Genomic DNA, 109510 nt, shown 5'->3' on the forward strand with positions numbered 1-109510 from the left:
ATGCAGTAAATAAAGACAGACAGATGGGAATGAAGACATATAGTCATTGAGGTTTAAAGAGGCTCACTCACGCAGGTCTTGTGTGCCTGCCTCACGGCCACTGCACTTCCTATGCTACTGTAAACTCCAGACGGAGCTGCTCCTTTGATCCTGAAACAGCAGCAGCCAACCATCGAGCCTATAAAACCAAACTCCCTGCACACACATGCAGCATCAAGTGCAGATTTGTGAGCACCCAGATGCAGGGTATGTGTAATTTCTAAAAACGACATGTGCTACTTGATGCGTTAAATAACAGCTGCTGCAATACTTAGTAAAACAGCTTAATCTCTAGTCCACCCCTTAATGCAATAATGATTCCAATAACAATTCTCAATGAACTTCATGGCCTTTATGTTTGTAGGCCAAATAAGTTTTCTTTTTCTGTAAATTATTAATTTCTCGTAAACATTAAACATTTAATTTTTTTTCTTTGCTCAGTTCAGTTGATTTTTAAGTAAAAAATGTAAAATTAAAATTAAGATTAAGCAGATCATAAATCCAGTTTCAGCTTTATATTAAAAAATGTCCAAAAACATTTGACACGGTGAAAGAAATACGAAAATGTAGAAAAAGAGGTTGTTAAAGGGGCTGCACTGTGGGGTAGTGGTTAGCACTTTCGCTTCCTGGGTTCCAGTTCAAGCTGGGACCCTTCTGTGTGGAGCTCCCATGTTCTCTTTGTGCATGCATCAGTTTTCGCCGGGCATCCTGGCTTCGTCCCACAGTCCAAAAACATGCTTCATATGTTAATTGGGGGCTCTAAATTGCCCCAAGGCATGTGTCTGTGATTGTGTGGCCCTGCGACAAACTGGCGACCTGTCTAGGGTGTACCCCGCATTCACCTAGCAGTTGCCAGGAATGGTTCTGACAGTCCCGTGACCCCGAAAGAGATACAGCAGGTTAAGAAAATGGGTGGATGGGTTGTTACAGAATAGGAGGTAGGACAGTTAATAGCTAAGACAAAAGATGGTGGTTTGAGTCCATTTGAATTGTCCTTTACTGTGTTCCAGAGCAAAGTGACCCTACAAATGGTCTAAATAGCAAGTAAAGATTTATATAAATGTTTATTCATTACCAAGCAGTTGGAGAAAATAAATCCTCCTTAAAGAAAACAGCATTTAGTTGTAAATTAGGTAAAAGACTTTAAAGAGAATATTTGAAAGTCAAAGGTCTGGTCATAAAGAGGAAAGGAGATTGAGTAACATAATGAGAACCTAAACACAAAAAACAAGTGTGAACTTTTGAATTCTCGGAAAAGCTGTTGGAGCTCGATTATTACTCTGAGGACATGCTATATTAGTGTGCATTTTAGCTCAAAGACGATCTTTAAGCAACCAAATGTGGTCATAAAAATGTGAGAGGCGTTAACTCGGGAGGCGTTAAAATGTGCTAAAACACTGAGTACAGCCATCTAATTTACAACGTTTTCATCATACAGGGTCAGCTGAGCCACAGCTCACCTATAAACTGTAAAAGAAGCAATCAAGACTGAGAAACATGTCGGACAAGCTACAACTAAACTGAGTTTTGTAACTTTTGCCTTTACAGATAGCTTACAACAAATACCTTTTATCTATTTAACTTCTATTTGTAAATGTATATCTTTGGAATACATAAATTAAAAAATGATTAGAACTAGCTTTTGCTTTTTCATACCTGCAGGGAAGAATGAGAATGAGAGAAGAATGGCCTTTCGTGGGTAAGCATCAAAGAGAGCTTCCAGGATGCCTCCACATAGTCCCACCTGGTCTTTAGGGTTCTGAAGTTCAAGATGGTAACATACTTTACTAGAACAACAAACCACAGAAGTACTGACAGTGAAACAACTCATAGCAGGACTAACTGGTTGAACACACTATTCACTGCATCACTTTGAAAGGAACACCTGCAGCTAAAGAGGAGAAAAGATTGATTTCTTAACCCATCTCTGGAGACAACCAATCAAATTAATCTATGGAGAGTTGTCTTAATCAACCAATGTATATAAAGAAACAGTGATAATGGTTGAATGGCTGTAAGGAAGTAATGTTTTCTTAAATAGCACATTTCAGGAAAAAAACAACTAAGTTCTTTACAGCAAAATTTGTCTCAACTGTATGTATAAACCCTGAAACATATGAAAGAACATGGTCATCAAAGTCATCAAAGAAATCCATGACTAAGCAAAATCATGCAGAAACAAAATAAAACTTTGTGTAGATTTGTAAAATTCACAAAGTTCAGAGGTGGCTATATAAAGCACTAAAATGAAAAGGTGAAACTTTTAAAAGATTTTTGTAATAAACTGGGAACCAGTAGAGTGCTCATGAAACTGGAATAACATTCTCTTAAAATAATTTCAGTTAAAAGACAAGAGGAAATAATTAAACAATCCTTTCATGATTAGCTTTATAAACCAGAAACCTGGAGGTATTCCTTAGCTATTAAAGGCAGTTTGTTATTAACACTACAGTGCCTGATCAGATGGATCCTCCTCACTGGGATCAATAATTAATGTATGTTTTATGTGAATTTGTGTGACACTACAATGAAAAAGCACAGGGACCTATGTGAAGCCAACTAAAATTAGCTTTTGATTTTGTTTCGCTGAGGCTTTCCTTATTATAGCTCATTCTCTGGTGAGGACATCAACAACCGTTCAGTAAGGTGTCCTACTTTTATTCATCACTCATTTCCCTCATATGAAATGTACAACTATAAGCTCTGCAAACATATTTGGCTACACGAAAATGACAATATTTTATTTCAGACATATACTTATATTTGAGACATATATAATAGCAACAAATAAATACATATTAAAAAGGGATTGAGAAGTAAAAGCCTTCAGAGAGTCCCAGTGTCAAATTCCAGGCAAGGTTTCAAACTTCTTAAAAAGAGGGTAACTTATTTGGTCATGGTTTTCAAAATAAGGTGTTTGCAAATGTGATATTTCTTTTGCTAATGCATTCAGAAGTCAAGAGCACAAGGTGAATGGTAAATCGTATATACTTATATAGCCCTTTTCTTCCTTGCTTTAAAACTCAAAGCGCTCTACAGTCACAGTCCCATTCACCCATGCACACACTTTCAGACACTGATGGCGGCTTTGTGGCAGCACAGAATGTCTCTAAGATGATGAAAGAGTCAGCCGAACAAGTCTGACCGGTAACTGAAAGGTCTTTACGACCACCAGTCAAGAAATGAGACGGAGACCTGCTGCAGCCTAAAGCCATCCACTCTCTGGCTGCAGTCCTGACCTTCCCAGGAGAAATAATCATTAGGGTCCACATAAACTTTTGAAGTGGCAGGTCTAAAGAAAGGCCAGGTATGTGGGGCAATAAATTATGTCTTCAAATACAAACACGAAAAGTGAAAGAGTGCACGACCCCTGACGTATAAATGTCTACCTCCAAGCAGCAGTGTCTTCTGTTTTTCTCTTCTTGGGTGGAGACCTGCCAAACATAACTTATTGCTTCCCACTATTAGGATCGATAAGAATTAGAATTGAGGACCTTCTTTGAAGTTTTTCAGCTCAATAAAGTCTTATCAATGCCTCAGTGCAGCCCCAATAACCCAGGAGATGAGCAATAACAGATTTCTAAAAGCTTTGTCATCATGGCAGATGTCTGAATCATGTTTGAGGAGAGCATGAGTCATTAAAAGATTGGCCTGAACCTTCTTTTTAACGTGATGTTACCAGATGCCGCAGCAAATTCTGCAACAATGAGTGTGGATTTGAAGTTCTCAAAGTAGTTGAGGGCACATACCAGGAAAAGTCTGGTATTCCAGAGTTTATAGCTCCCTCTCATGCCGGGTGGGTGAGTGACAGCGAGGCAGGCAGAGGGTGTTTCTCCACCGCATCTCCGCCAGGGACAGCTGACTGGTTGGGATCTAATTGCTCTAAAGTGAGGTCAGCAGGAGGCATTTATCTAAGCAGAGTGCACAGCAACAGTGGAGGATGCACAGACTGAGCCTACCAAGATCAGGGAAGCATACATAGGATTTGACAGAAACTGCCAGCTCCTGCTCCGCTGTACTGCATCCCCAGGCTTGGTCCACCGCTACCGCTTTATTCTAAGGATTCGACAGATTTAAATTCAGGCTCTAAAGGCACAAACCTCTGGAAACTCTTGTCAACACTCAGAGCACATGTAAGTCATCAAAATATTGTTTTATTTGAAAGAGAAATACAATATTGCATTTACTGAAATAGTGCTGACAGGAGAGATGACAGACCTGCCCCCCAATTGACAGCAGTATTGATGCAATATTTGTATTGGTTCAGTTTTAAGACAGGACGCCATGTGTGCGTCAGTGTAGACTAGCCTGATTCCGATTTACTATCGCGAAACACCATAAAAACATAGTTTAAACATTATTCATTTCAGAAAATTATTTAATTGTGTTTTATTTTTCAAATATTATGTGCAATGTTTATCAAAAACTAAACAAGTGTTCTGTTTTTAACAGCGGCATCTGATACAACTTTTAAAACTTGGATTATGACATCAATTGTGATCTCAAAAAGGATGAAGTGGTCAGTACACACCGTCACAGACAACTAACTAGAGACATCCTCTCCTGTTACTATCAGCCGTCCTTTTGTGAGACTTCTGACCAGCGAAAGCTCACACATACCACCAGGAATTCCTGCTCTGACCAGCGAAAGCTCACACATACCACCAGGAATTCCTGCTCGCGAAACGAGGACCCCAAGGTCAAAAATTAGGGGTCAGGGGGTCAGCGTGTTGAGGGACAGCATACAGCTCTCTATCATTTCTTTCAGTATGTTGTTCACTGAGCCCCACTGTACTGCATTATAATGCGCAAATGGAGGCTGACACGGAACCTTCAAAATCTGTTCTCTGGACTCTACCTGCATCTAATCTTCCTGTTTGGTGGTGTGTGTGTAGTCTATGGTGACTGCACTCCAGAGCAACTGGCTGCCATCAAGAACTGCTCCAAGCATGAGCGCCACACAAGGAACTATGATTACATGGAGGGAGGAGATGTGCGCATCCGACAGTTGTTCAGTGCCACAAACTGGTTCCTACAGATCGATGACTCCGGAAACATCAGTGGGACTCAAGATCGCACCAACTGCTACAGTAAGGAATCACTTTTTTTTGCACCTAAAATGTTTCTTAAGCTTAATAAGTAACTGAGGTGGAGTTAAGCAGATGGAGGTCTTGGCTGGTCAAAACTAAGCCTAAATTTGTAATCAAATAAACCAGAGATTCTATCAAACCAAAAAGTGTCAGGTCCCTGTGACCCCAGGGTCACCTGCAGCGAATCACATTGGGTCAGAATGATTTACTATCTCATACGTTTTTTATTTTCTTACCTACACATTATTAGCAACAATCTCCCATAAAAAATGATTTACCTAAAAGCTTCATTTTAAGTACAAATAAAACTAATTTATGACAGAATTGACCTGCTACAAACTACAAGGAATGGCCATTTTGTTGCTTGTGACCAAGGTTTCTCAAAGTTCATGTTTACAGAGATGACTAGAAGTCTCAGTCATAGTGAGGATGTTTTGGCTACTTATCATTTCCTCTAATCTGACAGCAGCAGAGCTTGGAATTCTGACTTGAACTAGAGCTACCTCATTATGAGGATGGTTGTGCAACAACTAGCAATGTAAAGCAGAAAAAATAGAACAACAACTTGGGGCTAATTGTTTTATTTGAGAGAAAAATAAGTTTGGCTCGAAGCTGCCCGTGGATCAACGGTTTAAAAAAATTAGTTATTGTATTATGTATATTTTAATCCATGTTGACAAATTGTGTAAAAGAAACATATTGTTTTTTTAATTTTTGATATTATCATATACCATAGAATCCTACACTAAACGTTTCTTCTGCTCTTTCCAAACTCACGTCTTTTGCTATTTAGGTTAATATGAGTGAAGAAATCATTAAGTAAAATGAAAACCCTCTTAGAACAGTCTAACAGAAACATTGACTTTAAAGAGTCTTGGAGGGTAGGTCTAGACTAGGGTTTTGGTAAAATGGGGCTTAGAAACATGCCTGCCACTTGTCTTTACATTTCACTCAGAATTGTGGGAATTACATGAAAACTATCAAACCACATCAAACTTGACGGCTGTCTTGGTTCAAGAAATATGTAACCCTGACCCACAGTGTCTGAAAATGGTACTGCAGTCCAATTTCTCACAATTGGAAAGCCCTATCTTTCTGGACCCTCCCAGATGAAAGGTCATGGACATTAAATCTTCTTCTGTAAAGTGCAACATTTACATTAATGTAAAGGACATTTTAAGGTAATTTCAATAAAAATGTTTTCCTTGACAGGAGTTGGTAAAAAAAAGGTAATTCCGCAAAACACCAAATGACCCCTAAAAATAATCTTGAAGGGAAAGAATTGCAGAAAACTGTACAACTTTGTTTAGATGGAGAGACATATTTTTCCCTCTTTAGGAGAGCAGCCAGCTCAGCATTGGCCTCGAAAGCTTTCTGTGCTGCAATCATCTCTCTCCATTTCTCAAAACCTTTTCAAACATGTACCGTCATTTATCAACCTTTTCCTCGTATCATTTTTTTAAACGCTAAGCCAAGGTTTTTTAGTCAAGTTAAATAGGTCAGGCCAATAGCTGAAGCTCTACTGTTAGTTTTGCCTTGATAATTGATGTTTTATCATGTAAACCAAAGGAGATCAGAGGAAGCGCTGGTTGGGGTTCCTAAAAGCAGCCTGATTTTGGCAAACAAAACTTGTTTCATGTCTTAAATTAAAACCTGTAGAGGAATATTGTTGATTTAAAATTCTGGATTAAACACAAAGTGCATTAGATGTCCCATCACAAGGTAATTTTAGGATTTATCGCAGACTTTGGCTCATTTTTGGTTTGTCATCTGTATTTTGAGCTTGATGTTGCTCTGAATACTAATGAATGTTGAACTTTAAAAACAGTTTCCATGTTTGTTGTTTTTATAAGAATAAGGAAAACCGTTAGAAAGATGTGGCAACCTTTTCAACACTTAATTAAAACTTGTTTTGGTTCTGTTACACAAAAATGATGTATAACTACTATAAACATCGTGAGAAGCAACCATTGTCAAAGAAAATTGTGTTCCTGGAACCCTATTTACAGCAGTTTTACTGGCAATCCAAGCTTAAAAAATTGTTCAAAAAGTTGTTTAGAATTCAGAAATATTCACCAGTTGTTGTTGTTATGTAACCTAAAGGATGTCAAATGTACTCAATATGTTGATAGTTGCGTAACTCTTAGAAACAGCATTTAAATGATATGGGTTTGTGAAAATGTGTCTTATTTCTAACTCTGCTCTTAAATATGTAATGTAGGTGAGTTTTTAGTACAGTAAATACTCAAAATATAGATTTGAGATACACAAAAATGGAGTAACATTAAGGAAAGAAATTCAGTTCTTGAGTCAAATCATGCACCCAAAAGGCAAACAAATTTTGTCAAATAAAAACTGAGAGCAGAGCAGACAAGAATTCCAAAACAGAGAGACTGCCATCTGTTTGTGATTTGACAAAACACCAAAATGCATGTCTGCTCTGTGTCATTCTGAAGTCACACCAGAAGTTAGCTATTTTTTCTGTCTGTGAAATTAAGGAATTCCAGAAAAAATACAAGATATGTGATGTTGAAAAATATTAAACAGTAAATCGCATGGTCATTGTTGTTGTTCTTGAATTAGTGTTGAAAAAGAAAAGGATTCAAAGTTAGTCTGTTTTATGAACTTTGATGAAAAGATTAAAAAAAAACTTGGGAGAAACAATACAATAATTAGTGAAGCATTTAGCTATATTTCAAATATGTAAAATGCATTTTTCCATTACTATTTATACCGTAATGACAGCACATATTTTCGTTAGGTTTTTTGAGTTTTACATCTAAAGATTGTAGATGTATTTTTGAGCAAAGAACTTTTAGAAAGCCAAGCAATTTTCCTTTTTTCACAAGTTGATAACTTAATATTCACAAAACAACATAACGTATTGAATGTTCTTACTTACCTACAGATATGCTGGCCTAAAATATAGTGTGCCAGGTTTTTGCAAGGATTTAGTTTTTCTATCCATGTGGAGAGAGGCCCAATCTATCGCTCGCATGTGCAATATCATGGACTTGGCTTTGTGTAATAGCCACCTACACAAGTTAACAAGACTTGAACAAAGGCAGAGAGCACTGATTAATCACAGGAACTCTCAACTCCTTTGCTGATGAAGATGAATGTTGAATGCACTTTGGAGCTGGAGTGAAGGATAAATCTTGACAGTTTCTTATCAGTCCTGCAATGTGTCCCTTTTTACTAACTGTCTGACTGTCTGGCAGGCATCTTGGAGATCCGAACTGTGTCTGAGGGAGGCATGGCTATCAAAGGTGTAAAGAGTCAGTATTATATTGCTATGAATAAAGCTGGAAAGCTGCAAGGCAAGGTAAGGTTTTTTTTTCTCTGTAAGTCCTCTATAAATGATAGCCTTTGGCAAAAATATCAATTTGAATCACATATACTGAGAATTAACTGTAAAACTAAAGATTGGTAACTCCAAACCACATTCCAGCAATGATTTAATATGTTTCCATTACAGAGGATCTACAATGAAAACTGCAGCTTCAAAGAGATTTTTCTAGAAAACTACTACAGCGCCTATTCCTCCACAAAGTGGACTAACAACGGCACAGAACTGTTCATAACTTTGTCCAAAACTGGAAAGCCAATACGAGGAAAAAAGAACAACAAGAAATTTAAATCCTCTCATTTCATTCCAATCAACTGCAAGGAACAGGAGATGAGGCTGGAGTGAGAAGTGAAGGACTGGGATAGAAATTGGGAGTGATTTGAGTCACATGTAAAATGGTAAACGTCACCAAGAACATGCTCAACACTAAAAACATGTTGTTATTGTTACACCAGAAACATTTGGATCATTGATAGATTCATTTAGATTCTCAGATTAATCTCAAAAAATATGTTGAGACCCATAAATGTAGAAACAGTCTTACAATTTATTCAGAATATTTGAAGACTACAAATCCATACAAACAATGTAGTTTTTTGTTTTGCTTTTTTCTAAACAGAATGTCATATTCCAAATGGCCACGACTCTTTTTCTTTTTTTAAATCCAAAGTGGATTCAAAGCCTAACAGAAGAGGACGCCGGTACAGTGAACAGAACTTTCAGAATGCAGTCTGCTATTGAGCAAGAAGTGAGGAAGCAAGCTGGACTTGTCTTTTTTATCTCTATTTTTAAGTTGTCAAACACTCACTAAACTAAACAAAGACGCAGTGAATGAACACAGGATATCCAGTTATTAAAGTATGACAGTAAATAGTCAAATAAACAAAAAAAAGGGAAAGAACGTTTGTTTGAGACAAGTATGTCTTGTCTTTCAAACATCCGAGGACTGCAGCTGCTCACTGACCTTTTCATTATTAAAGGCCTGTTTCTAAATGCTAATGTGCTGCTGAAAAATTATCCAGAATAATCATGAAGTGAGCACATAATGCTGGGCCATGTAATCCTTTTTGTAACCTTGTACTCTATCAGAACACATATTTATTTATAAAGAGATATTCTTTGGTTTTTGCGTTATCATTATACAAGTCAGACAATTCAACAATAAACCATTTAGACCATAAAAAGCATGATCTACTTTACAAGTACATTTTTTCACAAACATTATCTCGGTCTTTGCAATACAATTTCATTTTTGGGCTTTTCTTTATATAAAGCTGATTTGTTGTATGTTAAACTTCCCTTAATAAGTGCATCGTTCTACCTTGCTGCTTTACTGTGAAAGAACTGAGGCTGAGTTTTGCAAGCTGTCTTCAAGGGTTTGTTTCCACTAGAGAGGGTATAATCGACCTCAAAATAAACTCCTATCCAAACGCTTATTCAGTCTCTTTGGTAACGTGTCAACAGGCAATCCAGCAGATCCATCAGATGGTGAATTTTGCAATATTTACAAGCATTTCTAGTTGGTTTTGTCTGAGATTTGGTGCCTGAAGCATCTCGAGGAGCAGAACCTCCATGTGAACCACATGAATTTTGCTTTTATTCTGCCATTGATGGAGCTGTTGTTAAGCATATCAAGATGTGAAGGGGAACGAGAGAACTGTATTTTGCTTACACACTGTGATCAGCACACCTGAAACCGAAGAATGCATTGTAAAATGATCTATTTATTTAGTCTAGTATCAGCAACAACAATAATCCTGTTATCCAACCAAAGCTTTTCAAATGTCTGTAATCTCAACTTTGACCTGTTATTTTTGCTGAGATTTGGATTTTAATAAAAACGTCTGTTTGGAAACCAATGTTATACTTTTCTCAACAATTTTAGAATTTATTGATGTTATGATGGATTTTGTAACATAATGAAGCCTAATTGATCCTCTTAGGGATTCAAAATTAAATATGTATCAACTAGAGCATTGTGTGAAAAATGCCAGAAATTATAAATACATTTTTTTTTTAAATAACGACACTTAAGGATTTATCACAGCCTAAGATTTCTTTTGTTTGGATTAAAAAGTTATTCCTCGGTTATCAATATAAAGTGCAGTCCTGTCAGTACAGGCAAATTCTGTAGGCGGGCTGGCTGAATGTATTCTATTGTTTATAACAATGTACATGTGTAGACTCAAAAATGTGCAAATCGAGTATGCAAGCTAAAAAAAAGAAGAAAAAAAGCACCAACACAGAGAGCAAGTTTTACCTTTTCTCTGGGTTCACATCTGGCTTGGAGAACCCCTGTCAGCTCCAGAGAGAGACAGTTGAATTGAGAGAGCAAACCTCTGAAATACGCTTGACCCAAACAACATCTGAGCAAAGAGAAGGCTTCTGCCAAGTCACGCGAAGTTAGTCTTAGCAGATAATTTGTAACATGCTCAAAATGTAAACACATTTCAGACTCAGGGCTGTGTATTCCCAGCAGGATGTAGGGAGGCTGAAGCCACCCAGCGTGGAGGAAAACTGTGACAGACATGAAGCTGTAGACTTCCAAGACAAACTGTGCTACACCAACACACCATATACACACTTTTACAACTTTCACAGCCTTGTTTTTGAAATGTTAGTCAAACTTGATTTATGTTATTAAAGGGACCTAACTTTTTGAAGCAGTAAATCACAGTTATTCCTGGGCAAAATCAATTTTACTATGAATCTGAAAAGCTTGCATTGGGTAAAGCTTACTTCTTCCAAAATAAAACTCTAAATGAGATTCAGGTGACCATAAAGAAAGAATAAATCACAGATTTATTTAAACTTCAAAAGGCATCCCCATTAGAGCAAACCTACAGGACACATATAAGTGCTTTTCAGGAAATAACCAGCTACTGTGTAATTTCACGGACCTGCTGCGACAATAAATAATTTCATAACAATGACTCCATGTTTATCGCAAAGCTTTTTCGCACTGCATTTTGTGTAAACATGAATAAACTTTAGAAAACCACATGTGTCTAATATTACAAGCCCCATGTGCAGACAAGAAAGATGTCTAGTCTGGCTGTGAACAACAGAACCAGGAGAGGCAGGGGGTTGGGGTTAGAAAAACAACAAAAAAAAAGAGGAAAGGTTGAGTAGTCTCGTGCGATGCAAAAAGGTGGTTTTGGGGCAGATGGAGAAAAAAGGAGGCCCAGAGGGGGGCGGCCAGGGAACACACAGCTGAACTTGATATGTTTCAGGGCTGTAAAGTTTCATTTCCCAGGAGGAAATCTGTTCTTATGCAATTTGGGGGATTCTCTGTTTCCAGGCTTTAGCACGGAAACCCCAGGAACCAGAGCACAGACACACAAAAACACACACAAAAAATAACCTCCAGCAAAGAACCTCCAGCAGCTTACTACTAAATCTTTTTCAAGTAAAAGGAATTTATTCAACATAGTAAGAAAAAAAGGTGCCAGTAAAACAAAAGGAAGTAGTTCTCCAAAACATGATGGGTATGATGTGGAAAATCAGTCCTAAATCAGTATAGTTTAGTTTATTTCACTCATTTTACCTCAGTTGAGATAATTTGATCATGTTTAACAGACTCCTCCATTAAGGACATTTGCTGAAGGATGTGACCATCAAGGACCCAGCAGGGGAAGCTTTCAGCGGTGGCAGTTTTACCTGACTCAGGCCTTGACGGACATTTTAAGACTGTCAGGCTCTACGTACAAAAAACGTGTTCATTGAACATGTGGTGCGTTAAAAGTGAAATCAGATCAAACTTTGATCTATCAGAGACTCTGATTTGGTAGTGAAATATGGATGGCGTCCCCTTAAATTCCCGGAAGTACCAACTGTTTGAAAGTGGATCATGGAGGGGAAAAATCAATAATTGCGGTTTGTGCCCGGACGGAGTTACACGACACCAAGTCTTTCATCTATATCTTTCATGTGTCAACAAATTATAGTGCATCCAGCATAAGGAAGCTACTGGTAGCCTATAATGATGCCCAAAAAACTTTATTAAAACAGCCACCCACTGTGCAAACAGTTTGTTTGTTGGTGCAAGAGTTAATACTCTCCAAGCTTTGTTAAGACATTTTATCTATGAATTTACTAAACGTCTTAATATTTCAAATAACCAAATCATCTTAACTCTCAATGCGAGGTACAGCACTTTTACGTACCAATCCCCCAATTTGGAGGTTTGGTACAGCCGCCTTTTATGAACTTTTGAGTTTTTTTAGTCAGCAGTAGTTTTAGTCTTTTTTATAAGTTCATGATATTAAGATATTTTATCGTTTTTATACTTTTATGTCTTTTTAAAAAAAAAACTTTTATTTAATTGTTTTTATACTTGTATGAATGTTTTATTTTTATCCTCAAGTCTTTTATTTGTTTTGTGTTTATTGTAGCAAATGGACCTTGAGTCTGTAAAAAAAGCATCTTCTTTATATCGGAATAGAGCTGTGAAAGAAAAAGCCTGGAGCAAGATTCACAAGATTTGCACCGCTTTGACATTTCCACACCAAGCCTTTTCTGACTGTAGGTGGTGGACATAAGCTGGTAAACAGTAAAAAAAAGAAGACGATGCTCCCTGCTCATCCAGTGTGAACACCATGGGTGTTCAAGAAAGGAATTTATGTTTTTGTACAAGGTGCAACAGATGAACAACATTTCAAATGTTTCAAACTTTCTATAAATAAATATGTCGTTATATAGGAAATGCAATGAATACCTGATGCATGGTTGTGATTATATTAAATTCTACCCAGGCTTTGTTTGTGTTGATATTGCAATAATCATTACAAGATCAGCCTAAATGTTCACTATTCTGAGAGTAAACTTAGTCAGATCTTCCTAAAATGTTTTCTAAAAGTTCTCCTTTCTTAGCTGACAGCAATAATTTCTTGTGAAAAGTCACATCCTTGTTTTTCCAGCTCTGTTTGTGGGATTGTAGCACAGCAGTGAGCCGGCATCTTGCCCTTTACAATATGGTGTCTCTATCCAATATTGCCAGGGACGCTATTCTTTTCATTTTCAATTTCAATTTCAGAATAGATTTTAGAATTCTTTTAATGGTTTATAAATGTTTTTATGGTCTTGGGCCTTCTTATTTAAATGATATTCTTTTAAAGTATGAGCCCTCACGGACCCTGAGGTCCTCCGTTGCTGGCCTCTTAATTGTTTCTAAGGTGAGGACCAAAACTTATGGTGAGGCTTCGTTCTGCCATTACGGTCCTCGCCAGTGGAACAGCCTGCCAGAGAGCCTCAGGGCCGCAGAGATTGTATAAGTTTTTGAGAAGACGCTCAAGACTCACTCACATTTTTAATTTGGCTTTTAGTTGATTTTAACTGCTAATTTATTCTATCAATTTTAGCATATGCTATTTTATGTATTTATTTTCATTTTATGCATCTTATTCTCAATATGTTTTTATATACATCTTAAGTCTTTAATTATAGCATCTCATCATGATTTTAGCCCCAGTGTTTCTTGAGGGGATCTTTTCCTCCAGGGCTTGCCGGCTTGGTCGGTTGGTTGTTGCTGCAGTTGTCGCTTTTGCTGGGGAGCTGGAGTTTAACCTGGCAGCTCCACGGCTGTGAAGTGGACCCCAATGCTGTCCCAGTCTGGGTGGGCCCTGTGGCGATGCTCCCATGGCCAAGCTGCCTCCTGGTATGAAGAGATTCCCAAATACTGTTTCCTCACAGTAGAGCCAAGCCTTAATTTTTTTTTTAGACGTTACATAGTCAAATTCATGGGCGTCATCGGTCGTATGTTTTAACGGAGGGGAGTGGGATGGGTAAAGGGTGGGTTGGGTTTTTACTGTAATATTGTGTGTTTTTTGTTATTAATGTTAAAGCGCTTCGAGCTGTGCAATGTATAAGAAGCGCTTTTTTAAAAATAAAGTTTGATTTGATGAGATATTCAAATGCTTTGGATATTTAGTTTAGAGTCCATCCATCCATCAGTCCATCTTCTTATCCGGGACCGGGTCGCGAGGCAGCAGTCTAATCAAAGATGCCCAGACTTCCCTCGCCCCAGCCACTTCCTCCAGCTCCTCTGGGGGGACCCCGAGGTGTTCCCAGCCCAGCCGACAGACACAGTTTAGAGTTATGTAATTTATTATTTTAACAGATGCCTTCTGAGTTTGTGAGCTCCAAAACCACATTCATGAGAAACTAAAGTATTTTATTTTAGTTTAGAACTAACTCCTGGTAAACCTGGAGAAGAAAAATCATGAGAGAAAAACAGAAATTTTTCTGCAAAAACTAAAAAATAACAGCATTCAGGTAAATGTTCATGCAGATGGGAACTGCATCTCTCAGAGCCGAAAAGCACTACAGAGGATGGCGTGAGCGACAGACGACATCTCTGGCAGCAGCCTTCCCTCCATCCAGGACATTTACTGGAGCAGGGGTAAGGCACAGGGCATCACAAGTCCAGCACTAGGACTTTTCTGCCTCTGGTTGACGATTCGAGAACCTGCCTGCATGCACAAAAAGACGGAGAGATGGTTACTACCTCCAAGCTGTCAGACTACTGAGCTCTTGATAGTACCTTCAATGATCCCGGAACTTCCTGATACTCGCACAGAACTACTGAAGGTACTGTGTATGTCATCACCTCTCCGTCTTCAGTCACATGTGCAATAATATGCCCCAAGCCCATTTTAACCCTCCCCACACTTTTGCATTCAATCCTACCTCCACCTTGGTATTTTAACTCTTTCCTGTCCCTTGTATTTTAAAAATTTCGTACTTTTCTATCTGTTTCTTTGTCATTGATTGATTAAGAAAGTCATATGGTTCTTCACATTCAAAGCATTTCATGGCAATGTTTACCTTGTGTTGTTCTTGCAAATGACAAATAATAAATAAACAACAACAAACCGATTCAGTTCAAATGAGCTGCAATGATGGAGCACCAGATTTTGTTCAGTGTTTTTTTACAGTATAGTGGGGTTCCTTGTGGATGTGCAGATGTCATCTGCTCCCTTCACTTACACACACACACACAGTATAAAAGTCCCACTTCAATCATCTTTTGATCTATTGTAAAAGTGTTCCCAGTGGTATTTTAATTATGACTATGCTGTTTTTAACCAAATAAAAAAAAACTATTTTGTTTTCTAGGACATAGTTTCTGCAGAGCGGCAGGATTAAATTAGAAATTCACCTCTGATTTGTTGGCACAGACTGAGCCTTCACTGATGTCTCATCAGCCCTTTGTTATTCTCTCTCCTGCCATCTTACAGCCCCTCACAAGCCAAAGCTGACATTGGCAGAGCAACAAAACAGCATTTTTTTAGTCTGCTCCTGATTCACTATGAGTTCAATAAAGAAATAATCAGAAATACAATTTTAAGCCTAAATTTTATTTACACATTTCCTCTATAGTGAGGAAAATCCTCCAAGAACATGTAAATTACACCAAAAACACAATTTTCAATCAATACTGATAAAACTATCAGGGGGGAAAGCACATTTTTCTAACAAAAGGACACAATGGGATTGTGAAAAAAAATCACCTGCGTTGACTGCGTCATCTATGTATGGCAGATGTGTTATTAAACTTATCAAACTGAAGTCCCAAACAATATGACAAATGCTGCAAAACAAACTCAAATTCTTTCTTTCAAATATGACAGAGTTCTGCCTCAGTCTGAATCATATCAACTCAAGTGTAACGTTATCTTAGGTCACATCTCAAAAATCTTACACCGCAAATGATTCACACATGACTTTACACTCAGTAAAGGAGCATAAATCTGACCTGTCATGAGGCTGTCTGCTCTTAAATCACCCTTTCATGTTTACGGCTTTTCACAGGGATCATTAAGTGTATTTGCTCCATTAATAAAAGGGCAGGGGAAGCCATGTGGATTAGACATGTTGAGTCACTGCCTCTTAACACGGCATGTGGTTGTGTTTTGAATAGTTGTTGTAACTAAACTATTAGGCCAAAAATCACATCTAAAAATTGCCTGCAAACCATGACAGTGATGTAGTATTTCTTTTGTCAATGCCCCATGGTTTTGTTTTTTTTACATTAATACCTAGGCTAACTATGAAAATGCTGCAAAGAAAAGATGAAAAGACTGTACCTTTAGAAAATGGCCAAAAAAGGGATACCATTCTGAGTTTCAAACAAGCATTAGAAGCACTACATTTGGGGATATGTGCCTCATGTGGATTACCCAAACAGCTTGTATGTCCAAAAGTAATCTACCCCAAGCATGTCTTGCATTTGTCTGGGCTTGACTTTATTTACATACCTACATTGTATCGTCAGCATCCTCAGGGAGTCCTTAGAGCACTCTGCTGCATACTGCAGATGCACCGAAGCCTGGAATTGCACAGAATCTTGACAATTTTATGACAAATGTTTAGCAATTGACATAAAGACATCCATCAATTTATAGATGTTAAACAACAAAGCTATAGTTAGTGTTTTGATTATGGCTATCAACATTATTCCATGATACGGGGAGGCCTAGGTACAGTAGTAGGGCGGTCGACCTCTGATCGGCAGATCACAAGCTCAATTCCCATCTTGCCCGTCCATGTGCGGAAGTGTCCTTGGCCAAGACACTGAACCCCACCTTGCCCCTGGTGGATGGCTGGCGCCAGCGTTCGGCAGCGGAGCCTCCACCAGTGTGTGTGTGTGAATGTGTAAATGGGTGAATGTATGAGCTTGTGAATGTGTGAATATGTGAATGAGATGGTGACTGTAAAGCACTTTGGGCCTTCGAAGAAGGTAGAAAACCGCTATATAAGAATACGCCATTTACCATCACTTGGGGTTTTCAAGTCTTTTAGACACAGATTTTACTTTGAAAATAACATCCTGGACTGTGTGAAGGTACTGTAGAAACACCTAACGGGCATAAGAAGTTATTAGCACTATAGACAATTTCAGGTGTGGTAGAATGTTCTCATAATGTTCCCTTTGTATTACTTTGATGTGGAAAAACAACAGAAGTTAAGGAATCTCAAATTTAGATGCATTTGCCAATTATTCTTGTTCGTACACAACACATACTTAATTTACACTTGATTATCTTGCAGGAAAAACAAACAATCTGGAAAATGTCACCTGTACTGTTCAGTCCCCAGGTATTTGTCTCTGAGTCACCCTGGTTGAAGTTTTAGCTGATGAATCATATCGGCAACCACTAGTTATTAAATACGGTAACCTGTATCATTAAAATGAAGTTTACAAATGTGCTAAGCCAAAATTATGCGCTTTAAAAGTCACCTCAAAGAATTGCAAACTGGTTCAATATTACAGGCCTATAATAAATTTTCTTTCCCCTTTCTTGTTTTAATAGCCTACTGTTAGATGACATTGTTCACGTCGCTTTTCCTGGCCACGCTGTTATTCCATGCGCACGCCCACTCAGAAGAAACCATTTATTTTATCTTATTTTATTTTTTTTGAACATTTGCTGAATACAATACAAAAATGGAACTTTTATAACAATACTGTATAAGAATACAACACAATTCCTAATACAGAGTAAAATTGTTTTAACCATATAATAATCTTAACTATTAAGAGCAAAATTATATGTAAAATAGATTTTTTAAAACAAACTGGTGTTCAATAATAACCAAATCAAGCAATCACAGAAGGAAATAAATAACGAAAAATAGAAAATAAAAAAAGAAATAAAAGAGAGAAAAGAAAAAAAATAGAAATGCGAGAGTTAATTTATGTCACTAATCCCAAACATTTACAGATGCTAATCGTTTTTTTGAGCATTTGTATTTTTTGAAGCAGAAAGTAGTTTAAATATTGCTGCAGAATTCCAGTTTCAGTTGGAACAATTCACGATTTTTATTAGCAAATTTGCTTTTGTGAATATGAAATTTAGTCATGAATAACAACATGTTTATAAAAAGAAAGCATCATGATTTTTCTGTTCAAAAATATGAAAACCAAATATGACGTTTTTATAGTAAAAGTGAAAACAGCTAAAATAGAGTCGGTGATGAATTTGTGGATGTTTTTTTTCTTCATAATTTGTAAGACCAGAATAAATGAGAGCATGTTTCAGGTTGCTTCTGGCAAAAAGTACAACTGGTGTTTAAGTCAGCTTTACATTTAGATAAGTAATGTTTTGCAGGGTAAAATCTGTGTATTAGTTTGAATGAGAGTTCTTTGACTTTGTTTGTTAAGAAGAATTTTCTGGACATTTTGAAATTATTCAACTTGAATTGGGAACAATTCGTTGAAATGTACAAATATTGTCAATTTATCGCTTAACATCTTCGCTTAAATCAAATATTTCCGCCACATGATGTTGTATTTCCGGCGTAGAAGAAGACCATCAACGCTTCCGGTAGGCACGCTTGTGTAGCGAACATGTGTTTAATATCAAAGTTTGTCTGTAAAAGGGATGTTTGCATTAGCGTTTGTTTGTTTTTAAGATGCCCAGCTAATCCTGGGTTTGTGTATGTTAAGATTAGCAGCCCAGGATTAAAAAGAAAAAGACGTAACAAGGAGGAGTTGGTGCTAACCGAAGGGTAGCTTAACAGATGTGAGGCTAAATGACAAGATTTGACTTTTGAAATCCTAAACACATCTATCTAATCTAATAAATTTACAGAAATAACAGAATTGGGCAGACAATGACTATGATTTTTGTTGGCATTGATGCTCTCTGTTACATCATCATCATCATCCCAAATAAGCAACAAGAACAACAAAGCATAATGACTTAAGAGGTTTACTTACTGTACATAATGAAATATCTACTTTCACGTTTGTTTGACAACAAACTGTTGACTTGAACATTATCCATGACACAAAAATACTCAAGTTAATCATATATCAATTTGGTTTCTGTAGCATCTTTACACAGAACGTTATTTTTAAATAGATAATTAAAGTTGGTGTCTTTGTCATTTGTTTTAAATACTTAATCCCACTTTGATGCCCATAAATACAAAAAGTAACTGATTTTTTTCATTTTAAGTTTTAATTTCAATAAGTATTGGTTGTTAATTCTGATTCATTTGTGACAGTAAAAAAAGAAATGGGAAAAGTCATGAAGTTCAAGAAGTTGAGAATTTATTATAATTTTAGTAAATATAAATATAATTTTCATCTTGCATTTATAATGATAAAATACCGAGTAGTTTATGTGGATTTCCACTTGAATTTGCTTGGGCCAAAATATAAACTTTACATGATAATCTATTGATTTTTTTTTCCTTTATAGTCTTTTTTGTAATTCAGTATTACAAATATTAACTAGATATTGTTCAAAGAGAAATATTTGATTTCATGTTATCCTGTTTTGCGTACAAGAAATGTCACTTATTTTACACAACATTAATCTTAAATTAAAAAATTCTAAAAACACAACAACAAAAAGTTCTGTCAATGACTATGGTACACTTGCCATGTGTCAGTATTCTGAACCTAAGTTGTAATACTGCTTTGATTTAACAAATTTGCTTAGTCGAGTAAAAGCTCCCATTTTTCAGAATATAAAAAATTAAACATGAAATATTTTTAAAAATGTAAAATAAAAAAACTGCAAAGACAGAAACAGTACTGTATAAACCAGAAAATGCTAAATATTTTGGGGAAAAAAGTCCTAATTTATTTGTTGATTAATTATTAATTTATTTATAGTAAGAGGTGTACATTACCTCAAACGGCAAATATAAAGTATAAAAAATTCTATGTGGTGAACAAAGTTTAGGGCAAAAAATATATAGGGTTGTTACAACTTTTAAATTGATGTCATTGATGTCAGAGAACACCCACATCATTATGACAACATTTGATGTGGTTAAAATTAAACTCATAGACTGGGTGGAAAATATTTGTCAGCAAGCCTTAATGGATCTGGCAAATGAATTCAGAGTTGAATTAGAATTGGTTCCTCGTTTCATTAAAAGGATCGACTCTTTGGGTTTGTATTTTATGGGGCATTGACAGTTTGCTGGATGACCTGATTTGCAGCTGCAGATGTCAGCAGGTCAGGGCGGTCCTCCTCCAGCAGCCTCTGCTTCTCTCTGATATTTATCAGTCGTCAAAGTAGTCACACCTTGGAAATTGTATTTGCTCCAAAATAATTTGAGATGGTTTTAAGAAAGGTTTGAGGCCCTTTGCAAATGTTTTAAGATTAGTTTTGTTCAAGAACAAGAACCTGGAAATCAACTACAAATGTTTTGAGACTTTATCTGGAGACTCTCTCAAAGATGACATTCACAAACTTTGAAATCCTTTTTTAAATCTCTTCTCTTCAGCTTTTAATGGAAAATTGTGGTTTCTATTTTTTGCTTCCCCTCTCCCATGAATTACAGAGCCAAGATACCCATAAGGCAAACCTCCATAAACATCTAAAGAATAGCCATGAGCCTAGATCAAGACCAGCAGCTTCGTTCTGGTTGCCATGACAAAACAACACTCCGTCTCGACTCGTCAGACAGCCGCGAGCTCGCCAAGCAGCCTCTCCAAGGCCTTAAATTGGCATCTCACAAAGTGCTGGAGAAAGCGCAGCAGACTGGCAGGTTGAAATGTTCTAAATGTGGTGGATCAAGGATGTTCTTCTGCTACACATGCTGTTCATTAGTGGGTGTCAGCATCCAAGAAATTCCCATCAAGGTCAGTAAAAGGTTGGGACTGGTTTTACTCTCAGCAGAGGCCTTCTTGAACATCACTACTACACATGTATTGGGTAGAAAATGTGTGATGTAGCTTAAATTTTTAACTAGAGTAGTTTTTTGTGTTTTTTGTGATCAGCTTCCTGTGAAGATAGACATTATCAAACATCCCAATGAAACGGATGGGAAGAGTACCGCCATTCATGCCAAGATCCTGGCACCAAGTGATGTCACCATGTACACCTATCCATGCGTTCCAGAGTACGACAAGAATAACGTAGGATGTTACCTTTCTTATCCCTTTATTTCTGAAGGTCAGCTTCATCCTATGGCTGTTAATAGAAGCCTTAGTCCCGATGACATGTTCTGCCTGCTGTGTTTTTATGATCTGATTATTGATTTCTTTTTTTTAATGTATGTTCTGACTTCATTGACTTTCCTACATTACCTCAAAACTACAGAGCTCAGAATTAATCCAATTAATCCATCTCCATAGGAGATTCTGGGATGTAACCTTTTTATTTATTTTATTTTATTTTTACACCATTTTGGTTTTACTAAAACTACCTCACAAATCTGCCAGACCAATTGATTTATTTTAGTCCCACTCCGATAATTACCCAGTGGTCTTTTAATCATGATTATGCCGTTTTAAGCAAAACACCTGTGTTGTTTTCTTGGACATAGTTTCTGCAGAGCAGCAGGACTCCATTAGAAATCCACCGCTGAGTTGTGGGCGGGACTGTTGGCACGGAGCAAGCCCGCCCCTACTTTCCCTCTCCGTCGCTGTGACCTTGGAATAATCTTTTGTATTTTTAAATTTACCTTAAAACTATTCAACAATGAACACTCAACATTTGTTAACATAATTTGGAAATCTTTGGAAAAAAACTTTTGTTTTTTATGTTTATTGTGTTTATATTTTGACTTTATAATTTATCGTTGAGGCCTGGAGTTGTAATTATGTTTTTTTCCATTAAGTATGCATCCACATTTTATTTCATTCTGTTTTCTGTGAAGGGTTTGTAGGAAAATTGATTGCTTATAAATGTATATATGGTTATTAATGTAAATGTGTAGTCATTGGAATGTAGTTAAAAAAATACTAGTAAAAAAAATCAGTAAAATTGTAAAGTTACAAACTTACAATTTCTTGTAGTTCAATGTCCTTAAGTGTTTATAGTACTGAATATGTAGATTCCAGGCTGGGGAACCTTAGTCTTCTAAATGTTAATATTTTATGACCATTTTGGGGAAAGCTGCATCCTTTAGCTCAGGACTAAAGAAAGATGAGTGTCTCAGCTAAAAATACCAACAGGCTTTGCGTCCATTTACATAATAGTTTGTTGCAGAAAATAATAACTTTGCAAATGGCTTAGCTTGTTTGGTTTGACAGCTGTACACCATCATGTGCATTCAGATTCATGATGTGGTCGAGTCTGAGTATTTGATTTGACGGTTTGCAACAAATGGTTTTCTCCTTGCCTCTGTTTCTAATGTCTTCCGTTTTCACCTTTATTTCCCTCCTGTCAAAAATGTTTTTCTTTCCCTGCCACTCACAGTGGGCCACATATAAATCTTCGCACTGTAGCAAGCATGTGTTTCAAATACAATTTTGGTTCTGTTCGCAGTTTAGGTTTGTTTGATGGTCTTCCACTGTCGGTCCTCTCCAGGTGGTGCTGGTGTTCCCTGGCCCCGAGGCCGTCTCAGTGAAAGACATAAGGCGTTGTTTAGGCAACAGGAGTAAGACGAAGTTGCATGACCACTTTGACGAACCCTGTCCAAAGAGGTTGGCAATTGAAGATCCTAATGGGGGAACACAGGGTGCCAAGAACCCTGAGGCAGAGGCCATAGATGAAGCAAAGATCCAGGAGTCAAAGGTGTTTCCCCTACAAAGGGTGGTCTTCATCGACAGTACATGGAACCAGACCAACAAGATCATCACAGACGAAAGGCTGCAAGGTAACCACGAGAGACTGAAGTAGCTTTTACATGACCTCACTATTTTTGTCTGCTTTTCGATAAATGTTTTCTCATGCAGGTCTGCTCCAGGTAGAACTGAAGACGAGAAAAACATGTTTCTGGCGCCATCAGAAGGGCAAGCCAGACACTTACCTCTCCACCATTGAAGCTATTTATTATTTTCTCCTGGAATTCCACCAGTCTTTCCTTGTCCAGGAATACAATGGAGAATATGACAATCTTCTCTTCTTTTTCTCCTATCTGCACTCAGTCATCAACAAAGCTAAGACATCTGCTGGAAAGTGCTGAAAGTCATGAAAAACTGAACTCAACTATGAGACTGAACTAAAGAGCTAAATAAATAGATTTTGTTTTCTTTTCTTAAACTCTGCATAGTGTCATCATACAGTTAAATGAATGTTTTAGTCCATGTAGATGGCCTGACCTTACCTTTGTGTTTAAAAGGGAATTTAAAGCCTTTTTAAGTTTTTAAGGATTCAAATGGTAATCCAAAAGTTGTAAAAACGTTTGAATTAAAAAGAGTTTTAAGTACTTTTTTTGTCCAGTGGCAAATGCACGAAACATCACACACATCCACTGTCATGTGTAGCTGATACTATCTGAATAACTAGTTTGGCTGTGGTAAATAGACGAGCTATATTAAATATCATGTGTCTGTATCTGGCTCAGTAAAGAATGAAATATGGTTACACAACAAAGAAAGTATAGCAGATTACCAATTAAAAGCATTGTTGCGTTATTAGAAATAATTTTAAAAATGTAGACGCATCAATCATTTTCAGATTGCTGTACGTCAGAGACCAAACATTTCAGCTGTTAAGCATGGTGGAGGAAGTGTCATCATTTGATGGTCTAAAAAGTAAGATCAAATGGTAAAAGGGGGCGGGAAAGGGTTAGGACAGTAAAACTGGGGCTCTCAAGATTTAATCAGTTAAAGTTGTCAATTAACAGTCTGTAAAAATATTGTTACTGTTTCAAGATCAAATCAGATTCCGGACCAAAACTTTACTTTTAAAACTACAACTTTGAGAAAATCAATCATACACTAGGAAAACCGTCTAGAAAAGGTAGTCTGTTCAATAAAAGCATGACAAGTTCATTTCATTGCCTTTAATGGAAGCTGAAGTGTCCTTTTGAAGCAGCGACATGCCTCGCCAGGTGTTTTTTTGTCCTCTTTTGACGTTAACACATGACTTGGTGTACATGCTTACGCAACATTACTTCAAATATGGACTTCAAATGCTCTCCAGTGTGTTTTATTTACAAATGGATACATACATTTTGTAAAATTTCAAGCAATGTTAGGATTCTTTGGCACCCCACAGCCTGGAAGCATACTTGCTCAAACCAACAAAATTTGATCACCAAATAAAAATGGAATCCCTAATACCAATGTAGTGAATAAAAGTCTTATTAGACCAGCTTTTGTACACAAAAGAATAGACGGGAACTAGTAGTAGACCTCTCTGATCTTGGCCTGGAGGCTGTCGCACGTCTTCTTGGCATCTCCCAGCAACATGGAGGTGTTCGGTTTGTAGAAAATGGGGTTATCGACTGCTGCGTAGCCCACTCCCAAGGTGCGCTTCATCACAATCACCTGTGATCAGACATATGCATTTATGCTGCCGTGTTTTTTTTTACCCAGATAATCACACACAGTTTTCATTTAAAGCTCATTTGGACAAACCTGTTTGGACTTCCACACTTCCAGGACCGGCATGCCAGCGATGATGGAGTTGGGATCCTCTTGTGCTGCAGAATTCACTGTGTCATTCGCTCCGATGACCAGACTCAAATCTGTCTCTGTGGATCATAAACATTTACACTTTATGCGCAAGACGGATGAACAATCAACACCAGCACCGCACCCATCTGCCTCTGTCATAAACAGAACCATGTGTCCCAGATGGCATGTCGGTTGCTAGGAAGACAATAGCTGTTGTCCCAATAACAGGGCATGTTTGAGTGTCTGCGCACACACGGGCTCGCTCCAAGTGGAGACAAAGCCCGGACGTGTTTAATACACAAAATCTGATCCGGTAATTCTATCCAGCCAATGTGATAACCCATCAACAATAAATATAACTGTTCTCCAATTCGTTTTAAGAAGTTTTGCCTGGAAAGTCGTCGTTGATTTCCTCCATCTCCAGAACCACGTCATAGGGAACACCAGCTTCAGCCAGCAGGACATTCAACTGGCCAGGCATGCGTCCTGCCACTGGGTGGATCCCAAACCTGGAAGAGAGCATGCAAAAAAAATTAATAAAAGCTTTGAGGTTAAAAACTCAACATTTCCTCAAGGACTAGTTTGAAAATTGAGAGAGGACTGAAAGCAGTTATAGGTTAATGGCACGATTACGGGAACTCACCGGACTGTCTTCCCTTGCTCCCTTAGCATTTTCACCATATCTGCAATTGGGTACTGCGCTTTGGCTGCACACAGACCCCAGCCTAAAATAATTACAGGAAAAAGCTCTTACAATGCATTTAGCACTCTACATATTAAATAAAAGCAGTGATCCTGGATGACATCAAATCCCCATCCTTCTTTTATTTCTAACTGCCTCAACCATTTAAATTCCCCCACGCTGCACCTAAATCACAGCAGTTCCATCAGGATTTATGTTTTTAGGAACATCCACTCAAGCTGGGTGAATCTGGGACCCCTGCGTGCAAAGAAGCATTTTTCCTGCATAACCCCGAGTTCACCCTGATGGACAAGCACCTCAGAGTTCAGCGTTACCCCTCAATGAGTTTTTCTGAAGCTAGTCACTCATAATCTGTATCTTATAACTCCCCAGGCATCCATAGCCTTCTTTTTCTTCACTGCCGTGTTTTGTTGACAGCACATGGAGAAGCCTTGGCTCTGGATTCAAAGCTCCAATGACTTTTCACCATTTTTTAATGAAACCCGTATGTTGGACCACACAGCTGTCCTTGCATTGTCCGGGCCCTTTGGAAAACAACAATCCTGGTATCCAAGATACAGAGAGAGTGGTTTCTCTTGCCCAGGCTGCTTCACAAAAAAAAAAAAAAAGCAGACTTTCTAAAGTTACTAAATCAGCATTGTGGTCAGTGGCAGACCACAGTGTTTACCTGTTGGTCATCATGAATTTAACCAGCTGCTTGTCCTAATCATTCCATTTACCATTTACCAATCATTACTTCTTTTTTTATTAAAGTAAAAGGCTTCAGGTCCAACATCAGACCATCTTTACAGAAAAGGATCCAGCCTATTCATTAATGAAATGGTATGTCGTTGCTATGGTGGCCCGTCTTGCACTTCATTTGTCAATTCAAACTGTTTGGCAGGGTTTCACAGGAAGTTGTCTCTTTTTTAAATGGTTTTTAAGAGTCATTTTCCATTTTTTTGTGCTCTATCCTTCAAAGTCTTGTACAACTGTCAAATCTAATTCACTCATTTATTTGTTTGACCAATTATTCAGGAGCTGGCCACGGAGACAACAGCCACAAAGCCTGATCCATCTCCCTTCACTGTCACTGAGTTATATGTTTATCCCCAGCCTTCTTCTTAAAGGGGCATTTCCAAAACACTTGTAGGTTCAGACATCCATGCATTTGAGCCCACGTATGTGAGCCCAATGACTGCAACCAAAATACTGTTAAAGTTCTGAGCAATGATGAAAGGCAGCCATGGTGGAGTTCAACCATTGACTGTAAACAGGAACTGAACTGAGTGACCCCTTCCCCCTCGCATTTCAAAGACGAAGCCAAGATCTCATAAACTTCTGTTGAGAAATAAGCAGCTATTAATTTTTTTCTATACCGCTTTTGTCCCTTTCGGGGCTGCCGGAACCTATCCCGGCTACTTGGGCGTAGGCAGGGGATGCCCTGGACAGGTCGCCAGTCTGTCGCAGGGTAGAACATCCACAATCATACACCCATGCACTCTCACACTCACGGACAATTTAGAGTTGCCAATTAACCTATGAAGCATGTTTTTGGACAGTGGGAGGAAGCCGGAGATCCCGGAGAGAACCCACGCATACACGGGGAGAACATGCAAACTCCACACAGGAAGGTCCCCCATTGATGTATTTTTCATGTCCCCCAGCCGGGACTTGAACCAGGGGCCTTCTTGCTGTGAGGCAAGAGCGCTAACCACTGCGCCACCGTGCAGCCCTATAAGCAGCTATTACTATTACTAGCATGAAAAAACTATCATTAAAAAAATCCCAATTAGTAATAGTAATAAGCAGCTATTACTATTACTAATTGGGATTTTTTAATGATAGTTTTTCTTTATTACAAGTTGTTCAAGTTATGAACTGGTCAATCAGATGCCTTAGTAAAAGTATGTGGTACCTCCTGGCACCCATGTTGAACATTTGACAGATTCTCCCGAGCCCGTTTTCATTTAGTAAGGTTGTTGACTTTCAACAAGCTCACTCATTGTCAGCAAGAGTGGTTCCCATACAAGAACTCAGAACCTGGTTACTGAAATTGTCTGGGTCCAGCATGGCGGCATCGATATCACAAAAAAATGGCGACTGAATTAGCTTCATTTCGCTGGAGCCGGAGGTAAACCATTTTCTATGGGTGACGCCACACTCACTCAATCCAGTTCTCTTATTCAGTCAACAAATTCTACTGAAAAGTCGAACTAGTAATAGAAACAAGTCTATGGCATGGGTCAAAGGTCATCAAACCCCCACATTCCACTAGTAATTCTCACAGGACACACAGCACAGGTCATACCATCCTCCACTATCAACTGTTCTGGAGTCATTCTCCATGGACACTTGCTATTTCCCTTTTTGTATGTTCCTACATCTGAACAAAAGCTCTTCTGGATGTTATTCTTCCTTATGCAAAAATGCGTAAAACAGGACTTTGGACACAGATTCTTTCTTCCTTAGTGTTGTGAGTCACATTTCAATGTTTAAAATATTCCTGAAAAGTTTTGTAAGCTGAAATACATAAAACATTTGACTTCTCGGACTTTCTGCAGAGAACTTACCGGGTGTGATGATGATGCTATTGGCTTCTTTGATGATGTCAATGGTCTGGTCAATGTTGACCTCAGTGTGGGTGCCAACAATCTCCATGGGCTTGCCGCCAGCAGTGGAAGTGGTGCCGTAGCCCCCCAGGATCACATTGGGCAGAGATCGGTTCATAGCCTCAAAGACAAACCGGGATGACTTTTTAACCACCTTAGTTCCAAAATGCTGCAGGGAAGGTGCGTGCACTCACCACACACATGATGTATGACAGAATTGCACCAGATGAGCCAATCAGGGCTCCCACAATTGTCATGAGATTGTTGTCAAGCAGGAAACCTTCAGCGCAGAGAGCCCAACCTGAGTAGCTGTTTAGCACGGTAATGACCACTGGCATGTCAGCGCCCCCGATGGCTGCTGTCAGTGTTACACCCTAACACAGGAAGAAAGAATTGTTTTAAAAAAGTCAGGCATTTTTATCATCTTGTATAATAAAATAAATATAATGGCATACCATTCCAGAACGTGAAAAAGGTTTATCTCATGTGAACAAGTCATACAGTTAGAAAGTGAATATATTTATATTTTTAAATCAAGATAACATATTTGCACATGACAACTTAAAAACCCACTCCAATGAAAATCATGTTCTAGTGGCATTTTTTCCATGATGGAGGACATTTACAGAAAATTAAGCTTAACATTGCATTTCTGAATATTTCTTTATCTAAATAGTTGTGAATCAGGAGCAAATAAAGAAATGCGGTTTGAAAAAGCTTGTAGCAGTGAAGCTCATAGAAGCTCCAATTGGTGGGTCACAAGCTCTATCCTGCTGTATCCACTTGCAATATGGATCTATTTGTATACAAACGTGGATCTATTTTTAAACAAATAGATCTCAATAGATAGACAAATAGATCTGTAGACAAATAGATCCATGTATGTCTTGATTTTTGTCTCGTTTGAGCTGGCATCTGGCTCAAAACCGCACAGCTGGATAGCTCCAAATGTTCGCCATTTTTGTTGAACCGGCAATGTTAGGTTGGGTGTCAGGAGCTGTAAGCTAGCGGGAGAGGACAAAAACAGAAGGATGTTGGGAAGCAAGGGCAGGCTTACTCTGTGCCAACCATCCCGGCCTCAACTCAAAAACGAATTTCTAATGAACTCCTGCTGCTCTGCAGAAATTATGTCCTAGAAAATCATAGTTAGGGTTAAAATAGATGAAAAGTACTGGCGGCCGTGGTGCAGCGGTACGGCGGTCGACCCCTGATCATAATATTGCATGTTCGATTCCCACCTTGTGTCGAAGTTATCCTTGGGCAAGACACTGAACCCCACCTTGCCTCTGGTGGAAGGTTGGAGTAAAGTGCGAGAATGTGTGTGAGAATGGGCTGTTACTGTAAAGCGCTTTGGGCCTTCGAGCAAGGTAGAAAAGCGCAATATAAGTAAACACCATTTACTAAAAGATGGTTGGGGTGAGACTTGAAGCAGACAAGATAAATGACTTTGGATTCAAGTTAAACAGACATAAGGTAAACTATTTATACTCACCTAAATGGACATGGTTGTGTTCAAACATTGAAAAAACTGCTTCTTGAACTGCTAATGAATTCAAGTTCATGTATGTTTTTTAATTGATTAAAAAAAAACTATCTTCAAGGAAAAACATGTTTTTTTTCTGTTTCCTGAACTTACCATAATAGTTGAAAGCCCAGAGACTCCGACCAGACAACCCATCCCAGTGTTGTAGCTGGAACTAAGCATAAAGGGCACCATGCCTCCCATGGACGCTGCCATCAGACCTGCGTTCAGCATATGTCGACCAGGCAGCAGCAACGGGGCAGAGTCGAGGATACCTACCATCAAAAAAGCACTTTAAGAAAGCCAGACATGACTTTTGTTTTTCCCTAGTGCTGAATGTCTTTGATTCCCTCACTTATTTTGTGGAGGCCTTTAACTTTTCTAAACTGTGTGAGAAGTGCACAGTTCCTGTCTGGGATCTACTTGACCTGAGAGCTGGGAGCTTTTTGTTCCTTTTGATCAGTCTGGGTTTAATGTAAACTGAAGGCTGCTGACAAGTGAATGCAGTAACAGGCTCCTGCCTGTTTCTTTTACAGGATTTAAATGGAAGAAAGAGACAGAGTAAGAGGAGACTATAGCTTAGTGTGTTTACATACTGATCAGACCTCAAAGGTTTTGACTGCTGGTAAAAAGCAGTAATTTACCTTGAAGCTTTCCGTAGGCCACCAGCGATCCGCTGAATGTGACGCCTCCGATGTAAGTGCCCAGATAAGCCACGGTCTTGAGGACGCCGGCAGCCGGGTGGGTGTCCAGGTGGGGGTACTCAATCATGAACTCGGCTACGCAGGTGAGAACAGCCGCCAGCCCCACAAGGCTGTGGAAGGCCGCCACCAGCTGAGGCAAGTCTGTGATTTCAATGCGCTTGGCGATGGTGAGGCCTGCAGCCACAGCATGACGATCCCCCCAAAAGAAAGAGGAAAAAAAAACAGATCCAGTGAGACAAAGCCCAGAAATAAAACTTATCATGCGCCTTTGCTGAATGCTAAAATCATTTGAGTAAAAACTAAAGAGCTAATGGTTACACTGCAAGCATGTGTTTTCTATCACAGTGCCTGGTTTCTAATGAGCTGTAAGGTAAGTATTTAATTTTGTTTCCTGAAAGTCATAGTTACACTGAGCAAATCCCCATGCACCTCTGTCTGCCTGTGCATTTATGTTGATTACAGCATCATTTATTATCCTGATTGGTAAACTGGAAAGATTTATGCTCTGTTATGAATCACCAAAAACATTTACTCCTCAAAAGCCTGGAGGAGATACATGAGAAGTTATTAAGAGATAACTCTTTCCTGATGGTCCTCTGCCTCTCTAAACAATCTGTTGCACTTTGAAAAATAAAAAAGAAATTCTCAGAGTTAAAATGTGTTTCTTTTTAAGTGGAAACTGGACAACAATTTTGCCTCGTGGCTCAAAAAAGTATTTTTTAGGGGGTTTTAGACAGTAAGATGAAATGTATGAATGACTAACAAAAAGCTCTACAAATGAAGTAATACAACAAATGTGTCATCTACCCAAGGTTCCCCCGGTGCCCATGGCCAAACACATCTGAGACAGCAGCTCTGGTGAGGGTTTGAGGGCACCGATGGTGGCCGCCAGGCCTCCTGCCACACCCATCATGCCAAGGGCGTTCCCCAGACGAGAAGTGCTCTGCGTGGAGAGGCCAGCCAGGGCGCCAACACAGCATAAGCCAGAGCCCAAATACATCATCTGAGGGTTTGGAGAAAAAAAACGATGAAACGTTCAGTCATTAAATGTGCACTGCTAAGATTAATTTTAAATTACGAAAACAGACTTTGCATAGAAATAAATGACATTAATCTACACAAGTGAAACAGATACAGTTTGAAGTTTTAAAGTATCACGCAGACATGACAGTTATGTAACTGTTCCAATCCAGCCCACACAGATAAACACTGGAAACACAAGCCACATCCTCAGCTGGTCCACATCTATCACCATCATGTCCGTCTGACGCAGATCCTGTCACCTGCTCAATGCTGTATCCAGCTGCAAGGGATGCTCCGTATCCTCCAACAAACGCAGCTCCAGGAAGAGCGTACAGGTAATTGTACTCTGGGGGGTCAGTGGGACGCTTGAACATGTCCAGCATCCTCTGGGTGATCAGGAAACCACCTGCGAAGGACCGTCACGACCGTTTCACATGAACAGGCATTAAGACACCCCCCACAGGTAGGTTTGTTACCTGCAATGTTGATGGAAGAAACAAAGGCAGCAGCCAGAGCAAGAGTCTCTGGGAAGCTGGATGGTGTGAGACCCCCGCCCATAAGAACCAGACCTCCGACTGCTGTCAGACCTGAAAGAGACCAGAGAAAGCATGAAAAATAAAAAGTCACAAAGACGATAATACAACACAAAATAAATGACGACAAATTCCCTCCTAACCTGAGATGGCATTAGTGACAGACATTAAAGGGGAGTGCAGAGCAGGAGTCACTCCCCACACAGTGTGGTATCCCACAATTCCAGCCAAACCAAAGGTTGTGACCATCTGGGTGAAGGCTGCATTGGGGGAGATGATGCCCAAAGCCAGACAGGTGGAGACTCCTGTGATGAAGAGACAAGCATTTGGTTAGAATTGTATTGTTCCTTTCTCAACCCTCTGATGGGAATAAAGTCTACAGTTTTTGTGCTTCTATGTTATTTATTAGAATGATTGCAATCTTTTTCTTCTCAATAAAACTATTCATCTTTGTAGTAATGTGTGTTTTGTTTTCCTCATGCAATACCATGACAAGTGAAGTGAAAGTGATATGTGAAAAACGGAAATATATTTATTCAAAGACCAACTTCAAAGATCTCTTGATCTAATGTAAAAGGGTTTCAAGTCTTTATTATTTTGCCGTCAAAATCAAAAAACATGGGTCGTTTTTTAGGACATAGTTTCTGCAGAGAAGCAGTAGTTCATTAGAAATTCATCTCCGAGTTGTGGGCGGGGCCTGAATAACACTGCCCCAATTTACCATCATCTGTTTACACTCACTCCTGTTAGCTTACAGCCCGTCACACCACGTCCAACTTTTTCCAACTGCTGTTTTTTTTGTCTGCTACTGATTCATACCATTAAAAAAAAAAATAGAAATACTCATAAATACAATTTTAATCTCATGTTTGTCCTCGATCATGAGAAAAAACCTCACAAGAACATGTTAAAAACACCAAAAAAAGATTTTCATCAGAGTAAGCCTTTAAAAAATTTAAAATTGCACTTTTTTGTGCAAAACGAATTGCTGAAAAAGAAAACCTATTTGTCAGCTGGGATTGGATCAATATAAAAAAAGATTTTTTCTGTGATAAACATTCCCACTGCACGCAACTTTTTCTGTCACTCTTACTGGAAAGTCTAGTTTATTAAACACAGTACAATCATAGGCAAAATAAACACATCTTTCACATTTAGTGAATGTATATTTTATTGCTGAGTTTTTATTTTATACAACAAATAGGACTCAAGTGTCAGAATATGTGTTTGCGTTTTCTGCGTGCATCTGTGTGCCTCAGTCTGACCTGCAGTGTAGACACCGGCAGAGGTCATGGTGCGCTTGAACGGAGAAACCGCTGCAGCTTTTTCGGCCTCCAACTCAGCAACACTTTTCTGTTTGACTGGGGGCGGTGGGGTGGTTTTAGGGAGGGGGGCTGGGAACATGTTTTTACCCTCCTGGATGTGCCAGAAAAATACAGAAGAGGACCCGTCTGAGAACACAGAGCATGTGGACGAATTCTGTGCGTGACAAGAACAGAGTGAGGCTTTTGCACAGCAGGAGGCTGCGGCTCAAGGAACGGAACTCACAACCCAAAGTGACGAACGGCGCAGCAGATCCGACTGAACAAACAGCAATCGTTAACCATTTAGCAATGTTTCAGACAAATGAAAAACTGGAGAGAAACTGATATGTCCTGCTGAGGTTGCATGCCTTCGCTGCCATAAACAATATGTCAGAACCATAACTCCTTGAAAATTCTAATTTGAACTGATCAAGATGTTCTTGCAGGAACTGCTGCCAGCTGGAATTGTTTTTTTAGTACTCATTAGGCTCAGGATCTCGGTTTGACAGAGCCTGATGGATCACCTTAAGGAGGAATGGATGCCAGCACTGAGACAAGCAGCCCGTTAGACCCTCACAGAAAACCAACCTGCATGACAAGAGTGCCACGAATGACGTGCCCAATGGTTCCATAGTCAAAGTTATCTGTGGTCTCATAGTGAAAGAACTCCTTGTCTGGGCTGATGGCCTTCAACAGCTTCAGGATGTTGTTTGAATACAGGGTGCTGGCCTGAGTAGCCATGCGGCTGGGAAGGTCTGTGTAACCAATGTGCGTTACTCCCTGTTCATTCAAAAAGATCAAAATAAAAAAAACATGTAATTGTCTTTATTAGGAGTGATACAACAAACAGAGATATTGCCAAAGTGTTGCAGAGGACTCACCCTGTAAACATACAGCTCGCCGGGCTTCGTGGTCTCGATGTTGCCCCCAGCTTCAGCAGCCAGATCCACCACGACTGAGCCATCCCTCATCGAATCCACAAAGTCCTTCTTAATCAGAATAGGAGCCCTCTTTCCTGCAAGGAGTCAAATGCATTAAAAGAATTGTGCTTGTATTTAAAAACAATTTCATTGAAAGACTTTTTTTTTTGCAAACAGTTCAACAACATTCATTTAACTTCTGCTCAAAACGAAACTAAATATTTCAGATGCAAGTATTGATTACATCCCCAACCACGTCAACTATGAATCGGTTATAATTTTGTGAAATTTTGGAGATAAAAAAAATGTACTCCTAAAAATATGTAACAGATAATAAAATCACATGATTGCTCTCATCCTCTGGAGTTACAGGATTCTTATGAAACACTAACGTTTAAAAAGCGCTTCAGATGAGTTTCCAAACTGTCACAAGAGTCCATGTGAAAAAAGAAAATGAAATTAAACCTGGCTCCATAAAATCATATACACATTTTATAGGCTCTTATTTACAGTGTGAGCCCTGGAGAAGGAGTTTGAACTTCTCTCCTAAGAGTAAATGGTTGTTTGTCTAACTTGACGCTGTCTATCTCTGCGGCAATGTGGGATCTTTCTATAGAAGTATAGAAAAGTTATCTGAAAATTTTGTGTGAGAATAGAAAGTTAACTTACTATGTGGTAATTACTTTACTTTTTATTTATACATTTTCGCCAACAGGCTAAAGCCCATCAATAGGTAAATTCACACACTAAAATCACAAATGTCCCTAATTCTTCATATAAATATACCAAATAATAAAGAGGTGCATTATTTCAAATAATAAACAAAAGCTCCAACAATGTAATTATTTTAAGTTAAATGTCTTAGAACTGGAATTTTATTTTTTTAATTTGCATTATTTTTAGATTTTCTTCAGTTAAAGACCCACTCCAATAAAAAATGGGTTTTTGGTGTTTTTAACATGTTCTTGTGTCATTTTTCTCATGTTGGAGGACTTATATAAAAGAAAATAAAGCTTAAAACTGTATTTCTGAGTATGTCTTTATTCAGATGGATGGGAATTAGGAGCAGACTAAGAATTGTAGTTTGAAAAAGCTTGCAGCTGAGACGTGGAAGCCGCAAGCTCTCTGCTCGGCTCCATTCTGAAACATGAGTTTGCAGACTAACGGCTCTGTTTTCGTCGTCTGAGCTGACATCTGGCTAGCTCCAATATTGCTCGCCATATTTGTTGCACCGATAATGTTAGGTTAAGGGTGTGGGGGGGCTGTAAGCTAGTGGGAGAGAATATATACAGATGGATGATGGGAAATGGGGACAGGCTCACTTCACAGCAACAGTCCTGCCTACAACTCTAACGAACCCCTCCTGCTCTGCAGAAACTATAGAAAATGACAGGTTTTATTTTGGCGAAAAACAGCGTAATCATTAGAAAAGAACCACTAGGAACAATTTAAAAATAGATGAAAAGATGGTCAGAGTGGGACTTTGAGCGTTTCCAGTTAACTAAGTTCTGGTAAAAAAAAAAAGGCAAAGTGAAAACTCTTGCAGTTTTGGCATCAATGGTAAAATATTATAATATGAAAGAAAAACAGAACATTCATCACTTTAATAAATCAAGTTTGTATGTTTTACTTGGTTTGGAAAACCACCGCTGTGATGAAGTTTGAAACATTTAATCTTAAAGACAAAAGAGCCAGAACATTTCAGTGCGACTGACCTGGAATCAGGGCAGTGCTGATCAGAATGTCGACTTCCTTACACTGCTTTGCGAAAAGGGCCATCTCAGCCTCAATAAACTCTTTCGACATCTCTTTGGCGTAACCTCCAACCCCCTCGCCAGACTCTTTGATCTCCACTTCCAAAGGCTCTGCCCCAAAGGACTTGAACTGCTCCAGAGCTGCTGGCCTGACAGCCAAGAAACAGTCCGCTTTTCGTCAAATAACCAAATACATCAACACCGAGTCTGTAGTCTCAAATGAAATGTGTTTTTTTCTCTTTCATCTCATACCTGGTGTCAAACCCCCTGACGATGGCTCCCATTGACTTGGCGGCCCCCGCCGCTGCTAAACCAGCCACTCCGCCTCCAATAACCAAGACCTGTGGGAAAACAAAAACATCTCCGGACACAGTCCACACCAAGCTTTTGATTTGTAAATGAAAGTATTTACGCAGCTGCCAGGTACCTTAGCAGGTGGTACTTTTCCAGCCGCTGTGATCTGTCCGGTAAAGAACCGGCCAAAGTGGTTGGCAGCCAAAACAACAGCCTTGTACCTGCAAAATTTAAAGCCCAGCTCTCATTTTCCCACATTCCTGAAAAGCTTCACGGGCATGAATCTGTGAGGATCTGGATGCTTTGTTACCCAGCGATGTTAGCCATGGAGCTGAGAGCGTCATAGCCCTGAGCGATGGTCACTCTGGGCACCTGGTCCATGGCCAACACATTGCTCTGCCTCTCTGAGAGCTTCGCCATCAGCTCTGGGTTCTGGGCTGGATAGATGAAGCTCACCAATGTGGACTTGGGCTTCAGCAGATCGGCTTCGCTCAAACTAGGGGCTCGAACCTGAAGACAGAACAAAGTCATCGTAAACGCAAGAGACGTGAACAAAGGGAATAACGGATAAATGACAGCTACAACCTTCAGGACCAAATCGGATCCCAGAGCTCCCTTAACGTCGGTAATAGTGGCCCCTGCATCTTTGTACTGCTGATCAGAGAACTTGGATTCATCTCCAGCTCCACTCTCAACCTGAACCTTGAAGCCCTGTTTGACCAGCGCCTGAACCCCAGCAGGAGACAACGCCACACGCCGTTCACTATGCGCCGTCTCCTTGGGAACTCCAACCACCAGGTCCTTGTAGGGCACACCTAAAGACACAAACAATCTGAGAAGTAATTCTGCACCTTTACCAAAGCAAACCCTTTCAGACTGAACACAAATCAGATGTTATAGGAAACATTTGTTTGGTTTTTAGGCCACATTACATGCATGCTGGGACAGCGTGGCCTGGAGCGGCGTCAGGTTGCACATTTCTCTCCGTAAATGGCATGGCGACCTCTCCGTCACAGTGACATAATTAGCAGGTGATTGGCGCTCGGCCACCATGCACACACGCTGAGAGCCGGGTCTGAAAACTGAAACTTTAAAGCTTTTTGTGTCTCGTAAAATTCTCACAAGACACTCTGCAACAAGTGCTCTGGTTTTCAATGAGCAAACATCTGCCAGCAGACTCAGCCAGGCAGCAATTTAAGTTTGACATGTCACCTCAAAGTGACCTCTCACTCGCTCTAACATGTTGGTAGCACCTACAGGTCAGCCTGGGAAGCTGCTCCACAACAGCAGCCCTATTTTGGGAAACATCTTAAGCAACAGCAGGCAAACTAACATGGATGTTTCCACTTTTCGCTGGGGGAAAAGGGTTGTATTCAAGTAAACTGTTTAGGTATAGATCCTTGACCAGAAATGCAGCAAAGTTCAAATGACAGATGTCCTAAGAGTGCAACATGTCCTACCTCTAGGAGCTTTTTGGTCCCATAATGCTGGGAAAACCCTGAAATGCCTCCTTCCAAGCGTCTGCTGATGGGCTCTTCTATGGGACAGAGCTAGACAGGAGCTGGAGATGGACCGCAGGAGGGTCGACATGTTCACCGAGCGTCCGCCCCGGGGGACTCCTGCTGCCTCTCTACTGTGAACACCAACAAGCAGAGATAGACGACACTTAAGCACAGCGTCTGCATTTGCCCTCAAACAACAAAGGACATTGTAAGCTCCTCAGTGAGTCTTAAATCCCAAATGTCCTGGTAGCGCGCTCGGGCCGTCTACAGACAGGAGAGTGACACTTCTCTGCAGGACACGCTCCCACAGGCCCTGGGTTGATTACACTCCTGCCTGCAGTTATGACGGAAGGAAAGTGTGCCAAGTTTGGCCTGAAGGTGTGAGCATAGATTAAAGGAAAGAGCTCTCAGATGCAGGACAGAGGATAACTTGTGGCCTAAAAAATATATTTGTGCAACAAAAGTGGATAAAAAGTTATTTACTCATTCAGAGACTTTAATAGTCTATTGCTTTGATTAACTTTAATAGTCTAATTCCCATGAATCCCTTTTTATATTAAAAAAAAATTGGCTAATGTCATTATTATCAGACTTGCCTTTGAAATTTTCAAAAAGGTGTAGTTTAAAAATTCAACCCTTCATGGGCATCAGGGTCACCTGTGAGACGTCCTACCCGAAAACCCCCGCGTGCCCTCGCGCAGACGCAGACGGACTGCCGACCTTCCGCAGTTCCCATATCTTTTGATATAAATAGAACCCACGTGACTTTTATTATTTAAAAAAAACGCAGCTATAGTTAAGTGTCGTGCTAATGACCAGCCTGTCTGGAGTAACAAAGAAACACTTTTTATACTTTTTTTAAATGTTCCGAAGAGAATTTCTAAGAAGGAAGGTTTTTTTTTCTCTCTCCTTTTTTTCCCCAACAGGTTGTAGTTTCTTTTATGAGCACAGGATGGCGTCATGGGGCCGCTAGCATACAAAATGTTGAACAATTATGACCCCTTTCTTAAAATGTTAAATTTTTTGCAATATATGTCCTTAAATACTTTGGAGGGGGGATATGTAATTTAATTTAAAAATTTTCAACACAGGAAAACATTTCTTATAGATCCCCTAAATTATATCTAAAGGTTCCAACTCCTTATACTACATTAAAAAAAATACTAGTACATTCTAATTAGAAAATATCTTCAATACACAAACATTTTAATGTGCACAGAAGATACTTTCTGTATATGCGTGCATGTGTTTGTTAAAAGGAGTAATTTCTATAGGTCTATATAAGTACATTTTAAATAAAATATCGGTACTTAACTTCAGCTTAAATACTAGAAAGTACAGTATTTCGGAATTCGGTAAGTTACTTACAATGACTAGAAGTTGTGCTTTAATCGTATTTCCTCTCACGCAGGAAGCGGTTTTGGTTGGCCATCTTGATTTTTCCGGGACCATGTGGATTTGTAAACATTAGCCACTCATCTGCAGCTAACGCCGCTTCCATGCTTGTTTTTAACAGATATTGATTGGTATCAGGCGTTTTCTGGTGTAGTATTATATTACAGTTCTATGTTTTTTTATATGTCGTTTTTTTTTTTAAATTTTGTACATCTAGCTTGCCGCGCGCCCTTTCGCTAGTCTTAACCCTGCATGCAGCTGCTGTGTGTTACTTATTCCGTTCTGAGTGAGTGACAGAGTATCACTGGCAGATTACCTGATGGACTCTCATGATCCTCTGATGTTGCTGGCCGTGGATCCCTCGGACCGAGGCTCGCAGAGGTGCAGGCTGGGTCCGGGGTTGATGTCGGCGCTGGGTCTGAGTTTGGGCTCCCCGCTGTTGGTGCATGTTCCCGGGGGGAGCTGCCTGTGCACCGCATGGCCCCGCTCCGACTTGGCAGAAGGATTTCTGCAGATGGACCGCAAATGTTTCACTCCTGGTTTGATGATCTTTCCTCTTCCTCCGCGCTTGAACATCGAAGCAGCTCAGCTCACACCTCTGCCCTGCCCCAAACTTCGAGGCGTTAAAGTGACCGTGGTTGTTCAGACTGTGGGGTTTAAGAAGCACACCAACCTTCACATCGTTCACGAGCTTGTAAAGGACATGCTGAAGGGAGTCACTGTCCACAAAGACTTCGTGATAAGCCTGGAACATTTCGATATAGACATCAAATATGCTGTAGTAGACGGCATAAATCCAGATTCTGCAACCGCAGGAATGATCACCCCAAAGACCAGTGTGGAGATCTCCAACATCCAGACTGTCAGGCATTTCAGGAGTCAGCTGCAGGACCAGCAGACCATCCCACTGGGAGGATTGGAAGAGGTCAGACACTCACTGAGGATTTAACCTCCATCTTTGCATTACGTTTATTCGTACCTCTTCTGTAGGTGACTGCATCCCTGAAGGAGATGCTGCAGCTGCCACTGCTCTATCCAAGAATCCTGAGCTCAGTTGGGGTGACCTGTCCCAGAGGCATGCTGCTGGTGGGGCCTCCTGGGGTGGGCAAGACTCAGTTAGTGCAGAAGGTTGCAGGAGAAGTGGGAGCCAGTCTGGTTCCGGTCAGAGGCCCAGAGGTACCAGTACAACTCCTTAATGTCTCATTGCTTTCATGTTTTGGGAAAGTCAAAAACTGAATCTCATTTAGCTTCAAACGCCAACCCTAGATTGATGATCAGATCTATAAATGCATGATTGTTACTCATTGGGCTAGTTGACAACTCAATTCAATATCAATTTGAGCATGATTGATCACAGAGCCAATTATTTGTCATATTTTTGTTCCCAAGCCAATTTTGTGTGGTTATGAAAAACTGTTTTCGTTAATTAGTGGTTTAAAGACCTGATTTCATAAAGATGGTGATGCATCAGAATGGAGTGGAGCAAGGAGCTTGTAGACTGCAGATTGTAGCTTCTACACCGCTACAAGCGTTTTCAAACAGTGCAATTTGATTAAAACATACTCAGAAATGCAATTTTAAGCTCAATTGTCTTTGTATATGTGAAAAATGCCATAAGAACATGTTAAAAACACAATTTTCATTAGTAGGTCTTTAAAAATTGTGTTTAAAGTGTAAAGGCCAAACCACGTTACAACCATCTAACTAGCTTACAAATGAACTTAAAGATTCTGTCTTTCTTAAAAGAAGTTTTAATTCTACTTTCCTGGCACAAGGAAATATGTGATAATATCACAATATCAATAGCTTAACCAGTGTCTAAAGTTTTATGGTTGTTTGTTTCATATAGGAACATCAAACAACAGATATGGGTTCACACGCATTGAAACTGAGGAGATAATTATCTCTCTGATTAGTAAGCAGCAATAATGGGTCATAAATGAAAGAAATATTATCTTTGTGGACAAAGTTGATGCCAAAAAAGAAGAGGCATTATGTTAAGGAAGGTCAGTTCCAAATGGGCTGATGCAAAGTGGGACATTTTCCTTTGGTCCCAGAAATCCTTCAGCAGGATGTGGCTGTTTGGCATCTGCAACGTTTCTGGAGAAAGAAGTTTGTTTGTTTAAGTGCTGCCAGTTCATTCTGATGCTGCTACCCTGGAGAAATATGGTTTAGCAAGAAACCAGAAAATGCATTAGACCCTGCAGTTAAGCAACCAGAATTCTGTGTAGATGAAGAATAGCAGAACATTTCACAAGTCCAAAACTTTCAGAATTTTGCAACATCTGGTCTCCTCTGTGTGGTTTGATTAAATTGCAGACAGTCCTTTTATTTCAACATTTGGAGAAAAAAAAGTATTTTTTGTGTTATGTTGTCCTAAATTAAACCGTTTTTGCATCGTTATATTCATATTTTATTTACTTTTTACACAAGATGTGATGTTTTGGAAAGAACATTGGTGGTCTCTTAGACTGCCAAGAATTCAAGCAGAAAATAAATCATCCAAGGACGTCAAATGATACACTAACATTTTCTGTTTGTTTTGTAAATACTTTGTGGTTGTTTGATGTAACAAAATCTTCCTTAAAATAATGTACATTACAGAGAAAATAAATCTCTTTCTGCTTTACAATTAAAATAAATCTTAACTAATCAAATTTTTTTGATTAGTTTTGATTTCTAGAATAGTGATGTTAATATTCACTGTTGCTTCATGATCAATATCATAGCTTCTCCTTTTATTTTGAAATGTTTATGATTAAGAAAATATCTTATTCTGAAGAAAACACCCTCATAAACAGATGGGTATTTGGAATGGTCTTGTCAGTTGGTGGGTTCCCGACCCGGCGAGAGCGAGGCGGCGCTGAGAGCCGTGTTTGAGCGTGCTCGCTCCGCAGCAGAGGACGGCCCCTGCGTTCTGTTTCTGGATGAGCTGGACTCACTGTTTCCCAGGAGAACTGCCTCGTCGGCGCCGGAGAACCGGCTGGTGGCTCAGCTTCTCACCCTCATGGACGGAATAGATCAGTCTGACCGCTTCCTGGTCGTTGGAGCCACAAACAGACCAGACAGTTTAGACCCAGCGCTGCGCCGGCCCGGAAGGTTTGACAAAGAGGTAGGGGTTTCCGTTTATCTGCTTATGCAAGTTCATGTCATTCTGCCCGTGGATTCATCTGATTTCTTTTGTTTTATATAAGGTCGTCATCGGTGTTCCCACCTTGACTCAGAGGTTGGCCATCCTAAAGGTTTTGTTTGAGAAGATTCCTGTGTGCCCCACTGTGAACCTGGCTGAGCTCGCACAAAGAACGACTGGATACGTCGGAGCCGACCTGAACGCGCTGTGCAGGGAGGCAATCATGCACGCTGTGAGAGAAAACGCAAAGGTAAACACAGACAAACACACCAGCTCCCCATCAAACCCCGCAGAATGCACAAAACCCTTTTAGGTCGAGGTTTTTCACCGAATTAAAATGCTGAGTTATAGAAATGGTAAAAGAGTTGCCATCTGTGGATTAATCCAAACAAAATATAAAAAAATTAAGTCTTTTTGCATCAAATGACATTACACAAACAGCAGCCCAACCGATTGTATCACGAATCAGCAGTTAACAGTCTCTGCTAACATAAATGAACTGTCACTGTTTATCATTGGAAGATCTCAGAAAGGGTTAAATTAGGGCTAGAGGATATGAGGAAACTCGCAATTTGCGCTATAAGTGATCAATATTGCAATGACGATAATTTGCAATACATAGACAAGTAGTAAAAAACAAAACAAAAGCCTAATTTCTATTTTGCTGCAACAATTTAATTTAAATAAGAGTCAACATAACTTGTACTCCAAATGACTCATCTAAAGGAGGCGAACCCCTAACAACAGAGGGCTCCATCTGATTGGTCAACAATCTGTAGAAGCCCATCCAATGGATTTATTTGATTTGTTAAATAATTCAAGCTGCCATAAGATTTTTTAGATAACATTTAAGGTAACTATTTATCGCTATTGTCGCCGTCTTATGCAATATGGCGATAACGATGAATTTCCGATTTATTGTGCAAGCCTAGTTTAAACCTTTCAGTTAGCCTAGTCAAAAATAATCTGTGAAAGACATGGCCACACTTCTGCCTCTGAAATAATCTGGATTACTGGAATGTGGCCATGTCTTGGCTATTGCATAAAAAGCCCAAATCATTATGTTTCCACTTCTGTGCAATTTACAGTGATGGCTTTTTTTTAAAATCTTAAATAATTTGGTGTGTGGTGGTTTAATTTTCAGATTATTCTGTTTTGCAATAAAATTCTTAAGTCTGATCACATTTGGAAATTTAATAGACAGGAGACACGGCAGGGAGGAGATTGATTAACACGGTGGACTGTTAAAGAAAAAAAATGTGCAAAATAGCACAGAAAAATATGGGCCAAAGATACAAAAGAGGAACCATGGTTTTGCGAGGGAACACTGTATACTGATCCCTCATTGTCGAATGGACAGAAAATTGACCTTTGACCTGCTCAGTGGTGAGGGAGGAAGTTTCCAGGAAGGATTATTATTATTATTAGTCAATCCAGTTGACATGAGCTGCAGGTTAAAGACGCTTTCTGGATTAAATGGTACACCTTCGAACCTGAGATTATTAGTGGATTGAACAGTGAATTGTGTTTACCAGCAGCCGTTGTCCTAACGTTGGCCTGAAAAGCCATCCGGTGGCTCCAACAGCAGTATGGTGTTGTTGCCTGAAGGCTGTGAAGATCCGCTCAGTATTGATCTATAACCCAATTAGCTGCAAAATGTTTCTCCAAAGTCTTCACAGCCATTTGAATTCTGTTCAACGAAAAAAAAAATACCGTTCCATTTTAAAAAGTCATTCGGGGCATTCAGCATTAGTACAAGTGTTAGTTTTGTTAGTAATTTTTGGCTGTGCCTCCTTTTTTCTGTCTTGTTGTCTGTCAGGGTTCAGCAGAGCAGAAGGTGGTCATGCGGCACTTCGAGGAGGCCCTGAAGGTCGTGAGTCCTTCCTGCCTGCGCAGCAGTCTAGGCAGGACAGATCTCCCTCGGGTGCTTTGGGAGCACATAGGAGGCCTGGATGAAGTCAAACTCAAACTAAAACAGGTAAATAAAAGTGTGGCATTGTCAAAATGATGTAGCTAATGAATGTATATGATTATCCTTTTATCTTGTGCACCAGAGTATTGAGTGGCCAATGAAACACCCTGAGGCGTTTGTTCGTCTGGGTCTGTCACGGCCCCGGGGTGTGTTGCTATTCGGACCCCCGGGGTGTGCAAAGACCACCCTGGTTAAAGCTGCAGCCACCTCATCCAGCTGTGCTTTCCTGTCGGTCAGCAGTGCTGACCTCTACTCTTCTTACGTCGGCGACTCAGAGGCGGCCTTAGCTCAGGTCAGGCTCTAAAGGTTTGATATAGTCTGCGACAGATTTGATTCCTTCCTGCGGTTGGGTCCATGCGTGTGCTTCTGTCTGTGCATCTGCAGCTGTTTCGCCAGGCCCGCGCCTGTGCTCCCAGCATCCTGTTCCTCGACGAGATCGACTCTCTGATTGGCTCCCGGTCCACCAACGAGACACAGAACAGCGAGCAGACGCGTCTCCTGTCCGTGCTGCTGAATGAGATGGACGGGATCGGTGTAAAAACAACCGAGAGGAGGGGGGCAGAGAAGACTCTGCAGGCAGAGGGAATGACCAAGAGTGGAGCACAGGAAGAGGTCCGGCGAGGAAGAACCGTGTCTGAAAGCCTTCAAAGCTCCGAATGAGTCCTCATCTCATCAGCTGTGTTTTCTCTGTTACAGTTGGAGTGGGAGGAAGTGTGCAACAAAGACGTGATGGTTGTAGCTGCGACCAACAGACCAGACTGCTTAGACAGCGCCCTCCTCAGACCAGGAAGAATGGACCATATTATTTATGTGCCGCCGCCCGATCAACAGGTACATTTCGTATCTGAAAGCAGAAAACAAACAAAAAAGTGTTGAATCCCACATTTTTATTTCCAGTTTCTCCAACTACCTGTGTTGTGTTTCAAGGCACGGTTGTCCATTTTGAGGGTGTGCACAAAGCGGATGCCCATCTGTGCAGATGTGAGTCTGGAGGAGCTGGCGGATAAGACTGAGCTTTACTCTGGAGCAGACCTGGAAAATCTGTGTAAAGAGGTAAAACTGTCCCAGGCAACTAATGTCTGTCAACAAATATACATTTCTATGTTGGAGTTTGAAGGGAAAAGTAATCTAAGCCTTTAAAGATCCACTGCGATCATCTTTTGATGTATTGTAAAACCGTTCCCAGTTTTTTTAAATTATAATGATGCAGTTTTTAGCTAAAATTTAAAAAAATCTGTGTTGTTTTCTAGGACATAGTTTCTGCAGAGAAACAAAAGTTTATTAGAAATTTGCCTCTGAATCGCTGGTGAGACTGTTGGTGCCCCCTTCCCATCACCCATAACTGAGAGCTCTCTGTTTACATGCTTTCCTGCTAACTTACAGCCCCTCACAACTCCAAACTGACTTAACCGTTGCAACAAAATTGGCGATCTATAATGAAGGTATCCAGCCGTAAAGTTTTAAAACTGATGCCGGCTCAGATGAGGGCAACGGAGACGTGCGTGCACCTGGATGTTTCCAGGCAGATGCATCAGCATGGAGCGCAGCAGGGAGCTTGTAGCACATTGTCTACTAAACAAATATGACCTTTTTTATTAAAACAGCATTTTATTTGACTTTTTTGAAAAAAATTAAGAAATACTCACAAATGCAATTTTCAAGAAGAACATGTTAAAAACACTCAAAAAAAGACTTTGATCAGACTGGGTCTTTAGTTCCCCCTTTTGCTCTATCCCACGACAACAGAAAAAAACACTTATCCAGGCTTTTTCAGCAATGAATAAACTATCGTAATTATTGAAGGCTGCCTTCTCATCAGTGTCAGAACATCTCCCCATACACAGCTGTTTCATCCACTTCCTTTTAGTTTTTATTTTGCTTAATACGATTTAATTCTTAAACCATAAAGCAAATAAAATGTCTAAGTTTAAAATAAGTAATGTATTTAGTCTATTTATTAAATGCAAAGTCTTGATATGGGTGAAGCATACTGAGAATACGACAGCCGGGACAACAGCCATCACCTGCATTTAGAACGTTTTTGGTCTTGCTACTTAATTTTGAAAATATCTTACATTGTAACTCTATGTTCCTCAGTTCTACGAGGGCAGAACGAACCTACAGAGAAAGAAAAATACATGAAAGCAAAGTTTGTTTTCTGTTCCTTTCTTTTTACCAGGCTGCTCTTTTGGCGCTACTGGAGGAAAACATGAAGGCTTCAACGATCAAACGTGCACATTTTCTGGATTCACTCAGCAATATGAGGCCTTCACTCACTGCCCAGCAGATCCAAGCATATCTAACAACCCCCAGATAACATTACCCTCTTCAGTCATGGATGTGATACTTATAGGTTTCAAATAAATATTGAAAAACTCTGTTTAATGTGTTTTTTTTGTTATCTGTTACTACACAATTAGATAAGAATGCCATTTTAAAAGTTTCGGGGAGATTGACAATGAGAGCACTGCTGCCTGGTGCCGGAGCTTCAAGAGGAATTTCACACAGGACAATTGTTGGTTTCAGCATTCCCCATATCAAGACACTTATTAACCAGAGGTATTACAGTGTCAACTGCTGTTGTTGGTCCAACTACTACACTCACAAACTCTAATAACAGCACTTTATGATTATCTCTGCTGACCAGCCTAATAGACATGTTGGTGGCATTTACCCAACACTCCCCAAACCGCTGGCCAGCTCCTGCTTTAAGTATCACCATAAACTCAACGGACTGAAACCCCAAAAGCTAATTCTGCAATGATGGGACATGGACAAGCGACACAGAAGATGTTCAGGCCACTTTCAGAGCAACTTCCATAACATCAGAGAACCGTGACAAACGGATCAGCTTTCATCTGAAGCAGGGGTCTGCAGCCTGTGGCTCGGTGACCCCTCCATTGTGGCTCTCTGGTTGAAGGAAAATAAAAATGTTTTTCACTTTAAAAAGTAATGTCTTTTTTTTTGACTACAGCGAGACTAAACCATTAGATATGTCAAACTTCCACTCTTTCACTAACAGTTGAAGCAGTTTGTATCACTACTGGCTACAGTACCCACAATGCACCTACAATCCATCTAGCAGTGCAGCTTTGTAGTTTACCAAAGTTCTACTGAAACAGACTGATTTGGGCCTCACACACCAAGATAATCACGTGGAGGTCAGTTAGCATAACCAGAATTCATACTTATGGTGGATTTTCTATTTTTGGAAAAAAATAAAAGGATTTTAAGAACAGTTTATGGTCCAGAAAATCCAGTAAGGGTCACTTGATTAGCTCTTATTTAATTTAGGTTAGTTTGGTTGAGGTGCACCACAAAGTGTAAAGCAAACTATGTATAGATTTATTTTTTTGTTTTATATTATCACTGCTGACCAGTGATAATAAAGTGATGGTGAAATCAGAATACCTACTACATTTTCTGCATTAAGGTGGTCTCGTAACTTTTTTTTTTTCTTTTTGTTAATGCCCCCCAAAAAACAATAGTTTATACAAAAACTGTCACATTTTTGAAAAGGGTGAAGTAAATCTTTTCTGAGGTTGTAATTAATCAATAAATCATTTACCATTGCAATATAATTGACAAAATAAATCCATATTTATGGTGCTTTCATTTTAAAGATGCACCTGTGGAGCCTACAGCTTTTTTTACTGGTCTTTAGTTTTGCACACTCTGGTACTTTTAAAGGTAGCCGCAAGATGGCGCTGCCCTCTACACTTGTCATTGACTTCTTGGTTGACGTTTTAGGCCTTCAGTGGTTCATTGCAGTGCAGGAAGCGGCGCGTGCCTACGTGACTGCTTCACACAGCCTCTCCTCCGCCCTTCATCGGCCCCGCCCACTCAGTTTCACTCAAATTCTGTCATCCGCAGGTGGGATCTGTTGCTCACTACATCCCCTACATTTCAAACAGCAACTTTTTTACATAGTGGATGCTACACTTTAAATAAAAAATAAAAATACCCATCCTCAGGTGTTTGAAAACTCTGCAAAGATGTCTGGCTTTTTCCAGATGTTGAAGAAAAGAAAGGAGGTAAACTATTCTTTTCCTTTTATTTCAAGAAAATGTATATTTATTGATTGATTGATTTAGTTTTAGTATAGTTTAGTAAATTGTTAAATAGTGTTGTGCGTTTTCCAGCTGATCCCTCTCATAGGATTCATGGCTTTTGCTGCAACAGGTGCCACAACTGCTTCTCTCTACTTTTTATTTACTAAACCGGATGTTATGTGAGTTTATTTTTCTTTTTATGTTTACTTTGACACTTATCTACAAAATAAATTTGAAAAAAAATAAAAAATTAAAAGTGTAACATTGTTAAAATAAAATATTTTATTGTACTTCTCAGTCTAAACAAGTCATCCAACCCGGAACCATGGGAAAGACTGGATCCATCCAAACCCCAAAAGGTGATCGCTTACATTCACTGACTGGTTGGACATTTGATCAAACTTGATCGTTTGCTGACTCTAAAAGTCAAGCAGACTCTATTGCATTTTGCTGAGTCACTCAGACACATTATCGTTAGTCCCAGCCGTTCCTGATTCCAAGGAAATGATCTCTTTTATTTATTCTTGCAGCTTCACACTCACAATGAAACAATTGTTGTTATTACACCCTTTATATCCTCATTTTTTCACCTTTGGTGTTTTTCTGCAGCTTATCACCATCAATCAGGAGTGGAAACCTGTGAAGGAGCTGGAGATAGTGAGGTCCCTCACCAAGTAAAAAGAAAAAAAAGAAAAGTAAGAAGAAAAGGGTTCAAGATGCAGAATCCGACTCCATGGCCCCCTCATCAGTCTAACAGAATCCTTTCTGCACAAACTAGGATGTTTTTACGGTCAGTGTGCGGAAATGCTTCTGCTTAACTGGTGGGGTTTCACCCTGCTCATTGGCTTCAAAGAAGAAACTTCCATCCTCCTCATCTGTGTGATACACGCGTGTAAACGGTAGCTATAGGAATGTTTTTGCACTGAAATCAGTCATGATTGTTGTAATGAGTTTGTTTTGTGCAGATGTTCTGCTGTAATTGCTGTCTGTTAATGTTCTGTTTGAGTATATGTACTTTACAGTGTCAATAAAACATTGGTCCATGTACCTTTTTTTTGTTTTGTTAATCAATGATGAGGTGAATTGAATTTAACGAGAGGAAGCCATTATCTCAGACATTAACTAGTTAATGTCTTTCTAAAATAAAACTGGACTCCTAATATTAAAATATGCACTTATTTTGATCCTTTATTTAAAATGTTGACAGTCCAAACACCCATAATTTTGTAAATGTATATTTTTTCGCTGTGTGAAGAAAAAAGTGAATTTGTGTTCTACACTAACTTATTGTAGGCGTCATATTTGTACGACGGAGTATTAAAGCTACAATAACAGAAAAAATAAATGAATGTATGAGAATAAAGTTATAAAATTATGAAACAAAAGTCTATAAAAATCTTACAGCAAGTAAAAATCAATTGTTAGAAAAAATGCAACATAATATGAGTGTAAGATGTATATTTACGATTTAAAAAGTTGTAATGTTACAAGGAAAAAGTCATGCTTTTTTTAAATGTTATTTATTACAATTTTAGCGCAGTGGTTGGTGTTCTCGCCTCACAGTGAGAGGGTCCTGGTTTGAACCCCTTGTGGGACCGTTTTGTTTGAAGTTTGCATGTTCTCTCCGTGCATGCGTGGGTTTTCTCTGGCACTCCGGCTTTCTCTGACAGTCAAAAAACATGCTTCATAGGTGAAACAGCTACTCTAAAGTGTCGCCAGGTGTGTGTGGGAGTGATTGCATCACACTGGTTGTACCCCGCCTTCGCCCAAAAGTAGTCAGGACGGGCACCCGTGACCCCGTGACCCCAAGGGGATATAGTGGGTTAGGAAAATAGACGATTGAAAGATGTAATTTCCTCATTTACGGGGGGGAAAAGTAAAGGAGATTCATTAAGATTCTCAGATTTTTCTTAATAGTCTGCGATGTAAATGAAAAAGTTACTGTTCAGCTGTCTTTGTTTAAACAATTTAGAGCTAAATATAACACTTAATTTTAAAAAAAGTGTGACTTTTTCTTTGTAAAATTACAACTTTTTAAAGCATAAATTTAAGACCTAACATGATTATTTTTTTTCATAACTGTACAGCTTTGTATTCGTAAAAATTCACCTTTTTTTCTCAGAATTTCACAACTTTATTCTTTCTTCCATTTGGACCTTCTCATATGTATCTATTGTCTATCTGTCTATTTGTTTATTTTTCGTCATTTATGCTGGCCTTATTTTGTATGTTGGTAATGTTTACATGACAGTTTTTCACATTTCCATCTTTTAGTATTTCAGTCACAGTTGAGAAACTATCCTACTTGTTTTTGACTCCTGTGGTCCCAGATCCTAACTGCACACACTTGATCCAGGTCATCAGCAGAAAATGAAACAGGTGGAGTTGGAGGCTAGATCAAAGGAACATACCGGTAGTTATGAATCTCACTGGCAGCTCAAACATTTATGCGCAATGTTTAGTATTTTCATTTCATAAATGTCAAAAACACAGAAATCTTTCCATTCTTTTAGGAAGAAAAGCACATACTTTATTTTTAATCAAACAGGAACATGACAAAGAATTATTTTCAACAGAAAGTGAAATGATTTTAACACCAACGCTGATGTTTATTTAGTTTCCTCAAAGCAGGAGTTACTGTAAGAAGTTCTTAGCTTTTTTTAGTCAGAAACACAGTTTCAAGCGGCCACAGTCTTTCATGAGGTACTCCTCCATGATCTGCTTTGTAAAACGTTTTATTCATGCCATCTTTGTTTTGAAGCTTTAACTAATCATGGGTCATCTATCTATTTTGCTACGCATATCCAGGGCTGGGGGGTAGCACTTCCTCCATCTCCTTTGAGGGAATCCCAGATTTTCCAGGACTGAAGTCTTGCGGGAGTCCTGGGTCTTCCCTGGCGTCTCCGTCTAATGCAAGGCTGGCCAACCCAGGTCCTCAGGAGCTTCAACCCTGCATGATTTCCTGCTCTCCCCTGACTGCTTGATGCTGACTACCTAAGCCCAGTGTGCTCAGTCAATCAGCAGAAAGATGATGAAGAGCTGGAAACCAGGCAGGATAGTGGCTCTTGAAGACCAGGGTTGGCCAGCCCTGGTCTTATGGGACACACCTCCACAGGGAAGCATCCGGGCATCCACTCCGAGGCATCCACTCCAAGCTTCCTTAACCCTTGTGCTATCCTAGGCACTTTAACATCGGGAGTTGGGTCATCTAGACCCACTAGACAGTGCTCTGAACCTTTTTTCTTCAATGATTTGTGATCTCCACTGGTGTCCATGGATGACATGAAATCTTTCCACCTTTATCCACCTTTGTCATGGTAGGGAGAACACATCAATGTAAGGGGAAGGGTCATCTAAGATAGCACAAGGGTTAAGGAGACACACCTCCTAACTCTATAAAACCCTGCACTGACCTTTCATCCTCCATCTCTTGCGGCACCTGTTGCAGCATCACTCCAGCTAGCTTACAGCCCCCCACAACCCCAGCCTAACAACCAAATGGTGAGCAATATTGGAGCTATGCAGCTGTACAGTTTTGAGACAGATACCAGCTCAGACGAGGAAAACAAAGATGGACATGGATCTATTTGTCTGCAAGTGGATGCATCAGAATGGAGCGGGGCAAGGAGCTTCTGGCCCACCAATAGCTTCTATGTCACACCTACAAGGTTTTTCCAAAGGCATTTTATTGTCTGCTCCTGGTTCCCAACAACAGAAATAAAGAAATATTCACAAGTGTATGTAATTTTTAGCTGAATTTTCTTTTTACCGTATGTGTCCTCCATCATCAGAAAAATGCAGTTGAAAACCTCAAAAACATGATCTTCATCCGAGTGGGTCTTCAGTGTGTTGTTTATTAAACGTGACTTTTTGAAGAGCATAAATCTGGTCCCACTTTATACAGACACCAGCTAAAATGACAGAGAACTGACAGTTAAAATAATATTTCAATGTCTCCTTCATTCAGTTAAACTTTGACCCAGTTCAAGAACTGAAAGAGCGCCAGTACAAAAGCCCTCCTTATTATTTTTTATTCAGTAAAAATTTGAAAGGCATGTGGCTGTGTTTACAAAAAAATCGGATGACACTTTGAACACTGCAAAATATGAATCTTATAAAAGTAAAGACCATTGTTTCAAGAAAAATTGTCTTATTTTCTGATTGTCTGTCTAGCCCTTGTGCTATCCTATGGGGTCCAGATGACCCGATCCTTACATTGACGTGTTCTCCCTTACCATGACAAAGGTGGATAAAGGTGGAAAGATTTCATGTAATCCATGGACACCAGTGAAGATCACAAATCATTGAAGAAAAAAGGTTCAGCGCACTGTTTACTGGGTCTAGATGACCCAACTCCCAATGTCAAAGTGCCTAGGATAGCACAAGGGCTAGCAAGCAAACAATCTTATCAAGAATTTTTTTCTATAGAAAAATATTCTTAGTTTAAGAAAACACATCTTAGTGACTGGAATTTGTTTCTTAAAAAAAGAATTCTTGCTTTGACCATTTTTCATTGGCTGATTATTAATTTTTTTTGCGTTTTTAAAGAAAGTTTTTCAAATATGCATCAAAACGTTTTCATTTATTTCTTGCAGGCCTGTTTTACCGTGAAAAATCAGAAGAATTTCAAACACAAAGAAAAGAACATGGAACTGAAGTGCAAACTAAAGCAATATTCAGTAATATTAAAAGAATTATTTACTCTAAAACAGTGAAAAGCAGAATCGGCTGCAGAATACACACAAATGTCAGCCCATAAAAAACGCCACTGGCATCCACATCTGTGAGCCTTTAATTGAAAGACTGTGCTTGTTTTCCAGTATGTGTCCACTCTGTCAATTCAAGTCTTTCTAGTTTAATGCGCTGACGTGCTTTTTTGTGCTCTATACTCAATTCTATCCACTAAAAGTTTTTCAACTCAGAGAAGTTAAAACAAAGTTAAAACTTTCCCCTTCACAGAAAAATATGTATTCACCTCCCTTTAAAATATTTTAATACTATATTTGGGATGGATAGAACTTGACCATAACATAGTAAAAAAAGTGAAATGTTGTCTTTGTGTCTGGAGATATTGAGAAAGGAAACAAATTCTTTAGGTTGAATTTTATAAATGTATTAAATGTTTACATGTTATAATTTGATTTTAAAAATCCCTGCAAAAATGTAAAACTCATTACAGTAGAAAATAGGAACATATACATTTTTTAAACCAACACGGCATAAATGCTCTCTAACTGCCTGCTCAACCAGCATATTCAGAAAACATGTATGTGTTACTCCCCCAAGGGGTTTGGGTAGATAAAGGGTAAAATGTTATTGTGGCACTTCTGAATGATTGTACAGCTAATGAATGATTACTTTAACTTTCTTTCATCTTTCATCCTGCTGCAGTGGTTGCAAATGGACAATCCCATACAAGCTTGATACAAAATTTAGATGAAGTTTTTCAGTTACACTATCTCCTTTATCCTGTCAATCTTCAAATAAATTATTCGAGGAGAGCTGTATCTCATCCTTAAATTCATCTTACAGTGTACTGCTAAAATAATCAAACTTTTGAATTATCTTTTCTGAGCATTGAAGGTCTCATGCTTTCATAGTGGGTCAGTTCTGATAAATCTCTGAATATTTGGATGTTGTTTTCAGTCTAAAGACTTTTGTTATCAGTTTGACCAGATATAAAATAATAAAGCATATGACTTAATCTGATCAGTTTATGGCTCAGTGGGTAGTCAATGCTTTTAAAGGCCGTTACCCCACATAGATAATCCTCTTAATGCCTATCCCGGCCAACAGAATTTTTTTTTTTTGTTCAAGTCTGCTTGTGCACCATTAGGACTCTGATGGGAGTTTTAATTAATTATTGAACACAAAGAAATGAAGGGAGAGACAGAGGGATTGTATTTCCTGCAGTTTTGGTTTCACTTACACATGTGGTCGTGTCCCCATGTCAGACAGGCAGTTTTACATTTCAAAAACCCCCTTTTCTCACCCAAAAATCCATCATGTTTTTCACACAGTTGCATTTTATAGCTTTTGAGGGCATCAACAGGGTGTACTTTGGACAGGCACAGGCCTGTCTGTAGTATACTGTACTTACAGCAGAAACACAACTTTGCACGGAAGAGGGCGTTCCAACAGCCACAGCTCAACTTCACCTAACTGGCTGCATGCTGAAAGGTTATTTCAGGAGACAATGAAAGAGGAAGGACGCACTGAGCATGTGCTCCGGAATCCGTCTACGTGACTGTTCTGCACACACATCATGACATTGCAGAACATGTGGCCAGCCAGTTGTGCAGGTAATGCTTGCACAACACATGAAAAGAAAAAGGTGTAGCATCATCCTACCTTTCTAAAAGCTTCACCTGAAAATTTGAAAAGGTCATTCCTGAATTTGGGTGACTTAGTCTGTATGTTGCATTTTCCACTAAAGCACACCGTTGAGGACTGTAAACATGTTGCCCGCCTTTTGCAGGAGCTTTATGATACGGTTGCCTGGAAACTGACCCTCCCACATCACAGTTGTTAACCCAGGATACATAAACCATATACACATTAACCCTGTTTTGTGACAGCAAGCAAAAATATAGTTGAATAGCACTTCTCCTTCAAACCAATTTTTTTCAACTCATCAAACTTTTTTGTTTTAAAGGGCAAATATTTTATTCCCAAACAAACTCATCAGTCAGTCTTTTGGCTTTTTTCAGTTACACAGAGCTGAAAAACAAAATTGTTACCGTAACACAAGTGCACCACCTAGTGAAGATAACTTAACCTAAACACATAGAGAGATCAATTCATGTTTCAATCCCTCATTCAAAGTAATTTAAACCCGTCAAATAAAAATAAATGCATGAAAGGAAAAATAATGACTGTATTGACAAAGCAAACACACAAAACATACATCTTTTTAAAAATAAAAAGAGTATACTAAGTAAATTAAAGATAAAAATTTAAGACTCTTCTTCAGCACAATGTGCTTTTTCCAGTCTAAATATTTTTTGAATCTTTGTTCAACCTCTGTGAATGAATACAAAAAGAAAGTTAGAAAGATAAACTTTTAGAAGATTTTTTTTTCTTTTTACCAGGTAAATGAAAGTATAAATGTGTGGCTTTCCATGAGATGTTTCCCCTGCAGTCTTCTTTAGGCCATGAGTAGCTATAACTTAAACTAAAGACCAACTGTATACCTCAATGTCTGAGGAAAAGAGGCAATGTATGAACACGGAAAACAAAAAGAATAATTACTAGACAACAAACCTGCCGTCTGGTGATTACAAAGAAGCAGTTAAGGGAAGGATGAGGCCTAAAATGTTTATGTTATATTGAAAATTCAATGTTAACCTCAAAATATGGAAAATATTTGGAGTTACGTCCTCAATACAGGAAAATAAAAGCCTAAATGTTAAGATATATCAGCTTCAACCAAGGTGTTTGAAAATAATACTAATTTGGAAATTAGCACAAATGCAATACCAGTATTTATATTTTATGCTATACGTAATTAAAGGCCTTCTTGTCGCCAAAGACATAGAATTTTTTTGTAATTTTGAGAACCAACCCAAGTATTTGTGTTCTATTTAGTCACTATTTTGTCTCCCCAAGAATTCAAAGTTTCCATATCTCACCCAAACACATAACATCAATGGAAAGACCATGTTGTCCTGTTTTAAACACATCAGGACCAAATGACCTAGTGCAAAAGAAAATGTCCCCTACAGAGGGCATAAACCAAACGGTTGGTTCTCAGGATATAGTAACTAAAAATATTGACATCTGGAAATTTTACAGTAATTTTTGTCTGATTCTGTTCATTTTAATCTTTTTTTCACTGCTCTTAACTTTTGAGCAGTTATTTGAATTACTATTGTTTTTACTTCATGTTCTTAAGAGTTTTGCAGTCATTTTAAGCAGATTGCAGAAGATCAAAATTACAAAGCTGTTGACTATTAAGCAGGGAGGCAAGAACACAAACCTTAACATTTATATAGCAGCCTGGACAAATATTGCAATGCATCTACATGATGACGTTCCTACACAGAGTGCTTTGTGTAAAGCCATAAATGACTGTGACTCAAAGGCAATGTGTTGTCTCAGAGACTTCCAAAAACTATTGCGAAAACTTTCAAGTCCAAGCAATTTTAATTTGCAAAAATAAATTTGTTTTGGTAATACATATCTGCTAAATAAGGGTGTTCTGATCTCTAACATTTAGTACTTGCTTATGACAACACAAATTCTGTTCTTAACACTGAGTTTGACAAGTTTCAACCTGTTTCAAATTAAATGCAAAAACTCTGAAATGAAAAATTAGAATACATCGCATTCCAAACACTTTAAATCAGTAAGATTGATTGTCAGTAACCGTCAGTTACCCATTTGTCAGAGTTATGGTCATGTTAGAATGAAAGTAAAAACAGAACCTTTGAACTAATTTAAGGAACATCTGAACCAGCTTTTTCTGACTCCTCCCTCCACACACACACGTACAATCTCGCATGGTGGCAGACTTTGGTTGACGAACAGAAATGGTGCTTGATGAAGTGCAACACCCCCTTGTGCTCATGATTAGTCACTACAAGCATCCATAGAAACATTAGCTCACAGTGACAACGACCAGATAATAAATCCCATGAGGAATCTTTTGTACATAAGAAAAAACATATTACACACAAAGTAAAATGTACATTTCAACATTTTCTGATATTAATAATAAAAAAAAAAGTTTAATAGGCGTTAATGGTGAATTAAGGACAAAATTATTGTCTGATTTTAATCAGAATAAGCATTCAACGTACACACCGAGGGTTTTTCAAGCATAATGAGGGCATAAAGTCCCTGCAGGCTGTGCTCACTCCCCGGTTATATCTGTTCTTCTGTTGCATGGTTCAATCTTTATTCCACATACATCAGTTTGCTGTGGTTATTTCCATTACAAAAAAAACGGCGTCTTGGCCTGTAGGTTCTCCTGTGCATTGTGTTCTCTGCTTTCCTGTCTCCACGGGACGAACTGCTGACGTTCGTGTGAGCGCACATCTCCCCTCAGGCGCTTGGCTGCAGGCAGTTGGCGCAGCTGCGTACCATCCTCTCTCTGTGTGTCTGGACCTGCACTGTGCACCTGCTGAGACCGTAGGTGTGAAGCAGGAGGTGGCGGGCCTTCGCCTGAACGTCCTCCCAACTGTGACCACTAGAAGGTGCTGCAGACGTAAACATGCGTTTGAATACAAAACAGACAGGCTTTGAAGCAGAAAAGGTATGGTGGTGCCAAAACTTCACAATAAATCTAACTTTTTTTGTCTCAGTTTTGGACAGTGTTCAACCTGAGTTGATATTACACCTTGTTGGTTCTTTGTTTTTGCTTTAAAACAAATTTTAGAGTGGATTTGTACACAACAGTAAAAAAAATGAACAAGTGATTAATGAAAAACATGATTTCGATTGCTGAAGACTTGTATTTTCATGCTATAATAAACAGTTTTACTTGAATGTACTATTGTGCCATTTTAAAACCAAAAGAAAGCTTTATTGGTCAATTTTCAATGTATACTTTCAACTTTTAGCCTGTGTAAAGAGGACTGCATGTCAAAAATGTTCCTAAAATCACTCACAGCTTACAACAACAGAACAGTCATAGATAGCTAATAATAGGGACTTTAAACGGGTATGAAACTCTACGATTGACATATTTGTTCGAGTTGTACTGTAACCTTATTTCCCTTTCGTAGGATTAATAACATATCATTGAATGATTGATTAATTAATATTTGTTGAAACTTGTAATAACTTGCTAAAGTAAAGGAAGTGACTTTTTCCACTTTGGGACATTTGCTTAGTTGTTACCCTTTCAGTTAAATATAATTTTTTGTTCATTGTGGTTTTGTACAATTTTGTTAATTTTAGTCCACATCTCAAGCAAAGTCTGACAGTGTTATAGCATAAACTCATTGTTGTGTCTTATATCTTGATGAACTGGAAAAATGTTCATCCCTATTGTTGTTCTCCAGTAATAACTGAACAGCTCCCTCTTGTGTTAACACCTGTACAGTAAACTAAAAATTCCAGCTGTCAAGAACCCTCAAAAAAAGCTATAAATAGGTACAAGAGGAGTATTTGTATTCAAAGACTACAAGTAAAATTGGGAGGCTGATTCTTAGTCGTACTTCTGTCTGTTGGTTGGTTCAACTCCCGAGGCTGACAGTTAACCTAATCCCACAGAACCCCACATGTTGAAACCCTGCAGGCTGCTTTGGACAGAAGCTACTCACTGAGCTGTAGATGAACTATAGCAGCCGTCTTGTCAGCCGTCAGTGCCCACACGTTCAGCTCATCGATGGATTGGACATCCTCCAGCTTCAAGAGGTCTTCTCTGATTCGCTGAGTGTCAAGGTGTCTGGGCACACCTGACATACCATCACAGAAACTTTACTGTTATAGATCTCCTATCCGAAGCAAAGATGACATTAAATGGACATTGGAAATAGAGCAAAGACTCACCTTCCAGCACAATGACTATTGTGTCTCGAATGATGCGGATTGTGGTGAAAAGAACCAGGACTGAGAAGATGTAGGTACAGATGGGGTCTGCCAACTTAAACTCTGGCTGTAAAATTTAAGAATGAAAACAATAATAAGGAAACCAAATATTTAAATATGAGAGAAAAATGAGAAGCAAGTTCTGAAAAAAGTTCTTTGTTGATGTTTTTGTCAGTGTACCTTGAACCGGACAACATAGGCAGCAATAAGAACCCCGACGCTCTGCAGGAGGTCTCCCAAAGCGTGGATGAAGGCAGCCCTCACAGCCAGGCTCCCATGAGGCTGACCAGACCCAGCCGGCCGTGAACCTGCAGCAGCTGCAGAACTGTGCGAGTGGCCGTGACCGTGGCTGTGCGAGTGTAGGTGGCCGCCTTGGTTTAACAAAAAGCCCATTCTAGAAAACCAAGACCAGAGGACATCAATAATCTTTCAACTTTAACTTACATCATCGTTTTTGGAACTGATGAACTGAATCCCATGAACTGAAATCAAATATTATATAATGACTTTATAATATAACACTTGCACAGTTTTATTTTGTAAAGAAACCTTATGTTAAGGCTTTGCATGTTTTTGAAAGGCTTTGAATAATAATCCAAAGGTTTTACATACATGAGATTAACAGCCACTCCCACAGCAGCAGTGATGAGCATGACATCCCCATCTATGCTGAAGTCTTGGTGAACAGTCCTCTGAACCGCCTCATAAAGTAAAACACCAGTCAGGATGTAGATAAGCACCACACTGAGCACGGCTGACACCACCTCTGCAACGACAAAGGACTGTTGTGTTAGCAAAAACCTTCACCAAGCCAAAAAACAAAAGCTTTTTGGAAAACATCCATGGCTCACTTGATCAAAGATAACAATTTATTTGGTCTTTTTTGAAAAAAAGATAAAAACACCAATGTTTAGGAGATTTCAACCCTAATAAGTGATTGTCAAAACACCTCTTGCTTTACATTAATTTTTAACACACTTGAACAGAACATTTTTCTCTTTTTTTGCCAAAAGCAGTAAACTTCTTTTTCTGTGATACAACGATGCTGACTGGGTGAATTTTTGTCTTTCCCCGATGTTTTGCAGAGTCTGAACAAGCCTTTATGGACCGGTCCACAAACACAAGCTGATGTGTTTGAGTCTAGTTCGTCTGCAAGTCGAGTTTTAATCACATTTGCTTCTCCATCTCTGATTTTATGGAAAAGAGTCAGCCATTACCTGCATGAGGAGCAAAAGATGTCTGGCTGTTTAGATTTGCTTCATTTGTATGAGCATGAAAGCTCATGTGAAATTTAAAGGAGGACTAAACAGATGAATCCTGCTGTGCCTTAAAAGGGTGGGTCAAATGTCTGTTAGCAAGTAAAGCCTGACGGGATGGAGCTAGTGCAACTTCAGACCAGAATCATCTGGAAAATTTCTCGTCAGCTGAGACGGATTTAGATGCTTCTTTATATAAACCCACAGAAATACAAAAGAACACAAAGCACAAGCTGAGTTTTCGTTTTTGTTTCTTCCAAATTATTTTCTCCTTTGTAACTGTGTCTCAGGAAACCCTCTCCCCTGAAATAGCAGCCAAAGCACTTGGTCCACTCTCAAAAGTGCATTGTGAAAGCAAACCAAAACAAAAGTTGCTGATAGCCAGCTGACATAAGCTTAGTGTTCTAACTAAGAAACCACAAGTGTGAACACAAATGACCTGGTCTTAAAAAAGCTAAACAGACATCTCAGCCTCTTTTCTGTTCAGAGTTCACATTTGACCTACTTTGCTCATAAAGAGAGACGTTTTCAGAGCAACGTCCATACATATAGCTCACAGGGATACTAGATTTTTCTGGCTTTAACCTCTACTCCCTTGCTTGCAACTATGCTTAAAGGTTGTTGTTTGCATCGTTTTAATCGTTTTCTATGGGAATTTGACTAAATGTGGAGAAATCACAGAGTAAAGGTGTTCATCGATTAACCTGTCATGTGTCATGTGGCTCTTCGGCTGAGTTGAGCTTGTTTATGTTTTTGTGAGTGGTAGCAGCTTTTTAGAGGACTTTTACATTCAGAAATCAAATAAGACTGGCCTCATTTATCTGGGAGCCATTTGTTATGAAATGATCAATAATTCCTCTGAGAAAGAGCCAAAGCCATATTTAGTTTACAGGGAACATTTTTTGGACAGATTCTGTATGTAAACAAATGAAGCCACATTCTAACAGAGAAAAGAAAAGGGATTTCTGCCAAAACTCACCAAGTCGATGCAGACCGAATGTGAATCTTTTGGTGGGCGGTTTAGTGGAGAGCCAGAGGGCCAGAAGAGAGAATAAGATCCCCACAACATCTGCTAGCATGTGCACTGCATCAGTCATTATGGCTAAACTGTTTGACACATATCCGCCTGCAAGAACAAAAAAAAAAGGTCACATTAAAAAAAAATCCAAAAATATCTGTTTTCATCAACAACTTAATTTAGCTTGTACGTATTTAAATCAAGAATGTGGTTGGAGTCGTAGGTAACGTGTTTATAAATCTTATAAACCTTTCAATTTTGCTTACATTTTATTTCATACATTGATCAAAAATTTATTTTAAAAAAATATATAAATATAACACATTTGAGTAGAGTACATAATCTAATAAGTGTAGTAGCAAAATTTCTGAAAAAATTAATAAAAAACTAAAAGCCTGACACTGTTGCAAACCCATCAAAACAATTGCTAACAGCCCCCAACTGACACTAAAATGTCTCCTAAAATCAAAGGTTTACTTACTCCTCCACATTTCACTACGAGAAACAAAAGAAATACACCAATCGGTTTTTTACAAGTTTTCTCTTTGTCACAAATTTTACTGTGGCGACCAACATTAAGCTGTGTTGAACTGTTCTATGTTGCTATCCTCAGTTAGCGTTAACCGGTTAACCACGACGCCGCGCCCCCTGCTGGTTCATAACCGCAGTGATCAAAAATCCCACACGTCACAGCTCTAAGCTTACATTTAACACAATTTACTTTACATGTATGCAACATTTGCAAACTTTGTTTCTGAATGTTTGAGTTTGGTAAACAACCTGACTAACAATGTGTCAACAATTTGCTTTGCTTTCCACGTTGTCGCATAAAACAGCCGCACGGAGAAGTGTATGTTTTCCTTGGGTGTGTGTAACATGGAGAAGTCTCTAAAGCTTTTGTCATCACAACAACCGAGTCCCAGTTTCCTACTGCGTCCACTTGCCTTCAGTGGAAGTGAACTCACAGAAACACAAGACCTTTGAATCCTCCTGTGACGGCAAAGATAGCTGATGAGGATGCCACAAAAACCGTGTTCCACTGTTAAGCATACATTTTTCATGTTAAGAAATGGCAACGAATGTGATGCCATCATGACGCTCTTTTGGAGTGGTTTCACGTTAAAAAGAAACTGCACTGCAAACTTAAAACAAAAGACAGTAGAAACAGGAGAACATGACGCAGACCTGAAGGGAACATTTAGAGCAACTTTCCCAAAACCACAAAAAAACGTGTTCTTTTTTTTAAAGAAGTACAATGGATCATTTTGACAAATGGTATGAGAATGCGATATAGCAGACAGTTTTACTTCATTATGGTTAATGTTTGATAGCTTTAGCTCGTCGTTGTTAAAGGAAAGCTGACTAAGTCAGTTCTTCCACCTAAAGGTTTATGTAATTTTCACAAGACAACTCAGTTTTGTATAAACAAACAGTCAGAGCTTCATCTGATAATGAAATTCTTCTGTAAACAAACAAAAATGTTGGAAACTACTCGGCATATCTGTCAGGAACTACAGGTCACTGTTTAACCAGCTGTCATAAAATATCTCAACAGAATGAAGCCATTGTGTTACAACAACAAGCGGCTTTATGAGTTTTTTAGCTGAATAAATGATTCAAAAATAAAACGTATCTTTGGAGCTGCAGAAACAAATGATTAAAGGCTTAAAAACTAGATATTTATGATCATTTTCAAGAGAAACACTAAACATTTCTGCACAATGGCTCACTCAATTAGCAGAAGGGTTACATACCTATAATTTCTCCAGTCATGAACAAAAAATAGAGCAGAGCTGCGATGACCAGCCTCTTCATCACTCTCCTGTGTTTGATCCTCTCCCTCTTCTTGGTGCAGTTGTCACAAGGGTCCATGTTCAAGCCCGGACAGCCCGAGTTGGAGGACGAATCCAGCAGGGAGTCGTCATCGTCCGCCACTAATGTGCTCACCGTCACTCCGTTGGACGGAGCCCCGGCTGCATAGTCCGTCATCTCCCCGGAGACCACCACCTTCAGCTTGTTGAATTTGGGGGTCTCATCTTCCACTAGCTCGTCGGAGAAGTCGAAGGGAGCCGTGTCGCTCAGGTCCCAGTCACTTCGCTCCCTTCTGAAGGCTGAGCGCACTTTGCTCAAGAGGTTCCCACCTGACATCTTCACTAGTAGGCAGCGTCTGAAGTGGCCGTCGTGTCGTGGTAATGATTCACATCTTCATAGGCCAGGGGGCGCCATGGAGGAAGCGCAGTTCAAGTTGTTCCTTCCTGAAAACAGAAAGTGATGTTTAAGCGGAATAACTGTGTCAGAACGAGTCATTGTTTTTTGGGCCCCGGTAGCTGCATTCTAACCACACACAAACGGAAAAACTCCATGTCGTTTTATTTTTAGTTTGTTTTAAATAAGTTATTCCAACCCCGACCTGGCAAACTTTGAATTCGGGAAACTGTCTGTCTCGGCTATTTTTTGCTAGCACTGACAGGCTAGCTATAGTGTTTGCGGCTGACAGACAGCCGTTACAAAGTCCAAGTTAGTTCCAAACCAGAGACAGACTCACCAAATGAAGACTGTTCGCTAGTTAAACCGTAACCCGCTGTCATTTCAGAAACGGACATGGTCATAATAGCGGCGTAAACAGCAGAGACCGGGCGCCGCTTTAGCTCCCAACGTTCACGAGCAAGTTTTGCCAGTCGGGACTCACGTGATGACGCAGCGGTCACATGACGCAGTCTCCAGCGTTGCTGCGACTCCGAAACCTCGCCGTTGTCCTTTCTCGACATAAACTCAACGAAGCACCGCTAAAGTCAGTATTTGCTTTTGATTTAAAGAAGACACCATTGTGTTTGAATAAGTCTGGTGACCGCTGAGGGATGGGGTTGACCGCCGCCGTTTAGTGGATAGCTTTGCTCAGGAACCAACTTGACTAGCTAGCTAGAGACAGACTCCATATGTTGATACTAATTTTAAGCTGCTTTTATTTTGTGATTCTTCGGGGAAGTCAAGTTGACATCCCATTTCACTAGATAGTACCGTTAGAGTCATCCGATGTAATTGTACCTCTGCAGATAACCAGGCTGGGTCCAGACAGTCGCTTCCCGTGGAGGTAGAGGAGATGGACGATGAAGGCTCTTTGTCCCAGGGTGAACTTCCACACAGGGAAGGTGTGTTTGCCTGCCTGACCCTAACCCACATGACCTTTAACCAACACTGGTATTAAAACACGATTGATCATTTTTCTTTCACTGTTTAATTACTTTAATCAGGACTTTGAAAACGAAACATTACAGCATCTGTATCCAATGATCTATTTTTTAATCTCAATGTATTTCCTTTTTTTTTTTAAAACCAAAAAGCTATTTAAAAAACAACAACAACGTAGTGGTTAGACATGTCAAAATATAAAAAGTCATTGATCTATGAAACATTTTCAGTTTAAAGTCCCACTTTAATCATCTTTTGATCTATTTTAAGAGTTCCCATTGGTCTTTTGATCATGCCGTTTTTAGGCAATATAAAAAAAAAAAAAACCTTTGTTATTTTCTAGGACGTAGTTTCTGCAGAGCAGGAGTAGTTCATCAGAAATTCCCCTTTGCGTTGGAGGTGGGACTGTTGGTGCGGAGGAAACCTAACCCGCTTCCCGACATCATCTGTTTACGCTCTCTCTCACTAGCTTACAGCCCCCATAACCCAATCTAACATTAACGTTGCAACAAAAATGGCGAGCAATATCAGAGTTATCCAGCCGTACAGTTTTGATGCCAGCTCAGACGAGGAAAACAAAGACGTGGATGCATCAGAATGGAGCGGAGCAGGGAGCTTTTGGCTTGCCGCTATAGGTTCAAACTTTTTCAAGCTTGTCCGCTTCTGATTCAAAACGTTTAGAATGAAGAAATACTCAGAAATACAATTTAGCTTAATTTTCTTAAAACATGTCCTCCTTTATGGGAGTAATGCAACAAGAACACGGAAAAAAACCCACCAAAAACACAAGTTTCTTCTGAGTGGGTCTTTAAATTAGTATTTAGATGAAAGCAGTTTATCCTTACCAAACAAATTGGTTTTGAAATGAAAATAAAATTAAAAAAAGATGTAAAGGGGAACAAAACTCAACTGTAAACTGAATTAAACTATGAACATGTGAATCTGAGTTAAATTCATTTTAAGCATTTTGCCAGTGAAAACTCACCCTAGTTAACTCAGATGAAAAATTATACTCCTTGTTTTAAGAGGTTTTGCCATAAAATTCAGATATTTCTGCTTTTTGAACAACCAGAAGCATTATACTGATTAGTAGAATAAATGAAGGGAAAGGAAAAACATGGCTACTACTTTGACTTTCCAACATTATTTTTTAGATTTAATCAGTAAATGTTATATTTCTTCCAACTTTTTTTATGTCCCTTTATTATTTCCTGATAGATGTGCTGTTTACACTTAAAGGATTCTATGAAAACGATTTAAAGCAGCTTCTTTGGTTGGATTAATACGTCCTGAAAGTCCAGCGCCGTTTTTGGCTTTTCTTTTTAGCCATGGTTGCATGCTTCAAGGCTTCCTTTCATAGGTCGGTATCTTGATAATGACCTTATTGGATTTGTCAACTCTTAGTGATGGTTAAAAATGTGACTTCATTTACATCAAAGGAAACACAGCAACGCTGCATTTCAAATGTCAGCAGTCAAATACCAGAGGCTAAGATTTTCAGGTCCCGATTTATAAGGAGGTCATGGTTAGAACGAAGTTATGCAGCCATTTAAGAATGCATTGAAGGGAGTTTTCCTCTCACTTTTGACAAATGTGAACTGTTTGACAGATCTGTCGGGTCAGGAGAGTTCAGCCCATGTAGAAAATGTGTCTGTGGATAAGGAAGCAGTGGACAAGCTCACTGAGGGGCTGCTCTCCCACTACCTGCCGGATCTGCAAAACTCAAAGCGAACCCTCCAAGAGCTCACGTGAGTGTTTACATGCGGTGATTCAGGAAATCCTTTTTGTTCGCCAGCATTAACTCTGGACCGGTTTTTTCAAAAAAAGTGTGTAAGAACTCCACATGTTCACTTAAGGCTAATGGGTTATATTTTTCTCAGAGGGATCCTACACATCAGTGATTGAACCTTCTCTGAACAGTGGGCTCTTCCTGGTTTGACTCCCTGCTTTGATCTGGGGCTCCTGTGGTAGCGTCCCCTGTGAACTTGAGTGGGGGGGTCACTGGTGTGGACAGATCCCTTAAATATTGCTTCCCCACTTCAGTACAAAGCCAGTTTTCTACTTTGCATCTTGTCAGTGAATCATTTTACGCTTTATTATGTTGTATGTATGTGTGCTTGTGGCATTGCGTGACTTTGATCTTTTTTCTTTTTTTTTCTGTGTAATGATCATTTGTCTTGCTTTTGTTTTTTTCAAATTGGATTGTGTTTTGATGTAAAGAAACATTAGTTGGGGAATTGGTGACTTGATTTGATATACTGGGCTTGCATAGGAGCATTATTCTACGATCTTAGAATTAATCACTGCAGAGTTTAAAGGACCTACTTAATTTGAAGGACTTCTCACATGTTAGATTCTAACTGTACTAATTTTTTTTTCTTCAAATTCTAATTTCTAGCATTACAGTTTTTTTTTAATTCAACGCGTAAGATAACCATTGACTGAATAGGAGTCTGGACTGAGTGATTTCCCACTGCTCACAGTCCAAATAGGAAGTACCCCACTGACTTTAAAAAGCCAAAACCCTAGACTTCTATTGAGAAATAAACGGCCGTTACTCAGTCCTTCTATATGTCAGAGTTTTTTCTTTTTCCTTTCTTTCTTTATTTTTTACATTTTCTTGCTTATCTAAATAATTGTTCATGATATTTTTTTCTGTGTTGCTAGTTTCTTAAGTATAAAGTGACCAATCACATGCCTCAAGTATGCTGGTCTCCATGTCACACATCTGGTGGACAGATTCTTTCAAGTTCGCTTTCAAATTGTAGGGGTGTGGCCTTTCAACAATCTCCCTCCTGATTGGCAAGAGTGGTTGCCATAGAAACAATGACTTATACCGACTCTGACCAAGCACTGCTTACTGCCTCTACTTACTTACTTACTGCTTCTATATTACAAAAAAATTGCAACTGAATTGATTTGATTAGGTTGGGGCCGAAAGTAACAATATTCTATGTGCCGTCAAACTCATGCTCTCCAGTTCTCATATACCGTCAATGAACATAACATAATGTTACATAGAAAAACTTTGGATAATATTTCTCTGTTCAAAATGCAAAGATTTGTTCAAACATGAAATTTAATGAAATGAAAACACAAAATACAGAGCTTTTACCAGGTTTTGTGTCATAAGTCATTTTGGATTACCGGTAGCCTGCAGTGATAAAATCATAGGTAGCAGAAATGGGTGGAAGTTTTCTAAAAAATGATTAGCTACTGAGAAACAAAAATGAAATGTTCCTACCTAGATTTTTCTACTAAATTAAAAAACAAAGTATTTTGACATTTTTCCACAGGTTCTTGGGTGAATATTCACTCTATGTTCATTATTATGAATTTGTAACTTTTTTTGTGAATATTTTCTTTTTCTTTAACCAGACAAAATCAGATAGTTCTGCTGGATACTCTGGATCAAGAAGTCACCAAGTTCAGAGAGTGCAACACCTTACAGGACCTCAATTCTTTGGTATGTTTCAACATTAAAACATATTCTCACCCATTCTGCTCTCACTTCTCCAGCCAGATAAAGTAACTGCAAACTTTATTTTTGTCTTTAGTTTACAGAAGCAAAAGTTTACCACCATAAACTGGTGAACATACGGAAAGAGATGATCATGCTCCATGAAAAGTCAACAAAACTAAAGGCAAGAGAGAGATGGGAAACAACTACTGGTAGTGGAAAAAATAATATGAAGTTAAAAGCATTTCAGTAATTTTTGGTTGTTTTTCTTTCTTAGAAAAGAGCACTGAAGTTGCAGCAGCAGAAGCAGAAGGAGGTTCTGGAGAAGGAGCAGCAGCGGGAAAAGGAGCTCGAGAGAGAACGGCAGCTTATAGCCAAACCTGCTAAAAGAACATAGAGATGCCCCCCAAAAAACCATCTGCTGCATGAAAGGACAACACAGGTTACACTGCATGTTTGGGGCAAATGAATATACGTATACTATATTTCTCAAAAATTTTTTCAAAGTGCAAGAAGGAATCTTTTGGACAATTATGTTTCTTTTAGTCCTAAGACTGATGAGAGCACAACAAAGGATTTCATTCAAAAAATAAAATATTTAGATGAAGGAAGAATTATAGCAAAGAACAATTTGTTTTAACGTTATAAACAACTACAATTTGAACATCAGTTTTTCTCCAGAATTGCACATGTGAACCATTTTTAAGGTAGACTTGTCCACGTTCACCACAAATAGTACATTTGAAACAAAAACAGCTTTTGATCCTCCTTCACAATTGTGTGTTTGGGGGGATTTTTTTTGCTAAAAATATGAATTTATCTCTTTTCTTACTGGTTTTATGAGACAGAGTTGTTGATAGATACATAGATGAAACAAAATGGAAACTTGTGCAATCGCAATTTAGAAAGTGGTTAGTTTGATCATTAGCCATATTTGGCTGAAACCTGCAAGTCTCCTGGTTTGGTTGATCCCTCCTCTGGCGTTGCCAAAATCACAACAAACCAAAGACTTGGACTGTACCATCAAATGTTGGTACGTCCTACCGTCAATCTCCTATGCATTGCTGTTTGCACCTTCCTTAGAGCAGAAAACACAAATGACTTCCTGACAATGCAGCCGCCGTCTGACAATGCTCCAAGACAATACAGGCGTCTGCTGCCTTTTGTTGAAATATATGTGTTGTTTGGTGTATTGGTTGAATGTTTTAAAATCAGACTGCTCTGCAGTAAATTTGACTGACTACTTGTGGGGTTCAGACATACTGATGCTAAAAAGGACAAAACATCTGTGATTTGTTCAAATAGATCCTAGTTAAAGTTAAACTCCACCTTTTTTACAATAAATATTTAAAAAATCAGTTTTGTCGTGCATGTCTTTTTCTTTTTAGATTTTTTGTGATTACATTTTCTTTTAAAAAAGAATTTTAGTTGACTTTTAAGACGTTGGTACATATTGGTTTCACATTGTCATTCTTTTAGGGTGCATTGACCTTCCAAGTCCACCAGGTGTCAGCAGAGTATTTCACTAGTTTTTTAACTAAGTTCACTGAAGTTTTTTTTATTGAATTTAAAATGAAGAGATGCTCCAAGGTATTAAACTAAACAGTTTGTTTGACACTAATGTGTTTTACAGAGAACATACAGGCCGCTCAACCTTTATGTAACATCACATCTCTTAATTCCTCACTGAGCATTAAAGGGGGTCTACACACTCCCAGCTTTTAGCTACATCCTCTGAACATAGTGGAAACCGGGACTGTAAATGTTTATAGAAATATTGCATGTCTGCAGATTCTCCCTTGTATCCGCCTCAGCCATCTTAATACCTTAAATGATGCAGAATTGGTGAACAGCAGACTTGTTTTCTACTAAATTTCCTCACAATTCACTCATTATTCACTGTCAGCCAACCATACAAGCAGAGTTGTGTTGACAGAAAAGTAGGTTACATTCCACTGGATCTTGACGGCCGCGTGTGTGTTCCCCTCCTACTTCCATTTAACATAAAACTCCAATTTTACTTTCACTACGACAGCATGAGTGTGGTACAAACCCTGAAACTGTCCGCCTCTGCCAAATCCTTCCTTGACTGACCCACATCATGACCACAGGCGGGGGTACATGCTTACAAAGATGGGCGACAGATTCCTCACTGTGATGGGGAAAGGTAGCATTGAGGATAAAACACATCCAGCGTGGACAACTTTGTTTAGTTTGTGTATCTTCTCTACAAGTACAGGATGACAGTGCCTGGATGTTTTTTTTCTTTACAAATGTTTCGATTTCCTGTTTCTTATAAATGGCTCAGAGTGAAGGTGAGCTGCTGAGTCCTGGTCTGATGTACTGGTTCTTTTTCTGTGGGGGCATTGTTTGCTTGTTTTTTTTTTTTTTTTTTTAATTCAATTTGTCTAAAACGTGTTAATGATTAAAATACTATTTATATCATACAAACCTATAGATAATAGTAGTAATGACAGTAATATTAACATAACAACAACAGTTATAAAATAATAATAGCAATATCAAATATGTTTGAAAAGGAGCAGGCAGAAACTTAGCTTATTGAATCTTGCAACTTGTTTTTTAAATAATATAATCATGAATGTAATTTAATAATCATAATTGTGTTTATCTTCATCTATATGCAATTATAATAACAGAAGCAACGATATTACAACTCCTTCAGGGTACCAAACTGCTTTATAATAAAAGAAAGTCGAAAGAAAGTTTAAAATAAGACAAATTAAGAAGAAAGAAAAAAACAGCATAATGATCGGAGCCCTAAATGCCATCGACCACAGAGTATTAAAAGCCATTCTAAAAAGACACGTTTTTAGGTGACATATAAAGCTTTTAAGGTCTGATGTCATGCTCAGTCCTGCAGAACTGTAGGAGCAGGTCTGCAGAAGGGCGGTGTTGATTCTCTGTTGCTCCCCTTCTTTGCTGCTGCAGCATATAAATAACCTGAATTCACCTGCGTTTATAACTGAAGAATTTACTTTAGCAGGAAAACGTCTTCTAGCTGACTTCCAGAAGTCCAGTATTTCTGAATAGTAGAATCCAGCCACACTTTTGGAAACATTTGAAGGGATGTACAAAACAATAAATCCCATACCTCACTTGTTTGTGAACTTTTTCTTTTGCATTCCAAGGACTTATTGTTCTGCTTCTGCTCACTTATAAACCTCCCCTGTTGTACCTGCTGACACACAGAGCTTTGGTCTTTGCTTTCCCACTGCTGTTGTTTTGGCCCTGTTTGAATTATGGCCGGGGCGTTTTCACTTCCATGCGTGCGTAGGTTTTCTGTGGTCACTTCAGCTTCCTCCCACAATCCAAAACACTCATATTAGGCTCAGTGGTGATTGTAAATTTCCTGTTGGAGTGAGAGTGTTAGAGAACATTTATATTTATATGGATGTCCAGGATGTATCCTGCCTCTCTATCTTTATGAGAGATGAGAGTTTAAACAGTATATGAATGTCAAATAAATTTTTTACTAAAAAGAGTTTAGAGAATAATTGAAAAGCCGGATATTTGCTGTCTTTTAGATCCTATATTCATAGGGAACTTTAAAATCCAACCCTGAAAGATAATGATGTTTTTAATGCTCCGTGTGGATTTAATGCCAGGAATACAGAACATGTTGAGACATGGATTTGTTTCCCATGAAGCTGCTACACCTTTTTTTACTAACAACACAAGTAAACATAAAGAAGCTAAACAAGCCAAATTTTGCAAAGGTCTTTCTTTGTTGGTTTGTTTTGTTTAGTTGCTTCCTTTTGTCAGATTTTTTAAACTTAATGAATCATTTTAAACATGGACTTAAGTGCCAGAAAAAGCTTTGTAATTAAAAAAATCCTGTTTTGGTGCCCATGGAGGATTGATTTTGAATTGACTAACGCAGATTTTGCTTTTTGCTCTTTGACTTTGCAGCGTTGCAGATTTCCATGCAGCAAAGTATAAACTTTTGGCTTGTCAGATTACAGAACAGCTTACCCTTTCATTCAGTTCAAGCTGAGATCACAGCTTTGTCATTTTTTCAGCACATTTATTAGGATAATTATTGTCTGATAAAGTTTTAGTAATCTCATTCTAGGAAACAGCAGGAAACCTTAAATGGTTCTTAGCCCTTTCATACCTCTCCCATAAAAAATAAACATCAAGTTTATCTATTTATTGAAAGCATATTTTTATTCGGGCTTTAAAAACTTGATAATTTTTTTTTTCCTTTGAATCACATGTGGCAAACTGGATATCACATAATATTTATATCAATACCAAAACCACCAAGAGGCAGAAAACGAGCATCAAGTCTTAAAAAACATAGATTTTGATGCAATAGTTCTTCAATAATACAAGCGGTCTTTTAACATCAAGAGTGAGTAATAAACCCTCTTTTGTGCTCCCTTAGATGACCTTTGAAATTATGTTCAATGCCAGACCAAGATAATTGATATTTTGAAACTTAATCCAGTTATTCGTGAGGCATTTTTTCACTTTCATTTAAAAATTGAATGCTTCCTAGTCTTGTTCCAACTTTTTTAGTAAATAAATTGCTGGAAACAAACTTTAAAATTACTTCAAATAGAAAATTCTTCAGAGGCAGCATTTCACTCTCTATTCAAGTGTAAAGTTGCAAATAATTATTCAGAATATTTATACTATTATGATTCACGCTACACAATGTGTCCCAGTGACTCTCAGATGTTTCTATTTTTACATTTTGACAGAAGTCGTCTTCTCCAGCGGCTGGAACATCTTACAAATACACTGGTTCCGAGGCTGAGTCCTGACATCTTTGAGGGCTTGGTCTGAAATTGTTTCTGCTTTTAGCAATTGGCCGTCAAGAAAAACACAGCCCCTCCTCAGCAAAGCCACAGGCGAGTCACAGCCATGGAACAGCAGTAGATGATGATGTTGCTGCTTTGGTGTCTCAGAAAAGCTGTGATTCAGACTGCTGAGGAGTGGGAGGCTGTGGTCTGCTTCACCCTGGCAGCTCCAAGTCTCTCCTAGCCCCACCACAACAGGATGTACTCTGTGTGCCCATGCTGTGCGTGCTTGGTGTTAAATATTTTCCTGAGATTTTACCATTTTGTTGGTGTGGTAGGACTCATGCATGCAGGCTGCCATGTGAAAATCTGAAGTAGAGGCTCTGAAAAAGAGATTTCTATGGTGTTTTGGTTCAAATTGGCAGAGGATGAGATTGCTGCCCTTTTTCCTCACAACCACATGTTATATAACTTCACATACGCAGGTCTGGATCAGTGGGCAAGGCATTCGTAACCAGGTTTCTATGACTCAGCTGACGGTACCAAAAGCCTGTTTGAGAATAACAGTTTCCCATGCGACTGCTCAGTTATTTCAAAACAGTTTACTTTTCAATCTTACAGCGGCGTGGAAAATTATTTATCCTCTCCCTCACCTTCGAATTTGTCTGCACATTTGTTACGCTTAAATGTTGCAGATCACCAAACTAATTTGGTTCTATTCAAGGACAACTCCTGGACATAAAAAATTTTTGTTTTTTCCAAGTTATGGTTTGTTATAATGAACACTTTTAGAAAATGGGTTACTTCCTAAACCAAATCATTATGTCACACTTGGCAGTAGCCCCCACAATCGAGTGTTTGCAACAAGCGATGATAGGTTTTTCACATGCGAAAAAAGTCCTAAATTTAGCAAATGTCGAAAGGGAAATTGCTGGTTGCCATGGTACATACCTGAGTGGGACAAATTTCTTCATCACATTTGACCTCACACTAGTTTATTGCTTTATTTCAAGGAAACAAAAACAACAACAACAAAAAAGCCAAAACATACATAGATCTATAAATCTTATTTAAGAAACCTTAGTCATAAATACACTGAAATAACTGTGAACAGAAAGAGCAGCCACATTGAAAAAAACCTGTGATAAATTCATGACCAGATCTTTGACGCTCTATTATCTTTTCAGTCATAATATTTTTCAGTTTTGGTCTTTTTAATGGCTGAATCACAAAAACAGGTTTCTCTGGACAACTTTACATGGTCCAGGGTTTAATTCAAATGGGTCAATATTTTGAGGTGATTTTGGTCAGCTGGCAATCCAGGGAAAGTTCAATGCTGTTTCAATTTTTCTGGCTCTCTCGTTTTCTGGAAACCGAAAGCTTCAGAAATCTTTCTGTAACCCTTAAAGTTCACTTGTTTTTATATACCCGTAATTTATATCAAGTCAGGTAAGAAGAGGTTAAATGCTGATAAATGGTACCTCATATCATATCTACCCTATATATAATTTGTTTGGGGATCAGCATTACGAGATCTTTTAATTTGCGTCACTGACAGGCAGATTTAATCGAGGCGTTTTCTTAATGAATCAGTCAAAAGAAAATTGAATCAGATTTAATCCAAAATGCAGTAAAGCACTTAAAGGACACTCTTGTACGCAGATTTCATTCATCTTCAGTTGCCACAAAGATACTTTTATTTAAGTTCCTCCTTACACTGCCCATCTGTGGTCCAACCGTAAAGCAGCGAGCATGCAGAAGCTGCAGGTGACCTACAACTATGCCTTAAGAATTTTATTAAAATGACCACGAAGGTGCATAGCTACAGAAATGTTTGTTGGTGCAGCATTTAACACCCTTCAAGCGCTTTTAAGACACTTAATTTATAGTTTTATTCGTCTAACTGCTTCTAAAAATAGAATCATTTTAGTGCTCACCAACATTAGACACAGCACTTGTAGAATAGTAGCCAAATTGGAAATACTGGTATATGTGTTTTTTAAAGCTTTGTATGTTTTATCACTTTTATTGTTCTTAGTATTTCCTTACTTTTATAGTACTTCTACTAGAGATTTTATTCTATATGACTGTATTTCATTTTTCACTATCTTTTATGTATTTTTGTTGTGTTCATACCTGGACCTTGAGTCTGTAAATATTTATCTATCTGTTAAATACAGGATTCAGGAAGAGAGGAAAAGACAGTAACTCTTTTTCATATCACGCAGCTTTGAATCACTTTTTTTCTAATACAGTTTCTATTGAGCTAAATATTTACTATGAGACTTTTTTCATCAAGTTTTATGGACATTTTTAAAATTTTTGTCAAAAGCATTTATCTTACGAATGTTTTCAGTTTTTCTTAAATGTAAGGCTTTTCTTAAAAATATATTGTTTACTTTAAGCCGTGTCACACAACCATTATGTACATTTTGCACATTTTGGCCTTTTGTGATACATACATGATATTCGTGATTCACAAGTGTTTCTTACGTTTATCATTAGTCGATTTGCGCACATGTCCGTTGAAGTTTTCGGTCGACGGGTCTTTTTGTGAATTTGGTTTTGAGCTGTTAAAAAATTTGTTCGGTTATAAATCCTGCAGTTTCTGTGTATTTAACATTTTTTTATGCAATTATTATGTAATTATTATGCAATTGTGGGTGATTTTTGCAGGATGTATATGCAAACTTGTGGATTTCCATGTCAGCTCCACATACGTTCCACATGGACTTTTCAAGCATGTACCACCATTGTATAACTTTAATATTGCACATGTTACGTAATTGACGCTCAAATCGCTAATTAATTGTATATAAACAGTGCAATAATCACGCACGGTTCAGGTTCTATGTTGATTTATGTGTTCTTTGCGTGGTTTATGAATACTTTTCCTGCGGTTTTAACATGCTTCATTCATGACCCATCAGTGAAAATTTTACATAAAGACCACAATTTTTCTCACTTTTTGTCACGTATATTCACGTATTACCAATTTTCATCCATGCAATATGCGCAAAATGTATGGAGTGGCTGTATAACATGGCCTTAAATGAGTGTATTACTTCCAAGTCCTACAGACCTCACTGCCATAAAGTAATATGGACATGTTTGGCAATGATTTAAGAGAGGAACTTTTCGTTTTTCTAACTTTATTTTAGTAAATACCTTTAAATAGATACCTTTGAATACTTGTTAATATTTTATATAGTCAATATATTTTTATTTTTTATTTTTAATGGTTTGTAAACGATGGTTTGTCTATTATAGGAGCACTTTCTCCAAAGTAAACAACCTCAGTGAGTCTTCCAGCATCTCTGGGCTGCAGCACAGCATTGCAGTGGGTATCGCTCGCTCTCTGATGCCATGTCGGTGTCACACAGTGCTTGTTGTGTCTACACTGTGGTGTACGCTCCCAGTTCCTCTCAGTATAAACACAGACAGAGTGGGTGAACCACAGTAAATGTTTTCAGCTCTGCCACACACACGCACACAAATGCAGATGAATCGTCAGCCCTGCTCCGCTCACAGCTACGCTAGAGTCAAACTTTGAAAACAAGTCCTCACAACAGTTCCAGCTGTCACTGAAGGTTATATGGTGAAAGTGGCTCCTCTGAGACTGCAGTTAAAATGGTAACTATAACAATTCGGATGAAAAACAAGTTGTTGAGGAGCTTGGTGGCTGTGGTGTGAACGGGAAAATTATTTAATTGAGGAAAAATGGTTCCTGTCTCTGTTGTTGTTGTTTGTTTGTTTGTTTTTTTGGGTCAAAAATGCATAAAAGAGTTGGTTGGAATTATGTAATTGTGACAAAGGTGTTGTGTACAGACAGAAAGCCTCAGAGTAGAAGTCACCCCTGCTGCTTGGGACGGTTTGTGGCTGCAAGTCTGCGTCCTGTCTGACCTGTGTGAGGTGGAGATGTTATAATCCAAACCCTAACTGTATGGAGTTAGAGGTCTGATGGCAGGATTTATGGAGTTGTTTACATGCTCTATTTAAGTAACACACAGCAGACTGTTGCTTCCTTTTGCTTTCTGATACACTGTAGAGAGGGGTATGAGGAGACACAGAGGAAGGGATGGGTGCAGCTCAGACGCTCATGCACGGATACATCTACAAACCTACACAAACAAGATCCAGCTCTGCTTCCCTCACAACTGTGGTGGGTGGTGTGGTTTAGAAAACTGCAGGGTTTGTTGTGGTCCGGAGACAGTTTGGGTGTAAGACGCATGTGTCCTTTATCAACACAAAGTTTCTTCATTAGACGTAGGTATGTTAAGATGATAGTGCATTTTTCTCTGCCTGTGAGCTTTTATTTTGATGATTACCAACGCACTAAATTCAAGAAATCTGTTAATCATTGCGTTTTGCAGTGTGTTGTGACTTGACACACCCAGATCAGAGTATAATTATGCAAAGTCTTTGGCTTTATATCCACCAGATTAAAGTGGCAATAGCACAACGCTTTAAAAAATTCCAGGAAAATAGATGGTGGATTTTGATTGAGCGGCAAACTCCACTACTCAAAATGAGCAAATAACAGCTATAAAAAATGGTACTATAATAGGTTCTTTTGCACCTAGTGTTGAGTGTTTTGACAAACGTATGTCAAATTGAGGCACAAACTGTATAAACCGTTAAAATGTGAAGCACCGATTGGACAAATGGCTTAATTTAAGGACAGCTGCTGTTATATAAAGTGAGTACTTTTTCAAACCAAAACGGAACTATTTTGAGACGAATTTAACCGCAAACATATTTTTAACTAAAATAACTTGAAGTAACTGTTTCCTGTCTGAGTTTATCAGCGATTAGATGTATGTAGGTCCATTGTCTTGCAATGTTGCTGTGGATCATTGGGTTTTGGAGTATTTATCCAGACATTGCTCTCTTTAGGCCCCACCACAGCATTTCAGTTGGATTGAGGTCAGGACTCTATTTTTGGGTCTTTCCAAAACCTTAATTCTTTTCTTTTTTAGTCACCCTGTTGCTGATTTTCAGGGGGTGCTTTGGGCTGTTGTTCTGTCTGGATCACCCAGTTTTAGGAAAGCCTTAGCAATGAGACAGAATACTCGCCTCACAAAGATGACCTGTGGTTGACCAACAAGATCAAATCCTCACTCATCACTCTTTGGCCACTGCGCTCAATAGTAATCATGATTTATATCTGCTGCTGCATAGTGCTTGGTTTTTGGCAAACATGACATTTGGCCATTGAAGCTAAACATGTTAATTTTGGTCTCATTTGTCATTTGAATGTTATTCCACAGATTTCGTGCCAGTGCAGTTGGATGCTCCCTTGCACTTGAAATATGTAGTGACACCTGTAATGTCTGGGTTTTAACAACTGGATTTTTATTTTTGCTTTACTCTAGATCAGTGATCTACCACTTTTAACACTAAAAGAGCCTATAGGGCCAGTTTCTGATTGTGAGAGCCTCCAAGTCCTCCTTCATTGTTTAGGAAAATACACTTTATTTATATTTCTGTGGCCATTCATGTATGAAAATGTAGCTTTTATGTTTTTACTATAATTAAATTATAACAGTGTTATATTTTTCTATATATAAGAACTCTAACTTTTTTCTACTGTTGACAGCAGCACATACAAGTTCCTTTCAAAATAAAATACACTGTCCCAAATTAGATCCTCATGCTGTAGCAGATTTACGTGCAATTATAATTTTAATGTAATCCTTGAAGAACTTTGCCTCTGAATAACAACTAGATACTGCCGTACGGCATAATATAAGAATGTGTGCCTTAAACTTACTCTAATAATGAATAGCTCTGACAATAGATGAAACCTTTTACCATCATTTTGCTCAGTTATCTGAGGTGTGCATTTTGAAGGAGTAGAAAAGCACTCAAGGCCTCCTGATTCAGTGCAATTTAAGGAACGGTTAAAAAAAGACATTTTTCTGTCTTCCCTCAGTTTAAAAATCTCAACATAAATGACAACATTTAAAAACAAACCTGTTATGTATTTGAATCATTAGCCTTTTTCTTCAAAGCCAAAGAACCACACTGGAGGAATGAAAGAGCAGTGTATTGCTCCCGAGCCTCAGTCACCTGCTTTTGACAAAATTTGCTAGTTTGTTCTCTCCAGGAAAGATTTCCATTCTATGGAACCTACAGCCCTTTTCTGGGTTGATAGTTGCATCAATTTGCATTTTAGCCCCTTCATGCTTGAATTTATTTCCAATTACATAAAAAAATATTCTTCAGCATTTTTTCATTCAAAGTGATGCTAAATTAAACAGAGTCCTGGATTGAATAGCAACATACTGTGTGAATAGATTAATGAATGCCGATATGGAGGCAAAATGTGTCAGCTTGGTAGAGTTCCATCATGAAACCACTGCTGAGCACAAGAAACAAAAAAAGCTCACCTCAGTTTTGCAGACAACCCAAGGCTTTTGGGGAAAAACTCCACAAGTTCAAAAGAACATGAAACTAAGACTAAAATATGGGTTTGGTATTGTGTTATGGTCTGGGGTCATTTTATTTCTTTAAGTTTTGGAGCTATTGCTGTTGTGGTGAACTGAACCGTGTATTCTGGTGAAAATCCTAAAAGGAGAAAGTCCTCCATCTGCTCATGACAAAAAGCTAAAGCCCATTTAGGGGCTGCTGTTGGACATTTATCCTCAAGCGTGTCCACCTCTGAAAGGTTTAAACAGAACCCCATGGAGATTTTAGAAAGTCCTAATCACTGTCCAGTCCTGAAACCAACTTGCAGCTACAGAGGCTGTGAACAGTAGAGAGGAAAAGCCGGTAGAGAGAGTCATGAGGGAGGAGCTTAGACTCACCACTTATGGAATTAGACCCCACAACAAACCAACTGCAGCTTCCTAATAAATACATAGTTTCCATTCATAAATATATGGTATACTTTATTGGGTTTACTGGATTTTTTGAAAAGTGAAAGAAAAGAAGATAGGAGTCTTCATCAAAGGGACTTTGCTTCCATCATCTCACTCATCTTGACTCTGGGTGTTTGACAAATGGAATAGTCTATTCAAAGTTCTGGAAAATAGACTATATGTCAAAGGAAACATCAGGTACCCAGTGTAGAAAGAAAAGAAGAGGAAGAAAAACACTCCACGGATAAAGGAAAGCAGGCGGTGTCCAAAATTAGAACTTGCTAGTTCTAATAAGACCAAATTTACTGTTTGAGGAGTAAAATTTTGAGCAACATTTGCCAAATGTCTAATAAAGGTTTGCACTAAACTAGAGTAGTCTTGTTAACTAGCTTCTTGGTGGATTTCATCTAAGTTTTTCTGCCATTCTCATATATAGTCAATGCTTCAGAGAAAATGTACACAACTGTTTTTTGTTTAGTTTTTATGTGACACTTAAGCACAACAAACAGAAGAATGTGTCCTTTAGTTTTTATGTATGTTCATTCATAAATCCAATGGAAAGGACCAGGATTAATTCTTTCATAATTGGTGTAAAGGTTGTTCTCAGCTCAAGACAAAACATTACAGAAAAATGTGGCAATTTTTACCAAAAGCCAACCAACCTTCAAAAACTCACACAAAGTTTAGCACGTTAAGTGTGAACTAACTTGCATATATCTTAATTGTGAATTCAACTATAAAAGAATATCATACTTTCATGATTAATAAAGTAGAATAAATAACATATTTTGTTCTTGTGTTTGTATGTAAGCAGGTTTTTGGTTAGAAAGGGGTATGAGGGTGGGGTTGGGGTGAGGGGGACCGGCCCAGTGTTTCGCCCAGGGCGTCAAACTAGCCTGGACTGCCTCTGTGTACTTATGTTGTTTTATTTAATACTTAACTGTCCTTGGTGGTCTAAAACGGACTTGTCCAGTTTATGAATCCTAGGGCCATAGGCTTAATGTGACCCGACTTTAAAGGGATTCAAACCAGGGTCTTCTTGCTTTAACCACTTTTCTACCTTGCGGCCCAACAAATTTAATGTTGATAAAAGAAAAAGAAAAATTTCAAACAGTTTTTTTTTCCATTTTATTTCTTGTCTTCAGATATGAAATTCATGGTAATTTTGGTAAAATCATATTTGGATGTGTTTTTGCTTACTGTGCAGAAATTAAAAGTAAGCAAGTGCAATACAATTTTAATTAAATATTTTATTTGCATTTAATATTATTAAAATGGTTCAAAGAATGTCTGGCCACATGATTGGCCTCAACTCGTTTTCCCCGTCCCAAAGGTGGTGAAAGGCCTTTGCAGCACAGCACATGCTTAGAGTGCTTAGCAAGTATCTGCAACACTAGACTTTTATCTTTCTAATGCAGTGGTCTTACATAACCACTCATTTTTCTTCCAGGATTTTGTAACACCCATTAAAAAATCTCTGAGCAGCCTTCAGCAGAAAGTTAGCGGCACCTCAAATTTAACTTTACTACAGTCATGAAGAATGTTATGAGTTACAGTTTAAGTGCTGAACCATATAAAGAAACAAATAACACTTGCAGTGGTGTGAAAACTTAACCAAAAAATGTAAAGGGGTGACTGTTTGACCCTTGCCAGTTGAGAGTACAGACTCCTTCCCTTTAATCCAGAGTCTTGTCTCAGGGCTTTTATTTAGATAAATTTCATTATTTTGCATGATCTATGACAGTGTTTTTTCACTTGAAATTGAAATGTGCTATGGGAAATTTCTGGCAAAGATTAGGTTGCAACATGGACACAACCTAATTTGTCCATTTCACTAGAAACAATATCCACAATCTGAATTGGTACTCCTAAGCTTGTGTTTTGAGTGTGAAGAAATAAAAACATGTTTAAAGTGTTTGTGCAACCTGAGACTAATTAGGAAGCAACATAAGCTGAAGCCGACATAACTTGTGTTTAATGACACATATAAACAGATGAAATACACTGGAGGTCCTTTTACAGTCAATTTGTATCATGAACATGCAAAAATATTACTCATTGTGATTTCAGGCAGAACCGAGATGCTTAAACACAATGTTGCTGTTGGTGCCATTGCAGAAGCCAAGTCATGTCAACACTCACGCAGTGTGTCTGGAAACCGACACTACAAGACGTGCTACGCTACAGTACATGCCTGCACAAATGCTTTGGTCCATGGCATGCAACATTCAATTCAATTCAATTCAATTTTATTTGTATAGCCCAAAATCACAACAACAGTCGTCTCGATGGGCTTCGAAGTAAAACATGAAATCAAAAGGATCACGAATACAAAGAGTTCAATAGAAAAATACTAAAATGAACTAACAAACTGACTAAGCTATACTGGCATCCCTGCCCTTAGACCCCCCTTCGCGGTAAGGAAAAACTCCCAAAAAAAACGGATTCCGGAAAAAACGAAGAAACCTCAGGGGTGCCCACATGAAGGAGGGATCCTCCCCCAGGACGGACAGGCGATTTACCAGAAATCTTAGAGAAGAATTAACTTATCTAAATCTACAACTACATATATAAAAGTCCAGCAGACGAGCTTCATCCAGCCGTGGTTGTGGGGACAGTCAAAGGCGCGAGTCGAGCCGGAGACAGGAACCACAGCCAGGTGTAGGAGCAGGAGCAGAGACGAGGTACTCGGTCAGGTACAGAGCAGAGACGAGCCAGAGATGAGCCAGAGGCAGGATCCACAGCCAGGTGTAGGAGCAGGAGCAAAGGCGAGGTAAACGGTCAGGAACTGGAGCACGGATGAGCCAACTGGAGTCTGGAAGCACTCCCACTCCCCAGGAGGGGAGAGGAAAAGAGGGACAATACATGAATCGCACTGCACCAAACAGAGGCATGGAGAACTAAATGATAAATTATGATCAAGAATAGAGGAGAGGAAGGGTAGAAGTAAAAAAGGAAAGAGGACAGAACCCCAGTGCACCATAGTTACCCCAGCTTCAACTTCTAGCAGCCTTTTAAAAGAAATAGTTATTATTAAGTTTAATTTAAACAAACTAACATTAAGTTAAATAATCTCTGAATACTAGCTAGTCTGACAATAAGCCTGTCCAAAGAGGAATGTTTTCAGTCTAGCTTTGAATGTAGAAACTGAGTCGGCCTCTCTTACATGAGCTGGGAGTTTATTCCATAAGACAGGGGCTTGGTGGCTAAACGCTCTACCTCCAACCGTACTTTTACTAATTCTAGGAACCACAAGCAGTCCTGCATTTTGCGAGCGAAGTGTTCTGATTGGTTGGTAAGGGACTATGAGGTCCTTAATATAGGACGGGGCCATTCCATGTAAGGCCTTATAGGTTAACAGGAGGATCTTGAACATTGTCATCTGAGCAGTGCATTATGGTTATTTCAATAGTCCTGTAAGTGAAGCTGCAATCAACATTATGTGTGTAAGAACCTTCATGAAGAACTGCAAGAAGAATAAGGCCCCTTCTAAAACCGAGGCCACTAAATGTATTGTTAATATACTGCACACCGTGTATGTACTTCTGCCTATCCCGGGTTGCTTTGCATAAAGGGTCTAAATTTAGCAGGAGAAAAATAACTAAATGAAACAAACCTCACTGCAAACAAGTGGCTTGACACACCCATTCCACACGTGGTTCTAGACTTCTGCAGAAGTTCTAGATGTGTCCTTAGATTACCACTACTGAGGTGGCACATGTTATTAAACCTCATGCAGGGGCCTCATGTACTTCTGAACTAACTGATAATGATGTTCTAGTTTCTGTACTTTATACATTCAAGTCAGCCATTTATATTCTGCTCTTCTTTTTTTCCTGCTGCATTTTCTGCAACTTTCTTGCATCCAGTTAAAATCAATTTCCTAAAACATAAAATTCGAATAAACCTTAGATTAGCCCTGCAGATTGGCAGAGCATGAAAACCATATTGCCTCTATTTATAGCAGAAGGTCTCATACTGCAGTCAAAAGCATTTGACATATTTCCTGCAGTGCTATGCAAAGACGCTATACAGGTTCTTTGTGTAGTGTTCTCTAAATAGAACTTTAAAGTCACTTCTATTGCTTTACTTCCAGTATTTTAGTGGGTTTTGTATTCTCTTTTTCAACAGACATTCATTAATACGAAGTACAAATCGAAAAAAAATCTAAGGAAGGTTATTCACACAAAACTAAAAGCAACTGTATTTAGGTTGGGAAAGTATGGGATGTTTAATAAACATCTTTAATTGAACAATGTTTTTTTATTTATTTTTCATAGGCGAGTTTTGCTGAGTCAGCTCCTGCTGGATCATCAACCCATGGTTATTGCATTTGTGTTTATTCCCTGGACCTTGTTAACACACAATAGATTAAGTATATTTGAGTTGGCAAACTTGAAAAAGTGTTTCTGCAACTGCAAATTGTAGATCCTATCCTCCTGAGGTGATGAATCACAGTGATAACCAGAAGAACATAGGCAAGCGCCTAATATTACATAGTTTTTCACTATTTCTTCTCAGCACTGGCATGGTATATATACTTTTTCAACTATGTCTGAGGTTTTACACCTCTGGAACTGAGATCCATGAACATTACTTGATTAACCCTTGTGCTATCCTAGGCACTTTAACATTGGGAGTTGGGTCATCTAGTTGGGTCATCTTAAATGATTTGTGATCTTCACTGGTGTCCATGGATTACATGAAATCTTTCCACCTTTATCCACCTTTGTCATGGTAGGGAAAACATGTCAATGTAAGGGTGGTGTCATTTAAGATAGCACAAGGGTTACAAAAACATTTTTTTACACTTCTAAAGAATGAACAGTTTTATGTATTTTTTTACTTGTCCTGTCCAGCAGCTGAGCAAAATCATGAAAGCTGAGTGCCTCTTGTGTTGGACATATTTTATTGTTTCATTAGGGGTTTATAAATCTTCTGGCATGACGTGTATATTTGTTTAAACCCCTTTTGTATTTGAGTCTAAACTTTATTTATATTATGTTTGTATACATTTCTTGTTGGAACCGGTCAGAAAAGAAAAAAAAGAATACATAATAAACAGTTTTATGAGGGCAAGCCAACATTTTTTCATGATTATTTGACTCTGCATAATTATGTATAACACGTACCGTAAACTCATAGAAAACAGTGTTCACTACAACAATTTGGTCAGCATATTTTGAATTATGTCATGCAGGTCTAACCAAAATGTTTATAACATACTGCAATCTCCTCTATTTAACATCATATAAGTTAACTAGAAACTGTGTACTTCACAAGTACACTTAAAAGGGGGCATTTTCCATTTAAAAATGTAAATCATGAACAAAGAAGAGGTTAACAGCTCCACAGGTTTAATGTGTGGATTGGTTAGCACAGGGGTGTCAAACTCATTTTCACTCAGGGCCACATCAGCATCGTGTCTGTCCTCAAAGGGCCAGATATAACTTATACAACCAAATGTAATGAAAAATAAATGTAACTACTCCTTAATGTTAAATAACTCATTTATTTATTTATTATAACTTTTTAAAGTGACAATTCCAATTGGAAAGAAAACATATGTTTGCTTGTTACTCTAGCATAAATCCTTTTACATTTGATTCTGTCAGGTTAGGTTATATGGACAGTGTTTAAGTGTTCACATTAAAATGACAGAATGACAAGTGTCTCTCAATATCTTACCAGGGCTTTCAGCACAAATCTCTACAGCTGCCAAGATTTTATTCGATTTAAACATGAATACAATTTCTGCGGAGCCTTGAATAATCACAGTTTGAATGTGAGGAACTCAGGTGTTGTGTGTGTCTGTCTGAACCAAAGAACACCTACTGGACTGTTCTTTTCTGGAACTTTAGGACAAAACTGGATCTGCTTCTCCCATCATCTTCATCTACAGCTTATTTTCCAAACCTGAATTCTGCAAGTTATGTGAAGCAAATCTGTTTAGTTTTATGCCACGTATAAATTACTTAAAAGTTTATATTCTTGTCTCAGTTTGACGTTTTGTGCCCTCTGTTGGAATTTAAAGCAATACCTTTGGCAGGTATGGAAACTAAAAACTTGGTGCTCTGAGGTCACTGCAGAACTCAAGCTTTGCTGCTTCTTAAAGGTTTAACTGCAGTCCATAAAACAAAGCCTTGAAAGTCAGTTTTTACTCTGTTTATATACAATGTTGTTTAACTCCTCTTAAACATTGTAATTAATCAGTTATTGCTTTTAACACCAAGTTATTGTAATTTTCCACAAGTTAACAATTTTCACAAAATAAAGTAGAATGAATTTATAGCACCTGGCTATGATGCAACACCGTTTTGGTTGATTTTAACAAGTTGTAAAAAAACGCAGTTAATCTCTGAAGACAAACTTTTAACATTGAACAAAGATGTATTATGAGAGAATTCACTCCACCCTCAACAAAATAGAAGTGTGGCTCCTTTTCCTTGAAATTGTTACAGTACATTAAACTGTTTTGACAATAACAGATAATTCCTGGTTTTCAATTTTTGACTACTTTTCATCCAAAGTAAGTAAAATTATCTTGTGAAGTCTATAACACCCAACCATATTTCAAAGTATTAAATAGTATGAAGTGAATATAAATAATAAATTAGTTTATTTCCCTTTTTGTTAAAAAATTATAAGCTTTCGTTCACCCAGGCTGGTTTTGGATATGCGAATAATCAAGTTGGCTCATATGACTGCTTATCACTTACAGCAGATGTTAACCAGAAACTATCTGCTCTCTGAAGCCTCACAGACCCAAAGTTACGTAGGACCTGACAGTCATGCCCATGAAGAATTCACCACAGCACAAAGTTTGACAGGAGGATCATTTATTGACATCTGCAACCATCCTTGGAACACTCCAATCAACCCCGTTTCAAGTGTAGGTTGAAACAAAGCAATAAATACGAGATATAAAAGCCTGTTGTGTTGTTAAACATTTATAAAAACTGAAAAAGCTTAGCACTCAACTATATGAGCTGCCAGGTATAAATTTTAGGTTAAAGCGATCTCATGCTTGTAAGTTGAGTACATGCCTCCTGAAGCCAATCAAATGATCTGCAACACAGAAAACACAAATGGTGACTCGCATGACGACAAGAGCCTTTGGTGTTTGGAGTTTCTGGGTGAGTTTTTTTTTTTTACCTTTGTTAGAGAGATTTCTGGATGTTGTTCAGAATGTCGCCGTAGACAAAGTTGAACATTCGTTCCTTTGACCAGGTTCCATCAAGCTGCACTGTAATAGCAACCCATGGAAGCATTTAAACCACTTGCAAAGTCATCAAAAAGTGTGTACAAAGGGGAAAATTAGCTGAAAAAATTGCCACTTACAAACATCAACACATGTCTCCTCCATGATTTTGGTGTGTTTCAAATACATGGGCCACACGTGGCCATCAAACAGGCCGGGGGGGTCAGGCACTGTATAATTCCTGGAGCTGCAGGGAGAGAAAAACCATTTACCATGAAAAGGCTATGACAGAGTAGATAGCACCAAACAAGAGTAGAGAGGGGGGGGGGGGGGGCACGTACCACCTCCTCTTTTTGCATTCTTCGTACGGGATGGAAATAAAGTAGCGTTGGTTCAGCACGTCGATCAAAGGTCTATAGAGGCACATGCAGATGAGTGTTTCTTATTTAATAAGTAAATAAAAGTGACCTTATAGGAAGCTATTCTTACCCATAGGTGTACAACAGGAATCCTTCCACAATAAGGATGTGGTTCTCCTCATCCTCCTTGTTGTCAGACTTCTGGATAATCTCATCATCGAGGTTGTTATTCACGCCGTGAGACTTCTCAAACTTCACCGGGTTCTCCAGCCATGCGTAGATCGTACTCATCATGGCGTCCATGTCCAAAGCAGTGATGACTGTAAAGGCGGGGGGTGAAAAAAAAAAAAAAAAAAACAGGTAGGAGAAAGAGAGAGGAGGCATAAAAGAAAGCAACGATGAGTGAAAAAATATGACTAAAAAGTTCAATTGTGTCTTCAACGCATGCAGATTACAAGTGCCGTAACACTGCAAGCTTGAACAAACACACAAACGCCCACAAAACCCTTCACAGAAACCCGGGCTTACCATCGTACTGCTTAAAGCCATCTTCACCAACTTCAATCTGATCTTGGGGCTGAAACATACATCGAAGAGATGTACCCAGGTACATTCCACTAGGCCTACTCTCTGCTGTATGTTATCACACACACTATGTGATGTTTTTACTCATGTAATAAGTGTTAACATTGTCTTGTTGGGTAAGCTCTACTGCATCTGAAGGTGTCACAGAGATGAGTGTGCGCTCACCTTGAAGAAGTCATCTTGATGCACAACACAGCAGTTGGGAAGGGTCTTTATCAGCCGGTTGGTGAGGGTGGTTTTCCCTCCATTGGTTACGCTGCACAGAACAAAACAATAGAACTGAATGGCGAACAAAAGCAAACCTACACAGAGCAATGTAGACCAATAAATTGAAGTGACTAGTGAAATTTAAGGTGGACCAGCATGTCCCTGTTATAAGAAATGTTTAATAAACATTACATGGTATGAGTTTTATTAAATAAGTCAGTTACAGCAATTATTTTGAAGTTAAAGCCATTTTACTCTTTTTGTTTTTTAGATATTAAAAGACTTTCGTTTTTTATTTAAACGCAAAGTACTTCCGTAATTTAAAATGCTTATTTTTTCTATTACCCCCAAGATGCCAAATTGGGAGGTATAAAACATCACATATGTATATTTTGGGGGGAAAAGAATCACATATACATATACAAACGTGTAATAATAATGCAGAATAGACGACGACAAATTTGACCGCCTTTGGCACGTGCACCGCGCTCGTGGGCCTCACCCAACCCGGTTAGCCGGCTAAATTAGCCTAGCAAACGTGAACTGAGGCTGAACTCACCCGCCGATGCCGATGATGTACTTCATGGTTTTTCTTTCAATTAAAGTTGTGGAGTTTTCAAAAACGATGATGAACCTGATGAGGGAGCACAATGACCAGACGGGAAGAAAGCTTAAAAAGAGAAGGTTGCTGCAGGAAACGTCAACTATTCGATTCCTCCATGGCACTTGAGTGAGTAAGGTAAGAGCAGACACGGGCAGACGCTCGACCGCGGTCTTCCACCGAGAGAGAACTTCGCTGCAGCGACGCTTCTACACATACTAAAAACAGCTCCGTGATTGGCTATTTAAACAACTCCGTCTACGTAAAACCCTGGAGCCGACCAATCAGACGCAAGAGTCACCGCAGTCTCCCCGCCCCTCTCTCCTCACCACAAACCATGAAGCAATGCTGATGTTAGACTCTAGAAATCATCAAATAAAAATAAAGCCTGCCTAAGTATCCATTTATACAGAAAAAGTACTTAATTGTGTTTATTTTCTTTAAGTAAACCTTTAAATGATAGCTAATGCTAGCTGGATAAACCCCAAATCAAAATCTTAGTAACGTGCACATTTCATGCATCACATGCATCAACCAGAGATGAAGGGATCAGGATGCTTTTGAACATTTTTCATTCATCTACTGCACACTGTGACATTAGTACTATCAGCTGGGAGTCATATGAACTCTCGCCCTTTAACTCATGCTGTCTCATTGCACCACCATGGTTAAATGAGTGTCATCACATTCAAATGTGACATCAAATTTCTAAGAACCGAAAGGTTAAAGTGAATTCTAAAGTTTGTTTTAGACTACACGTTTTTGTGTTTTCTTTACAGAAAAAACATTCCCCTAAACACAATTTAAAGTTTAATATTCCGTTTTCTCCATCGACACCTAAATTAATTTTTTTTGGGAAAAATATTCAGATATTTCTGTGCCAAAAAAGGGACTGATTTTTAATTTCTTTTCAATTAATAAAAACAAAGTTATAAAAAAAATTAAATGTTTTTTCAAACTTTTTATGTTTTCATACTATCAATATTTACACTAATTTGTGTTTATGTCACATAGTGTCAACGCTTTCATTGTATTAACTTTTGTTAAAGCTGAGAGAAGGATTGTTAATGACTGGAAAATTTATCAGCTTTACAGAAAATATTCAAATATGCTATAGCAACAAGATGTAGATAAAGCAAAAAAACTCGGTGTCATTCACATGACGTCTTTATACGTCATTGGTTTTTGCTGAACATGTAATCGGCTGAGACAGGATCTTAGGAACAGATTATCTGCAAGACAGTTCTACACCCCTGAAGCCCAATTATTGATTTTTCTGCTGTCATAATTCTAGTGATAATACATTTTTTTACTCACACAGCACATCAGTTTGTACTGAGTGCAGGTGTAAACATTGCATTTTAGATTAGAAAGGAAACAGCTAACTCCCCTGAACACATTTTCTTTACTTAAGTGTTTATTTCAGCAGACCACAGCTGACCTTCCTCCTTTGCAAAGGATTTTCCCAACCAGCCCTGTTTCCTGAGAGTACACAGGAATACTACTCAAGCTGTGGTTTACACCCTCAACAACCTCAACTATGAAGATGGAGTTGCTAAGTCTGGGACTCAGTTCAGCTTGTGAGATTTTTGTTACTGCTTTGACTCTATCTGCAGTTTGGAAACCATAGCAGAATAAAATGATTTATTTTTTTAACTCTAACAAAGCCTGTGACAAAATGTGCTTTCAAATGTACATTGACAAATGCTGTTCCAAATTTTTGATGAATATTTAAAAAACACATGGTCCACATATGTATAAAAACATTACTTATGTTTCTTAAAATAGCTGTGTTTCAAGAACTGTGAAACAAAAAAAAAAATCAAAATTAATCAGTTTTATTCTTTCAGAGCAAATGCTTCACTCTGTCCCTCACCACATCACATATAATAATATATCTGACCAGATTACAAATGCATGTATAAATGTTAATTTCCAAGAAGATTGGGGCATGTCCAAAATGCAAGGATTGTCTGAAACAGCCCACTTCTCCCCTGACGTAAAATGATGATTTTCAAGAACCATTTCAAGTTGAACGTCATGGCTCAGTTTACTGCAGGCTCAGAAATACTAAACAAGTTCAAACAGCATCGGTTTTGGTCAGACATGACAGCATCCTGAACATAATCAGTTATGTAAGATGTACCAGTAGTCAAATCCCCAAACAACTTTTACTCAAACTCAGTCCATTTGCACTTTTAGGATATTTTCATGCTAGATCAAACATTATTCATTTGGATGATGATGATGATATTTTATTTCAGATATATACTTATAAAGAAAAATATGAAAGGAAAATAAAATGCAAGAAAAATCAAAAGGGAAGTGAGAAGATGTATAAGGCTTATAAATGATCCCCCCCACCCCCTAGACACCTCAATTAATTACTATACCCAGCATTTTAAGGCATGTTTACATATTGTTGTACAATATTCCCAAATCCCATGACTGTCTATTGGAATATTATTGCCCAAACGGTTCCCATGTTGGCAGAAAATCTTCCAACATCTGACTGCCATCTGCTGGCTATCCAAGTGTCCCTTTTTCCCCATGAACATTTTCAAGTAGCTCAGAGAAAAAATGGGAGCCACGGAAAAAAAACAGGAATTTAAAATTCAGAATATTTACCTCAGAATTTTGACTTTATGTTTATCATTAAAGAAATATGTCTATTTCTTTTTAAGGGAGAGTCTTAGGTTGTTTAATTGATCCAAATACCTGGCATGCACAGAGCTGTCACGTGTGGGTTGAGTAGTGCTGAGACATGACATTGTGTGTTTTTTTGGGGGGGTATTGAAGCACAGAAGTACAAGCACAATGCAGCAACATTGGATATTTTCTTATATATATTTTCTGGTTTTAACAATTTTAACACATTCATTGGGAATCCTGTTTTTTTAAAAGATGAATGCACTTTTATTTAGCAACAAATTCATATTATTTTCCTGTTTTTAGTTAATGGATCATGCCCTTTTTCATTGTTTTTCATGTATAATTTATTAGTTTTAGTCTTAAGTTTATACCTTGAGTTGTTTATCGTACGAGTTCCACGGTCCAAGAACCACTTTTAATTTCATTGTACATTTGACAATGTCTGTCAAATAAAGATCTATTATATTTTATGCAATATTCTATTCTGAAATGGAGCATGAGATCTGAAAAATGCACAAAATAAAATGAAAAAAGGTCTTAAGATTAACTCTATTCTGGTCAGTCTGACCACCCACTCAGAAAACTAGAACTGCATGATGGAGTATTTTAGATGATTAAAAGGAGAATTTCCATGACCGTGGTTTGGGCCGCCGAGGCACCAGCCTATGACTGCTACCAAAACCACATTGCATCGGCCAGTTATGAGCTCTCCTGCAGGCGGAAAAGTTATCCAACGTCATTTCTTTGGGCTAGACTTGCCTGTTGGAAGAGGCAAGGTCACTAGGCGCTTGCCTGCAAGCCCTAACCCCAGGCCTGGCTCCAGAGATGGGCTTAGCCTAATTTTTGTTTGTACTTCTCAGGAAGAGGGTTCTTCTGAGCCGCTATTTGTATGGCTCGTCACCCTGGACCTCTATGCCATGGGAGACCCTACCAGGGGCAAAACCCCCAGACAGCTTAGCTCCTGGGATCCCTCAAGTTCTCAAACTTCTCCACCATGTGTAGGGGTGGTGTTATATAAGTTCGCTTCTTCCCGCTCCTTTTTCAAGCAATAAATCAAACTCTACTTAACTTTAGTTAATTATCTCTATATTTAATTAAGCAAATGTGATCTAAGTGACTTTTCTGTAATGAGTTTGATAAATATGTGTAAATTCTTTGTTGCTTTGACTAAAATGCTTGAAATGAATCAATAAATCAAAAAAATCAATGTTAAAATGGCAGTTCAAAAAGTTTGGCCTCTCTGGGTGGGTGGAGCGCTCCTGCCCCGGGTGAAGGAGTTTAAGTATCTTGGGATCTTGTTCACCAGTGAAGTCAGGTCGGCGCATGACATTGACAGGCGGATGTTTTTATTTATTTATTTTTATTTTTATTTTGGACTAGTGAAACAAGTGTAAAATAACAAAAGAAGACAAAAACGAGACAAAACTTGCAAAAAAACAAAAAAAAAAAAACAGGAAAAAGACAAGTAAATTATATAAAACAAAACAAAACAAAATTATATAAACACCAGTCCAAAAGGGAGTGAGAAGAAGAAAAATCTTATAAACTCTCACCCCCCTTTACCTTAAGCCCTTACTTTCCCACCATCAAAGTCCAGGGCCCTACCCAAGTGTATATGTACATATATACATGTAATTTTCATTTCCAAACAACATGCAAACGAATAACAAAACGTATTGTCAAAGTATGCAGATTTATAAATGCTGACATTCTGTATTTTTATCTATATTTAAATTATTTTATGTTTGGACATTGTTTCAAGCATTTACTGGTTCTGTTCCACAACTTCACTCCACAAATTGAAACACAGAATCTCTTTTTATTTGTACGTGCTTTATGTATGACAAATTTATCTTTTTCCCTAAAATTGTATTTTTCCTCTCTTGTGATAAATAACCTTTGGATATTCGTCGGTAATAAATTGTTTTTGGCCTTGAATATTATTTGAGCAGTACAATACTCTACTAGATTGTAAATTTTGAGTAATTTTGATTCTATGAATAATCTATTTGTGGCCCAGCTTCAGCTGTTATTCCATCGCTGTACGTTCGGTTGTGGTGAAAAGAATGCTGAGTCAGAAAAAATAGCTCTTAATTTACGTTTTTTTCAATACTCATCTTTGGTCATTAGCTCTGAGTCAAGACCTGAAAGAACAAGGTCCAGAATACAATTAGCTTCCTCCTTAGGGCGGCTGGATGCTCCCTTAGAGATAGGGGGAGAAGCTTGGAGAGAACATGCAGTAAAGCCGCTGCTCCTCCACATTGATAGGAACCAGCTGAGGTGGCTAGGGCATCTGGTCCGGATGCCTCATGGTCGCCTCCCTGGGGAGGTGTTTCAGGCATGTCCCACTGGGTGGAAGCCTTGAGGAAGACCCTGGACACGCTGGAGAGACTATGTCTCCCGGCTGGCCTGTGAACATCTCAAGATCCAGGAGCTGGACTGAGTGAAGGGGGAGAGGAAGACTGCTGCCCCCGCGATCTGCAGAGCGGAAGAAGATGGCTGGATGGATGAAAAGAGAAACTTCAAGGAGCAGCAGCAAGGATTTGAGAATAGCGGCCTGTCATTCCTAAATGAATGTAGAATAAACACTGAGGTCTGTTTAAGGAAATTTCAATCTTTTTGAAAACTTTATTTTCTGCAGACTTTATGTGAATTTTAGCTGAAGGGAAGCATAAATGTTAAATGTTGTTCTTAACCAGAATCACCAAGTGCTTGGTGCAGGTTGGAGACTTAGGAGTGCTTCTAGTGTACAATGGAGGGTCCACCATTGTCACATCTCTGCTTGCTGAAATGCTGGATGGTGGACAGAGAAATCTGGATGCAGCCCCCAATCCACACAGAATCCTTCCTTTCAGAGGGTCAGTGATCTGCAGAGAGGAATGAAGACAGAGGAGGTTGGAAAAACATTCATCCAGTTGTATCAGCTTGCCTTAGGAGTGCTCGTCACCTTGATCTTCATGGGGCTTGAGGTCAAGGCATTGATTTCCTTCTGCGCGCATGTCTGTTCTTTTGGCTTATTTGTTCATCTTACAATTTTTCCCTGAAAAGCTCCGTGCAAAAAATATGCACTTATGCGATGACAACTTTAGCTACTTCTAGCGACTCTCAGGTCAGCAAATAGCTACTTTTCTTACAGAGGAGTTGGCAACCCAGCCCCCCCCCCCCCCCCCCACACACACACACACATGCATACATTATTTAAAGTCTAAATATAATAAGCTAGCTTGTCACTATCCAAATGTTTTGGGGCATCACTGGCCATCAATTTAAGATCAGATCACATCAGTAATGAGTGCCGAAGTGGCACAAACAAGACTTTGCACTGAGTGAGGCTCCGTACAGTGCTTAATGCTTGTAAATGACTGAGTGAATGTGAGCCAGGTGTGCGGCCTCCAGGAAGTGTGCGCTGGGGTTGCTGGGAGATGTAGTTTGGTTTTAACTCTGGAGACGGTTCCCGCTAGTGATGAGAGGGGGGACAGAGCTCTGACTTCTGACACTCAGCTTCATAATCTCTATTGGAATTATGCTGATTGTATAAACGGTTGAAAAGTTACAGTAGTTTGAAGAGCATGTGTTATTTTGTGTTACTGGCGACAGGTCTGGTACTAAAGGGTTTAACATATTGGAGTTGTAGCTATTTTTATACAAATGCTCCTTATTTCAGAGTGACCAAAGTAATTGGACAAATAGACATAACCTTAAGTAAAATGTTACTTTTCAATGTTTTGTTTGTTCAGAATCCTTTCAATGACTCCCTGAAGTCTGGAACCCATGGATGTCACCAAACGCTGGGTTTCCCCCTTTCTGAAGTTTAACCAGGCCTTTACTGCAGCAGTCATCAGTTGTTGCTCGTATGTTGGTCTTTCTGCCTTAAGTTTTGTCTTGGATCAAGTAAAATGCTTGCTCAATTGGGTTGAGATCTGGTGATTTACTCATCCATTAGCACTGCATGATATGAGGAAAACTCACAATGTGCAATATTAGTGATCAGTATTGCAATGACAATATGTCCTGCGATATATTAACTAAAAGCAAAAACTAAAAATAACCAATATGTTATTTCCATTTCACTGCAAACGTTTAAGTTGAATAAAAGTCAACAGAACTTAAATTATACTCCAAATACCGTATTTTCCGGACTATAAGTCGCACTTTTTTTCATAGTTTGGCAAGGGGTGCGACTTATACTCCGCAGCGACTTATATTAGAAATAAATTGAAATAAATACATTGTTAACCCTCCTGTTATGTTCATTTGTGAGGAACAGAGATGATGTTCCTGGGTCAATTTGATGTATGAGGTATATTAAGTGTTAAGAGGATGTTAAGTGACTCAGAGAATCAGCAAACTTTTTTTTACAGTAAGATCTTGAAGGCTAACAACATAATATTCTATTTTCCAATGATTTTATAGATTCAGAAATGCAATAAAAGTGAAAACTGTTTCTACAAATAAAGGATGAAAACAGAGTATTAGTTAGCCAATGATGCTTCATGAAAGGAATAAATAAATAAGTTTGAGAAAAAATTACTGTGAAATTATTAGATAACAGTCTGCTATGATTGTGTCATATAAGGTTGTGAAAGTTAAAATGCGACTTATAGTCCAGTGCGACTTATCTGTGTTTTTTTCTACTTTATAATGCATTTTTGGGCTGGTGCGACTTATACTCCGGTGCGACTTATAGTCCGGAAAATACGGTACTTGTCTATAAAGGAGATATAAGAATGAAAGGGTCCATCTGATTGGTCAAATGCGTAAAGGGCTCTATTTCATTTGTTAAATACTTCAAGCTGTAATTTAAGATTTCATTAGCATATTTGTAAACATTTATGGAAACCATCCATCCATCCTTTTTCTTAACCGTTTATTCCCTTTCGGGGTCACGGGGTTGCCGGAGCCTATCCCGGCCACTTGGGCGTAGGCAAGGGATGCCCTGGACTGGTCGCCAGTCTGTCGCAGGGTAGAATATCCTCAATCACACATCCATTCACTCTCACATTCACACCTATGGACAATTTAGACAATTTACCAATCAACCTATGTTGCATGTTTTTGGACGGTGGGAGGAAGCCGGAGATCCCGGAGAAAACCCACGCATACACGGGAGAACATGCAAACTCCACACAGAAAGGTCCCCCATTGATGTTGTGTTTTTCATGTCCCCCAGCTGGGACTTGAACCGGGGGCCTTCTTGCTGTGAGATAAGAGCGCTAACCACTGCACCACCGTGCAACCATTTATGGAAACCATTTATGTCAATTTATGCGGCCTTTTGTGATACACATATTGCACAGGCTGATAACTCGATGACGATAAATTTATGATTGCAAGATATTCCACGCCTTTCCACGTATTTCTTTTACAAAACTCCTGGTTTGCTTTTGCAATAAAATTTGGATGATTGTCCACTTGTACTGTGAAATACCATCCACTAAACTTTGCTGCACTTGGCTGAATGTGAGCAGAAAGTATATCTCTATACACTTCAGGATTTATCCAGCTGCTTCACATTATCAACAAACACATTATCAATAAACACCAATGACCCAGTGCCATTGGAAGCCATGCATGCCCATGCCATCACGCTGCCTCCACCATGGTTTTCAGAAAATGTGGTGTGCTTTGGATCGTGAGCAGTTCCAAAAATGTCTTCTTCTTATCTTTTTGGAACAGATTGATCCTAGTTCCATCCATCCAGAGCAGGGCTAGCTTCTTCTACTATACGGCTTCACTTTTGGTATAGACTAGTTGTAGTACACGTAAATTGACTACTTTTTGCTAAGGATGTGACCATTGACCAGCATATAGAAGAACTACCAGGCTGTGCATTTTTCTGCCACACGCTACTAAGATTATTGTTTTTTAGAGAAATCTATTTTTTTTTATCTTTAAACCTTCTGGTCTGCAGTTGGTAGATGTCAAACTTTTAATCATTTATGGTTGCGACCCAAAAACTGGCATGAAACTGAAACAATATTTCCAGGAGTATATCATTTACTGTAAAAAAAGTATTTTTCAAAAAGCAAAACTTAGCTTCTGAACAAAAGTTTTCTTACTTTTTGAGTTTAGATGCAACATCAAATCGTCTGCTTTGCTTCTTAATGCCACAAGATGGTGCTGTCTGCTTTCAAATCGGCTACTGAATCACTTGTTTACTACTTTGATCAACTACTAAATGGTTAAATGGGTACCTATTAAAAAAGTCCTCCTGTATGTGAAACATAGCAAAATGCACATCTGCTGAAACCAGAAAGATAAACTAGATGGATTTTCTGCATCTCTTCAGCGATTTCGGTGCTCTGGAGACAGATGTGTGTTTGATGGAGCGGTGAAAATAGCTGGTTGTAAACAGCCTATAATAACTGTGACAACACTTCTGCTTCAGTTTTCAGCAGCCTGTCACTTGTAGATTTTGGTTCAATAAAAGATGACTGCGCTAAAAGTAAACACTTGACAGTTTTGGGGATGTGGCCCCCACTGTCCTCTGAGAGAAGCTCTGTGGGTCTTACCTACATTAATCACACTATGTACAGCTTGTTAGGTTGTGATTGGAGAATAACTGCCAGCAGATGCGGAAGGAAGGAGGTCTGCTTTGGATTGATGGAGAAAAAAAAGATAAACTGAAGGCAAACAACGCTTTCTGTTCTGATAATTGTGGCTGATTTTATCGCAGATCTCACATGCTTCTTTACTTCCCACCATCCTTAACTTGTAGGTCATCTTAAAATACATAAAAGCGGACATGCTTGAAATGATGTGTAACACAATTTATGCACTGGTAAAACAAAGCCATAGCACCATGAAAGGCACAAATCTCATCTGTATCTGCTATTAAAGTGGAAATGATTAAAGGGGAGATTTTTCTAGCATCTAAAACTATTTTTTTCTTCTTCAGAATTAAATAAAGGGACTAAAATAAAGAGTTGCAAAAACTTCACCTAGAACAGCTCACTGACACTGACAACAACAACAACGGACTGCTCTGTGATGTCAGCCTGTAAACTCTGCAATGCCTGCTGATTGTCACATGCTGTCAAAACTCTGAGGTCACGGTCTGACCTCCAACCAACCATAAACGTCAATTGTATGATACATGCTTTAGGCCACTAATTAAACTATTTTGAGATGTTTTTTGTTTTGAAACATTTCCGCAAAATGCTGGACAGAGGATATGGTTTCTTTGACGTCAGCTCTACCTTAAAAAGCTCCTCAGAAGTTCCAGAATTTGAGGATATCAAGTTAAACTAAAACTCTTCTCCATTCTTACTGAGATAAAAAATAGGTTTTGAGCCTCCATTATTTTCTGCATTATTTTCTGGGGACACATGTTTAAATTTCACTAGTTTCTTCACAAATGTCTGAGTTCCCTCTGCCATCTGCACTGTCTTCCAAGCACTGAAGCTGGCTCTCGAACTATGTGCTGGCATCAAGCCAGACTGTTCAACTCCTTCCTCATTAGCCTGGAGCATGCTGTGTCCATGATTTCCAAAGAATTTCTGATTTTGATTTGTCAGACTGCAGAAGGGAACTCGGGGTCACAGCAGTTGTTCTCAGCTGAGGACTGCGTTGTTTCTATTAGGATGTTTTATTTGCATTTCCAGACTCAGACGTGAACCCCATGATGATGCTTCTCAGAAGGATTGCTGAGATTACAAAGACATTTCCACAACAGAGTGAGGTTTTTATCAATAATTTATGAGATTGTGATGTTCTTTGCTTAATGAGATGTTTCCAGAATGTCAAAAACTTTTTAGAGACATTATTAACTGCAGATGATAAAGCATGATAAAGCTGGATGGCTCAGTTAGCTGCGTGCAGGACTGGCACATTGGAAATCAGGGAGCAATTCCCAGGAGTGGGCGATGAGCTTGATCCAGTGTGGGTCCTTGGGCCTTCATGCTCCTGCCTAAGTATGTAGCCACAAAGGGGGCCAAGTCTGGCTTTACCTGTGCCGGTCCCCAGCCTGGGTAAAAGATAGTATTGTGTCAGGAAGGGCATCTGGTCTAAACATCTCTGCCAAACACCGGTGCAAATCAGTGAAAGCTGATTCTCTGTGATGACCCATGAAGGGAAATGCCCAAGGGTGAACAACAACAACTGCAGATGATCATAAAACAATCCTATGCTTTTGATCACAATTTCAACAGAGTTATTTGTACCTAATAGGTACAAAAATACCATGTAAATGCCACTTAAATACCCTGTATGTGCTGTACTATAAAAGTAAGCGTTACCATCTTGGTACAGTTGAAGCCTTTTCTATATTTTTATTTCGAGAATATATGGACGTAGCAGCTGTTGCTTTTCAACCTCATCTACTGTCCAAAGCAATTTTATACACTTAAATATGTTCCATACAATGTGCGGATTTGCTGCTACTGATACACTATTCTAAAACTATATTTTCTTTAAATAGAAAACAATTATGTTCTCTTGCTATCAACAACTTTAATCTATCTATCCATCTTCTTTTCCCGCTTGGTCCTGTGCAGGGTAATGCAGCCTTTCCCAGATATAGTACTTTAGGGCAAAGGAAGGGTGCACAATGGACAGTTTTTCCATTCATTGTAGGGCTACAGATAGACACACTTACACGCACTCATAAGGGACAATTCTGAGTCATAATCATAAAACATTTCTTTTGACTGTAGGAGGAAGCTGGAGTGTCTGGAGAAAACATTGCATGCATGGGAATAGGACCCAGCTGGGACCCAAACCAAGGCCCTCCTACTGTGAGGTGCTAGCCACCACTGTACAGCTCTTAATTCAAGAACTAACACGTTTTTTCTGAAGCCTTTAATCAAAACTTTTTTTAATCCAACTTTATTAAACCAAATTTTCAGCTTCAGATTTCAGGCGCCTGTATTTTTTCCCCAAGATTAACTGGAAAACATAACTGAAGGTTCCTGGTGGTTGGATAAACTAGCCCAGAATGCCCCCCCCCCCCCCCCCACCACCGGAAAAAATACCCATTTAATATGATTAAGCCTAATTATCGGTAATGTTTATCTGCTTCTTTAAAACCTAAATCATCCCGCTCAGTTGCAGTCATTTTAAAAGTGATTTCATTCAAATGTGACAATGCAAATCAGCAGGCGTGCTTGCACACGAGCTCTTACCTCCCACAGCATTAAAGATGTGCTGTCAGATGTTAAAGAGCCTCTAAGAAATTAAGTCTGCAGCTGAAACTACAGTGAAGACTTTAAATTACGCAACCGCATTTCGTGTGTGTGCGTTTGTTAGTGTGTGGTGTCTTTGAACCCAGCCGGTGACATGTCCGCCACAGAAACAGGAAATGATAAACAGCCAGTCACAATCTTTAGTTGTCAAGGCTTTTACTGAATGTAAAAAAAAGCCAGAACCGTTTGAATTCCAACACAGGATAACATTAAATGCTGATGATCCAGAGGTTATTATAAACATCCACACATATACACAAATGACAAAGCATTCCCAGACCCCGTAGTGCCTTAATGGAACAATTAAAGCTATAAAAAAAACTCCTGTGTACAAGGGCATGAAATTGTTTCTTGATTCAATGTTATCAGAGTCACAGAGAGTTCAGATGTGGAAGGAAACAAAGAGTTGGTCACTGAGCAGGCTGTTGCAGGAGTTACTGCCTTGCTTTGAATCTAGAGCCACCCCAGCCGAACAACTGCACACCAACACAGAGACCGACAAGCTTTTGTGCCGGCTTCGGTTTCCTGTTTCCATAAGTCAGGAACCAGTGAAGGCGAGCAGCACTCAGCTAGCCAAGAGTGTATGTTAAATACACCAAGTCCCTGCTGGACAGAGAGAGTGCGGAGTGGATTTTGTTTTCATATTGATCAGCCATCTCAGTTTGAGCTGCCTCCTCCCTCTGCTCGTGGGCCTTAACTCTACCCCTGCTTGGCATAGCAGCTTGTCTCTGAGGCCGCGATGGGTTTGTATGAAAGCTTGGCACGCGTTTCTGAGGAGAAACACACAGACACCCTCTCCCTGGTAAAACACTTGTTATCCTGTGGTGCAACAAGCCCCAGAATTCCTTTGCATTTTTCAAATCTCCATCTCTGCTTTTTCTTATCCCTCCCTTGTTGTAAAAAATAAGCTCAGTGTCACCTCATGTCTTTGCTTCTGTTTCAGATGTAAAAAGCATGCACATGCTACAGCAGCCATGCTTTTCTGCCATTTGGCTTAAGAACTTTCTTGAAAATGTTTGCTTTTGTGCTCCGTGCCGGTGGACTGGAATTGAGTTTGAATTTCTGTGTGTGTGTGAGAGAGACTCTGCAATGATGAGGGGGTGGGGGATTCCAGGCTTTTTGCACGAGGCAGCAGACAGATGTCGGAGACTTGAATCCAAACTGTGTTACTGGCCAACTTCAAAAGACGACTTTTCCTCCACTGTTGCTTCCCATTCCTCAACCCTTCCCTCATAGTTTGGCCAGCAGCTCATGCTTCTCCCCTGGACTTCAAGCAGAGGCTTGGATTCTCTTAAACAGCAGGAATAATGTTCCTATGACTGTTTCTTAGGCTGGACTTTGTGTTTGTAGTTGAGGGCACCCTATGGCTTCTTTGACAAGTCAAAAACCATGTTACATATTATTTTTTCACCTTGACCTTGTGACGTTTTGTGAAATGTTTGGATCATTTAAAGACGTACTCCAATGAAAATAATGTTTTCTGTGTTTTTAACGTGTTCTTGCATTTCTCATGATGGAGGACATACACTCTATAAAGAAATTTAAAGTGAAAATCCACTTTTTAAGTTTTTATTCAAATCTTTGTATCAGGGGCAGCCAAAAAGAAGCCATTTGTAAACCTACAACGGACGGGCCACAGGCTCCCTGCTCCGCTCCATTCTGATGCATCCACTTGCAGACAATTAGATCCATGTACGTCCTTGCTTTGCTCATCTGAGCTGGCATCTGGCTCAAAATTGTATGGCTGCGTACCTCGGCTCCAATATTGATAGCCACTTTTGTTGTCCCGCTTATATTAGGTTGGGGTTGTGAGGGGCTGCAAACTAGCAGGAGACAGCGTAAACAAAGGGATGATTGTGAGTGTTAGCTGGTTTACACCACGCCAACAAACCTGCCCACAACTCAGAGGCAAATTTCTAGTGAACCACTACCAGTCTGCAAAAACTATGCCCTAGAAAATGGCACAGATTTTTGGATTTTGCCTAGAAATGGGATAATCATAATGAAAATAACACTAGGAAAGCTTTAGTGGGTCTTTAATCTCAGGGACCAATTGTTTGAGAGGCTTCAAATACAAGAGTTAAACCTGTAAAACGTAAACTCTCAGAAAGAGAGTGTGAGACCTTTAAACTAAAATTAGTAGCCTTGAATATTTTCCAAAAAATACATTTCATAAATTTACCAGGACACCAGGATTGTAGTTTACTCATCATAAACTGAGCTATCATTCTCATAAAATATTAGAAAACTTTGCAGGTGTTTTTACTCTCAACCCCTGCTCTCAATGAATTGAATGTATTAAATTGAATTGAATCTCACATGGATAAATTCACTCGTCATGGCAGCTCAAGGAAAAATACAAGTGACAGTACAGTGGAGGAGCGCTACCGCAGGTCATTCCTCTCCACAGCCATCAGACTGTACAACACCGTATTAAAGTGACACACTACAGTCCTGCTGGTGTTTTTCTTTCACTCATTTATTCATTTACTTTTGTTGCAGTTGTTGTTGTTTTCAGTTGTTTTTGTTCCTTAACGGTTGTTTTTTTGGTGTTTACTTTTTTACTTATTTATTTATATATATATATATATATATAAAAAGTGGATCACATGTTTACAGTTGATCACATATGTTTGCAGTGGATCTACATGTCACTTTTGCAGCTTTATTAATTTAATTTTGAGTGTCATTTCTGAATGTCCTTCTTGCTGCAGCAGATAACTGAATTTCTCCATCGTGGGATAAATAAAGCTATATAATCTAATAAATATAAAATTACAGCTCAACAAATGTGGTATCTAACAAACAAATAAGTAAACAGGTCGATAAAAATTTGCACAAATTTTGATGACCTGGTCAGATGGCACTGTGAATGAATGACCTGCGATGACACCCGCTCCCACACTGCGGGTGTCTGAGTCTGTCACTGAAGGAATAACTTGCACGTTGTGACTAAGTACCATAGCAATCTGTCATTATAGCCTCAAATTTGCACTGATGAAGTGTAGACTTCTAATCAAATTTATCACTCCATCACTAAAATCGCATGGCACAGATTGTTCCTGCAGTCAAATGAGGCGGTCTATGGTCTGGAACCAAAAGCCACAACAAACAAAACTATGATCTGCTGCACTGTCTTCTTTGTTAGAGCTATCTTTTAATCATTGTTGACAGTTCTCATCTCTGTCATCTCCCTTAAATTCTTCTATTTTTTTTGCAAAGACGGTGTGTGCTCACGGTATACTTAAAGTCCTGCCCTATCATTTGGTAGTCACAGTTTAAGTGCCAAAATTGAGCAGCACTGGCAGCAGCCTGTCGCAGTAAAACAAAACGTGTTTTTGAAACACTTTGGGTTATGCTGCATAATGTGTTACCGCTAAAAAATGTTTTAACGTCAACTGTACTAAAGAAGTTTTGACATTTTTTTTAGATTAAGCTGAAAAGGTTTGGAGCTCTGATGAGGATACAGTGAACACGTGGAGAACATAATGTTTTTGTTTTGCTGAAGCATCAATATTGGTTACAGCACAGACAAGAATACCAGACCAAAGCATATTGATGGGTCATGGTGTGCTCCTTCCCAGAAATGTGACTAAGCACTAGGGTTGATTGGTCTTTCCAGTTTGCATTACAGTTGTTGGATTGTTATTTTCCACTAATAATATTGAAAGGGCGTGTCACTGTAAAGCCAAGGGTTTTAGTTCCTGATTTTTCTAACTGCATAGAAGTTCAGGGTTATTGCCGTTTGTCATATATGTTTTTGAGTCAGCCCAGAAGCAGAGCTGCATGCTGCCGTGCTGAAGATAAACACAGAGGCTATGTGGTTTTAATAAAGCAGCTGAATCATGCCAATATACATAAATGGGATCAAACAGACACTCTTTGGAGAGTTGGTCAATAAAAAAAAAAAAATAGTCACCTTGTTGAGCCAGGAGCTGCCTCACTTCAATCATAATCAATGTCTTATACATGCCGGGGCAGAGAGTCGGGGTCTTCAATCAGCATTATTAACATGAACTGGTAATGCCAAGTGTTTAGCGCTGACAAGACAATACAGAAACATAAAAATGGAACTCCTTGCGGTTAAGATATCAACCATTAATTTCCATTCGTCTTTGTCTGCTCAGATCCTTGAATTAGTCTTTTTTTTTTTTTTTTGTCTTTTTTTAAAACATGAGTTCATGAGCTTATGGCCAAAAGTGTGAATTTTGTCTCCAACTAATTCAGTTAATCAATTGTCAAAATATTTTTTGGGCAGTTTTCCTGCAACAATTCTTTTTCTTTATTTTTGGTATTAATTAGAATAAATCCAACTCAGTTTCCTAGCGATTTGTAAATACTCATATATTTCTTATTTTCTATGGATGATTGCACGTTTCTTTGCCTGCAAGTGTCTTGTACAGGTTTTAGCAGCAAACCATTGGTGGAAAATCTCAGCAGGGAATGTTTTCCATCCCTAAGATGGTCAGATTTGTGTGGAGGGGGGGACGCAGACCACATAAATCACATGTAGAGGCAAGATAAGTAAGCTGCTAGACCATACTGGAAAGTATCCAGTTTCCTCCTGAGGGAATATAACCTTAAGAAAGTTGTGTTTTTTGAAAATATAGTGTGGACAGCATAACATTAACACCTGATATCATGTTACAGTTCAATAGAACAAAGTAGTGAACAGCTTAAAAATGATCACAGCACAAAATGGACCATAATATCTTCAAATTTGTCTCTGTTCAACATTTTCGTACACTTAGGTTTTATGTGCTAGTGTTCGCTTTTGGAAACAACTCCCTTTATTTGCTAATAAATAAAGGGTAGACATCCCCATTTCAGACTTTCCATCCATTAAAGCTGCAAAAATGAAACAAAAATGACAATTCTATGCTTAGATGGATGCAGTAAAATGCAACAAAATATTAAAACTAACAAGTGCAATAAATGAAAGCACAAATGCATACCGTTTAACAGTTTAACTGCTCTTTATAACTGACTTCAACTCAAGCATCTTTTTAACTGCCCTTTTTACTAAAGCAACTAAATCTCCTTTCATCTACTGTGTTACAAAGCTTTCTAAGCTATTTAGGTTTATGCAGTACAAGAAGATGTCAATGAGAAGCTGTTTGGACAAGAAATCATATATCCTAGCTGTTGTGTCAATTAATGGTTAAGTTGAAAAAGTTTTACTACTTGTTTCTGCAAGTTCTGCCTCCAAAGTTTGTAATGCAACAGATATTGTCTCCCAAAGTGAACGAGTCGCAAAATGCTGAAGTCTGTGAAACATGTGTGTTACAGGCTTGCACCGGCTCTCCACTTTACGTGATGTGCTGCTGAATGTTTTAGCACAAAACTGGCTCCACAGTTGTCAGCTTGAACTTCAATTTTTTTCATGTTTCACCATGTAAAGCTTATTGGCTGACTAAAATATGTTCAAGGAATTTAATGAATTTGAGTGACTTTTGGACATTAATTCCATTAATCTTAGATTTGAAAAGTATTTTAAATGCAGCGCACAGTACCACTCTGATCATCTTTGATATATTCTAAAATTGTCATTTTAACTGTGATAATGCTGCTTTTAGCCTAAATGAAAAAAAAAAACAGTGTTGTTTTCTAGGACATAGTTTCTGCATGGCGACAGTGGTTCATAAGAAATTTGCCTCTGAGTTGTGGGTGGGACGGTGGACATGGAGTAAGTCTGTCTCTACTTCCCATCATCCATCTCTTTGCACGCTGTCCCGCTAGCTTACAGCCCCTCACACCTTCAAACTAACATTCCCTGTGCAACAAAAATGGCGACCAATATTGGAGCTATCCAGCCGTACAGTTTTGAGCCAGATACCACCTCAGATGAGTGAAATGAAGACGTACATGGATCTATTTGTCTCCAAGTGGATGCATCAGACTAGAGCGGAACAAGGAGCTTGTGGCCTGGCAATCGTATTTTCAACATCACAGCTACAAAATTTTTGATAACATTTTTTTAACTGCTCCTGATTCACAATAATTTGAATGAAGAAAAACTCAGAAATGCAATTTCAGCTTAACTTTCTTTATATCTGTCTGCCATTGTGAGAAAAATGCTACAAGAAAATGTTAAAAGCGCCAAAAACACAATCACTGGAATGGGTCTGTAACAGTTTTATAATAATAATATTTCTGCCAACTGATAATAAAATAAAAATTTCTAAACAATAAACACTGTTTCCTGCTATTTTTTTTTTGACTATTTCGAAAAACATAGATGAAATTATGTCAGATTTTGACAGCTTCTCTTCATAAATGTCTTTCCCCTTGGAACAGCACCATTTCAATGACTTTTCAAAGGATTACTCCACACAAACCACAAATAAAAGTACTTCAAAAGTGACATTTCCAGAAAGCAAACCAGTGCTTTTAGACAAGTGTTGTTCCCTTTTGTTCCCTCTAAAAAAAAAGGAGTAAAGATTTGGATGAAACCCTGTTGCTCAGTATTTGATGCAGATGTGTTTAAAACTTCCCACATCCCTGTATTGCATGTTCACACTTATAGATTAAGGAGCAATAAAATACACTGTTAAAAAGCTCTTAATAGAGATCAGATTGATAAAAAGTGTGGAGAAAAAGCATCCAGATTGCTCTCAAAAGTTTTTAAACCTTCCTCCAACAATCTTCAGATGTCACATGACTCATATTCTTAACTTGCAATCTTTCTTCTCCTTTCTCTATTACATTAATCTCTTAAAAGTGTCACAGGCACAATAAAGGGAACAATTACAACTTTTCTGTTTCATTCCTGTGGGAAACTTTTTATTATTATTATTATTATTTTTAGGATAAATGAGTTCTCGCAGTGTCAAGATGAATATGTGAAAATTGATCCATCTGGGGAGCAACAGGATTCCTTGAAGTTATTTTGTGGTTATGTTTGTGCTGCAGCGGAGGCCTGTAGATGTGTAGTGTTTGTGTTAACGATGAGGACCATGTGTCATGAGATGCAGCCAATCCCAAACAGTTGATAAAATGTTTCAGTACAACATGCTCGTAACATAAAAACCTGAAGCCAAGCTCAGAAATCGCATGTAGCGCAACGACACACATGCAAAAAAAACACAAGTAAGAAAAAAGGAGGAGAGGAGCGGAGGAAGGAGGGAACAGTTTCTGCTGCGGCTCATTTTCTTGAAATATTTCACATGAATATTGGCAACAGTTGTGGCGCAGAAGACAAAAGGAAATGAACCATGGCTTCTGCAGCCAAAGACAACATGCAGTGTGAGAAAGTCTCTCTGCAGTTGCTGCTTTGCAGTCCAGTAAGAGACCATCTCAGTGCAAGTTATTAAAACCTGCCGTGGGATATGTTAAACGTGAGAAGATTAGTTAATGAAAGGCCATTTGTGATGCTGCCAGGGAAAATTGGTCTTCTGCCCCGACAAAGCAAAAAACAAGTAAGGAACAGGGGTTGTGTAATTACAGAAATACAGCTTTTTTTGTCTGTGAAAGTTACAGCACAAACAAGCAGGCGGCTTGAAGATGTTTATCTAACCCTCCTCTCAGTCCTGCTATTGAGGCCTTTTTAGTTTAGCTCTCTTATGGCAAAGGAGTAAACATTTCCCAGAATGAAGCCCACGCTTTGTTACTAACATTGAGAAGATTAACTGAGCACAGAATGGGGTGGAGGTGGGCAGAAGGGTGGGGGTCATCTTGCTGTAAATGGCATCCACCCTGTGTGGAGGAAAAGGCAGAAGGCAACCCCTCCATGCATACATGTCAGAGTATGTCTTCAAGGAAAGAGGCAATTTCTGAAGAAACAGTGATGAGGTGGATGCTGGCATCACTGATACAGCTCAGACACAGTTGTAGTTGAGAGTTCCCTGGTGGTGGTGGTGTGGCTTTGTCGTTCATCAAAGTCATCCTAAACATTTTGACAGATTGCAGAGTGCTGTGTCTCACAGAAAATCAACTGGAAATCAGTAAGCACAACCAGAATTCATACAAAAGTTTTTTTTTCCTATTGTTGAAAACTTCAAGGTATTTAGGTGTGCCCTCATACGGTAACACATTCAACATTTGCTACATTAAGATGATTTCTCATGGTCTTTTATTTCAAAAGGAATGTGTGTGAACCTCTGAAAAGTTATTGACAACTTTATATTTAAAAAAACAATCTGATTTTTTCCTTATTTTATTGATGCCACAAAAGAATCTGAGTGGCTCTTTCAGTGTTGAAGATTGCAGAGCCCTGGCTTACATGCTTGGGTTTTTGCAATAATGGTACGGAAGATCAACAATTTGTCATTCAAACGTTTAAATGGATGAGAAATTTAGTGTTAGTTTTAAATGTACTGACTTTTTTGAAATTTTGCTTAAACTCTCCATTTAACAAATTCGGCATCATTGTCTCCGGGGACTCCAGCCTCCTCCCACCGTCCAAAAACATGCTTTATAGGTTCATCGGTTACTCTAATTTGTCCCTAAGTGTGAATGTGTGTGTGTATTGGTTTGTGATTTGTGGCGACCTGTCCAGGATGTCCCCTGCCTTCGCCCATGAGTGACCGTGATAGGCTCCAGCAGCCCTATGACCCCCAAAGGGATTAAACAGGTTCAGGAGATGGATAAATTAGAAGATGGAATCTTGAAAATTGTTTATACCGGCTGAGGGTATATTAGCACACCTGTTGCACATTTTGATATCACTATCTGTTTGTATTTAAGACTTCTGTTCCTTTTTTGTTGTTACTGTAGTTGCCATCTGTGTATTCAGTTGTATTTTGTTCAAATTGTGTTAAGGCTTTTTATTCACAAGTTTTTTTGTGTTGATATTTTAATAAAACTTTTTGAGTTTGTGACATGCCAGGCCAGTATTTTGGTCCTTTATAACCAATCACCTTGACATTAAACATGATCTTTGAAATGCTTTAAATGTTAAAACTATTATTCAATATTTATTCATGTATGTAACTTAAAGCATAAGGTTTATTAAGAAAAATTGCAAAGTTTGTAAACTGTTGGCATAAAGGATTGGGGAAATCTGGCAAGTGATATTAGCCAAATAAAAAACTAAAAATTAACCAATAAAATTACTTTTCTCTCAGGTCTTACTTTGAATTATTTGGTCTAAAAATGAATTGTTGCAGAAACTACTGAATGTAAAAATCAAAAAAGCTTGATAAACTTGTGATGCCAATCTACTAATTAATACAACGCTTCTACTGCATCTCAACTTAGTTTATACTTGGGATTTTTTAGGGAAACATTTGCTATATAAAGTTGTTCAATTCTCTCATGAGTATGGAGCAGAATATATGCCAATGAATGGAACCGTGTATCAATATGTCTAAGCATGGAACCACATCCCTTAAAAAGATAGGAATCACTTTGACACTGACACAAAAAACTAAACAGCCATGAAACTTGGAATTGTGAACTTTAAAAATGAATCCTGAATAGCTAATGTTATTTTGGTGTTT

General features: G+C 38.7%; 8 protein-coding genes across 14 annotated transcripts; 5 read left to right on the top strand and 3 right to left on the bottom strand.

The window, feature by feature from the left end:
- The first annotated feature begins 3943 nt into the window (after nt 1-3943).
- On the top strand, nt 3944-10333 carry fgf7 (fibroblast growth factor 7). The gene is made up of 4 exons (XM_011488287.4): nt 3944-4172; nt 4492-5129; nt 8351-8454; nt 8608-10333. Exons 2-4 carry the CDS (start codon nt 4844-4846, stop codon nt 8821-8823), a joined length of 606 nt encoding a protein of 201 aa, XP_011486589.1. The 5' UTR covers nt 3944-4172; nt 4492-4843; the 3' UTR covers nt 8824-10333.
- Nucleotides 10334-18675: 8342 nt separating this feature from the next.
- On the top strand, nt 18676-23598 carry dtwd1 (DTW motif tRNA-uridine aminocarboxypropyltransferase 1). Of its 2 annotated transcripts, XM_004066894.5 has the most exons (5): nt 18676-18806; nt 20785-21085; nt 21224-21361; nt 22758-23046; nt 23126-23598. In XM_004066894.5, exons 2-5 carry the CDS (start codon nt 20834-20836, stop codon nt 23353-23355), a joined length of 909 nt encoding a protein of 302 aa, XP_004066942.1. In that variant the 5' UTR covers nt 18676-18806; nt 20785-20833; the 3' UTR covers nt 23356-23598. The 2 variants fall into 2 exon arrangements, with proteins under 2 accessions (XP_004066942.1, XP_078800389.1); XM_078944263.1 differs by lacking the exon at nt 21224-21361.
- A 564-nt stretch (nt 23599-24162) lies between these two features.
- nnt2 (nicotinamide nucleotide transhydrogenase 2) lies at nt 24163-39495 on the bottom strand. 4 transcript variants are annotated; one of them, XM_078944258.1, is made up of 22 exons: nt 39355-39495; nt 37602-37774; nt 36727-36956; nt 36452-36651; nt 36275-36362; nt 36100-36188; nt 35809-35996; nt 34055-34188; nt 33762-33953; nt 33135-33285; nt 32013-32174; nt 31813-31923; nt 31597-31742; nt 31121-31316; nt 30254-30487; nt 29724-29884; nt 28282-28461; nt 28049-28208; nt 25437-25518; nt 25184-25302; nt 24755-24870; nt 24163-24664 (listed from the first exon to the last, which is right to left on the bottom strand). In XM_078944258.1, the coding sequence occupies exons 2-22, from the start codon at nt 37729-37731 to the stop codon at nt 24518-24520; spliced, it is 3216 nt and encodes a 1071-aa protein (XP_078800384.1). In that variant the 5' UTR covers nt 37732-37774; nt 39355-39495; the 3' UTR covers nt 24163-24517. The 4 variants fall into 4 exon arrangements, with proteins under 4 accessions (XP_078800384.1, XP_078800383.1, XP_011486611.1 ...); XM_078944257.1 differs by lacking the exon at nt 39355-39495 and adding an exon at nt 39012-39121; XM_011488309.3 differs by lacking the exon at nt 39355-39495 and adding an exon at nt 38240-38390.
- On the top strand, nt 39066-46520 carry afg2b (AAA ATPase AFG2B). Its single transcript, XM_011488319.4, has 10 exons — nt 39066-39963; nt 40029-40214; nt 41866-42150; nt 42233-42418; nt 43988-44146; nt 44223-44432; nt 44525-44752; nt 44837-44971; nt 45068-45193; nt 46320-46520. Exons 1-10 carry the CDS (start codon nt 39358-39360, stop codon nt 46455-46457), a joined length of 2259 nt encoding a protein of 752 aa, XP_011486621.1. The 5' UTR covers nt 39066-39357; the 3' UTR covers nt 46458-46520.
- A 1483-nt stretch (nt 46521-48003) lies between these two features.
- On the top strand, nt 48004-49239 carry coxfal3 (cytochrome c oxidase associated subunit FA4L3). The gene is made up of 4 exons (XM_004066897.5): nt 48004-48174; nt 48283-48371; nt 48491-48551; nt 48802-49239. The coding sequence occupies exons 1-4, from the start codon at nt 48136-48138 to the stop codon at nt 48868-48870; spliced, it is 258 nt and encodes an 85-aa protein (XP_004066945.1). The 5' UTR covers nt 48004-48135; the 3' UTR covers nt 48871-49239.
- A 7079-nt stretch (nt 49240-56318) lies between these two features.
- Nucleotides 56319-63782, bottom strand: slc30a4 (solute carrier family 30 member 4). Of its 2 annotated transcripts, none has more exons than XM_078944261.1 (8): nt 63692-63782; nt 62757-63257; nt 60964-61110; nt 59341-59494; nt 58909-59122; nt 58690-58795; nt 58461-58595; nt 56319-57392 (listed from the first exon to the last, which is right to left on the bottom strand). In XM_078944261.1, exons 2-8 carry the CDS (start codon nt 63148-63150, stop codon nt 57238-57240), a joined length of 1305 nt encoding a protein of 434 aa, XP_078800387.1. In that variant the 5' UTR covers nt 63151-63257; nt 63692-63782; the 3' UTR covers nt 56319-57237. The 2 variants fall into 2 exon arrangements, with proteins under 2 accessions (XP_078800387.1, XP_004067017.1); XM_004066969.5 differs by having other exon boundaries at nt 63548-63703.
- On the top strand, nt 63652-69009 carry bloc1s6 (biogenesis of lysosomal organelles complex-1, subunit 6, pallidin). Its single transcript, XM_004066898.4, has 6 exons — nt 63652-63793; nt 64056-64151; nt 65801-65939; nt 67570-67657; nt 67749-67835; nt 67929-69009. The coding sequence occupies exons 2-6, from the start codon at nt 64103-64105 to the stop codon at nt 68046-68048; spliced, it is 483 nt and encodes a 160-aa protein (XP_004066946.1). The 5' UTR covers nt 63652-63793; nt 64056-64102; the 3' UTR covers nt 68049-69009.
- Nucleotides 69010-86105: 17096 nt separating this feature from the next.
- mibp2 (muscle-specific beta 1 integrin binding protein 2) lies at nt 86106-88474 on the bottom strand. 2 transcript variants are annotated; one of them, XM_023953162.2, is made up of 8 exons: nt 88195-88474; nt 87594-87684; nt 87372-87420; nt 86974-87163; nt 86826-86897; nt 86625-86731; nt 86439-86529; nt 86106-86351 (listed from the first exon to the last, which is right to left on the bottom strand). In XM_023953162.2, exons 1-7 carry the CDS (start codon nt 88218-88220, stop codon nt 86444-86446), a joined length of 621 nt encoding a protein of 206 aa, XP_023808930.1. In that variant the 5' UTR covers nt 88221-88474; the 3' UTR covers nt 86106-86351; nt 86439-86443. The 2 variants fall into 2 exon arrangements, with proteins under 2 accessions (XP_023808930.1, XP_023808931.1); XM_023953163.2 differs by lacking the exon at nt 87372-87420.
- Between the last annotated feature and the right edge of the window lie 21036 nt (nt 88475-109510).

Source organism: Oryzias latipes, chromosome 3, assembly GCF_053564925.1.
Source record: "Oryzias latipes strain Hd-rR chromosome 3, Olatipes_Hd-rR_3.1".
Classification (NCBI taxonomy): Eukaryota; Metazoa; Chordata; class Actinopteri; order Beloniformes; family Adrianichthyidae; genus Oryzias; species Oryzias latipes.

Coding starts and splice junctions, on each gene's coding strand:
- afg2b (XM_011488319.4), top strand. CDS start 39,358: ATGGACTCTCATGATCCTCTGATGTTGCTGGCCGTGGATCCCTCGGAC. Junction 40,215..41,865: donor TTCCGGTCAGAGGCCCAGAG/GTACCAGTACAA, acceptor TGGTCTTGTCAG/TTGGTGGGTTCCCGACCCGG. Junction 44,433..44,524: donor CAGAGGCGGCCTTAGCTCAG/GTCAGGCTCTAA, acceptor GTGCATCTGCAG/CTGTTTCGCCAGGCCCGCGC.
- mibp2 (XM_023953162.2), bottom strand. CDS start 88,220: ATGAAGTACATCATCGGCATCGGCGG. Junction 87,685..88,194: donor TACATCATCGGCATCGGCGG/GTGAGTTCAGCC, acceptor TGTTCTGTGCAG/CGTAACCAATGGAGGGAAAA. Junction 87,164..87,371: donor TGGCTTTAAGCAGTACGATG/GTAAGCCCGGGT, acceptor CCGCCTTTACAG/TCATCACTGCTTTGGACATG.
- nnt2 (XM_078944258.1), bottom strand. CDS start 37,731: ATGTCGACCCTCCTGCGGTCCATCTCCAGCTCCTGTCTAGCTCTGTCC. Junction 36,957..37,601: donor GGACCAAAAAGCTCCTAGAG/GTAGGACATGTT, acceptor TTGTGTCTTTAG/GTGTGCCCTACAAGGACCTG. Junction 31,924..32,012: donor TGTCACTAATGCCATCTCAG/GTTAGGAGGGAA, acceptor GGTCTCTTTCAG/GTCTGACAGCAGTCGGAGGT.
- dtwd1 (XM_004066894.5), top strand. CDS start 20,834: ATGAGCCTAGATCAAGACCAGCAGCTTCGTTCTGGTTGCCATGACAAA. Junction 21,086..21,223: donor TCCAAGAAATTCCCATCAAG/GTCAGTAAAAGG, acceptor TTTTGTGATCAG/CTTCCTGTGAAGATAGACAT. Junction 21,362..22,757: donor CAGAGTACGACAAGAATAAC/GTAGGATGTTAC, acceptor GGTCCTCTCCAG/GTGGTGCTGGTGTTCCCTGG.
- fgf7 (XM_011488287.4), top strand. CDS start 4,844: ATGCGCAAATGGAGGCTGACACGGAACCTTCAAAATCTGTTCTCTGGA. Junction 5,130..8,350: donor AGATCGCACCAACTGCTACA/GTAAGGAATCAC, acceptor ACTGTCTGGCAG/GCATCTTGGAGATCCGAACT. Junction 8,455..8,607: donor CTGGAAAGCTGCAAGGCAAG/GTAAGGTTTTTT, acceptor TTTCCATTACAG/AGGATCTACAATGAAAACTG.
- coxfal3 (XM_004066897.5), top strand. CDS start 48,136: ATGTCTGGCTTTTTCCAGATGTTGAAGAAAAGAAAGGAG. Junction 48,372..48,490: donor TTTACTAAACCGGATGTTAT/GTGAGTTTATTT, acceptor TGTACTTCTCAG/TCTAAACAAGTCATCCAACC. Junction 48,552..48,801: donor ATCCATCCAAACCCCAAAAG/GTGATCGCTTAC, acceptor GTTTTTCTGCAG/CTTATCACCATCAATCAGGA.
- slc30a4 (XM_078944261.1), bottom strand. CDS start 63,150: ATGTCAGGTGGGAACCTCTTGAGCAAAGTGCGCTCAGCCTTCAGAAGG. Junction 59,123..59,340: donor GGAGTGGCTGTTAATCTCAT/GTATGTAAAACC, acceptor TTGGTTTTCTAG/AATGGGCTTTTTGTTAAACC. Junction 57,393..58,460: donor TATAGTTCATCTACAGCTCA/GTGAGTAGCTTC, acceptor TTACGTCTGCAG/CACCTTCTAGTGGTCACAGT.
- bloc1s6 (XM_004066898.4), top strand. CDS start 64,103: ATGGACGATGAAGGCTCTTTGTCCCAGGGTGAACTTCCACACAGGGAA. Junction 64,152..65,800: donor TGAACTTCCACACAGGGAAG/GTGTGTTTGCCT, acceptor ACTGTTTGACAG/ATCTGTCGGGTCAGGAGAGT. Junction 65,940..67,569: donor CGAACCCTCCAAGAGCTCAC/GTGAGTGTTTAC, acceptor TTCTTTAACCAG/ACAAAATCAGATAGTTCTGC.